The sequence below is a fragment of the Centroberyx gerrardi genome, chromosome 8 (assembly GCF_048128805.1).
Source record: "Centroberyx gerrardi isolate f3 chromosome 8, fCenGer3.hap1.cur.20231027, whole genome shotgun sequence".
Taxonomy (NCBI): domain Eukaryota; kingdom Metazoa; phylum Chordata; class Actinopteri; order Beryciformes; family Berycidae; genus Centroberyx; species Centroberyx gerrardi.
Window position 1 is genome coordinate 28,927,129 of NC_136004.1, and position 144,179 is coordinate 29,071,307.

The 144,179-nt window shown below is 40.2% G+C and overlaps 2 protein-coding genes across 3 annotated transcripts; both read left to right on the forward strand.

Annotated features, from left to right (window-relative positions):
• Positions 1 to 16,130: 16,130 nt before the first annotated feature.
• On the forward strand, positions 16,131 to 96,528 carry slc4a4a (solute carrier family 4 member 4a). Of its 2 annotated transcripts, XM_071917808.2 has the most exons (27): positions 16,131 to 16,213; positions 16,913 to 16,987; positions 24,717 to 24,790; positions 32,617 to 32,790; positions 47,673 to 47,808; positions 54,624 to 54,784; positions 57,224 to 57,403; positions 61,535 to 61,611; positions 71,305 to 71,462; positions 72,960 to 73,047; positions 73,810 to 73,964; positions 75,667 to 75,777; positions 77,196 to 77,370; positions 77,488 to 77,621; positions 78,513 to 78,787; positions 80,409 to 80,479; positions 81,109 to 81,294; positions 81,422 to 81,535; positions 82,174 to 82,335; positions 83,178 to 83,356; positions 84,346 to 84,418; positions 86,441 to 86,509; positions 87,887 to 88,060; positions 89,465 to 89,626; positions 91,262 to 91,355; positions 92,845 to 92,924; positions 96,344 to 96,528. In XM_071917808.2, exons 2-26 carry the CDS (start codon positions 16,971 to 16,973, stop codon positions 92,886 to 92,888), a joined length of 3,243 nt encoding a protein of 1,080 aa, XP_071773909.1. In that variant the 5' UTR covers positions 16,131 to 16,213; positions 16,913 to 16,970; the 3' UTR covers positions 92,889 to 92,924; positions 96,344 to 96,528. The 2 variants fall into 2 exon arrangements, with proteins under 2 accessions (XP_071773909.1, XP_078141449.1); XM_078285323.1 differs by lacking the exon at positions 91,262 to 91,355.
• A 23,639-nt stretch (positions 96,529 to 120,167) lies between these two features.
• npffr2a (neuropeptide FF receptor 2a) lies at positions 120,168 to 135,377 on the forward strand. The gene is made up of 4 exons (XM_071917809.2): positions 120,168 to 120,193; positions 125,985 to 126,319; positions 132,767 to 132,866; positions 134,528 to 135,377. Exons 2-4 carry the CDS (start codon positions 125,992 to 125,994, stop codon positions 135,375 to 135,377), a joined length of 1,278 nt encoding a protein of 425 aa, XP_071773910.1. The 5' UTR covers positions 120,168 to 120,193; positions 125,985 to 125,991.
• Positions 135,378 to 144,179: the final 8,802 nt, after the last annotated feature.

Here is a 144,179-nt window from a genome sequence, read left to right on the forward strand (position 1 = left end):
TTATGGTTATTTTCCGTTATTTCAGTTTCAGCTGGCATGGGGGCGAGTAGATAATGACTGAACTATTCCTTTAAGCACTGTACGCCACTTTATACTAGTGACGGGAGAAACAAGGAACCAATTGAAAATGATTCACTGTGTGGAAACGCTCCAAACACCGCACACTGGCGACATCTGCTAGTCAAATGCGTGTAAAGGGAAGACCCAAAACAACCATCTAGAATGATTCAACGATTCGGAAGTTACTTGCATTTCATTTAAAAGTACTCTGCAATATCCTGAGATGTTACTGAGGAAAACAATTTGAAAAACTCATTGAATCAGTCAGTTAGTGTGAGCTATGAGTTATGACAACTGATTTGAGATCAGTAGTTGCCATACATTTGACACAGGTTCACTTTGGGGTCGACCCCCGAGTGTTGAACCTTCAAAACGTTTCAAAACAGCACGATGTAACAAAACTTTATTTGCTCATGTGACTCATGTGACTTTGCCACTTTGATACGAAGCACTGTTTCAACCATGGATGTATTAAACTAGGTTTCAACACAGCAGTGTTGCAAAGGTTTGGAAGCGTTTCAACATGTGTTTCAAGTCCGCCCATCACTACTTCCTACTACTGACACAGAACACTATTAAGCTTGTAAACACAAAAAAAACCTAACAAACAACAATAGCTCATGCACACATTGATTTCTGCTGGTTGAATAAAAACTTACCTCCAGCCTCAGTTCCCTCTTGGCCTTGTGGTTTCTGTTGCCAGACAGGAATCGCTCAAACCATCTGAGCACATCAATGGTTGGATCTTGCTCCTCCATGACCGCCTTTCGCTTGCTCGCTGACTCCTTGGCCTCTTCCTGCCATCTTTGAAGAGCAGCGTTGTCACTGCGGAGCTCCTCGATGGTTTGAGCTTTCTCCTGGACGGCTGCCTTTAGCTGCCATGCGACCTCCTTGGCCCGCTTCTTAAAGGCCACATCCTTCTCTTTAGATCTCCTCAGATGTGCAATTTCAGTGCGGAGCTCCTTGATTGTGTCGTCCTGCTCAATGATGGCGTTGTTGAGCTCAGAGAGCTGTTGGACGCTGTCCGCTTTCTGAAATTTGAGCTTCTCTGATAAGACCTTAATCCTCTGCTCTCTGATCCTGTCTCTCTCTGTCAGCCTGGCAAGAGATAAAGTCACAGCATACATTCATCAGTCATTAGCCACACTTTTCAAACCAGAGCAAACCAGCAATTTTGTCACCTGTGAATACTCTGAGCAGAAAAACAGTCTGTGTTTTCTTCAAACGATTGTCATTTTTCACTTAACAGTAAGCAAAGTAGAGTTTAAAGTAGAATTTACTGTCAAAACTGCCAAAACCAAAGCTAGCAATCTATTGTATCTTAGTAGACAGCTACACAACACTATACGTCCTTGTATGCATTGAGGGTCTAAGGCTGGTGGTCCTGGGGAGGTTTGGTTATGTAGAATAGGTAAGCTGTTATTTCATGCTAAAATCTGCTTTTGTGTGTATTGTGCTCTTAAAGATAAAGATAAAGATAAAGATACACTTTATTGATCCCCTAGGAGAAATTCAGGTGTCACAGCAGCAATGTACAGTACAGTAGCAGAACAAAGAGAAGGTAATTAAAAAAATTATAAAATAATAGAACAAGAATAGTGCAGACAGGATATAGGCAATATACATAACAATATAACAATATAAATATAAAACAATTTAAGTGTCTCGATGTCCAAAGTGTCTGAGTGGTGTTATCCAGTGTAATAAATTACATTTTAAATTTAAAATAAATTTGAAATAACAGCTATGTGGCTGGAGCTGGTGGGAGATGGTCACAGCTGACTGGTGCAGGGGTTGCGGATGATTATTATTTTTTTTTCACCTTTATTTATTCAGGGGGAGTTTCATATTAAACAATCTTCCTAAAGTTCGTCCTGTATCATTCTGTTCTATGGTCGTTGATCAGTTAGATCTAGTTAGGCTCATTCTCTGTAAAGTCCTTTGAGACATGCATGTGATAAAGGACTATATAAACAAAGCTGAACTTGAACTTGTTCTTACCGATGGTTCTCAACAGGAGCAGCCTGAGCAGGGAGTGGCTGAGCGTCGTCGGTGGTAGCAGTGATCTGGTTTCCCACCCGACATGATGCGGCAGCCGGAGCCAGCTGAGCTGTCGAGACAGAGACCGGAGAGAGAGGTGTCCCGCTCATCTCTCTTGTCTCTCGAGCTGGGTTGTAGGGGGTCGATGAGGACGGGGACTTCCCACTAGAGCCCGTATTCATCTCACAATTTCCTTTCTCCTTTCTTTCTCTTTGAAGTTTTGCTTGTGTGTAGATATCCGTTATCTGCTGTTACAAACACACAGTAAATATATTAGCATTTCAACATCATTTGGTCATCAGACAAATTATTACCATTCACAGTATATTCCTACCCTTTGAAATAAGCATAATAGAGCAAATTCTGTTATTTTGGTTAACCAAACTGAACTGAACTGTTTCTATAATCAATACTCTTGGTAGAACTGTGCATCCTGAACTAGAAGTTCCTGGGCCATTTGTAGTATGGCTGCAGTTAGCTAGAAATAACACTCTGTTAGTGTATATATCATTTGAATATTGTTTGGCCAAATGCAGTATGGTGTGGCTATACCTCACACATTACAAGACTGAAAAAAAACTAACAATAATTCCCATCATTCACTATGAGGCTTATAAAACCACCATCCAGTTACACATCTAATATATTCACTGAATACAGCTACTACTCCTGCTACTTCTACCACTACTACAATTGGTACTACTACTACCACCACTACTACTACAGCTACTAATACTAATACTACTACAACTCCCACTACTACTATTACGACTACTACTCCTATAACTACTACCACTAATAATAATTAAAAACAAAGAAAAACATCGACAACAACAATAAAAAACACAGCAGTAAGGGGTAAACACTGTGTTTATATAGAATAATCTACAAAATGTACAATTGTACCACTCAGTTGAAGGGCCGGATTTAGCCTGCTTTGTTTTTTTGGGGGCATCTTTTTACAGTCATCATACTTGCCAATAAAATCTAATATACTATATTGTTATAAAGAATTAGGTTCACTGCCATAACTTGATTTTCTTTCATTTTTCCCCACAGCCATCCACTCCTAATAGGACAGCTTTATTTTATTGTTGTGACATCTTGAATTTCATAGTCACTTATACCCGCCACCACCAGAGAGAGGCCATGTTTATTAATAATTTATAATTTTTCAGCATAGATTAGTCATGGCACAAAAACACATTGTGATATGGACATTGGTTGAGCGAGGTTCACTCTACACGGAGAGAGAGAGAGAGCGCTGGCTCCTCAAAATTGGCCAAGCTTGATAAATTCCAAACCTTTTATGCAAAACAGCTCTATTCAATATTCTACCGGGGAAAAAAAATATTTTTTTCTCACACATAGGTTAGCTATCACAGTTGCAAAGCCAGCTAGCCTATCACTATATGTGTTAACTTGAATCTTAAATTGATAAAATTTATGATCTTATAACATAGGCTACCTCTGTATTATAATGGAATTAAATTGTTTTATAGAGGCTAATTATTATAATATATTATATAACACTGAGCACTAACAGCTGCAAACATAAAACAAAAACAAAACAAAACAGAAACGGCTGTAGTGAAGCCATGGGTGGTGCAGTGTGTCCTGCCTGCTCTCTGCTGTCTCTCTGACTTCCTCAATCTCTTGTTGTCCTTGCTAAAATACTGATAGAATGGACATTACCTTTAAGATTAACTCAAAGATAATATGATAGGCTACAGCCCAACCCAGCACCCTGCTGTATCCGGCCTGGAGTTGAACCTGCATCTCTTGGTTGCATTTAATAGGCCCATTACTCCAAATCAAACTCAGAATTTTAATGCCAAATGACAAGAAAAGTATTTTTTTTATTGTGTATTTGACGGAATAACACAGTGAAAATACTTTTATTCACTTTACTTCTTTTTCTCAAAAGAAATAGCTAAAAGAAGCAAATTTGTCCCAGGAAGATATATCTATTTCTATATCTACAGGCTAAGTATTAGAGGAAAACGTACCTTCTACCAGTGTCCAGAATTCGTAATATTTGTGTTTGGAACTGCATGTTTATTTCTGTCTGGGGACGCATTATGGCGTAATAGGCTATATCATAGACACCAACGCTGTGTTGCCATTGCGGTACGTTTTCCGCTCAAAATACCATTATTTCCTATGGAAGGGCGCGGATTCCGCGCACACCGCGCTCACCGCGCGCGGCAGATCGCTGATTTTTTGCCGCAGTTGGTCGCGCAAAGAGTTGAAAATAGTGAAACTTGAGCGGATAGGATCCGCGCGTCATGCGTCACTTCTCACAAGAGAACAACTCATCGCTGGTTACCTGCAAATAACACATTATATTGTGCCACTTTTTTCAAAAGCGACGCGGATCGCGCTCCGCAATGTGAACGCAGCCTTTACTGCATGATGACCAATGCACATTGATAAGGAGAGTCAGTACAATTGATGGTAATCAAACATTGTCTGTTTTAAACCAGAAAGTGTTTGGTTATCTTCCCAACAGAGCATTAATGGATTATTACAAAATCTCTGCAGCACAACCCGAGTAATACAAATATTTTCATTTAAGTTTTTAATAGCATAGTGTGTTTCTTTAGAACAGCAATCATTGGTGTAGTTGGAAAATAACTAAATCTCTGTCATCCCACAACCTGTCTTAGATACTAGCGCTGGTTTCTTGACAGCCGCTGAATATGGATGTGTGCAACTTTAGAGGCACATAAACTAAAGAGTGAGGAAAGAGTTCCAGCGAATGAGATTCAATTTTGATCTCAGTAACAGAGTTTGGGCATTTGTTACTTATTCTGTATTTTCATATAGGCTATATATTGTTTGTTTTGCAAAATGCTTAATTTTAATGCATTTTCAAGGGAATTTTAACTTGATTTTAAGGTTAAACAACCACCCCCTAATGTTCTAAAACATCCTTAGCATAACATTACAGCTAAAACACTTGTATCCTGATGGTAACTGTTGCTGACATGGGTGTCAGTTTCATTTTACAAGTAGTAGACAGTTTGCAAATTACCCCAAGTCATTCGGGGGCCCCTCTAAAATGACAAAATAGTCAAAAACTGTAATGCCTATAAATGCTCCAGTTCAATGAACTTAGATGTTGCTGAATTAGAGATAGATACAACAGATACAGAAAAACAGCCACGTTAAACCATGTAACATTGTACACACACATTTCAAAATAGCCGCAGCAATTACACACAATAACGGAGAGAGAGAGACAGAGAGAGAGAGAGACAGAGAGGGAGAGAGACTGAAATAAACTGAAACGAGGTGAGATATTATTCAAGCAGCAGAAATCAATATGTCCATTGTTTCCTACTGCCCTACAAAGGCATCTAGCACTAACTACTTGTGCCTACATTTGTGTGTTTTAAAGGTCTACGATCATGACGGGGATTTAGTTCACATATTGACAAAACTACACCCTTGAATGCTCCTAAATGATATATTGTCCACTTATGTGGCAACAACATTTTTGTCAGTTTCACACCTCACTCGTTGCTCTTAGACTTTGTAGGGCAAAGTAGAATTCATCTTCCCCATTGATGTGACAGCAACACTAAAAGAATGCCACACCTGCTAGCTTAGTACTGTTCTGTGGCCGTAGTATAAAGTCGCTTACAGTGCTCAAGATGCCACACATAGGCCTTAGGCATATGTATAGTCTGTTTCACACAGTCATTAAAGCTGATCCATTTCAAATTCAGTTGCAGAAACTCAGACAAATGGAGCACCATCACACACAGGGATGGACAACTGAAAGAGAGACTGATGTTGAAGGAGAAAGACTGGACTCCGCACAAGAGTGACGACCCCGACAATTTCATTTGTTCAGTTTGGGTTGAAGTTGTTGGTAATTATATTTAGACATTATCTGGCTTTTCAATCTGTAGTATAAAACCATGGTCAATTGTAAGCAATGTGTATCCCTTTCTGTATGTGCTCCTTTTAGATGAAAGGACCCAACAGCATGTAATGCTCAGAATGGACAATAGGTGGAGATGAAGGACTGGGAGTATTAGGGACATGAAGAAGGAAACAGGTTATGAATGACATGCTAAAAGGTTTACAGAGGCAGGTGAGGAAGGATGCTGAAAATATGAGTTCTTTCTTGGAGACATCACACTGACATTACAAGACTTTACCCTGAGCAGGTGTCAGGTGTGAGGACAGTACATGTGTAAACACTAACCTCCTTGCAACTACTCCATTAAAGCCCCAATTTGGAATTATATACAGAGTTAAAGTTTAGTACCTCTCTACTTTTTAAATGTGTCTCCTTTTGCATTTTGAATGGAGACTAATGGAGAAGGTGACAAGATGGCAGTCCACATCAATGCTCAAATATATTCATATATACCTTTAAGTAGGTTCTTTACAGGATAAGACGTCCTGTTGAAATTTTTCTACTCATCTTTTTCAGATCTCACCGCAACTGAGAGTATGGCCTCATTTTCTCCACAACAATACAAAATAAAACAATTTACAACATCATGTTTGGGTTGTCATATTGTCAGGTTGCATTAAAGCCCAATCAATCAATTTTAGAAGTGTACTATTAGTATTAATTTATTATACACAACATACTTAAACGTGTTTTCCAATTCTGGATGTGCATTGAAGAAAGCGAGCAAGGAGTCCACATACACCGGATGCAAAGAATTTGGAGTTTATATTTATGGATAATTCTTCCTTTTGACTGCACAGAATATGTTTTCCCTCAACAACTTGCATTCATATCTTGTAAATGAAATTACATCAGGGAAGGAGCCAAGCTTTGTGCTGTGTGAAGTACCACACACAACACAACCTGTAATGCACAATCTTTTTGGAACAATAACATGTAGGTACATTTTTTTTATGCAGGAGGAAAAAATGAAATGCACGTGGAAGGACATGCATCAGCAGTTTAGATCTGTGTGTGGCTTTCTTTTGTTATAGTTTAACAGTTACATGCAAACTACAGTGCTGGCTAGATTAGTCGGTCCATAGATCTTGAGGAATGCCATTAGGAGCTTGTGCCTCTCCATGTTCAACAATGTGCCCTAGTAGTCAAAGACCCACTTTTAATAATGCAACTGAATGCACCTTTGTCAGGATTTGAAAGCATTAATAGCAATAAAACACCACCTTGCATCCATGAAATCAGTCTTTGTGAAATCATATTTTAAGATTGGATCCATTCCATGTCTTTGTGCGTTTGTGGTTCTCAAGTGACTTTTTGACGCAGATTATCTCTTCTCTCCTTCCGTCCTTTTTTGTCTTTCCACCATACTCTGCAGGACATGGTCAAAATGACGGAAACACCAACCTGATGACTTCCCATAAACTAATCAAGTTTTTTTTTTATTTCTGGTTCGGCCCCCCCTTTTTTTAAATCATTTTCTAAAAAAGTAAAAGTGACTACAATAATGTGTCATGATTTTGTGGTATGTTCATCTGCTAGAGCAGTGATTCTCAACCTTTTTAATATCAAGGACCCTAATTTAGTCCACGTTAGGGCCACAGACCCCCCATTTGATGAGATTTTGTCTCTCAAACCCAAATCTGAGAATATTTTTATTGTTAGATATGATTTTGTCCAGAATCCCATGACTGTCTTTATTGTAGGTGGAGAGATAACAGTCAAACTATGATCAAAATAGTCATTCTTCTACATTCTGTAATTGTGTTAACTTCTTGTAAATTAAATAATGGTGAAGTTTAACAATTCATCCATTTGCTGGGGACCGCCTGGAACCCCCTCAAGGACCCCTGGTGGTCCCTGGACGTCATGTTGAGAACCACTGTACATTGTAGATGATGGGAAGTCCAAACTTTTGTTTTGAAGCCTGAGTTTCAAACACGTTCTACCTTGGCAATGACACCGACCGTAATTTGATTGGCTACAATGGATTGTGGGGGCTTCCACTGAGATGTACAATAGGAGAAAGGAGGTTTAACAATGACAATTTGCTGGGGACCCCCTGGAACCTCCTCAAGGACCCCTGGTGGTCCCCGGACCCCATGTTGAGAACCACTGTGCTAGAGGACAAAGTGCTCTTCATTAAGCTAGCATAAAGGTTCTGAATGGAAGCGAATGGAAGCTTGGAGCTTATGTAGGTTGTCAGTTATTATATGATTTTACTACATAAGTCAGTTGACAGCAGTCTCAACGCGGCCTGGCCAAATGATATAGGAGCAGGTCGAGTATCAGGAGGAACGGCTCAGTCCAGCTCAGTCCAGCTCAGTCCAGCTCAGTTCAGCCCAACTCAACTGAACTTGGCTCAGCTCACCAAACCCAGCCGTTAATGAAAGACAGTCTTTTTAAAACGTACAGTACAAAGATTGACAAACCATGTAGTGACGCTGCAGAGCACGGAGGCAGCTAGGCAGCCGCTAACAAACACTTAACTAGCTTTACATTGTAAAAATAAAACATTAATTTCTTCTGATAGCAAACTGATGGTAGTCCACTGATAATTTGTCAAAAATTGTTTTAACATGATTAAACATGATTTAAAACTGTTTTAACATGATTAAAATATTATAATATTCAGTAGTTGTGTAATGGTAGTTGAGCTAAATAAAGTTAGCTAGCCTCAGTAGCTGAGTCTCCGGTCTCCACATGCAGTTGGCTACTAGCTAGCCAGTGAAGCAATTGGCTAAAATCTGAATTTTTCATTACCAGTATGTAATAAAAATAAACAACATATAACTAAACAACTATTCTTCCTGGAAATAGGTAGTTCAAGAAAATATTCCTGAAATATTTGGACACTGAACACACTAGACTTTCCAAACTTTCCTTGTGGTTTGTAAAGCACAAGCAGTCCAAGGTGTCCGGGTCACACAGGCTGCAGCATGAGGCGTGAGGCATGGAGGAGGCTCGTCTGTTTTTCTTCACAGAGCTATGTGACATAGCTTACAATGAAATCTCACAGCTGTACGACTCAATCTCTTCAACAGCTACTGTACATTTTTGGGCCTCAAGGCTTTTTCTCACTACTCTAGCGGCAAAGTTCAACACTGTATCTTTACATCTGAACGTGAGAATGTTAAGTTATAACTCTGATTCCCTGAGAGAAGGCAACAAGTCTCAATGGAAAGTTATATGACGATCGTGCCTTTGCAGACCCTGTACTTTAATGAAATTTATGTAATGAGTGCTCCCATCATCTACAATGTACAGTCTCAACGTGAAGTCCGGGGACCACCAGGGATCCTTGAGGGGGTTCCAGGGGGTCCCCAGCAAATGGATGAATTGTTAAACTTCACCATTATTTCATTTACAAGTTAATACAGTTAGAGAATGTAGAAGAATGACTATTTTGATCATAGTTTCACTGTTATCTCTCTACCTACAATACAGATAGTCTTGTAATTCTGGACAAAATCATATCTAACAATAACAATATTCTCAGATTTGGATCCCAGAGAGAAATTCTTATCAAATGGGGGTCCGTGGCCCTAATGTGGACTAAATTAGGGGTTCTTGATATGAAAAAGGTTGAGAATCACTGATCTACAACACAAATTGCAGGAGCATGACGACAGGCTTTGATCAGAAAGCTCTGTATGAACTGACATTGCATTGAGTGAACTGACTGAGAGGGAATGATCATTGTGGTTGATGGCAGCTAACCATGAAAGCTCCCAGTAAGACAAAGAGTCAACTGATTTCTCCTAAAGCAAAGAAAAATATTTGTCTCTTCATATGAAATAAGCCTATAAAAATGTTCGGTTGAGCACTTTCCCCCCCATTTTACACAAAACAACAGTGACTCTGATTGATAAATTGACAGTGAAAGTTATCATGTCATGATAATGTCATTTTAAACATTGCTCACATTAATTTAGTAACTGGTGAGCCTAATCAGTCGAGTTGCTTAATAAATACGTATCACTGTGAAATATTTGATCCCAATTTTCTAAATGTCATGATGCCGTTTGACGAATTTCAGAGAAAAAGGGGGAGGCGGAACAGCATTTCCTTGAACAATTTCACTTCAAAGACATGCGCTGGCACGAAATAAAACCATGCGGTAAGACAACAGGGATCAACAGCGCACCATTACATACTCACATAGAACACATTTCAGACATGCCATCGCAAATGCCCTTCAAAGCCTCCTTTAAAGGAAAAATGGAGCCAAATACTAAATAGGCTTTATGTTTCAAAATTGAATTTCGGGTGAAGCCGGGCATCCTGGTGGCTCAGCCGCCTGCCGAGCGTCCCGTGAACTCGAGGAATACTGAGTCCATGACCTTTTCTTATTTCATCTTCCCCTCTGTCTCACCTTTCCTGTCTCTTTTCCACTGCACACTATCAAATAAAGCCTGTTGTACACAAGGGAAAAAATGGAATTGCTGACATGCTTGTGGTAGTAAATGTGTTGTCAGCAGCTGTTTTGCATTATACATTGATGTATGTGGGACAATCCTTTTTCACACTAACTTGTCTCAGATATGTGGCACTGGTGTTAGTCTAACAATATTTTGTGTTATGGATAAAAACATAAAACTTTGTTTTGAGAACAAATTTCAACTTGTGGAAAATATTATGTACTAAAGGTAAGAGCAACCAGCAAAGTTTCCAGTGAGCTCTTTCTTTTGACCATGGCATGTTCAGGTACAGGTGTGGTTTGTCTTGAGATGATCATCTTAGGAGCTATTACAAAATCAATGGTTATAAAGGCATGTGCAAGTTTTTAGTGTTTCAACTGTATCATAGACGAGAAGAGAAGCGCTCGCAGGCCAAAACACTTTAAATGCACAATCATTTATCTTATTTTGTCATTTATTTCTTCATTTTGCTCATTGGAAATCAAAGTTTGTCTAATGAATGATACTCAAATTGTGGATTGAATAAATTATATTTGATGTGTAGCACTTTTGACAGTCATTCAGAGAAATATACTAGATATCAAATCAGGTCAGTCTCAAGACGTCTAAAACATTTTATATCTTAAACAAGTAATGTTAAAACTTGATTTTGAAATTCAAGAAGCTGTTCAGGAGTCCCAGTGAAGCGTCACTTCCCAAAAACAGTAGAAAACAGATAGTGAAAGCATGCTGAGTTCAAATGCACAAACTTTCTTGCTTGTTGTTAAAGGAGAAAAATTCATCCAATCCAATTTAAGAAATAACATATTCTTATTAAGGCCAAGCACAGTCCAATCAGCATGTGTTGACGCAGGCAGCTCTCTCCTACAGCTAGAACATTTATCTCAACTTTAATAAACGAAAGAAGTTTATGTTATAGTAGTGCTATTAGTTCCAAGCGATTTTTTTTACAGTCTATGGTTCCAAACCAGAAAAATTTCCCTGTTCTCTATGGAGTCATACATCAGTGTGAAATCAAATAAAAGAGGGTGGGAAATTCCTCTCTCATGTTTCTGTCTATGGGAGACATGATCAGACTTTTGCACAGTATCATATTTCAAAGCAGAATATTCAGTGAGATTCCCTTAAAGCTTTTCTGTCTGTCACAGCCTGATCTGGTACTTGCCTATACCTGCCTATATGTTTAGGAACTATATGGTAGCAACCGAGGCTAAAATCTGAACTTGATGGATGGTGCAGGATTGGCACTCCATGTTGTTAACCGAGCTTGTGTTCAAGAGCCATGACCTTGGGCATACTGTGTGACATTTATCTCCTAAATTCACTCTGCTTTGGAATAAGACATAGCATCTATCTCTGCCCTGCAAAGGCAAACAACAGTTAATATTTTTGTGTGATTTAAAGATCAAACATCATGGGTTTAGATTTCATATCAACAAAAATAATCAGCATAAATGCTATATAATGATATATACACTCCACTTCTGTACCAGCATTCATTTTGGGCAGGAGATGAAGTTTCAAAGTCATTTTTTCTCAGTTTCCCTACTCACACAGTTACTTGATCATTGGCATTTTAGGGCAGTTCAGTCCTGGTTGTTTTAAAAGGAAAAATCCACCCTAAAACACCTTTAAACACTATTAAAAACAGCTATTGGTGATATTGCATTCCTGGGTCCACTTTGTTGTTTGGTGTATTTTTCTTATTCCTGTGGATAACAGGCGGAACGTAGATGACGTAATGTCACGTTGCGATATTTCCGGTGCAGCTACAGTGGAGTTTGATAACAGAAAAATTAACAATCTAAAACATCAACGGTAAACGTCAGGTTTTGATGTCAGTCCCTCAGAATCAAAGAGCGAGGGCTTATTTCTAGAGCCGCCATTTTGCACCAAGAGACGTTCAACAATCACACAGGGAGAAATCCATCGTGGAAGAGGCGGAGAGAGACCAGTTTCTCCACAGAATATCCAATATCAAACTAACTTTACTCTAGGCCACGTACAGCTGGATGCAACAAGTTCACACTCATTCTCTGCGGTTTGTCTGAAGGCATTCTGGGAAACATAGCAAATCATTAACTGAAGTAGAAGTAGGTTGAGGGACAGTGGGTGCACCAAAAAAGTAGATTGCAACACATCATCACAAAGTAACTCCAAGAAATGCATTGCACATCACAGACTGATGATATATAGATATTATGCAACAGTCTCGGCGGGTGGAATTTTCCTGTAAATTCTACTTTTTTCCACCAGTTGCAGTGAAAAGGTGCTACACCAACACTTCAGCTCATTTACCATGGTTTAGTTCTGAAGTGTGTCCTTTATAATTCTATAAAGCACTGTGAAATCACTCTTATATGCTGAAGCTCCAAAACTATTTACCTTATGCTCATTACCTGAGAACTGACAAGACAAGGAAGAATATTTTTACCAACCGCTTAACTTTTCTCAAGGAGGGCACCCAATGTTTTGCCTCACTTGCCACTTGCCACTTGCCACTGGGCCTTATGGTCAGTGTTTCCCCCAGAGGAATGGGACAAATGACCCCTTAAAACGAAGCGTTGCCGACTCGCAACCCCCCCCATCACACACTGCATATTGCTGTTGCCATGTGAAAACCTCGTAACTAACTGATTTGGTGATTTTTGTTTAAGGATTACATGGTCCACTATTGGTTGAGCAAACTCTACTAGTTGAGAAAAAACTATGTAAGATCTGATGAGAAAACTGTTGGACCTCTTGGGCTTATAAACCCTTTCAAAACCCATTGGATAAACTCAAAAATGCATTTCTGTCAACCTAAAAACAAGGCTGTTTTTGGAGATTTTGGAAATGCAAAACCTGCATCTCCAAAATGTTAACTTTTCAGGACAGCAACGGTATGCAGAGTGATGAACAGTTCAACCAAAAAATGATTTTCCCTTTTCATTTGATTATCAGAGGAGGCATTGGGGCTGAAAACTGAGTATCAGTATCAAATTAGAGAACAATCAGAAAAAATAGACATGATAATAAATGTGTACAGTAGAAATATGTATTTTCCTGTCCCACTGGTGTAGTCAGCACCAAAGAGCCAGTCACCTAGTGCATCCCAGACGAGCAGAGAGGCCGGGGATTGGGCTGGAGCAAAAATATTTACCTTAAGTCATCATGGTGGAACTTGTTAAGGTGAGAGGGGAGTCACAGTTGACCATCAAGTTTGAGTTTTTCTTCTCTTAAAGGAAAGTGGGCATTTCTTTCCCCCTGGTTCTTCTTCTTTAGTAGAAAAAAGAAAAGCATGGAGACAGAGCACATGGTTCCCCACCACAGTCCCTCCCTGGACTGTCAGGATGATGCATAATGATGCGCAGTGTCTCCATGTATAGAAGAAATTTCTGATGTACATAGAATTTGAGTATTCTTGAGCTATCCTTATGAAAAAGCAGAGCCATGCCATACATCCATTTTTAATCCATAACGAAGAATCGTCAAAATTTTTGTTTTTAGCAGCTGACTGCTGTTGTGTCTATTAGGTTCAGACTGATATATCGGACCAATATTGGCCTTTTATTAAAATTCGGATGTCGTCCAGTTAGTGTCGTCCACCTCTGATATGACCGAGGTTCCTGTCTATCCTGCACAGCTGAATGAAAACAATCTGTAAAACCTGCAATGAAACTGTATTTTCTTCGCACATTTTATTCATTGATTTAATTGTTCAATAGTGATTTTTGTAAATTCTTCATCTAAATGCCTAATGTATCCCAAAGTTTCCCTGCCATTGAAGGTGTGTTGGGTCACTCTGCCTTAAAGAGCTGCTGACACTAAAATGATTTCATTAGTCTGGGATTCAGTGGAGAGTTTTAGTGTCCCATGATGGTCTGAATGTTTCAGAGGCTTTTTGCACCCTGACAAGAAGAGAATTCTGGGAAAAAACACTGAATACTGGGAATTATTTTGGAATGAAAATGGTCAAATTTAAAGACATTGGAAATATTGGATAAGAATATATTGGTGATTATCTGCGACTTCAGTCTAAAAACATCAGTATCGGTATCAGCCTTCCAAAACCCATATTGGTCGAACCCTGGGGTCTACCCGCCCCTAAATAGACTCTGATAATAGATTTGTTCAAAGGTCCAGGAAAGCCTCCAAGGAGAAAACAAATTTTAAAAATATTTAAAAAAAACATGTAAAAGAACAAGCAAAATGCATTGCATTAAAATAATAAAATCAAGTAAAAATAGAAAAAAAGAATATGCATATAAAAGAAAATAGACAAAGTGAATTACATTAAAAGAACACAATCAAATGAAACAGTTAAAATGAATGCTAATTAAAAGCTAAACAGAAAAGATTTAGCAGTCACTTGAAAGCTGTAGCCCCCATGCAGTATAAAGCATAAACTTTATATATTGACCCATGAATCCATGTTTTTCTCTTTCCTGTCCCTGGTGCTGAGCTCAGATGACAGCGGCTGTCCATCAGATGGCGCTGTACAATCAAATTATAGGATATCACTCACTGCTGTATTTCCAAATAAAATCCCCCCCCCTCCAGCTAGTAATCCCTTATGCAGAAAACTACAGTAATCCTGTAGGGATACTGGACAAATATCCCAGCAAAACTGTAAGTCCCTATAGGAATATTATAGTGATATCATTGGAGACAAAAAAGTATAACACCACTCTAGACACACTACAAATCCCTGTAGTGATATTATTGTGACTTTATAGGAAAGTAGGAATAGGACTGTGAATAAAACATTTTACAGTTGCAGTTCCTTCAACAGAAACAGCAAAAAAAAAAAAAGATAGAAAAAACAAAAGTGCCACAACATGTAGTGTAGGTTATTTAACACTGGCTACAGAAATCAGGAATAAAAAAAAAACCGTAATGCATTTCTCAAGTCTCAGTACTTTTTCAAGACTTCTGGGCGCTTTTGGATGATACTGAAACCTCTGGGATGATTTAAGCACCCTACTCACCTTGTCTTTTAATATAAAGAATGTCATCTGTTACCATGAAGACGAAGATAAGAAACCAGATCATAAGGTAAACATGATGATCTAAATAGCCACAAAATTCTCACAAAGAAACCCAGATTGCAAGCCTCCTCTCATGCAATTCTTCTTTTTTCTTTCTCTTTCTTTCTTTCTTTCTTTCTTTCTTTCTTTCTTTCTTTCTTTCTTTCTTTCTTTCTTTCTTTCGGTATGTATGTATGTATTTGACATTTTTATATTGTTAGAAGATGTGTTTATATTATTTTTTTATATATATTTTTGTTGTTTTTATAAATAGCCTACATAATATGTTTATTTATTGGCTTATTTATTTATTTACCAAATTTTTCAATAATTTATTATTAATGGTAGTTTTCAAGTCAAGTAATGTCACAAGCATGTCTCAAAGTGTTTATATATATATATAGCCTATTACTTATTATTACTATTATATGTTCACAGATTGTTGGCTTCATTTTGAACTTTGTGTTTTCAAACATTGACCCTGTCTGGTAGCTGCACAACGTGTTGGTTGAATAAAAAAAAAAGAAAAAAAAAAAAGAGGTGTGTGGTGATCCTCGGCTGCGTGTCCTCCCCCTGGAGGAGTGGCGTGGCGGAAGGATGGTCCAGCAGACAGACAGCATGCTGAGTCCGGCCGCCGCTCCGTGCCACTCTCCAACTTACATGACCAGGGGAAGTAGCCGACTTTACCTGCCGGGTCTGCCACCGAGAGGCTGACAGCAGCCAAACACACCGAGCCAAAGATCCACACAGCGGTAAGTACTTCACACTGTTTTCCACCTTGGAGCTGGCAGCTGGACTCACTTCTTCGGGCCTTGTGCGCGCGTTTGTTCCTGCAGTTCAGCCAAGGAGCGCTCGAACTAAAAATCACCATAATATTCCCATAATATTCCTCACAGCGTGTCTGTGCTGTTCAATAGTGAGTTCATTGTGACTTTTTAAGTACGATTTTCTGTAGGCTATTGCTTTTCAGCCATACTATCTGCAGGATATTGTAAAGTTTTTTCTGTAATACTTGTATGGTATCCTAAATTTTATCACAGGATTACTATTCCATTACTATACTGTTCTTTTGCGTAAAGGCGCATTTGGAGAGTGTTTTGTTTGGTCAAGCGCTTTGCTTCCTATAATATCCCCATAATATTCCTATGATATTCTTCATAGTGTGTCTGTGGTACTCGGTAATGCGTTTGCTGTATGTTAACCTTATCGTGCTTTGTGGTGTTTCTTTTTAATCGAAAGAGTTTTTTGACCAAAAGTTTTCCTGTGATACTGTATATAGTCTCCTTCTGAAATGTATCATAGGATCACTGTGATTCTATTTTCTGAGGGCGGATTTGGAAAGTGTTTGCTTGGGTTGTATTGACTACAGTTTCTGTAGCAAAACCTCCTGTGTGTGTGCAGCAGGTCCACAGACAGCCGAGAAATAACCTGATAATGTGTTTTCCTCCCAGGTGATCCGCTCTGCTCAGCACATTCAGTCAGGAGCTTTATCACACGCAACCTGAAGAGATGAGCGGCGGCAAGAAGTAAGTGACGCCAACAGCTTACTGGGCTGTTTTCAGTCCGTCCAGAACCGCTTGGCCTCGTGTTGCATAAACCGGGGTGGTCGGCCAGTGCGTAAAAGCGCCTACAAATGCCTGCGAGTGTTTACTATCACATGCTGCAAGCCTGTAGGTCAGGTGTGTGGCAGAAACTTGGAAACAAGGGGGCAGTAACACAAGTAAGACGAGTTAGAGAGCATGCGGTGGCCACCAGAAGGTCAAGTCTGTGCTGTGAAACAGGGTGGACGAGCTGGATCTGCCGTGTTTCACCTGTGGGTGATCAAGCTCATTACTGTGCCAGAAAAATGAAACCATACTGGCTCTAACTGTAGGCTAACATACTGTAGGCAAACTATAGGGCGATAATGAACTTGAACTGCATATAGGTCATTTAAACAGTTTGAACAAGTTATGTAACTGCTTTGTCAAGATTATAGACTGGAAGGAAAACATACCTTAGATAAATGCTCAGTATAGTTTCAGTGACTGTAACAACATGCCACCTTTGATGAGGAAAAAAGAAGAAAAAAAATCCAATGGCTGTTTTCATGTTAATGTGTTAGAAATGTTAGAAAATGATAGAAAATGCACCCTGGGGCGTGTTTTCTAACATTTTAACATGAAATAGCCAAGAATAATAAAGGTTTTTGAACTTTATGCAGAGGAGAGCACCTTGGAGTTTTTCTTCTTTTTCTCCTCCACATATGGACTCCCCATATTTCCAATGAGCAGCTCCTGTGCAGCGTCCCTCTCCTGATCAACACCACACCACCTCTGATGTTCTGATGCTGTCATTAATGAGCAGGAAATTAGGTTAATATGAGATCTGAGAGGAAACGGCCTAGATTTGATTTATTTATACATCTTTAACTCCTGTCCCCTCCCAGCATGATCGATGTTTTTTTTCACTGGAGAGTTGTCTGTAGCTCAGGTGAGGCTGCGTAATGCTGACTTGGCATCACCAAAAATTTTGCCCCTGCTAAGGCAAAATTGGCAAAAAAAATGGCAAAAATCTTGACCCCGTGAAGTCAAAGCCTATTTATGCAGTTTTTGATACACTGAAATTGTCTCTTGTTGAACATTTAAAACTGTTGATACCCCTTAATGCTGATATCGTCTTGTTCAGTACAAACTCAGCTACAACTGCATGCTAACATAAAGTCAATTCAAGAGATTATATAGCTGCTCAGAAGCCTTAAACACAAAAAACAAACAAAACAGATTTAGAAATTCACAGAAATGTATTGCAAATACATGCAGAATAATGTCAATGTTTATAATCAAGTGATTTTAAACAAAGAGAACATTTTCTGACATTTATGACAATAGCTTCTTTGTTATCACATATGATACTTGTGACTCCAGGAGGTTAAATCATCAACTATACTCTTCTTTATGCCGTGAATAGAGACTTGCTTCCCATGTGACTCCCATTCATTTAGCATAACCTTAACCTTAACGTTTGGTGCAATTTGGATGACAATTACCAAGGAACAAAGCCGTGAACTTTAGTCTCATGCACGCTGAAAACCGCTCTCAGGCTAAAGCACAATGTGACTATCACATAACAAAAAAACTGGAAGTGTCCTTTTGTGTGGCCGAACCCCTGCGAGTTTCAGGGGAAATTTGATATCCGGTAACGTTTCGCCTTCGTCCTGCGAGGGTTTCACTTTTTTTAAGAGTTGGTGTTCGGGAGATTAGGCTGGTGGTATATGGTGATATATCAAAATACAAAGCCTTACAGTGTGGATGCCTTCAGCTGGCTGTTTGGCGTCTCCATGGTTTGGAAACTCGGTCGTCAGCTGTATCGGCTCGGGTGCAGAGAACAAACTCTCCTCTCCTCACTGATACTGTATGTACATGGAGATTACAGTAGATCCTGCAAGGACAGGCAGATTGATAGGTTATCTGTGAAGTGACAGATAGTAGATATACAACCACTGTCATGAGAGCAAAGTAACGCTCTGTAAAGTTTGAATTAGATGTACAGCATGTAATAAGGGTGTTGGAATATCACAGGGAGGTTTTGCTATCAATCCTCAGCACACACATAACTTACAGTATGTTCATTAAAGGAAAAATCCACTTAAACACTGTTAAAAAAGAACAGCTGTTGGCGATGTATCTTGCATTTCTGGGTCCATTTTGTTGTTTTGTCGATGTGACGTCACCTCCAGATATTTCCAGCAGCTACAATGGAGTTTGACAGCAGAAAATGTCTCAGCGATCTAAAACATCAGCGGTAAACGTCAGGTTTTGGTGTCAGTCCCTCAGAATCAAAGAGCGAGGGCTTCTTTCTAGAGCCGCCATTTTGCACCAAGAGACGTTCAACAAGCATACAGGGAGAAATTCATCGTAGAAGAGGAGAGAGAGACCAATTTCTTCACTAGACCAGAATGCAATGCAGCCGCAAGACAGGTTGGGTTTTCAGTAAGGTGCAAAAGTCATTCTGGGAAACGTAAATTACTAACTGAAGTCAAGAAGGCAGGTTGAGGGAAAGTGGGTTCACCAAAAAAAAAAAGAAAATTACAACACAAAATAACTCCTGGAATGCATTAAACATCGCAGACTGGTGATATATAACAGTGTAAAAGTATCTGAAGGTGGATTTTTCCTTTAAAGTCGAGATGAAACGGCATTTCGAGAGTATCTAACCGTATCGTGACGTATTTCCGAGTGAAACAGGAAAGACAGGCGGGACGTAACGTTGGGAGGAATTTGATTTGAACGTTGAAAAGTGGGCGTGTCATAACACCCGAAGACACACCGAAGTACCGTGCTGTTGCTAGCTAGCTAGCTTATGAATCTTAGCCTCTTAGCTCTGTGCGTTAAAAGTTGAAGATTGATTGATGGGTGGATGTCATGATATTATTGGTTGAAATTAGTTACGGGCATGCTTACGTAAGCACACGGCATATTTTGTTTTACAGGAAGAAAACATGATTGAATTTTGATATAAGAATACAATGAAATTGATTTTTGGTATTTTTTTTGGCATATATTGTTAAATAGGTGCACAGTATGACCGGGGATGTGATCTAAAAGGGTTAAAAAGGCATTTTTCATTTCATCTCGTCTTTAAGTTGTAGCAGAACCAGGTCTCCACAGCTCAAAATGGACCCTTGAGTAACAATCTTTCCCAGGGACAAAAATGACCCTTCACCTTTAAAGCTACTAAAGTGTCACCTTGACGCTGACCAAGACTAAGGGGGGGGGGATCTCCTCCACCAATCAGACAACTCTTCTGAAATTTACAAGTTTTATCTACAAGCCACATCAGACTGCAGACCAGGATCTCCCTCACACACACACAGACTCACACAAATTAAAATAAGAAGATTTCTTTTTTATCTGGACCAGAAGACTGAGTTCTATTGAATTGATGTTGGACAATTAGTCACATTAGATAATTAAATTGTGTTAAAATGTTACCAAAAGGATCAGGAATTGCTTTCTCCCTTCTCTTTTTAGTTCTGTAGGAAACCCCCACCTTTCCAATCAGGAAAGTTAGTTTCGTCTGATTGATCCCTCAGAGCGACCCGCCTCGTTTCTCCAGTTTATTGATCTAAATTGACATAACACTATTTACTGTTGCCAATAATTATCCCTAATTCTCATTTCATTTTCATTCCAATATTCCTTTCCTTCTCATTTTATTTTCATTTCATTCTCAATTTATTTTATTTCATTCTCATTTATAAAGTTGGTTGTTCTGTATTTCCTTCTCTGCAGAGAAAAGTAATCCCTGAACTGAAAAGATCTCATGATCTTCAGATTGATGACTGATTAGTATAGCCAAGTAAAGGTCTGTTTTTCCTTCATCTATGAAGGTGGTGCCCCTACGAGTGTAATTTGATATCTTGATCAAAGTTTCATATTTCCATACCTTTACTAAATTCTAAATTCGATATTTTTCGACTCTACGCGCTACAAAGTCTTACATCAAAACCAGAACCAGAACATGAAATAGTTTCCCTTCCCTGCCGAATGAGTTCCCTGCAGCATGTTGTTGTACTCTGCACCTCTGACAGTGTAAGTTCATGTTGTGAATGGTGCAGGAAAACACCGCATTTGTTTGGGCATGTGTGGGCTGTGAGTGGAATTTGGCCTGTTATGTCCACGGTTGTGCCATAGGTGGCAATGGAGCAAGTGAGAAGGCCGGTGTTTGGAAAGCTGCTGAGATCCGGGGATAAAGGACAGCAGCTGACACCACTAGCTGTGGCTGAATCATGCTGTTGTCCAACTCTTTAAAGGTTTACCCTCAGCAGAGAGAGTTACTCAGTAAGGCCACATCTTCATAAGTTGGTTTCTTGTTCAGTTGATTTTGAGTGATCAATCAACCTGTCCAAATTAGAGCTTCTCAAAAATGGAATAACTTGAAAGGTGTCGGTACATTTTATTGTTATATTATCCTTTTGCCCTTCTTACCTTTATGGAATACTATCAGTTCATGAGAATAGGGTTAGTTGCAGAACAATATATAATGTATTAGACTTTACTACTTCAGTCACACTGATGTGACACTGTAATACACTGGTGCTGTTTCTGTGTCGTACCACTACAACACAGCAGGTTCTACAGTGTTAATACATGTTGATATTTCAGTGATAATTATTCAAAGTTGACAGGTGTTGATTGGAGATTTGTCTGTCCGCTCATACAGCTGATATGGCTTCGTGGTGGCTCGTCAAAACTATATTAATGTGCTAAATTAGCTCTGATGGGTGTGGACTGAGAGACACTTTGATTTTTACACTCTCAGTTAAATTAATACTGACAATTTTGAGTTAGACTGTTATTTTTTGGGCATTTTCAGCTTTTATTACATAGTTCAAAGTAGGGAGAGACAGGAAAGACTGGGAGAGAGAGGGGGGATGACATGTAAAAAGGTCTTGGGATGGATTGGGAAGGACTTTATTTTACATGTTGCCTCTGACCACTGAGCCACCAGGACGTCCCAGACTTTGTTGATTTTAGACCTGCTTTTTCCTGATGTGCTGTCTGTGTAACTGCACCAAACAAGAGATTACTAACTGGATCTGTTATTATCATGTGTGGCGTGAGCTTTGCAGCGTCTGTGTCTAACTCCTGACGCTGATTGGAACCTTTGTTAATAAGCAGCAGAGCGACTGGGTGACCTCCGTCCTGCTGAAGTGTCCTTGAGCAAGACGCTGAATCCCTCCCAGCTCCAGGGCTGCTGCTCTGACCTCTGACCCTTGACCTCCCTGTGAAGGGGGGCTAAGAAAAAAGACCATTGAAGTATCACAGTATTACTATAACGCCCTGTGATGGACTGGCGATCTGTCTAGGATGTCTCATTGTCTTCCGCCCCAGTGCATGCTGGGATAGGCCCCAGTCCCCCCACCACCCTGGACAGCATTATGTGGGTAGAAGAAATGAATGAATAAATGAATTCATAAGTATTATTACAATGACATTATTCTACAAGCTTTGAAACAGTAATATGAACTCCTGTGATTCCCCATAGGAAAACCCTTTGGGACTGTTACTGGTTACAGTCACTGAAAAGACATTTGGCATTTTAGTAGCTCATAGAAAAATCATTAATGCTGGTTAACTTTATCAGATAGTTAAGCTCAAGCATTAAAAAACATAAAACACTTGGGATATGAACTCCCTACCCAATAGTGTTATTGTCATTATTACTATTATTGGAAACTTCAAAATAATGTGCAAAGAATTACTTTTTTTTTATTAGAATTTGACACAGTCAGATGTAATGTGGCTAAATTTGACACAAAACCACAGTGAATATTCATTTTTTTTTTTTTAAACTAAAACATCTATTCTCAACCTTGGAAGTAATCTGTTAAAAAAAAACAACAACAATAAAAGATGTTGTGGCCATTCTTTCACAAAACAAACCAATATGTCTGTGATCCCATTAGGATAAAACCGAGGCTTAAGTATTTCCGGTATTACTTGTGACACAGGGTGTGTGTCTGTGCGTGTGTGCGTGTGTGTGTGTGTGGAGGGGAGGGGGGGGGGGAGGGGGGAGGGGAGGGGAGGCCTGAATGAGTCATTTATAATCTCCTAGTCACAACAGATAGCACTCTCAAGACGGCTCATTCTCATGCAAGTCTGGGAGTAAAAGATGTGTCAAATGTAATTATTCAGGTCCAATGTTTATATAGAATTAATAATGAATTTGCAGAAAAATGACACACTTTTCTGACACACTGCAGTCGCTCAGTCAGTGTGCAAAATAGCTGACTGAGAACATTTTATTTTGACCTTTGGCATTTATTTCTTCCAACAAGCTGCATCTATGTCATTTCCCCTCTGCGGAGCCGCTTCTGATGAACCAATTCAGTTATTTTTAAATCCGATTTCACGGCGAGTATTTGTTGGGAAACAGTACAGGGCCGGGGCGGTGAGAGTGAGCGTGTTGGGAGTCGTGCTGGAGAGCAGCGGGGACTTTCGTCACGCCGGCCTGTTATGGGCTTGTATGTTGTCACTTAAGTAAAGCCGGCGTAATCCTGTAAGGGCGGATGAGTAGACAGACATGTGATGCCCCACTTGTTTCTTAGGTGAACGGGTGGTACGAGGAGGGGGGTGGCAAGCATTACTGACCAGATGGAGTAGCTTGTTATGTGTGTGTGTGTGTTGTGTTTGTGTGTGTGTGAGTGAACGTCCAAAGACATGCAGTTTAGGTGAATTAAAGACTCTAAATTGCCCCATAGGTGTGAGTGTGGAGCAGTATGGTATGTAGTATATGATGTATATGTAGTACTGTATACACTACCAGTCAAAAGTTTGGACACACCTGATTGAATGTGCTGTGTTTTTCATTCTCTTAAAGCCATTTTGATCTAAAGGCTTCTGCTTAAATGCTTTAAATTAGTTTTTTAGACAAATATAAATAGTGAAGTTGATCCTATGTATGAATTTCTTTCCAAAGCCTTTGCCTTTCCATCAAGGCAAAGGGCGGCTGCTTTAAAGAATCTAAAATATAAGATAGTTTTGATTTGTTTAACACTTTTTTTGGTCACTGCATAATTCCATTTGTGTTATTTCATAGTTTTGATGTCTTTACTATTATTCTAAAATGTCAAAAATAGTAAAAATAAAGAAAAATGCGGTGTGTCCAAACTTTTGGCTGGTAGTGTATATAGTGATGTAGAATGGTATATGATGGTATGTTAGGCCCTTTGAGACATGCTTGTGATAAAGGCCGATATAAATAAACACGACTTGACTTGAAAACAGGTTAAAGTGCACCAACAGAGCCGGACTGCAGACTTCGATGCGTTGCGTCTCAGAGACTTTTTTGCGTGACCGGCGACTGTCACTCTGGCCCATCACACTCAATTAGCGGGAAGGCAGAGACTTCCTGCCCCCTCCCTCACCCCTCGGCCCACCCCCCCTCTCACCCCCCCCCCCCCCCTCCACCAGATTAAATCCATTACACCGTACCTATCCGCTGCGCACTTTGCCCTCCTCAAGGACGACAGGCTTCCTCACACTTTGGGGTAGTTTGTAGCAGATCCTGTGCGCTTTTTTCCCGGCTTCAGTGCAGTCGGAGGAGGAATCTGTCAATGGTTCTTTAATGGGAGGAGATGAGCGTCTCCAGCAGCACCAGACTGAGCCCCAGTCCCAATTTACTGCAGGTGAACGAGCCTAAGCGCTATGGCTCCACGCTGTCACTGGAGGAAAAGTGTGAGCAGTCTTTCTTCTTCTTCTACTACTACAGGATGGAGGACGAGGCGGTGCTGGACCGAGGGGCGTCCTTCGTCAAGCACGTCTGTGACGAAGAGGAGGTAGAAGGTAAGGCTGTTCCCTCTGTTACTACTCAACCTTCTCTCTGTGTGCTTACCTTCATGTGAGGTGGAGGCAGCAGGTGCAGAACTAGGTGCAGCGCAAGAGAAACTTCAAACACATTGTATGTTTGGAGGTTAAAGAGATTTTTCACTCAATAATAATAAACTTTTCAAAACCAAAGTTACAAAGTGCTTCACAACAAGGAACAAGTGCAAGGAATAAAACATGTAGTGTGAAAAGAAAAACTGAAGGTACTGTAAAAATAAACATGGCAAAGAGAGAAAAGTACAAACAAATGACAATAAATAAATCAAAATCCTTATAGGAGATTAAAAATTCAATAATGAATGAGGCAACTAAACTCAGACCAGGATTGAAGGTTTAAAGCTTTTCGATTAAAAGTGTGTTTTTAGGAGTGATTTAAAAGATGACACTGACCTACAGGTACAACAAGGTATAACTTCAGTTATATGTTCAGTAATTTTTTGCCATCTGGCATTTCGGGAGCCATTCTTCTAACTAAATGCTAATTAAACTGAACAAACAAGATATTGTTTCTTTCTGTTTCTGTTTCTTTTTCGGGATTTTTTTCAAGACGTGTTTGAATCTCAGCTGTTGAAGGCAAACAAAGTCACACATACCGGAAAATGAAAATGTAAGAAGGTAAAATTTAGCTTTAACGGACTTGGAGATTCTTTTTTTTTTTTTTTTACCTTTTCCTGATAAACACGGTCTTTCTGAATCATTTTTTTAAAAAGCAAGGAGAGGAAGCACTGAGAGGAACAGGAAGCGTGACGTTTAGCCAAATTTCGACGCACTTCCTCCACGCAGGCTGTGATGCTCACCTGCCTGAGCGAGCTGGCATGACAGAGATGTAGGACGCATGTGATCCTGTGTTTACCTCGCTAATCTCCTCCAAGACACAGATTTAAAAAAAAAAAATCATTCTGTTATGCTGAAACGTCTTTAACTTGTGTCTGCTGATAGTTGGTCAGGAGTAAACCTCCAGCAAACCTGTGACTGTCAACTCTAGCAAAGAAAAACTGACTTGTGTGGAGAAACAAAATAATTCCTATTCAGGGACACAAAGATTTGACAACTTTAAGATGAAGCAGGTTTGCCGTGATCTGAATAACCGGGTCAGATTTTTGCAGTAGTGTCCGTCAAGATGGAGGTCTACATTTTGTCAGGTGCTTCTTCTCTTCTCCTCTCGTCACCTCAGCCTGAACCCCGGCTCAATCTCCCCGGATTCCCGTCAGTAAGCAGCGTCTCAGCGCTCTGAAGACAGGCTGCCGGATAAATCTGCTCTGAGACTCACAGCCGACTGATTAAAAAACAAAAAAAGAGATGAGATAGCTTGACATTTCTCACATTGTACAAGATAGAAGTCTGTGAGACGGAGATTTGGCCGTTTTTCCAATGGCCAAATTATCTTTGTTGACGCTGATTAGCTCGTGTTTTCTCTCCGATACTCTTCAAGCTTCACCAGCAAAATGTCTGGAATCTGAACGCTGCGTCAGAGACACTGATAATGCTCAAGACAAATACAAATCACAAATTGTCAAGGGACAACATGCAGTATGTGACCTATTTCTTGAACTCTTAAACTCTTAACTAATCTTTCTTATGAGGTAAAAACCAAATACTGTACGCATCATCCAGACCCATCATGCCAAAACACAGATGTGACCTGAATGAAACCATCATCAGATTGTAACGACCAGTGTTGGGGTCGTTATTGGAGAAAAGTAATAAACTACACATTACTTGTTATTTTTCTTAAAAGTAATGAATTACTTTCCTTATTACTCCCTGAGAAAAGTAATTAGTTACACACTTTTGTGTTACACCCTAAAACGATTGTGCTAGGCTTACATGCGTTCATTGGTTCAATAAATATTGTTGAGCAAAGCCACATTACCAGCGGAAGAATCTAAATAATGACAGAGACTAAATCTTTCTTTTAAGGTTTTTAATAAAGAGAAAGCCTACAGCATTAAAATCTGACTGTCCGAGTTGTTTTCACCACTTTGTCGGCTCGTTCATGTGCGCTCAACTAGCAATTCCGATATTTCCAACATGACTTGAAGGCAGCATAAGAGGAGGGGAATCATATGATAGATATTACACCAATAAAAAGGTTAAAGAGGCTTGTAATGGCCGATCTGTTAGATCAGTAACTGTAATGTGATTACTGAAACTGGAGCAGTAATGCCTTACTTTACTCTGCTACAGGAAAAAGTAATGTGATTACAGTTATGGAAACAACATACGCTAAGAGCTAGATACCAAATGTGTTTATATTTCTGTGATATCTAAATAACTAAGTAATTGTACTGTGATAAACTCAAGGGTTGGAGTTATTATCTGACATATTGCCTTTTCCCACTGAGTCATCACTGAATGGGAATAGTAATAATAATCAAATCAAATTAAGCTTTGTTTATATAGAACATTTCGTGCAACAAATGCAATGCGCTTCACATTAAAATTAACAAAATAAAAATAAAGTAAGTTCATAAATAAGTTATAATAAGATGATAATAAGTTAATACATCATAGTTAATAAATTATAAGTTAATAAATTACAGTTAAGAATACATAAAGATAATAGTTAAAAATACAGATAAAACAATAAGATAGATTAATAAAATTGTGCATTATTCAGTTTCCCATCTTTTCTATTGGATGTTCTCTGACCCACTGGGAACAGATTTTTCCCACTGTCTTTTCATGCTGATTCATAGATAAATGAATAAAATGATGAGTAATGACAACAAGCCTTTCTAGCCCTGCAGTATTAGCATGCAGTGGGTGCTGCGTGGCACGCTGCCACCCCTAACCCCCCCTCCCTCTCCCCCTCCCCCTCCCCCTCCCCCACCCCCACCCCCCCCCCCCGCTGGTCTGGGCTGGTCCCACTGCCTCGGTTTCTGGGGAAACTGGCGGTGGCGTTGCTTCTGCTCAGCAATCTAGCGAGCTAAACAAACCTCCCCAGCAAACACAAGCATTTCATTTCATTCAGTCTTCTGCGCTTACGGGCAACTGCAAAAGAAGTTCCTCCGCCGCACAAAGAGAGAAGAGGAAGTCGCTCACAAAGCTGCGCTGGCAGTGTGCAAATCTTCCTTTCCGGGCTCCTTGACTCCGTTTCTTGTTCCTTCTCTTCCTTCTCGTACATCACGCTCTCTCTCTCTCTCTCACTCTCACTCTCTCGCCTCCTCTCTTGTTGTCGTCCAGTCTGTGCGCTCCTTGTCACGCTCTGCTTTATCGTTCCTCTATCAGCCCCAGATATCTCTACTCTCTGTCTCTCTTTCTCTCTCTGTCTGTCTCTCTGTTTTTCTCTCATTCATTCTCTTTTCATTGCCGCTGCCCTGCCATCTGCTTACAGGTCGTGTTGTCAGGCCCGCTGGCTGCATGGTGGATCTGCCATTCACCTTAATGATACTAAATAAACCAGTGTAAGCAGTATCAGTATATCACTTTTCATTTACTCATACTGTCAATGGCAGTACGACATACAGCACAAGTGCATGTATGCTTTCCGAACATTGTAAAAGGCAATACCACTGATTTTGGGTCTTTATGTATGTTATTCCTGTTCCATAAGACACTTAAGTTTGCATTTCTTAAAATTCATTACTGTTTCCCATTGCAAAAAGGGAAAGAGGATAACATGTAATGCCATACAAATCCACAGCTACATTAACATTGAATTGCAGTGTTTCCTCTGTAATGTTATGCTTCAAGTTGAGGTTGTAGTGCAGAAAATGTCTTTTAATCATAATTCTTCTAAACTAAAACATTTGGTAAGATAGTAAGACTGCATTACAATGCTGAATACATAAAAAAATACAGAGGAAACACTGAATTGGCAAACTTTGAGAGGTGACAGTGACAAGCATGGTTTTCTGGTGATATTAGATTTGTTTGGGCTCAGAGCTGGTAGCACCACAATAAAATAAACCACATTGTTTAAAAGCTCCAAAACAATGAATCCAGGTGTCCTAAATCTCCCATTCATTTACAATGGAGCAGCTCCAAACGGCAGTCATACCAGACTGGATTTATTAGATTGACTGTTTTCTCCCTTAATGATATTACAAGGTTTTGATATTGCCGTATATTAGTTAGATTGCATATTGTTGAAATGCAGTATATTTGAAATAGACTTAGACTGATATATTGGAGCAAAAATTGGCCAGAAAAAAGCAGAAATGTAAAACCAGAAATGACATTCTATTTCCTTTGCACATTTTATGTATTTATTTAGCTGTTCAATATATACTGTATATACAGTATGTGTTAATTAATTCTTCACTTAAAGGGAGTAATCTATCCCAGAGTTTCTCTACCATTGAATAGGTGTGGTGGGTCATCCTGCCTACAAGAGCTGCTGACACTAAAAGAGTTTCATTAGTCTGGGATTCAGTGGAGAGTTTTATTGTCCCATGATGGTCTAAATGTTTCAGAGACAAGGAGAAAATCCTGGGGGAAACATAATTATAATTTTTTGGCATGAAACTGAAAAACATACCAGTATTGGCCTTCAGGCCCTACAGGTCAAACCCTAATTTAAACTAATGTTTAATTTGTATGCATATTGCGGTTTGAAGATATTATGACCTGACACTGCATCTGTCCACAAATGCGACATGCTGTTTATTCACTGATCTGATCTTCAGTTTAATCTGCTGTCACCTTCCCAGCTGAACTTAAAGCAACTTAGAGCTTAGTTTCCTACAGTGGATGATTCCTGTGTTTGTTGTCTTTGCCGGCAGAACCTCAGCCGTCTACGATTGATCTTGTGTTTTTATGTTTTCACATAAACATGGGAGACGTGCCATCTTTTGTTGAACCAAAAGCCTACTGGGCAGCGACTTGGTGTGGGCGATGCTGGTTCTGGCTTCAGCTGCTTGTCTGTTTTCTGTACAACCGCTCTGTCTCTGTCCCTGTCTCTGTCCCTGTCTCTGTCCCTGTCTCTGTCTCTGTTTGTCTGGCCTCAGTCTGTCTCTCTCTCTCCAACCAGTAATCCCTTAAAATAACCTTACATTTACATGAATTCACCCCTTAATTCATGCAAAATCCCCTTACAATTAATTAAGGGAGTCATTAATGGAGGAGACCCCATCAAAACCACCTTAAACACCTCCTTAATGTTTGACTGCTTACTTTCTAATTTAATGTAAAATTCAGGGAGATTAATAACTCATTAATAACCCTGTAAACCATGCATAAAAGACATAAAAAAAGCTTAATGGATAGTTTATGTAATGAGAAATTAAGGACATTTCAGGGATAAAATTAAGGAGTTTGGTTTCATAGTCTCTCTCTCTCTCTCTTTCTTTCTCTTTCTCTCTCTCTCTCTTTCTCTCTGTCTATCTCTCTGTCATCAACCCTGCATCATGCCACAGGGAAAAACATGGTAAAATTAATAACTGATGGACTGAAGTAAAAGTTGTTTTGTTTTTTTCCAAAGAGGAACCTCCATCATATCAACAGTGGAACACATGACTGGCTGATAGTAAATATTTAATAAAAGGCCAATATCAGCTCAGTATATCGGTTTAAAAGCAAGTCAAACATTTCCTCGTCTCAAGTTTCTCTTCATCCTTTTTTGCTTTCGCCTCGTCTCTTGATGCTCAGAAATTGCCTGGAATGCTGAACTGTCGGTGTCGGTGAATTTAGATGAACCCCCAAAACACAAGGCATTGTTACACAAGTGAATAATGAGCGCCGTTGTCCTTAAAGAGAGATCATTGTCTGTTGTTTTGAGGGGTTCGGCCACTTCCTGGTTGGGTCATGTGCAGTGCTTGGCTCAGCGTTACCCAGACTCCGCTCCAAAGGCCATCGCTTGACACCAATCGCATAGAGGCATTGTTCAAGGAGAGCTGTTGATGTTTCCTCTGAGAGTTTGCTCTTTGTAGCCTTCGTCTGCGCAGAACAGAGAAATAAACAATGCTGAAATGTTGACCATCAGGACATGCAGAGGTTTCATGTTAACAGGATTTACAGTTCCAGTATAAATACTAAGTAGTTACAGAATTTGTGTCAAATACTCCAAACACTCAGACATCTGAGTAATGCAGAAAACCAATAAACCGTAAATATAAAAGAAGAAGACACAAGAAAAAAAGAGAGTTATGGTCAAAAGCGTAGGTTTCATTTCAACTTTGGATCAAACTTGGTACTTGCTGTTCCGGGTGGACATAAGTGCAAAATGACCGCCGTGGGAATAAAGTCTATGAGGGTCTAATTTGTTTTGATGAAATGCCTTCAAAGACATTAATTCAAACAGTTAAAAAAGGGGTTTGTGCTTCTGACCAAAGCACAAATCACAAAATATGCTTCGGTAAAACTCAGCTTTGCCTCTGAAAATGCAGAGTGAGTTAAAATACAGTGTGTGTGTGTGTGTGTTTGAGGCAGAAATAATTGGGGGGTACAGTTCATCTTTAGGAGAATGTGTCCGCCTGTCTCCCCCCTAATCTACACCTGTGGTTGTGGTTAGAGAAGAAGAGCTACTGCCTCCAACACAAGACAAATAAGTATCTTTAAAACTGATCAGAGATTTAAAGTCAACTTTATTGTTAAAGCTTGAAATTCTCCCAAACCAATGACCAGATTTTGTCGTTTCTTGCTGGGACCCAGTTCTCCTCTGTGTTCTTCTTCTTCTTCTTCTTCTTCTTCTTCTTCTTTGTCCAAACAGCCCACACAGTTATACCAACCTCACATGTGTCTATCAGGCAGTCTGCTGCATGTTGTCAGTATCCACAGCTAGCATCACTGTACATTTAGTTCTGTGTGTTGGAGCCGAACGCACAACTCCAGCTGCATTCAAGGCACTTCTAAATTGGGATGTTTCCAACCTCAAAGTTTGAAAAATATCACTTAGCATTCCAAGAGGGAAAGATGGAATTTTTGTAAAGCACCAGTAGAGAGACAGCAAACAAACAAACAAAACAAACAAACATAATATTTGGTCTGAATCACAAAAAGCTGCATTTTATGGTATTGTCAGATACTGACAGATGTATATTTTAATTGATATGTTATTTCAGTTGCAGCATCTTGTGTTAGTATTGTATATATTTTGTGACTTTTATAGTGACTGTAAAAGAAGATGTGTTTGTGATATGATACAATGCATTTTGTAAAAAAAAAAAGTAATGTAAAAAATGTGTATGACTAGATAAAATTCCCTCTGAAATCCGACACTTACACAAGTAATAAGTCAATAATATTCGTAATAAATACAAAAATAGCTCTAACTTCTCTTGCACCAAATACTTTATCAAGTTTTCCAATTACCAACATACATATGGCATGTTGGTATGTTATCCCCAAACAGTCCAGTCCGCCTGTCTTATTGACCCTAAACCACTCGACTGCATGTGAAGCTGCAGGTCCTGTGGGTGCCGCGCCGACCCGTGCGGAACAGCTGTGTCGTCCTGCGAGCAGCCGCAGAGTCTTCACTGCTACCTGCTACTTCTTTTTCGGTCCAAATATTTATTTTGACAGTGTACTGCAACCTCCACAGCCCCGCTCTCTCTCCTTTGGCTCTATTCTGGGCCACGGGAAAATGTTCCCTGTTTAACTGTATTGAAAAGTGGTCAATATTGGGTTACGGTTATATGTTGTGCACATTCTGTAGCACCTTTTTAGATGTTTACGGCCCTAGTTTTGCACTTCTGGATAGACAATCACGTGTGAAATTCAGTGTCTCAAAGGATGCTTGCATAACTTGCAGCATAGCAGTCTGAATTTGTTGTTTAGAGCCATATTTGTGACAGAAACTAGGAGTGTTAATGCTGCTGTTGCTCTGTCCTTTCCCCTGGCAGGTCACCACACCATTTACATCGGCGTGCATGTGCCCAAGAGCTACCGCCGCCGGAGACGCCACCGCCGGAGAGCCGGCCACAAGGACAGAAAGGAGAGGTTGACGGAGAACGTCTCTGACAAGTCGGACGCAGAAAACAATGATGAGGCCAGCAACAGCATCCTCAAACCCCTCAGTAAGTTCTGACGGGCGCCGTGTCAGGGCGGATTAGGGCGCGCGCCTGTCTGTCGCCGCCGACTGCTGCTAACCCGTTCCCTTTTGCAGAAAAACGCCCCCTGTATCGCCCCGTGACCCCGAGGGACTTGCTGAGTCCACTTAGTCACCGGGAAGAGCTGTGCGTGCGCCGCCGGGTGACGAGTGTGTTTCGACAGAGCAGAGTGAATTTTCGGTGTGGAAGTAATAGCTGTTCTGATACGACTGTACTCACCGATGATACAAGTCTCTGAGTAGAGCGTGTGTGTGTGTGTGTGTGTGTGTGTGTGTGTTTCTGTGCCTGTCTGCTTGGTTGGACATGTGAGTGTAACTGTATCTGTGTGCGTGTGTGTGTGTGTTTGTATCTGTGTGTGTTTGTGCATGCATGCGTTCTTGGTTGGCTGGAGCTTCATGCACTGTAAAGTGCGCTGCGCCCCCCAGGCCCGGCTGCTGCGGCCCGGACGCTCGGACAAAGAGGTTCGGCCGGTTCGAGGGAAACTTGAGAAAGAGACAGAAAGGTTACGTGGGGTGATGGGGACTTCAAGCCAAGCCAAAGCCCAACTCTTTCTTGATGTCAGCATTTTTTCTCCACAGAATTCAAGGTTGAGGTTTGAATGAACATGTGACTAAAGCCATATTCGCAGTAATAATACCTGCGGACGTCCAGTGATCTGTAATAACTGCAGAGATCATCTGTCTCTTTTGGTGACGACAGAAGTCCCCAGATAATATTAATCCCGTGCAATTCGAACGAGAGGATGGGGGTAATTCATTAATTACATGAAGTCCCCACATGTCCCGTGGGAATAGGCCTTAAAATGTCCTTCCTTGAAATCAAATCCAAAAATGAGGCAGGCTGCTGTCATTTCTGGAGAATGCACACATGCTCGCTTACATATGAAGTGACAAGAGGACCCAGTTACTCCTGAACTCGTTTGTGCTGACTCAGCGGCTCGTATTCCAGACCTAACAGCTATCAGAGAATAGATTACTATCAGCTCATCTGGGTAAACTGTCCTGCCCGCTGACTTTGGCCGTGCATGTTGAGCAAAGGTTGTCGCTTTACAGATTTGCGCTTTGTGGTTTTGATCCTTGATCACAATCTGAAGCTGGTAGCATTGAGTAACTTGGGGGTGAATTGGTCTGTGATGAGCCTGCAGAGCGGCTGAAGGAGTGATTCTTGATGTCATGCCAGTGTTTCATCCTGTCATATCATGTTGCTAGCTGTTTAGAGAGGGAAACAGAGCAGCAGTGTAATCTGAAGAGCAGTGTTACTAATTCTTATACAGCTACTACTGTGTTTTCTTACCCTGACTCTCCTAGTAAGACTTTAGGCTAACAGTAATGACAGAATGAATAATCCATTAGAGCGGGCAAGCTGTTAAAGAGAGAAACTGATTGGGTTTTTAAATTTGATGCTTTGGTATCTTTGCTTTATATCCAGGTTTAAATGGCAAAATTGATTATACACCTTTTTTGAAATTTGTTTATTTTTTTGTGTACACCAAATGTGACACCAAATGTTCACTAATTGATTGTAAATGGGTCAAATGATTATAAGTTGACATTAATTGATTGCTTCCTGTGTTTACCTATATAAGGAATCATGTCACTTGGTTGTGTTTGACCCTATGAGGTCGAAACACTTTTTAATTCATGTTTATCCCAGATATGCCCAGAAAATATAGGCTTTTTAAATAATCAGTCCTTTTCTGTGTTGCTGCCGGGTTTGGCTCCCCTTCTTTTGTCCCACATTTTTGCATTTCTTCACGAGCACCTTATGTTCCACTGAAGTTTACTATATATATTTTTTAAATATTTTGATCCATACAGTAATTACAGAATGATTTGAAGGCTGACGTAGTTTTCACCAGCAGCACTATGCTCACAGACACCAGTCTGTGTAGAACTGAATCAATACTTTCCTGGAGAGTGTGAACGACCCTGCTGATGCTGATACAGAGTGGATAGCTGTAGGTCTAATTTCCTTTTCCTGACAGATTCTGGACTTCTTCCATTGGTCCTGGTTTCACAGTGCTTTGAGTTCAGAGGTAAACCAGAGTTTGATGCTGATGTGTGAAGTGACTGTGTCTGCGTAGCCATCGAGCCTTTGGGTGTTATTGGGGAAAATATTCCAACCTGTTGTGTGTAAACAGTTTCTGCAGTTACTCTACGGCCTTGCCAATCCGTTTCCTCACACTTCGTTTGACAGGATTAGCCTTTTTTAAATGTGGGGATAAGTTGGATCAGAGCCTGGTCAAAGTGGTCAAGGAGGGAACGGGAGCCGGTGTGATGTGACTCCTTTATTGTGCTGGATATGTGATCCAGAAATTTGCCCTCTATGTTTGGGCATTTCACTCATTTTGGGCAGTTTGTTGTTTGGATTTGTGAGATTAAAATCACCCATAATCAGTAAATGTGAGTTTGGGTGTTTCCTTCCTCTGGCCTGTGAGGAGATGCAGTCCTAAACTGCTGCATCATTACAGAGGTGAACTGCTGTGGTGAAGAAAACGGCTTGCAGTTGAGAAAAATGTATTCCAGGTCAGGAGAGCATCATTTCAGAAGCACAGTAACAATATAACAGTTAGAAACCAAAGGGCTCGAATGATGCATTGGCATTAGAGCCATTTAACCCTGTTTCTGTGAAACAAGATTTCTGCACAGTACCATGGTGCATGCATGGCGAAGACATACAGACCTAATTAATCATCAGTTTATTTGAATATGATTTCAGCTCCCTGGCTCCCTAATTGTCTTAATCTCTTCTATAGAGAATACAGTAGTGTTGGCTAGTTAACATCAGTAACTTCACCATCAGCACACACAGCTTATAGCTTATTACATAATTACATAGAAGCATTGCTTATACAACAATGTGCATTATTGTAACATGCTAGATTATGTGTTGTTTTAGGATGATAAAAAATGTAACTATATATATAGTATGTATATTGCTATATATACATCACTGTATGGCAACATGCAGTCCATGCAAACTAAGAGATGAAGAATCCAAAACTAAGTTCTCCCGTCATGTGATGTTATCAAAAGTCATTTGCATATGACTGAGATTAAAATTGCAGCTGAGGCGTCAAGATTTGTAGTTATAGTTCAGTTTTCGATGGTGGCTCAGTTTGCCAAGGTGCGTCCATGCAGCACTGTTATAAACTTAAAATGACTTTTATCCCATCATGATGAAGTTTTATAGCGCTCAGGTATAGAGGGAGAGGTGAAGTGTCTTATTTCCCATTGCCATGGCTGAATTTGGCCGTGGCAAAAAGCAGAGATGAGAGAGAAATCCTTTTTATTGTTACACAGAGCTGAATTGTGTGTTTGTTGTAGAGTGATCATACATTAGTGATACATCCCTGACTTATCTACTTTCCAAGTGCTGTGATGGCCACAGTAACAAAGGAAGAACACTTTTTTGTCCTTTTTTCTGCATCAGAGATCAGCTGCTCCTCTGACTATGCTTCATGTCTATTAGAACTGTATGAGGAAGTGATTGAGCGTGTGAGGGCAGTTTTTGTTTCATTCAATTAATTATTGTTTTCTATTGCCTATTCCCCTTCAAATCCAACCCTGTATGGCTGCTCCATGTCTTCACCTTTGCATTTAGATTACTCAAAACCACAAAACTGCAATTTTGGTGTTTTTCGTTTTCTGACTTGAAGACTTTCATGGCCATTTGTGTGTTGAGTGACTTTCATGACCCTTCGGCGCTGGAAACCTGTTAAAACCCCGTTGTATAATACTAAAATATATATGTGTGTCAAAGGGGAAAATAACCATTCTCCATTCCTGAAAAACCCAGTGGAGTCAGGCTGAGGTGAGGAAACATAAGAAACCTTACAAGCCTTGGTTTGTTTACAGCCTCAGTGGTAATTCTCCATTCAAGGAAAATGCGACTATGTTGGCAGGAGAACCTGAGCATTGACGTTTCGTTTACAGTCAACACAGCTGTTTCATAGGGGTAAAGTAGCGTAAATGCTGTTGATGTTATGTAAAGTACTGTCATGGAATTAAGGTGTTAATGGAGTGAGCAGCGAAATGGCATTACAATACAAACAGAGAGCATACACAGCACAGTTAGTATGACTAGACAGTAAATGGCTCATTTCCTTCATTGTACATCTTACATTTTGTATACATAAATTTGTACTTTTCACATTCCATTTTACATTGTTTATTAACCATTTTCCATTACATGTCATCATGTGGGATAAGGTTATGTACTGATTATATCATAGGTCAGTACCAACCGCCGTGCCAAACTCAGCAAACTAGTGCAAAATGAACACTGCTTGGTTCCTAAACATGGATTATAGTTTTCTGTTGATGGGGAAGTCTGTTAATGGAATAGCAAAGTGTCTCAAAGTGAGTGGGAATGCTATTTTCAGTTGTACATTTTCAGCATGTTGTGGGCATTGAATAAGAGTCTTGGCACATGTGAAGTAGCAGGGGAGTGATAGAGGCAAGAGAAAACGCTGTAACGCTGGTATTTCCCTTGAAGCTATATCACACACACATCGCAACACAAAACACACCTGTGCCTGGAAGCAGCAAATCCTGTGCAATATATTTTTTGGTCTTTTGCAATGCTAGAAAAAACATAAACAACTTGAAACCCCCTCAAAAGAAAAAAATAAAGTATCAGCTGAACATAAATACAGAGAAGGCAAACCTCCCATAAGGAGGGCAAGTGTGCGTCCGGGGTCTGAGCCCAGCTGCAGTGCGACAGGCACAGACTGGAGTTTTAGTCATACAAACATTTCCCAGAGGCAGAAATAATCTGATTGGTTGAGTTAAATCTCAGTGGGCGGAGCCAAAGTACTACAGCTTTTCCAGCTAAGTAACGTTAGACTGAAACAAAAAGGCAAAAGGTAAGAGACAAGGAAGCTAATATTATGAAGCCTAGCACTCTGCTACTAACTGAAAAAATACAATCTAGCCATATAAGTTATCTAGGTTAGCTAGTTAGCTAGCTGACCTTCAAGTTCAAACTAGCCATACTAGCCTATAGCTATCTAGGTAAGCTAGTTAGCTAGCTGCTGACCTTCAACATCATGAATGCCATGGTCATGAAGGAATGAAAAAAGAAGTCATTGCCATTTATATATATTTTTTCTATTTTGACCTTCCTTCTTTTCCATTGGCTAACTTAAAACCTGTGGTTGTTTGGCTCCGCCCATTGAGGTTTAACTCAATCAATGAGATTATTTGTGACTCCAGAGAAATCAGAGAGATATTTGCAGAACTAAAACTCCAGTCTGCATGACAGGCATACAGTACACCTCACTTCTCTCTCTGTTGTTGACTGCCCTCCTCCCTCTCGCTCTCTCTGGGAAACATGGCCGCCCCCAGGGGAAGGCCCTCGTCTGCCGTCTGGGCCGAAATCCTCTTGTTTGGTCAGATGGACGCTGCAGGGACTGCGTGTGCTGGCCTCCTGGTTGCTTGTGTGTCTGCTGCGGGACCGTGTGACCCCAGCTCGTTTTGATGAGCACATTTTTTTTTTTTCCAAGCTTTTTTTTTTCATTGGGATCAAATTCTCTCAAAGTAGATTATGAAGATTACTTAGATACTCTGCACCAAAACCAGAAAGAGCAAGCTATAGCTGCTGTGATGTATTCTGCTGTTTATTGAATGACATATAGAAACTCTAATTTTGGCGATTTTCATGTTTTAACTTCAACTGAAGGATTACATGCTCCCCTATTAAAAGTACATGGTCATAAAGGTGAAAACAAGGATGCATGCTTTTCTTAGTTCCTGAAAAATTGAAATTATGGAGATGCAAGGTTTTATCTGGCAACAGCAATATATAAAATAAAAGTCTACAGCTATCACTTCCAATACAAAGTATATTCTTCCTTTGAACACACTGACACAACGCTGCTTCACTTGCTGCCAAATATGTAAGACGTTGCCTGAAAGGAACAAGGAGGATTTCTCTCAACAACAGCGACATTCCAGAGTTTGCAGTGAGGGATTATAGTTTTTTTTTTGGTTTCATTTTAAACTTATTTGATGATAGAGGCAACATATCCTACGAGGATTTTATGACCTTATACAATTTCCCAGTCACATTCAAAGAATTCAAACTCCATCTGTAAAGCAATTCCCCCTGGATTGAAACGTTAAGTAAAAGGTCAGCAGGCATTAGAACATAATACAATTTAAAATACTAATTTTCTAATGCTTAATGAGTTAAATCTCCTCGATAAACGATGTAACAACAAATTCATATGCAAATGATTTCACTAAAAACAAAGAATAGGACAAAAAGTACATTTTATCGGGGTTCAATAATCAATGATATTAGATGGGAGCCTGGTTACTTCCTCACAAATGTATTATAAACAAATTAAGAGAGCTGCATTATAATATACTGCACAGAATGTATCCTTGTTATCAAACTTCATCAGAATATTTGGTCAAAGAAGAAACAGAAATTATAGATGAGTGAAAAATAGTATTTTCTCCCAAAGCTTTCTTGAATGTCTTTCTATTTCACTCCACTGTGAACTCTTCTCCACACAATGTGCATATGTACACACACACACACACACACACACACACACACGTTTGTATTACTACACTTGTGAGGCCCCTCCACTGAGTCCGATCATTCCCAAACCGTGAACTTTAACCCTCACCACTACATGCCTAACTGTAACCCTCACCCTAAACTAAACCTAATGCTAATTATAATCCTAACCCTAAATCCAAGTCCTAATCCTAAACTAACCCCTCGAAGAAGTGATGCAAATAATCTCCCTTCACAAATATGTCTAAAACTCAAACTGGTTCTCTCACAGATAGCAAATCATGTATACACACACACACACACACACACACACACATGCAAACACACACATACTGTAGATATTAGTTTTGTGGATCAGATAATTCACAAAGGCCGAGTCTCGTGGGTTTCACCTAATACACTGCAGTCCACAGACCAACAGATCATTTGTTGGAAAAACCCTTTAATAGTGTCATACGACAGTAAATTGGCGAAAAGAAATCATATCAGTAGAAGTCTGTGGATATTGATTGGATAGATCCTTTGGGCCCTCAAAAAGGCAATACCTTTGTTTGACTTTGTGTCTTTCTGCTCAGCCTGATGAGCTAATCTTCAGTGATCGACCCTTCGGCCAACAATGCTCCTCGTCCCACCCCACCCATCCACAACCACACTACACCGCTTAGTCCTCATGAGATTATAATTAGTCCGTTTAGCCTCCTTTTCTGCTACAACATGACCTTCTGTAATCGCTTAGAAAGGGTCACTGGGTTGATCCTCAGGGGCAGAAATTTGGTTAGACTAGCTCACAGTCAATTTAGACCAGACTGAGTTCACACCACACACGTTTGAAGCGGTTTATTCGGACTCTGGTGCGTTTACTCCTGTAGTTCAGTTCGTTCGTTCAGGTGAGAACGCTCACATTCGAATTCAGGTGGCACCAAATAACGGCACAGAGACACCTGAAAATGCAAAGTCATAATCCTCTTCCCAGAGAACTGCAGTGCGGTTTGTTAGGAGTGAGTAATCGTAATCGGAACCAATGGCAGGAAACATCCCCAAAACACAAGGGTTTATGGGTACGAGGAGATGGATGTTAACGTCTGATAGCCAGCAGTTACTCATGCTTGGAAAGCCGAGCAGAACAAAATGAAGTGAGGGCAAACTGCAGTCTGGACTGATCCGGAAATTATGACAAAGAGTGCAGACAAATCCATTATACATGGGTAGCTAGACCCAGAGGACTTATGCCACATTTCTCACAGAATTTGGTGACTTCCTATCAGACCTTACAGTGTCATCAGATGAAGCCTCTGTAGTTGGTGAATTTCACAGAAAAATCCACCCTCGAATACTCTTACACTGTTAGATAGATAGACCTTTCAGTTAAAGGTGGGTGTATGGGATTAAAAATGTATCTATGCCAACTACTTTGTAACATACTGCGCCGTGTGTGTGTGATCGTGGCTCCGCTCCTTATTCAAAACACAACATATCTTGTGGTCACATTGCATCATGGTCTATGTATGTATTATAATATTAAATCTACTGTCGGGGAAATTGGTCTCTCTGCCTCTTATACGATGGATTTCTCCCTGTATGATCGTTGAACGTCGGTGCAAAATGGCGGCTCTAGAAAGAACTGTGATTATATTGCTGTGCGTTTATTGTTGATGTTCTAATAGCTGAAACATTTTCTGCCATCAGACTTCATTGTAGCTGCTGGAAATATCTCAATGTGACATTATGTTGTTTACATTTGGCCAGTTACCCACAGGACAAATACACCACAAAACAACAAAATGGGCCTAGAAATCAAATTCAAATCACCAATAGCTGTTTTTCTAACGGTGTTAAAATATTTTAGGGTGACCTTGACACCTTGACAGTGAAGCAGATCCACGGCAAAATGCATTTTTAAATGTATCTGACTCTGTATCCTCACGAACACATGCATAACCATCGACCTGGTGCTTTCTCTCTGAGCTGATATTGCAGAACTCAGTCAGGAGCTCAGTTGAATCTCTTGGTCCTTGAATGCTCTTTGATTATCTTTGAAGTTAAATCTGCAAACAATCAGGCCTCGTCAATGCTCAAACCTTTTCATTTACCAGCCTCACTTTCCTCAGTAAATGAATACTTAAATTTTATCTCACTGAACACGTTCACAGATTGGATTCAATGCTGCAGCCTGCAGAGCTCTATTGATTGTGTTCTCGCCATTAGAAATAAGAAATGCACTCAGAAAAATGCTTGCACATTGGTATACAGAGACTCCCAGAGCTCTGAAACAGCTTTGCAGGAAATACAAATGCAAATCAATCCCCTTTTATTAAACAAAGCAAATGACCTGAAGAATTATAGACCCCATCTCGCTCACTTCTTAATTTCAAAGTTACTCGAAAAAGCAGCAAATCACCAACTGATAGATTTTGGAAATATAAACTTTATGAACCCATTCTATCTGGATTCATCACAATACAAAAACCGTCCTACCAATATGGTCACAAATGATCTGTTACCTGCCTCTGACTGTGGCTCTCTGTTACTACTTATACCTTTATCTCTATGTACTTTTAGATTGCCTTGAAAGTGAAATTGGACTTTGTGGACCTGTACCGCGCTGGTTCAGTTCTTATCAGTCTGATAAACTGGAATTTATACATTCAAACAAATAAATAATCTTCCTCCCTTAGTGTGAGGTTTGGTGTCCCGCAAGGCTCCGTCCTGGGACCCTTGCAGTTCTCTCAGTATATGGTACTGTACCTCTCAGTGGCATTACTGGTCCGAGTTGGGCACTTTGCATTACTCATATTACTTTACTTCCAGAGAGCAGAAGGTTTTAGTTTTTTACACTACCCGTTATGTAACATTTCCATTACATCCCCAATATTGGTAACAGCATCCTCCCATACCTGTCAGGATGACTCATTTGCTTTGCCTGTGTGCTTCTGTGTGAATGGTCAGTTTAGCCAATAGCAGCACAGCAGGCAGGCCAAGAGCAGGGCAGTCAGAGGCAAGAATTGAAGTACTTTTTACCCAGTTTTACCCACATACTCACATACATTTGCACACTTTAGTAATTCAGTAATTTAGTAATTGGTTTCCGTAGAACCAGTTGGTGTAATCTAGCCTTTGCTATGGTGGAAAGCATGTGCACCATGTTGTACAAGATGGTTATATGAGAGGAACGTCGACTGAAAAATAAAGTTGGAATAATTTGAATGAGAAGACGGTGTTTCCCACAGAATTCGAATGTATTTGAGGTGGTAGGTGGGTTGGCATTTGGGGGGGGGGGGTGGGGTGGGGTTTGAGTGCCTTTTTATTCTTGTATTCTCTTATATTGTCAATATATAGGCTAATATCAATAAAGGATCCCATTACCTGGATGGCCGAAAAATTATCTAATGTACTCCATTTTAAATAGTTCCATTTGTCAAACAAATAACTAACCTGTATATATCTAAAGTACTTTGTGTCAAAGATAACATAACTTAAAAATATAAACAGTGCTACACTGTTTGTTGTTGCTTTTGTCTATAAGGTGAAGAATAGAAATGAGACTCCTTTTGCAGAGAAATCTGCTTTCTGCCCTGCTGCATCTCTCTGTGCTGTCAGTCTCTCCTGTATCTTTACATCGTTACATTACAGCCTTTGACATTATTATCTGCTCTGTTTTACTGCTCAGCTCCTCTGGTCCAGACTGTCCTGCTCCTCCTCAGGACCAGTCCTTTTCCTTCTTTGAAAATATTTTTCAATATTAATCTGGATTGAGGGAGCAAACATTCAGAGTCAGAGTTAACAAGTTAATATTAACGTTATCGGTCCACTCAGTGGATACTGACTAGCAGCTAGGCTATACAGCGTGCTAATCTCGGAAACTCAGCTGTATTCCGAGTAACGTTAAGTGTTAGTTCTTCTTTTTGGGAATTCAGTCGGCCACAAAGTTTTCTATGTGTGGGAAACCCTGGAGGGGTAGAGCAGAGCGAGGGGAGATTGTCCACTAGTTAATCGATCGCGGGTGGCGTCGTTCTCTCGGACGGATAAAAAAATAAAAATAAAAAATGCTAAAATGGGTCGCCAAATATACTTTGGCGGCCGTTAATATACCTGGGCGGCCCGTCCAAGTAAAGTCTGTGTGTGGGAAACACTGGAAGAATTTAGACTTTGATGACTTAATCCTGATTGCCAGAGGATTAAACGATTCCCAAAAAATTTTGGCTGTGTTGCTGAGCTTTCCTAGTGTATGTAAGCCCTCTTGTTCTGTTCATGAAAACCTAAAAGCAAAACTAAACTCAACCCTGCTGTGATGGGCTGCTTTGTGCTGTTCGGACTGAAAGCACGGTGGAAATTCGGTCGCCTTAATCTTGTTCCTGCAGTACACCTGAAGAGAGGGCAGTGGTCCTCTCCACTCAGGTGCTTCGCCAGCTGCTATTTGTTACATTCCCATCAGGACTCGCCCCCATCAGCTATCACAACAAAATACCAGAGCTGGATTGTCCTGGTATAAATACTGTGCTTTCAATGAATCACCCTCAGGGTGTCACTCTGCATTCAGGCCGAGCCCCGCTCGCTCCCTGTGGCACTGCGCACTAGCTGCCCTGCATACTGAATGTCAGACTTTGTGGCATGGAAAACATTTCCTGTATTCTCAGTGATCCTCTCATTTCTTTGAAAGAGGTGAAGCGGAGTTACAGTATCGCTGCATGGACAGTCACAAACAATAAACTTGCTATTAGATCCCATGTAGCGTTTTGCTGTGGTGAGTTTTAGTTTTTTCAAAAAGGTCGGAGGAGATGGAAGGTATTTGTGTAGGATGCATGTCAAGAGTGGGACTAAACAGGCCTTTAGTGGCAGTCACACTAAGCTTTCTGCCGGGCAGCGGGCATTCTTCCTCCATCCCCTATCCCATGAGCCTCCGCTGCTGGGACAAAGTCCCCTTTGTATGCCCATGGCTCTTGGCTAGAGCACACAGAGCTTTGAAATTGCGTTTGAACGATGGGATTTTCATTTCTATCCCTCCTTTTCGTACTCGCTCTCACCCCTCTTTGCTTTCACTCTGCACTGAACCAACCCCCCCCCCTTCCCTTCTCTTAGCAACTGCTCGAGTGGGACAGTATTGCATTGACACCAACACTCTGCCTGTTACCAGCTTGGGCTTTCGCTGGATAACATGGATAGACAGCATCAGTCTCTAATCAATATTTACAGATGATTGGAAATCTTTCCTGGATAATTTTGAAAACAAACAAAAAAAACAAACTGTTATTGATGCCCACTATGTATTATGAGAAACTTAATTCATTCATTTCCAAATTTTTGACTTATAGTGAGAAGTGTGAGAAGTGCAATCTCACTTAAAAGGAAGATGCTACACACTCTTATTCCTCTACCCAGCACTTCTATATTATATGCACATTCAATGGTTTGTAACATCTATTACCAGGTGCTGAGGCTTTGACCCTCTGACCTGCCCTCCTCACTATTGGTTGCTTGTAATCTCGGCGATACAGCCATTTAAGCTCGTTTTACTGTTTACTGTACTCAGTGTAAGTCGCCGTGGATGAGAGCGTCAGCTAAATGTGTAAAATGCACATGTACATTATTCTGCCTAGGGTGTTATTAAACCGACTTCTGTGACTTAGGCTAGTTGCAGCTTGCGGCGACGGGTGTGTGTGTGTGCCAGCAGAAAGTTTGTGTCCCACCTAGTAATCTCACAACTGCTCGTCTGGCTCGTACCTGCTGCTGCTACTGTTGTTGTTGTTGTTGTTGTTGTTGTGCCGCAGAAGACACAAAGTGAGGGGAAAACCTTAAGCCTTTACCTCATTTACCTCAGTCATCATAGGAATGTTGCTGACTGACTGAATGTATGAATGAATGACTAAATGTGGTAGTTGTGGTAACGTTTAGGGTGGTATATATATATATGTTGACTTGCAGAAAATATACCTACTTGCCGATCAAGTGTTGAGGAAACTCCAGGCTTGTAGTTAGAGAGTCAGCACTAGGTTTAGACCAATATATCCGGCTAATATTGGCCTTATATTAAATATTGGATATCGGCCAGTCAGTGTCGTCCACCGCCGACACTGACTGTCGGCGGTTTTTATTTAACCTTTATTTAACCAGGAAGGCCACTTGAGATTCAGAATGTCTTTTGCGAGGGAGACCTGGCCAAGACAGCAGCAAATAAGGAGTAGTAACAGACAAATGAAGCATTATAAAAGACAATAAAACAAAACAATACAGTTAAATACATTATACAAACAATAAGACAGTGAGTTAAAACACATAACACATCGACCCAGCACAGAGACAGTAATGTATCCCAGAGTTTCCCCTACCATTGAATAGGTGTGGTGGATCAATCTGCCTTAAAGAGCTGCGAACACTGAAAGAATTTCATTAGTCTGGGTTTCAGTGGAGAGTTTTAGTGTCCCATGATGGTCTAAATGCTGTTTCTGATGCTTTTCCACCCTGACAAGAAGCACATTCTGCAAAGATGTAAAGACATTGAATATATGCACATAATATCCGTTACTGGCAACTTTAATCTAAAAAATAAAGGTACTAGCCTTGAAAAAGCCATATTGGGCGAACCATAGTCAACACTCTTGTGCCACGGTACTTACTGAAGCTCTTTTTTAACCAGTATGGATCAGGAGGCTTCATTGTCTCACATACACACACACACACACACACACACACACACACACACACTCTCACATAACAGCAAAAAACCCCAAAATAGCAATTATCATTGCAATCATATGTTATAATCGTGTTTATATTTAACTTATTATCAAGTCATTTTCTTGCAAGTCAAGTCTCAAGTCACTGGAATACAAGTCAAGTGCAAAGTAATTTCTCCATGTGTCAAGTCAAGTCTCGAGCCACCAATAAATTCCGACTCGAGTCGGAGACACTGACAGCATCTGAATCTTGAATTAATTTATGCTCATTCCATCAAGATGAAACTGTGAATGTATTTCTGTCGTCTCTGGTGTGCGATACATTCTGCAGCCTCCTTCTGACTGACGTGACGCAGCACGAGTCCTGGTGGCGGTGACAGTCGCTCTGGCCGGGCCTCGGCTGGGCACGGGGTCGCCGGTCCAAGGAATCTGACTCAGAGCCAAAATGAAATGGGGGTTAGTGGTGGAGACTGTTGGAGGCACAGTGAACTCGTTTTAGGCTACTGTTTGGAAAACCGATATGTCGATCTCCACGATGCATGCATGTGGGGGGATTCACTGGATTTGTCTTATTCCTGGATATTTCTCTTTACACACTACAAGTCTGATTCCTCATGCAGAGAAACCATACGTACTTAACTGTTGTGTGGCTTTCCATAAACAAGCAGTTGCTCTAATGATGTAGCGTGTTTGCTGGTAAGACCCGTCTTCTGCGGTTCTTTGCTCATGACAAAAAGGTAATGTGTGGAGTTTTCTACATGCATGGGCCTGTTTTCATGAAAACGGGCTCGTCATTATTTGTGGGCTCCTCAGTTGTTCTCATGCAAAGTTCAATTAGAGTTTCCACTTGTTTGAAGATACTATAATGGCCTCGGACCATATAAAGCATGTTTGAGTAGTGTTGAAAAGTATTTCTATATCAGTCCCCTTTGAATTTCTGTGTGGCTCTTTTTTCTAGATGCACTGATGCTTGACTAAATATTCAAATGAGAAGACAAGGGGAAGGAAAGCAAAGCCTCTCTGGTACAGAATAGGGTAGTTTGTGAACCATTTCCTAATTGTTAATGAGGGGCTCCGGGGCAGTGTGCCAAAGCTGGAGGGCCAATGGCGAAGGCCTGTTTGAGCAGTAAGGGGGGGGGGGGGGGTGGTGGGGGGGAGAAGGGGCTAGCAGAGGGGACACTGTCACTGAGGGGACCCCTAAACCCCCTCGGCCCCCCTCCTACCTGGTTCACAAAGTGCTGCAGCGGGCAATCGAGAGCGGCTGTCACTTCCACCCGAGACTCTAATGAGGGTTTTGCTGCTGTTCTTGGGGCTTCTGGGGGTTCTGCGCTGGTGAGCTTGTGCAGCTTACCGACTGTCACCTACACACCCGCAACTTGACTGAGGATCATACCCTGATTTGGAGAGCAGAGGGGGGTCATCGGGTCGCAAAGATGTCCAACAACAACAACAACCAAGAAGAGAAGGAGGAGAAGGAAGAGGACGAGAGAGGAGAAGAGGTGGTGGTGGTGAAAATCCCACCTCCTCCGCCTCCTCCTGAGGCCGTCGTGAACGGCTCAGCGGGCGAGGGGAAGCCGTTGCCCAAAGCCTTGCCGAACGGGCACCAGTGCCAACCTGTGACCCGCAGTATTTTCCCTCTCTCCGCAGTCTCGCCGGCGGCCGAGAGGATCCGCTTCATCCTCGGGGAGGAGGATGACGGCCCGGCGCCCCCGCAGCTCTTCACCGAGCTGGACGAGCTGCTGTCTGTGGACGGACAGGAGATGGAGTGGAAGGAGACGGCCAGGTAAGAGACTCACACTCCACCAAAGTTCCTGTGTGTTCGTGGATTTTACAGGTGTGATATTGTTGATTGGCCCTCTCCTTTGACTTGTACTGAATTATTTAAAACATTAAATACACTTCAGTGCCTGGTATGAGAGAAAAATCATCTACACAGCAGAATTGTTAGTGTTAGTTGTCACTTTGCCTCTAAATCCACACCCGTCAGAGGTTAATTTAACAGTTTTGATAGTTTTGAATCCCTGCCACAGAACCATATCAGCTTTATGATTAGACAAACAACTCTGCAATCAACCTCAACTTAAAATAATTGTCACTGTAAAATCAAGACTTAACACTGGGAAATTTGCTGTGTTATTGCATTGGCAGCAGCTCCATCCAAGTTTTTCATGTATTTCTCCTGTGTGGCCCACTAGTGGGATGGGATGGGATGGGATGGGATGGGATGATTGTTTATACATCATTAGCTCTCAATGAATGAGGATCTCACAGAGGGAAATGGGACCCCTGGACTGCTGTTTGATGCCACAAATGAGGTGATTTGTTGTCTAACCTCTGACCAAATGCACTGCAGATGGAAGTGACTTCATTAGTGGTTGAATTTGCTTCAAATGGAAAGCAGTGTATTTGAGTGTGTTTTTTTTTGAGGAACACTACTGTCATAAGTCTCTGAGTGCTTTCAAAGGTAATTTTAATTTTACTTGAGTAGCTTTTTAGGACTTAGTCTTGTTTTTGAGTTGAACATTATATGAACAAATCATAGTCTTCCCCAACACTGGTATTAATAATGATAGAACTAATGAACTAATTAATCAGCAGATTGGTGAAGTATTGGCGTAGACGGGCTTCAGCTGAATAATTGAGTCAAAATTCAAAAAGGCGACATTATGACATGTGAGAGGGAGGCGTGGCTTGTGTCGGCTTCCCTAGATCGTTTGACAAGTCAGCCTACAAAAAGCCATTCAAAAAAAATCCATATACCTTTAATCAGTCGAACAAAACTACTTCAGTAGTCTAATACATTAATATGTCAATTCTGTGGCATGGTCTTTATAATGCGGTGCAGGCTGACTTCTGTGTTGTAATATATTTAGAGGAACTCAGGTCATGGAATTGGTCCAATCCATAGTTGTACAGTAGATCAGGCCGGATCTCCCATTAATTTCTGTACGCTTCATTGTTTTTTCCCCCAATTAAGCATGGCAGCTACACGATCTGCAGCTAGCTAACTAGCGTCCTGCTCCTGCCATTCAGTTAACCGTCGTGATGCACTCATATGATAGCGATTAGGTAGCGTCAATTGAAAACTATGACTATGACGCTATGACAATAAGGCCAAGCCAGAAGTGCATCGTGCGATTTCTCAAATGAAATGAGAGAGCATAATGTGATTTTTTTGACAATGAAATAGCAATTCAACCATTTTTTTAAAAACCCACCAAATTTTTACCTACCAGGCTATGTTTGTTTTCCAACCAAATACGACCAAAAGTTTCTTAACTTGATGGAAAGCTGCACAATTTCCAGCAAGTTGTGCGATGGCAAAAAAAATGTCCAGGCAAACAGTTTTAGTAGTTTCAGTTCCTCCTCCTCCCTCGTTACTTATTTCTTGAGTTCTCAGTAGTTATACATCACTGACGTAAGGTGAAATACGTCAATCCTGCATCTTTAATGTTAAACTTATTATTCTGTAAATGTCTGCAGAGATTAAGACACGGTGCAATGTCTCACCTAGTGTACCGACGGGTCCCGTTATGAATAAAAGATCTCCCAGGCGCTGGGTGGTGCTGGCTCTCTGCCAGATGCACTCTCTGGCAGCCAAATAAAAACCTGGCATGGAGCGACTGGTATGGGGTAACTGCTCAGGACCAGTTCTGTTCTGTTCCTCATCCCTCGGTCTGTGAGAGGTGGAAGTGACAACATCTGATGGAAATAAAAAAAAAAAAGAGTTTACAAACAACAAATTATCACTCTCATTTTAAATTCACATGCAATGTCATCACACTGTTTTTCAGTTCACATTCATTTTCATCAACTCTAAATTCATTAGTTGATTTTTTCCCCCCATCCTTCTAGGGCTCGCCTTAAACGATAAATGACAATTTTAATTAAATTATAGTAATAGAAAGTAGTGATGAAGGAAATGAAATGAAATGAAAATGGCTCTGTTTTCATCAAATCATCTCTATTTTAATCAAATTGTCTTTGGATTTATCAAATCACTTGACAATTTATCACTACATTTTTCAGTTTATGTGCATTTTCTTCAAATCTATTTTTCCTATTTAATTTTTGTAACTTCGACCCCTCATACTCTGACCATGCAAAATATCAGCATGGCATTAGGTTCAGGATTTGATTCATCTGCATATATGCCAAATAAACTGAATGGGAGATGCTAACTGTTTTATACAAGACCAGTTGATATAAGTTGGGCAACTCATTCCCTTAGAGCGGAACAGCGGTTAATTTTAATACTCAAATATATTTCCCCTATGCCCCAGGACAGTTTGATTCATATTCATCAACTTTTACTACAGAGATTTGCAGTTTATGTCTCACAGCCGACTATCACTATGATGAATGAGTCTCATCCCTATTCAGCTGATGAGCCAAGCCTGTTAGTTTTGGACCCTGAGCAGTTTGACGACAAACTTCAATGCGGCCATGGCAATAAAGATTTAATATTTCCTTTGGATGCCAATGGTAACTCACTTTCCATCTGCTGCAGGGCCGCTACATCCACAGCCATCTATCTGTGTTTGAGGACAAACCTTGGACCCTGTAGGTTCAGCTAACACTCAGATGGTACAGTTCATAGACTTGGAGGGGATGAGCAGCCTGGGTTTAGCATTAACACACTCTGTGGATAATCCATTGGCTAGCCAGTCTAGCCATCTCGCCCCCGACGGTAATATTCTGGCCTGCAACAAGCACATGCCACTGCTACATGCTAATGCCCTTCACAAGAGAGGCAGCCATGTCCCTGAGCAGGGGAATGGCAGAAATGGTGGTGGGACACTGACACCTATGACCTTCTCTTACCGAGCTCCCAGACAACCAGTTCCCTGCTGGGAAACCTCCAGCATCCACCCACAGTAACTAGTACCACTGGACACCTGAGAGCCTTTGATTACTCTGAGAGTAAACAACGGTTATCCCCATCAAATCTCTGGACTGGGACCTGTCCTCCAATAAGCAGCTGGACTCCCAGAATTAATTCCAGACTTTATATTCAGGTGGATTGTTTGAGGTAAAAGTGGTTTTACTGCCCTTCCTTGCAGTAACTGATCCAGAAGCACGTAATGTCAGTCATCACAGACTCTCAGTCTACTGTATTCAAACCCCTCACAGAGAAACCCAGACTAGACAATCTAGTCATTCCTCTATTGTCTCAACTCACAAACAGAAACCTGCCAGTAAAGGGTGATAAAGAGATAACCTGTCGTATAAAGAACAGGACCTTCTCTCTCCCAGCTGACCAAAGGAATCTCCTTTTCCTTCACAAGAATGTTGTCCTCCCTACAGCTGATTCCATTGCTGGGGAGATAATGTCAGCAGGCTCTAAAATGTCCGTCCTGCACGGCGTCATCTTGGATCATGGAGCAGGACTAAGTTCTGCACCTAGTTGTGTACCTTAAATGTTTTAATGGCATCATTACATCCACTGTGAGCAAATAAAACCTCCATACTGGAAAAACAAGCTGTGAGAATAATCTCAAAGTCTCAAGAATGCAAAGTGGTTTCCATAGTCACTACTTTGTAGTGCCAAAAAGAGATGACACCTGCATCCCATATTAGACCGCATGGTGCTCAACAAATAACTGTAGCACTTCAAATCCTAAATCTTAAGACTTTAATGTCTTTGAAGAGACTTTGAAGTGTTACAAGCAGTTCATTTTCAGTTAAAAGATGCATATTTTCATGTGCCCATTGTATAAATGAAGCTCTTGAGTGGATGAGGGATACTAAGTATATTGAAAGCAGGAGCTTCTCCACAGGTGTGGTTCCTATGATAATTAAGCAGTTAACAACCAGTCATGCTTAGGGATGTGTATAAAATGCTAGGCAGACCCAGTTGCCCATTATTTGGCTACCATGGTTTGAAGAAATGACTTTGTTGGGTCACATTTGGTCAGAGCTTCAGTGACAAAGACCACTCAACTTGCTGATGTTTCCTGCGGCTAAGCTGATGTTGGCATGGACAACTGAGGGAAAGACATCACCGGGGCAACTGTAGACGGTAGCACATACACTTCAACACTGATGTTCGGGCATTGGGTCGAGAGAATCCCACAGAAAGAGATACTATTGGTTGGGATGCAATACATAAACCCCTTATTACATCTTAAAGTGCATACTGCAGAGAACACAGGCGGTGGTCTACTGAGCAGTGGAAAAAAAGTCATATGGTCAGATGAGTCACCCTTCACCCCGTTCACCCTGTTCACCCTGTTCACCCTGTTCACCAAGCACATGGGTTCATGTGTGGCTTGTGCCAGAAGAAGTCCACAGGCGTGAGTGCTTGTTTCCCACAGAGAGAAGGGTTCAAGTGGTTCAGTTCTGGTGTGGGATGCATTTTCCTGGCATGGTTTAGGCCCACTGAACCCCTTAGAGAGCAAGGAAAATGCCATTCTTGGTGATCATATGGGGCAGTATTTCTATCCTGACTGGCACTGGAATCTTCCAGGATGGTGGTGTTCCTATCCACAGGGCATGAGGAGTCACCGAATGGTTTGATGACCATAAAAACAATGTAAACCGTGATTCTGGAGTGGTGCCTGAAACAGTGTTTTCCACCACCATCATCAAAACACCAAATCTTCTTTTGTGGAATCACTTGTGCAAGAATTGTGTTGCATCCCTACACTTGTAGAATCTATGTCAAGACACAATGAAGCATTTCTTGTGGCTCATGGTCAACCAACGCCATATTAAGACACTTCATGTTGCTGTTTCCCTTATTTTGGCAGTGTGGAAGAAAACTCAGGACAAGAGAGTGGCAGTTTGACAGGTTGGGAGCCAAGGAACTCAAAATCTGGATGATTCCACAGAGTTTTATAGTGTTGAATATTCATGATAATGTTAATACAGATAGAATATAATAAAGCTATTGGTCAAAAGGTATACGGTCATATGAACAAGACAGTGAGATTTGGGCATTTGCACGTTCCAAGCTCACAGTTCTGTGAGAAACACACAAGATGTTACTTTAGAGTTTAATCTGATAATGGTGAAGCAGATTCAGTATTCTTGAGTTGTTTAAGGTGTAAATATGGGTCAAAGGTTACATATTAAGTGAGGATATAGGAATGTAGCTTATAGGTACTTTTCCATTTCTTCCTCAACAGCAGTAATGGTAGTAGCAGCAGTAAGAAGCAGACTTAGATCTGTACACATGTGCATGTGTCATGTGTATAGAAGCTTTGCAGTTGCGTCACAAATCTCCCAGCAGCCACTACTGGCTCCATCATGGAGGTCTACCAGAGAATTCGCTGCGCACAAATAATGTCAAAATATATAATAACCTGGCTAGAAAAATGGAGATATCTGAAAAGGATTGTTGTGGTGTGGATGTGGATCCATTCATCCATCCATTCATTACGAATTTTGCGTTCGAGCAACCAAATGTTTGTGTACTTTGCCACCCCAGCTAAAGGCAACCCGCTGTCAAGGCAATGTGTGCTTCATTGAGTTATGGAGGCTTTTACTAAAGGCTACAATTTGAATGGGGTTGAGTTGCCAGGTAACATTGTCGTCTACTCTATGAGAGCAAATTGATTAGTACTAATGATAAGATAACACACTTTTCCTTGACTGCAGGAGCATTTGCATTCACTCTCCTATCTATTCTGCTTGTGCATCAAATTGCTGTGCTACAAGGCTCCATTTGAGCACACCAGAGGCATTTTTCTGATTTAGGAATTTGCTTTAGGTCATACTATGGTAATGTTGGGTAATGTTAAGTAATGTTATTATCTTAGTTAGTCTTCCTTGGTTTGACAACACTGACTTGCATGCTTGAATTAGTTTCAGCTATTCAGCAATCAACCTTGGTTAAGAGTCATGCTAGGTGAAAGAACATTTATTGAAGCAGGTTTGATAAGCCACAAGTTACGCCATAAATCTATTACATAAAGAAATTAACGCATTGTGTATGCTACTGTTTGCTACTATAGGTATGAAAGCTGGCATATTGATCTCTGAGCATGTTGTTGTGTTGGCTGGTCATGTAGATTTATGATTTATGTCCTCTACGGTCACTTTTAGTACATCATTCTTTTGACATCTGAATTGGTCTTGTGTATGAATGCTTACATTGGATTATGGCACGGTAACATCAAATCCTAAGTGTACTTGCAATAGCATCTCACCAAATAATACAACACACTGAAATAACATTTAATGGTGTCCTATTGAGGTTGAAAAGATACCATCAATAAAGAGATACCTCCAAGGAGATTATGTTTCGCTTGTTAGTTTGTCTGTCAGCAGGATATATCTCAAAAACTTATGCAGACATTTCCATGACATTTGGTGGACAGAAACAATTTGGTAGTGATCTGGATCTGGGGTTTCCACCATGATGAGATGATTAGCATGTTTTAGCCATAACTATGAAGCTAATGGAGATAGATTTAACTTAAAATTTAAGTGATAGGAATGATGTCTTTGGGTGTAACAGCAAGTTGGAGAATTGTTCAGTGTTGGTGGAGGTTTGTGCTCTCAAGTTTGTTGATTTTGACTTAGAGTAGCCACAAAGTTTTGCATCTGAAATGAGCTTCCAGTTGAATCCTTCTTTCCTCCTTCTCCATCCAGGTGGATCAAGTTTGAGGAGAAGGTGGAGAAAGGTGGTGAGCGCTGGAGTAAACCCCATGTGGCTACGCTGTCCTTACACAGCCTTTTTGAACTGCGGATGTGCATAGAGAAAGGCACCATCATGCTGGACATGGAAGCGTCCACTCTGCCACAGGTTGTCGGTAAGTTCGCCGGTCAACAGCTACTTCCATATACGGGAAAAAGAAAATTAGGGATTGTTTCAAAGTATATAGGTCTAATGTTGTTTCAGAAGCTTTAAGTTTAAATCATGAAATTGTTCGTAATTTGCCAGGTGTCAACCAACCTCAAAGGCGAAAACATAATAGCCTGTATAAGTTTGTAAGTGGCAACTGATAACTGATTGATAATGCAATAACTGTAAAAATGTAATAAAATGTCACCCTAAAGGAGTCAACAAGCTATTAATGTAATGAATTGATGGGTAATGTTATAACATCAAATTATTACATTAATTGGCCATTATTTTAACTGATAATATAATACTAATATTGACTAATAATATAATAACTCATAACATTAAGAAGCATGTAATCACTCAAGTTATTACATTATCAAGCAATATTATTACAACATCAATTAAAAATATGTTACATGCCTTATGAAGTCGCTGGTAATAATGTGATGTTATTACATTATCCAGCAACTTATTACATGTCAAAGGTTTTATTTTATCTTCAGCCCATTTAGAGGGATATTTTATTACCTTTTGACAAGTCATTATCAGTTGCTACAGAGTCTAAATCGTGGCTGTCATACCAGTGAAATGATGTCAATGTTGACTTGTAGGGTGGTGGCAGTGAACTGAGCACTTTTATTGATATGAAGAGCCAGTGAGCCACCATCCTGTCTGCAAGCTGCTGCTGGACTATTGTTAGTTTTGTCTCTAGTCCACTGTAATGCTATTGAGAAAAAGCAATAGTCAGACTACAACTGGCAATTGTAAGCTTGCAACCAGAAGAGTCCAGTGAGAGTCTGTTTTGCACTGAGCGAACCTGGCTCATGTCATTATATGGAATGGACTCAGTTGCTTTTCAAGAACTGCTTTGCATTACCCGGCACAAATGAAACATTTACAGGCCAAGGCAGACGAAAGCACATTTTAATAATTCTCCAAGTCTGATAGCATGGTGTGTTGTTTACCTTGGCTAGATCATCCGGTCATTCCTTCCTCATCTCTCCACTCCATATGAATAACAAAACTGGGAAATGTGTAACGTTTTTCTGTGATCAAGTCCATACATTTTACTGTATAATACTGTGTAATGTATGACAGAGGCAGAATCTTCAGTGCCTGTGACTTACAGCAAACAAGAACCGGTCTGCTTGCTTGATTTTTTACTGTACCCGCTGGTCTAGTGCCTCTTTATAATGGGCCGGTGGTGGGCACAGGTTTACGGATGGATGCGTGTCACACACAAGGCTCAGCGCCTTCCTTCCCCCTCTCTTTTGTTAACAGTAGAAAAGCCCAGAGGTCAGGCTGCATCCTGGAGCACCACTGTACTTAAATAGTTGTTTGTAAATGGCCACAGAAAAACTTCCGAATTTGAAAAGAGGCAACCCCCTTCCATCGCTCTGACACGATTATCTCTCTTTGCCCTCCCATCTCATGCCACCACCCCGCCGTTTTCCTTTCTCTGCATGAAGGAGCAAGAGGAAGAGTTACCACTCGGAGTGATTAATGCGAAGTAATTGGCTGTGCTGCCTAGACTGTACAGGCGGAGTCGGGCTTTGAGGCCGACCGAGTTGAATGATGGGCCATTAACAGCACTGCCACTCCGCAGGAAGAGAGAGATTCCCTGAGGCTGCTATCTTTCAGCGTTCAGGCTGCTGACCTTGTTTTTAAAAATAGACCTTTTGATTGAGCCATTTCATGATGTCATGGAAGACTCAACTCACACGCAGGAGCATTACAGTCTGGGATTCGCTAATCGAGCCCTTACAAGTATGAGAAGACATTTTATAGTGACTTTGTTGTTTACTTTGAGTGACGCTGTTGCTAAATTAAGGCTGTCGGATAAAATCTCTACAAAAGATTGTTTGGAAGTAGTTCATAATTTGCTTTTGTGCAACACATGCAATGCAAATTCACTTTCATTAAGTTCAAGTTCACTTTATTTATAAAGCACACTTAAAAACAACAAGTGTGCTGTACAAGTATATACAAAACACCGAGAAGAAAAGACAAAAGAAGAAAAAGAAAGAAAGAACACAAGCAAATCATGCAGAATCAAAGGCTACAGAAATTTAAAGGTGCAAATAGAAGAGGCAAGTCTAATACTGGGGGGCAGAGCGTTCCACAGTCTAGAAAAACTGTTTAAAGAAAAACTGTTCATCATTATTGATTTTAATCACCTCTGAAACGATCAGTTTTGGCTGGAACATAAAGTCTCAAAAATGTTGATGAGTCTTGAGTTTATTTAATCAAAAGTACCAGACTATTTGGTACAGAGTCCTAAATGCAGTGTAGTAAAACTGCAAAATGAAAAACTTTTTTTTCCACAAAACAACATCATTAACGACATCATCTTCCTCTCTCCCCTTCCTTCTCTCTCCTCTCTCTCCCCTCTCTCCATCTTCAGAGCTGATCACTGACAACCAGATAGAGACGGGCCAGCTGAAAGCGGAGCTGAAGGACAAGGTGATGTACACGTTGCTACGGAAACATCGCCACCAGACCAAGAAGTCCAACCTGCGCTCGCTGGCCGACATCGGCAAGACGGTGTCCAGTGCAAGTAGGCTGTTTTCCAACCAGGAGAACGGTAATACAGATGCCAGTTTGGTGCAGTCTTTTTGAAAACTATTTAAAAAAAAAACACTTGAGTGGCACTAAATGGTCCTAAATCAGCACCAGCTTCCCTTACCAGGTGCTGAAAACAATCTTAATACAGATTGACTTGAAACTTTGTGGAGTGTAGAGATGATAGCAGATTTCTTAGTTTGAGCTAGTCTAAATATATTCCCATTTTGGTCTTGATTTTAAATATTTTTAATTTGCTAATATCAGGGAAAGAAACACAAAACACCTTTGTACTAGTGCTTGGCTCACTAATCCTGCCATGCTCTTAGTTAAACTAAGCTTTATAGATTTCTTGTGTATAACGTCTTTTGCTTGTTACTGTTCATCACAAAGGTTTTGTGTTGTAACTTTCACAAAGCCGTTAATATTGACTAACTGTACTAAACACATTGAGAGATTGAAGGCAAGTGTCATCATCTAAAATAGGAAATACAACTAACTGCAAATTTACTTGAGCTGTGAATTATATAACTTAGATTGTAGAAATGAGTTAGCTGTTTACGTGATTTATGTTCACATAACTTATTCATTTAATGAACTTGTTAATATTGACTGAATGTGTGAAAATTCATTTTTGGAATATAACGCTTCTTTTCATCACACAGGATGGGCTGTCACTTTTTCCCCCTGAAAATGAATTCAAACAAAATCATTATGAGGAGAAGTTGAGATTCAGATTAATGCAAAAAAATTATAAAATAATAAACTCTACCTACGTTGGCTTGGTTCACCATTGTTAATAGGAAGCACAGTAGCTGCTGCCATATGAAATGGGCCTGATATCAAACTGTAATGCAACCTGCAAATCAGGCTTCATGTAATGTCATTCTGTTGATGATATATACTGCCCAGCTGTGGAGTTTATAGGCTGATTGATTTAAAAGCAACAGTAATGAGAGTTTTCCTCATTACTGCACCTGATCAAACCTAGTTCAATAAGAGTCAGATTCAGATTTTCCATCAATGAACTTCTCAAGCTGGGAGATTTGAAATCATTTCAAATATGAAAAAGTGACAGCCCGCATCACACATGATGTCTGACTTTTTTTTTTTTTTTTAAAGTTTATTAGCACATCTATGTGAGCTTTCATGCTAACAAATTGAGTGAACAAACGTTTCATGGTGTTTACATGATAATTAATCTGTTACCAGCCATGGGTCTTTGGAAAATGAAGTTATTTATTGCCTGCTATCAGATTTATAAAACTGACAGATTAATGACTCTACAAAAAGAAAGCTATCTCCATTCATGATCCTGCTTTGTCGCAGCGGTCAAAGGGAAACTTTTACACATCGGAAATTTCCAATATAAAATCTAGAGCCTCTTATCTAGGTCTCAATATTGAGATAAAGAGCTTTACTGATAGTGATGAATTGATTACTAATTTGCAAGGCTAAAGTACATCATCAGAGTTTGGAGGATGTTTTTAAAGTGCATTTTAAAAAAAAGCCATGCTCTGTCCAATGACCCATGTTCTGTGGTTGCTCTTGTAACGATACCGCTGTTCCTAACCTCCTTCCTTCTTCACACATCTTGTAAAAATCCAGATGAATCATGTTTTTACAGCTCTTGTAACAGCCTCTTGATTTTGTCTGCTTTAACAACCACTTGCTCTGGGTTAACTGGCCTGTCGATCAACTCTTTTCTCTCCCTTCCCATCTCTTTTTCCTCCTTTTTTTTTTGCCTTCCTGGTGTACTACCGCTGCTACTAAAAGCCCGCAGTCCTCTTGAGAACTCTGTGACTTGCCTGTCGGGTCACATCTCTATGGAGGACCTGCAGGCCCCAAGGAGTACCAGCATGGACTGGCTTAGTAAGTTCACTGGACCCAGGCTGCGTTCACACTGCAGGCCTTCATGCTCAGTCCCAAATTGCTGCTCATATCTGATTTTTTTCATATCTATTTTTGGATGAAACCCATATCTGATACCAATATGACCTGATGCACGTGCAGTGTAACAATAACAAAAGACATCACCTCCGTTTTTGAGGCGTCTCCCCAAATACCAGTGAAGTCGGTTATTTCGCTTTATTTCAGAATTGAAAAAATGCGACTCCATGCAGCTCTTCACTGATTAGAAAACATCAGATCCGAGTCACATGTGAGGGGAAAAATCTGAATTGGGAAACTTTAATCTGCAGTGTGAACGGGGCCTTAGACTGTAGCCACCAACCCAAAACTCACCCACCCTGCCATTCAGGCTGAAGGCTCCATGCATCCAGCTATTAAACAAAGGGCTGAGATGGTTATATTGCCAATAAATCTTTTTTTAATAAAACAAATCATCTCACTAAACACAATAGATTCATTTTTATGTGCTCTGTACAATAGTGTCATTGAATAGCTTTGGTGGTACTAGAAGTAGTAGTAGTAGTAGTAGTAGTAGTTTTTTTTTTTTAAACCTTCCATGTTAATATACAGTATTTATTCATTTATTTTTGTGGATTTTTTCCAATACGTTGGCCAAGACTAGATATTTGATCCTTAAAATATTTCCCTCTAAACTTAGGCTAATTTGTTTTCCTCCTTTCCTCAGTTATCCACTCTAAACAAGTACTCAAAATTTTTAGATATACATTATTTATACAGTGCAATTCAGAAATTGACCATTTTTACTGGCTGCATCATACTGACAACCATGTTATTACCCACAATGCTCAGGGGGGCAGACATAGCAAACCGTTGGAAAGGGTACAGTGGCATCAGAATGTTCTTCTCTAGATACTATCTTTACCTCTGGGCTGAGGTGAGATCACACCCTGCCAGCAACCTGTCTGTCACACCTCTGTCTTCAGCTGACAGTCTGAAACCAACAGTCAGCAGACTATCAGTCAGTGTCTGCTGTTTGCATTCCTCATATGAGAAAGGCACTGGATGAAAACTGTTAGTGGCAATAGCACAGAAAGAAACGGACGCACACAATCGGATATTCCCAATATTAAAACTCCTGATTATTTTCATACAGTAAGGGTGGATGCATACGATGAAATCTTTTTTGAACAATTAAGCACCACAGTTGCCATCCCAGCTAACCTCTGAAGATGAGTAAACTATGTGAAAGATGTGTGAGCAACAATAATTTCACAATCATGATCTTTGAGGCTAATGCTGCGTTCCAGAGATACAGTTATCTGACATCATGTTGACATGGCAGAATATACTGTAAACACCATACAGCATTGCTTTTAACAGGTTTACAATCCTGAAAATACACTTTAGACTGATTTTCAGCATTGCAAGACCTTAAATCCATCGAAACACCTAAAACGGTAACTGGTTAAACATCTAAATTTGAAATGTAAAGTTACGCTTACAGTTGCTACCGTTCTATGCTAAGTATGTTTGCCTGAGGAGGGTCCTATGACAAAAACGTCGCAATTAAGTATTATGCAAGTGTAGACAGTGAGACAGGATTTAGTTTCGTTTTTGTCCTACGCACCTGTCACTCAAAGAGTTTTAGGTGTGCAAAAATGATTTTTTCTTTAAATATGATTGACATAACATTAGATATTGTCATTAGAGGTTGTCATTACGACCTGCCAGCTGGGAATTGACGACTTCTGACTTTGAACGGAACGCAGCATAAATCTCTACTGTAAATCCATTTATTGTCCCATTGAATATCTTTTTAATCAAGGTCTTTTTATTAAGGATTTTCACAGTATACAAAGTACAAACAGTACCAATCCCCTGAACCTGCCCATACCACCCACTCCCATTGAATATCTGAGTGAAATCCTGCAAAAAAAAAATTCTCTCAGCAAGTGATCCTTAAAAGTTGGCTGGGACAGCAACTGTAGTGATTCATTTGTTCTTGGCGTGCTCCAGCCTTTATTTACAGATTACAGTTAATGGTGCCTCCAAATTGTATGCATATTTTTTTCAACTGTTTCTGTCCCTCGGTCTGCATGAAGATCACTCCTCCTCTGGTGTGCTATTCTCTCTGTTATTCTTTTCGGTGCTGCATGGAGAGCAAACTGGGCCACTGTCTTTTCTGGGGTTTCTGCCATCCTCTTTTCCATTCAGTTCTCATACCATGGAGATGTAGATGAGGCTGTCATAACCTCCTGGGGCTGCTGCTGTGTTTTAACAGGTAGTCCCACCACAACTCACCGGAACTTGGCTTCCAGCAGCTTGAACGACATTTCCGACAAACCGGAAAAAGACCAGGTGAGTGAACCTGATGATTTTAAAGCGCTAATCCACAAGATTCTTGTTGTTTTGGATTTTTGTCTCCATCTTTGGTGCTCAGTGCTCATTGCTGCGGTGTTTGTGCACTGCACTTCCTAGAGATCACCTGTCAATCAAACAGTGTGGGTGGAGCTTGGATTTTCTGTTGGATGCAGTTTGACTTTCTGTAGGTGTCTCTTTTCTTTGTCCGTTCAGTCATGGTGGCTATCGCTGCTCATGCTAACTACTCAGTTCTTCTTCTTCTATTTATTCCAAACAAACCAGAAACATAAAACGCATCACTTCCTGTGTGCCGGAGGATTTTTCCCGGGAAAAACCTACCAGACTCCGGCCGTTTAGAACAACAAATGTAAAAGCTTTCATGAACTGGATATAGGTTGAATCACCTTTGTGCCATAGCATTCAGCAATATAGAGTAGTAAAACTGACATTTATTTATATGAAAATGTCTCAGATTATTACATTAACCTGATGACCCTGATAACCTGCTGTGGCCTGATTCAATGGAAGCAGGTAAACCCACTCAGAGTCGACTCTGCCTGCTGGTTATAGACAGAGATAACTTTGTCTAAAGTACACAGTCCCAACCCTCACTGTCCTCATCCAGTCGGCTCCAGCCGCTCTGAACCTGCCGCAGCACAAGTCTGTAAAAGTATATTCAGATGGCGGCTCGCTGCTCTTAGATCTCCGGTCAAGAGGACAACAGTATATGAACTTGGTCATGAATTCAGAGACACTAGAGGACTAGATAAGCTTTCTGCTTAACAGCCAGTGTGGAGAGTTTAATCGTGAGGAAGGCAGCGGTGGAAAAAGTACTTAAATCCTATACTTAAGTAGAAGTAGCAAATACCATAATTGAAAAATACTTCATTAAAAGTAAAAGTATAGAAGTATTAGCAGCAAAATGTACTTAAGTATCAAAAGTAAAAGTCCTCATTCTTTCAGAGTGTTAAATTATTGAAGCATTAACCTGTAAGAAGTATTTTAATGTTGTCGGTCTAACTGCTCCATATACTGTTGGGGAGTTTAAACTCTAACAATGCAACATATTTTATGAGCTTATGGTATGTTTTGCATGTAAAACTTTATTCTGCAAAGTAACTAGTAACTCCAGCCGGCAGATAAATGTACTGGAGGAAAAAGTACAAGATTTCCCTCTGAAATGTAGTGGAGGAAAAGTAGAAAGTCTCACAAGTAAAGTGCCAGTACCTCAGAATTGTACTTAAGTATAGCACTTGAGTAAATGTACTTAGTTACTTTCCACCTCTGGAGAAAGGAGCAGAGTGCAGAGTGAGGAGATCGCTGAGGCGGAAAATTAGTAAGCAGCAAAAACTTTTGCCATGTTTTATTTATTTCAAAGTTGTTATTGTGCTAGAAAGAGAAACTAAAGAGAAACTACATTTTAGGCCAATCCAACAGTCAGACCAGCGAACAGGTCTGAAGTCTGGCATGTGATTCACTGTAGGCCTGCAATCAGCAACACAGACAAAAAAAAGAAGTTAAGAATGAAGTAATAAGAAGTTAGAATACAGTGAACCTTATACCACAATTAGAGGTCAGTGCAGCCTGCCTATCATATTTATTCTAAACAGATACACACACACACACACACACACACACACACACACACACACACACACACACACACACACACACACACACACACTCTGTTCCAGTCTACTTTCACCACAGCTTTACAATCCATTGGGTCTTGTCTTAGGTCTTCGATTATCTGTCCCACCCAGAAGAGATAAGGGAATGCCATTTGTTTTTTTTCTCACGGTTTCTCAGTGAATTCCACTCATTTACTTCTCCTTTGTCCTCCTTTGGTATTTGTATGGCTCACAGTATCTTATCCATCCCGCTCACATGCATTTATTTTTTCCGGAAGATTACGGCAATACCAACCGCCAACAGTTGGGTGAGAGTATTTCCTGCTTAACGGAGAAAGCACAACAGAGGAGACTCTTGCTTCAAAAAAGTGAATTCAGAAAAAATCTGAAAAAATTGATAGGGAGGAAAAAACTACAAGAGCCGTACATCAATTGTAGGAATGTAATGATTCTGAGTTGTATTGATAACTCAGTTCCTTGTTCTCATTCAGCCCAACCATGTGCTGCATACCGCCTCAGAGTGATTCATGGCCAGGTGGAGTTGCAGCAGTTCATGTTTTATTCATGCACAGAAACCACGTTTTATATTTTACTTACTTTTATTATGATATCAATTTTGTTAAACAGACTTGTTGGCTGTAAAATACCCATTGAATTTTTTGGTCTGAGTGAATTTATGAAAAATAAAAGCTTTTGACAGGCGGATTAGCTACAAAACAGAGGGCTTCCTTTCGCTAAAATTTGCCGTTACACCCAATTATACAGTGAAATTGCTGCTGGTGACTTCAAGCTATTCTGTGTGCATTGGCCTTTTCCAAACGGACACAGTTTACAGCGAGCTCCATAAACTCTCATAGAGGCGTAGTGACATTACCACAGTTCACAGTAGGCATTTGTTCATAAGGTCTCATGATCCGTCCCAGACCATGCCTCTGGGACAAGGGAATTTGGGTCAGAGTGGCCCAGTAAGCCCCGCTGGGACAGATTGAGTAGGGAAGAGAGATTGGAGAGCAGGATAGGAAAGGCATCTCCAAGGCTGAAGCGCTCCCAGCCCCCCCCCCCCCCCCCCCCTCGTAGCCCCCCACGCCCCCCCACCGGCCTTTAAATACCCGCTGTGGGAGCCGGTTCCACTGTTCAAAGGTTTCCTCTGTGGGCTGCTCGCCGCTCGCCAACCTGTTTCACACCGGCCGCATGTCTGAGAGCTCGGTGCTGTGCCGGCTCCAGAGACTTCATTGTCTGGATGATGCCAGGAGATTTGAGGAGCAGATTTGGCTCTTAAGTCACAGGCGGGGAAAGTGGGCGTGTCTTTGGCTGCATTCACACTACAGGACTTCATGCTCTATTCTGGATTGATGCTCATATCTGATATTTTTGGATGACTGTTCATATCTATTGTAGGATGTCACACATATCTGATACCAGTATGAACTATGAGTCATGTCAGTAACACACGTGAGCGGACTAACTATAACAAAAGACATCATGTCTGGTTTGGTACCTACACTTCTCCCGCTTGTTTCCAACACAGTTTGGTTACATTATTTGAGATTTGACTGAATTGACTGAATTGAGGCGTCTATTTTGCTTTCTTTCCATCCATGCTGTGGTGCCAAAATTATGACAGTTGTCTGAGGTGAATGACATGAGATTTCTTTATTGTCATGGCAACGCTGACGAGTTCAGATTTGGAGTGTTCAAATACAAGTTGCATGTGGGTTGCATGGCTCAGGATCTGATTTTGTCCCACATATCCATGTGGTCCAGACCGGAGTTGAAAGAATGTGACTCCATGCAGCTTTTCACTGTTCACACTGATTAGAAAACATGTGTGAGGGGGAAAAAAACATTATTAGGACACTTTCAACTGCAGTGTGAAGCCAGTGAAGACAGTGTGGGGGAATGTTGCAATATTGGCCAGATGCAACACACACCAATGCAAATCTAACATCAGTACAAGCACAAATTGCTGTGTGTTAATCACCTCAGTTGTAATTCTTAAGATTCTTGGCTTGCATGCCCAAAATGTTACAGCCAGTGAGTGGACTTTGACAGGTTTTTGATGAGCAGATAGCTGATGTAGATTGTTGAAGAATGCGTTTTGTAGCAGCCTAAGAGTCGATGCAGTAGATTTGAGAAATTGATCAGTTGTACCTTGTGTGTGAAGCTTTTGAGAATATTGTAAGTTAAACTGGGCACATTTAAGGCTCTTAGATACTGTATATTTTGCCTTGGTCTGTTGCCGTCTCTGTGGTCAGTTATAATCCTCGTGTGAAGATGTTCCTTTGGGTCTATTCATGTCGTCACTCAGTAATCAGTCTTGTGTGCGTATTTGGACAGTGTCTTAATCTAAGACAGGTCGTTAGTAAATCATTTGTAGGGTCCTATGTGTGCAAGTTACTTACACAGGAGAACAATTCTAACATTGAAGTGTATATCTTAATAATTTAACTTACACGCTTTCCCAGATTTCCAACATTAGGAAGCGTAAAGGGTCAAAGCAGCAGCACCCAGACAGCAGGTGTAGCAGTTATCCCTGTGTCTGTAGAATATTAATGCATAATGAAGAAGTGTTTAGTAAAGACATCATCATTAATCTGGATCAGGATCAGGTGCAGAGATGAATTATAAACACTGTAAAGCTCACATGCATTATAAACCTTGGCGTATAATTGCATGGTTGTTGCATGGTTGCATTGCAGAGTCCAAAGGCAGCATGGGATTGTTTGGTTATATTCTGATGCATCACTTTCACAGCTAAAAAAAATCAAAGACATATTCCACACACTGCCAAAAAATCTAGCCAAAATAATCAGTTTATTAACACAAACACATAGTGAGCTAGAGCTAGGTTGATCTATATATGAGGAAGTCTAAGTGACTTACCTGTTGTGAATCTTCTCATCTACGTAGGAAGTCTTATCTTTATGGGTGATGTGTTTGCTCTCCACAGATGAAAGCATGAGCTGAAACCAGACATTTCTTCTTCTGTTGTTGTTCTTTGCACTTGCACCCTTAGGTTTGTCAGTATGCATTTGTGGGAATAAATTGGTTATTTTGGCTAGATTTTTGCCGAGCTATTTTCTGGCAGTGTGCGGAATACGTCTTTGACTTTTTAACTTTTTTACATCTTGTGAAGTTTGTTCCATGCACCTGCAACAACACCGAGTCATTGGAGCGCAACGCTGTTCTTCTACATTCTCACTTTAGCAGAAGTGAGCGGGACCAGGCAGTGAACAAACATAAACACAACCGGGAATGTCACACAGTGTCTCACACGTTTCAGTTCTCAGGTATCCAAAGTATAAAAATGAGGGGATTTGAGGGGATTTCATTCAACTTGCACCACAGGACAGTTCATCCAGGGACAGGAAACGAATCCGAATGACAGATTTAAGATGTAGTTGACGCGGGCAGTGTGGTGTGGATTAGCAGTGATTGGACACAGGTCAGGGTGTGCGGTGACGCACGTTTAACCCCCTCGCCTTAATCGTTTACAGAGGAACTCTGTGCCAGGAGAGTTGCTGGACAGCACAGCAGCCTCTTATTGGATCTGTTTGGATCGGGCCAGCAGAAGGTCATAGGTTTATAGGATTTTAATCCTTAGACGTTGATGGCAACAATCCTGTGAATACATGATCTGGATATTGTGGACATTGTTTGTCTGTGTACTGATGGACAAGAGGGGACATAGAGCCTGTTCTCTTCCTTCCCTGATATAGTTGGTGCCACAGAGGATAAATATTATTGTAGATTCCCTCTCTTTTGCATTAAAAAAAGTGTATTTTGTAAGTGTAAAATTGATTTGTTTGAGTACAAATGAGATTTCAAATACAGTAAAAGAACGATTATTACTAGAGATGGGACAATATATTTAAATTCAGTATATCACAATAAAATGTGACAATACAAAGAAAAGGCAAAAAATGAATCTTGATATTAGCTCCATTTTATTCTGCTGTAATCACAAATGAAACAGCTTGACCATCATAATTTCACAAGCTCTCCATCCAAATTATATTATCTGCGCTTTGTAATGACATTTTTAAATTGTTGTTTATATTCTAACAAGCCAGTGCCATCGCTAGAAAGATTTGTGGCTCAGAAATAAACATAATTCTGCACAGTCAGACTTTGTTGTCATTTAACTTTTATTTATTACATCATATCGTGGTTGTATTGAATCGTGAACCCCATGTCGCGTATTGAATCGTATTGTGAGATAAGCAGATCGTACCGTCCCTAATTATTACCTATCTGAACTAGTAATTAAATAATTAATTAATTAATGATGACGTAGCCTTGCTGCAGGTGCAGAATCTTTAAAGTTTAAGGTAAAGACAGGCTCATCAGTTATTTTCGTGTCTTTCAGACTCTATGAACAAATTTCAGAATTTGCTCTTGGATAAACTAAATTTTTTAAGCTGTTTATATGTGTTGTTATTAATGTTTTCTGTGATTGGAGGAAATGTCAGTCTGGTTAGTAATCGTCGAGCTATCTAGCATCACCAGACATTTTTATATAAGCCCCGAACTGCTTGATGACGCCGTCCGAACTGATCTTAACGCCATATTTAACATCACCCGATCCCTCCGACTTTATATCTTTCAAACCTGATTGGACTGTTCTCTCGCTATAATGTTAACTATATTAAGACTGAGGCCGCCCTTCTTTACCACCTTGCTTTATCATTTTATTGGTACTGCTGCCTTTGTATGGAAACCAGACGGTATAAAGTACCATGGGATAAACACAACCCTCTTAAAATCTATTAGAGGATATCAAGAAGTAGAAGCCCTTCCTTTATCTTTATGGGGCGGAGCAGAGGCGATAAAGATGATTATTCGACCCAGACTCTCCTTCCTCTTATCATCCATTCCACTCATTTTTCATTAGCAATAGTTAAAGGAAATTAACAGATTATTTTCTGGTCTTTTTGTAGAGGTATAAAAACTAAACTCTTCACCAAAATGCGTGGACCTAGAGATGAGTAGAGGTGGATTATGCTTTCCTGATGTCTACTATTATTACCTGTTATATCATTTAAGATCTCCATTGTCACGGGGCTGTGAATGACTGGAGGAGACAATTATATTAGCAATTATTAAGTCTGTCATTAGATTGAGTTTGAATTGAAAACTCTACTTTCCCTGTGAAGCAGTTGAAATACATAAATATTATATAAACGTTTGGCCATAAACAGTATCTCTCCCAACATGCTCTAAATTGACCGTGGCAGACTGCTAAAAACGCTGACCAATGGTATTTGGCAATGTGTGAATGGAAGTTGGGTGAGGCTGGTATTGCCTGGCAGGGCATCCTGGTGGACCAATTATCTTTATTGCACCATCATGTTGTATTATAAAACATGTATTATTATTATTATTATTATTATTATTATTAGTTGGACCATTGACTGAGCCCTGACAAAATTGAAGGGAGTAGACGTAATTGTAACTTTTATTTACACGGCCTGAAGTCAACATGTTCAGGTGTTTACGTGTGTAAATTGGTACCTGAATGCTTTGTGGTGTTTTGTTCTTGACTTGGAAGATGTGCCACCTGTTCATTTTTGACATGTGGACACAATTATTTATATTAAAGTGATTTTTTTTTGCATGCAAAGAAGCCCTGCCCCAGCAGGACGTCTCACATCATACCCATCTTAGCTTCCTTACATTGGCTTCCCATCAAGTTTAGGATTCAATTTAAGGTTCTTGTAATCACATACAGAGCCCTGCATGGTCAGGCACCTGCGTACATCTGTGACCTGCTCCATCCCTACATTACCAGCAGGTCACTTAGGTCTTCTGACCAGGGCTTACTGGTCGTCCCTCGCTCTAGGCTTAAAACAAAAGGTGATCGAGCCTTTGAAATTGTGGCACCTAACCTGTGGAACGCTCTTCCACTGGACTTAAGATCTGAAGTCTCTGGTGACACTTTTAAAAAGCAGCTGAAGACTCATCTGTTCAGACTGGCCTTTGTCTAGCCTCTTGTGTCTGTATTTCTGTGTGTTTTTATGTCCTTTGTTTTTATGTTTTATTGTTTCTTACTATTTGATGGTCTTATTTTAACTATTTTAGTCCTGTGAAGCACTTTGTGACTTTGCTCTGTGAAAGGTGCTATATAAATAAACTTTACTTACTTACTTACTTTTTTCTTGTTTGCTCTGCCATTTTCGGGCCCCTACTCTTTCCAAACTGTCTTTGAATTCTAAAATTCAAAACAGCCATGTGTTGACAGTGGCTGTGCCTTTCCAGTGTTAAGGGAATATACTGTAGTTGTTGTGAATGTTTGGTAAACCAGTGAAAAGCTAACTCTGGCTTGGATTATGTGATGAGAAAGTCAGAAAGTCTTGTGTGATGAAGGATGAGAATATTGTCAGAAGACTTACTATCTGGGTTATGGCTAATTAATTCACTGTTCAATCAATTCACTGTTCAAAACTGAACCAGAACTCCAGTTTAATCACTGAAATTAGATTGTTCATGTCATCAAGTGGCATTATATGTCAAGAGGTGTTGTTTGAAAAGAAAAAACAGTTGAAATTCAAGCTGAAACTGACCTAAAACCTTCAGGGTGCAGCAGCGCTCTGAATCCGTTGCCCTTCCTCCGCTCGTCCTTGGCTGCTTCTTGGTAAATGTTTTCCACCCGGCCTGTGGCTTTTTGGAGTTAATATGTAACGCTGTGGTGTTCCATGACAATCTTATCTACATGTTCATGATTTGTTGTCTTTGAAGTTTTATTTATTAATGACTTAAATCAGCACACGAGCATGCTACATGTGTTATCTCAGAGGAAATCTGATGAAGCGAATGCAGTATGGATCAAAGTGTAACACGGTTGATACCACATGATGAAAGGTGTGTACAAAAAGGTTGAAATGGACTTTTGAATCAGAGGGTTTATGGTTCAAGTGAAGCTGAGGGCAAGTATTGAATAGGAAGTGCTTGGCAGAGACAACTTAACAAATTAAAGGGCAATGCAAAGTGTTTTTAAAGGTCTGATATTGCACTTGAGTACCCAGAAATCCTGTAACGTAACTAGGAACTTATATCTGTTATATCCTGTTAATGACACAATTATTTTGTAAACGACATATGGACACACATTAGAAGAAGTGAAATTATAACCATAACTTCTTGTCGAAAAAATTTATCGGTCCCATTGACTTGCATGGTGTTGGGCGGTTTGGAGTCTTTTTGGAGCCGGCCTCTAGCGGAGGTTAGAGGAATCGCCGCCTGCCCCCACTTCCTTAATTGGCTTCAAAATTCACACGTGGTTTTGGCTGCTTGATCCCGACACTTAGAATTTAATTTGGGAAAACATCTACAGCATCTTAGTTACAGGGGATGGGACACTCCACTCTGCTGCATCCCCATTTCACGATTTAGGCCGATAAGACGGGTGTATTCTTACATAAAAATCTTCCCTAGTGCAGCTTTAAGATTGTTGAACTAGTCATTTGAGCTTGGCAATCGTAAATGGCTGTTTCAACTTTTCAAATCAACAATTTGTAATCTTGAGCCCCGTGGTTTCTGCGGATAACAGCCTGTGACAGAATTTCACAGTCTTTTTTGCTTCCTTGTATCCGTCATATTTCCACTGCTAGCTCACACAAATACACAGCATATTTTCACAGTGACTAAGAGAGTCGCTGTTGACATAAAGGCTGTTAAAACAGTTTCTCAGCGTGTCAGTGAAGATAAAGAGAGTTGTAACTGACAAGTCGGTTCCTCAGAGACACAAACCCCGGACTTTAGTGTCCTGTGGATTTAACATGCTGAACCTGTGGAGCTCCGCAGGTGTCTGACATCATGTCCTCATGCATCTCACCATGCCCATTACAGAAAAAAACGCAGATCTCTGTTCCTACTAATCATTTACTTACATCCCTCCTGGTTTGGTATTTTGAGTTGAATGGGATGGGTTCTGGATTCAAAGGCCTGATTGTCCTGTTTGATATAGGTTGTCTGGTTCAGAAGGTACTGTAGGTATCTTGCTGGTGTGAACGTAGCATTTAATCCCCCCCTCTTTTGTCTCCTCTTTTGTCCCTTTCAGCTGAGGAACAAGTTCATGAAAAAGTTGCCCAGAGACGCCGAGGCCTCCAACGTGCTGGTGGGGGAGGTGGACTTCCTCGACGCGCCGTTCGTGGCGTTTGTTCGTCTGCAGCAAGCGGTGATGCTGGGAGCGCTGACCGAGGTTCCCGTTCCCACAAGGTGGCCGAGATTCACGCTCACACTACAGAAACTAAGGAAACTTAACTTAAAAAGAGGTGTCAGTCTGGGGTTTTTAGTGGTAGACTACAGGAGGTTTAATCCTTGTCCAGTTGTAGCTCAGACTGCCTTACGTGTGGTAGTCCAAGAATATACAGGGTTTTACCATAGTGACAGCAGTTACTCTATACAAACTCTGCACAAACTCTATATATATACTACCAGTCAAAAGTTTGGACACATGTATTTTTTCTATTTTTACTATTTTCCACATTTTAGAATAATAGTAAAGACATCAAAACTATGAAATAGCACAAATGGAATTATGCAGTGACCAAAAAAGTGTTAAACAAATCAAATCTATCTTATATTTTAGATTCTTTAAAGTAGCCGCCCTTTGCCTTGATGGAAAGGCAAAGGCTTTGGAAAGAAATTCATACATGGGATCAACTTCACTATTTATATTTGTCTCGAGAACAAATTTCAAGCATTTAAGCAGAAGCCTTTAGATCAAAATGGCTTTAAGAGAATGAAAAACATATTACATTCAATCAGGTGTGTCCAAACTTTTGACTGGTAGTGTATAAGGAAGACATGTGATATAATAGTAGCTGTGCTTCAGTGGTTTCTTTTGTTATATACCAACTGTTGTGGTAACCAAGGAGCTACTTAGCAATCCTGTTTTCTATTGTTTTCTATTCTTATATATGTGCATTACACTGAAGAAACCTTTTCAGGCAGCACACATGCATTTGGCAGTTGTTGTATAACAGGCATGTGATTGTGGGTACTTTGGCGCTGCAAACGTACCTAATGCATCACCATCACGCCCATAATCACAGTAAACAACACCCTTTAAGGTATTATTGCTATAATAAAGCATGGTGAAATAGTTGTAAGGTATTTGACTGGCTGGCTGTACATGCAGCAGTCTGCCTGGAGTCTGGTGCCAGATGACAGTGTGCCTCTGTGCAAACTGTTTAGAAATCTATAAATATCACAACTACTTCGCACTGTTTGCACCGCTGTATAGATAGAGCAAAGTAATGATGCTGTAAGCCTTGTTAATCCAAACTTCAGATGAACAAGCCAGTCTCCTGAACAGACAGAATGATGACAAATATGCCAATGCAAAAATACTACATTATCTTTTTATGAATTACATTATATATATATTTTTGGTTGTTACACAGAGTTAAATACCTTTGATTGGCAATTAAGCTGTAGAGAGAATTTCAGGTTATGATTGTAGACATTCATGTCATGTCACTACATCTCATATTTTGAAGGAGCTTTAAGTTAAAGTTTCCTTCATTTCACAGCTTTGGATATTTCACTACATTCAAGACAAGTTCAGATAAACAAGTTCCTATTTAAGACAAAAAAAGGATGTAAATATTAGACTGGATAGCATTGCCTATTACGCAAACCATGCACTTACTCCCATGCAACAACATTATTCCGCCCATGATTTCCTAATGCAACCTTTTTCATCTCCAGATTTTTATTCATCCTGCTTGGACCCAAAGGCAAAGCCAAGTCGTATCATGAGATCGGGAGAGCCATCGCCACGCTGATGTCCGATGAGGTGAGACTGACACTGGACTGAAACTGTTGATCTGTCTCACTCTAACACCTGGCGTCTAAGTGTGATCCATCTGAATTACATTTACAGCTCTCTGGTATACACATTAAAATACTCTTTCTCAAGTACCTCGCCAAAACACTGATTTCCACACACGTCACTTCCACTTGTAATATTTATGTCCTTTAATATTGAGAGTAAACACCTTGTCTCGCATGTTCCCCATCTGCAAGTATCCTGACAATCCATTTTTTAAAAGTATGTTGCGCTAAAGTTTATTTCATGACTATGTTTACATAAGTACTGTGTGTGGGTTGGAGCTGCAGTGCATTTACACTTTATTCTTAAAGTGGTCAAATGTGTCTCTGACCACATTTGTGTTTTGGGTGATCAGATCTTCGATGCTTCTTGGGTGCATTTACACCTGGATTTTATGTGGTTTCGCTCTCTAAACACTATCTGCTGTCCAAACACAGTCCGGTCAGCCAGGATGCATGATAATGTCAGGTTAATATCCTTGATGCCCCAGATCTCATAATATAATGTCCTGTGTCTCTGTTGACAGTGCTTTGACAGGTCTCTTTCACAGTTAAGGGAAATTCACTTTCAGTTTCCATAACAATTGATGAAGTGAATTTCATTCCATCAAATTCAAGAAATTAAAGATGTTTCTGACCTGTAAAAAAATGAATTAGAATGCTCTACCATTCACATTTTGAACTGACTGAATTTAAAGTAAATTGACCACTATCTGTCTGTGTTTAGGTCTTCCATGACATTGCGTACAAGGCGAAGGACAGACAGGACCTGCTGGCTGGCATCGATGAGTTCCTGGACGAGGTCATCGTTCTCCCTCCTGGAGAGTGGGACCCCGCCATCAGGATAGAGCCTCCGAAGTCCCTGCCCTCCTCTGACAAAAGGTCTCCGCCCACATAAAGATGCAGACATTGTAGAAGTCCAATTTGGAGTAGATGTGAAGGCTGGCGCCGTCAGTTTTTACGTCGCTCTTGAATTATTCCAATTCTACAAAGCTAATCCTTGGTATATGTGCTGCAGTCTTCTGTTTGGTTAACCATTTTGTATAAATATAGACTTTGAGGAGGAAATTAGGGTGAGGATTATATCAAGTTTGGGGATCACAATCTCAGATATGGAGTTTATATTAAAGAGTTTAGGTAAAGGACGGCACTATTTTTCTATTCAAAAGAATATAAAAGAAAGTATCTACATATGTTGATAATAGAAGAGATGAGGTCAATTTAACAAGATTGAGGCTGAGGCGTTGCTGTTCGAGGGGAGAACTGTTTTTAATAAATAAACTCTCAACTGGCCAATGTGAATGTGGTGAAATAGAGACCGTAAGCTGTTTATTTATGCAACAACTATTCAGCAGAAAGGAATCAGTTGAAAGGAGAATTAACAGAAATGGGAGATACTGAATTTTCTTTAAAATCATGACTGGGAGATAATTAGAAAAAACATACAGTTGGAAAGAGAATAATTGCATTTCTGAAGACTGCAAAAATATATTCAAGCATTTAAGATAATAAAGTAAAGAGTGCATTGTCCTGTGGAGGGCAGCAATACGCTTAAGTGTCCAGTCTGCTGCAAAATAAAGAAGAAGAAGAAGAAGAAGAAGAAGAAGAAGAAGAAGTAGTCCAACTTTTTACTGCATGCTTGCTGATGCTCCTTTGCTTCCATTGCCAAGAGGAATTATTTTGGAAATCTTTTTTTTTTCTGTCCTGTCATCCATCAGAATTTACAAGGAATGGTTCGGTAACTAGTTTGTGTTACAGTCTCCAAATCTGATTCTACTGTTCAAGTGTTGGGCAGTAAAAACATGTGTAATGCTGTGTGTGTGTGCAGTAACTGTGTGTTCCAGAAGAGCAATAGTTGCAAAATCGTTCAGGTTAAGCTCATTCAGGTATACAGAACTTGTTCAATTATGAAAGAGGCTGTATTTAAAGCTGCCATGTTCCTCAGTATAGCCGAGACCAGATGTTTTAGTCTTAACTGTCCATGTGAGCGCTGAGGGGCGCTGAAGGGGGCTGAGGGGCGCTGAGGGGCGCTGAGGGGCGCTGAGGGGCGCTGAGGGGGGCTGGCGGGGGAACTCCAGTCCTGCTCTTCTGTTTCTTCTTCTGTTTATTCTCAGTCGTCTTCTCAGCCAATCTGGGACTAAATACTGTTAAAAAAAACAAAACTGCACCCACATAGACAGTGTACACTACCAGTCAAAAATTTGGACACACCACGTTTTTCTTTATTTTTACTATTTTCCACATTTTAGAATAATAGTGAAAGACAATCAAATATTTTAGATTCTTTAAAGCAGCCGCCCTTTGCCTTGATGGAAAGGAAAAGGCTTTGGAAAGAAATTCATACATAGGATCAACTTCACTATTTATATTTGTCTAAGAAACACATTTCAAGCATTTTAAGCATAAGCCTTTAGATCAAAATGGCTTTAAGAGAATGAAAAACATAGTACATTCAATAAGGTGGGTCCAATCTTTTAGATAGATTAGATAGATTTTAGATAGATTACTGTTTTCGTGTGATCAATGATACAATGCCTGCTAGACTGAACAAAAATGTGTGTGTGTGTGTGTGTGTGCATTTCAGGAAAAACATGTATGCAGGAGATAACTCCCAGATGAACGGGGACATGCCTCACGACGGAGGTCATGGAGGAGGGGGGCATGCTATAGGAGAAGAGCTGAAGAAGACCGGAAGGTATGAAGTCGTGAATGAGACTAAACTTCATATTAGACTCAGATATGAGAGTCTGGCGTGAGCAGTTTCCCAGATACTTGCCTATTGCCTACTATAACTGCCAGATAAATAGTGTTTGAATCAAAGCACTCAGCAGGAACAGTAGTCTTTTCATTAGGATAGACAGCTGTAAATGTTTGTTGGACCAGTAATGCTGGTAAAATTAGACACCAAGCATCACATGACCTTAAATAAATACAGTCATAGAATTGTAAATGGCCTATGGAAAGTGTCAGATGTAGGAACCAAGCTCAAAATTAATTTACACCAGTATTTCTTTTAAGCAAATTGAAACCATAGTGCCAAAATATGGAAGAGCCGGTGGAGATGAAAGTGATGCTGGAGTTGACAAATGCCCTGCACAACAGTGAACAGCTTAAATGACATGAGAGTAGTGAGCTTTCATCAGTAGTTAGAATAGTTTTATCTGTATTATTTTAATAAGATTTTCATTTAAATTATTAGAACACAGAAAAAGCAACCGCAGAAAATCCTGATGTATTGTTTTGCTCATAGAAATTGAATAGGGTTTCACACTTGCACCGTGCTTTGTAGTGATTTCCTTTCTTATCTATCACCATTCTTATACACCTGCAGCTCAGTGTGCCAGTTCTCAAACTTCACCACCAGAAACCATCAGTCACAACACTTTGCAGAGACAATGTTTGCCAATAAAACACCATATTTTCACTCATTTCTTGCTTCTTAAAATAGTAAGGCAGTTGTCTGGTTGCTAGACCTCCTCCAACAACAGGGTTTGATAATATAATACTTCCATGCTTGAAACTAACGCGGTCCCGCCATAATAAAGACAACAAATAGTTTTAGAGATGAACCAGCAGGCACTGCACTGGCTTTTTGTGTGAACTTCATGTTACTATCGTCTTCAAGCTAAAGCTGGTGTGTGACCCACTGTTAAATAATAAATCAGTGTGGAATTGCAAAATATGTGTGATTTGGCTGTTAATGTGTCAGATAGCTTAGAGAGGTCAAACTACAATGTTTATTATGCTCTGTTATTTCAAAGGTGAAAAATCAACCTAATTAGATCTTATGGGCCTACATTTTAATATTATTGCGGGCCACCCACAAATTCTATTTGGCCACTTAGTGATAAAATCCTAGTTACGCCACTGGAAATATCCTAAGTAGTCAAATAAAATAAAACCAGTCTTGTATCCTTTGTCTTATAAAAGCACTCTTTTCTTGTGAGATAGATCATTTTGTTGATGTGATCTTGCTCAAAATATAAAATGAAAAAAACTTACCAGGCTCTGTATAGTGACAATTACATATTCATGCTGTTGTTTTTGTTATGCTTATTATTCCATGTTGTGGAAGTCTGTAACCATATCTACCGTCTCTCTCTGTTTCTGCAGGTTTTGTGGGGGTCTCATACTTGACATCAAAAGAAAAGCGCCTTTTTTTGTCAGTGACTTCACCGATGCAATTCACATCCAGGCCCTGTCAGCCATTTTGTTCATTTACCTGGGAACTGTGACAAACGCCATCACCTTTGGTGGTTTGTTGGGGGATGCTACGGACAACATGCAGGTCAGTCTGAGATTTGAACCTTGAACACTTTGAGGGGTGTGTAGCATTTATGCTAGGTGACAACATTTCCCCTGTTTCTTCACCTGTAAAAGTGGACGTTTCCCTCCCTGTGAGCAGGGTGTGTTGGAGAGTTTCCTGGGCACAGCGATAGCCGGGGGGGTTTTCTGTCTGCTGGGCGGCCAGCCCCTCACCATCCTCAGCAGCACCGGTCCTGTTCTGGTGTTCGAACGGCTGCTCTTCAACTTCAGCAAGTATGTTCACTCTCTGTTTCCTCACTGTTTGGAAGAGGCCCAACTGAAAATCATAGGAGGTTCAATACCTGGCAAAGACTCTACTGTAAAACCACATCTGTACTAGATGATCCTCCTGGCATATTTGAGAGCGCTTTATGTTTCAGGTGCATCATCCTGATAATGCTTACTGCATATTCCTCCATCCTAGAGAGATGCTGACTGGTGGCTAAGGCTGCAATCACACCTACAGTTTGTTTTCTATGGTCTGAACCATAGTGGAAAAGTTAGTTTGCTGCATTTTGGTATTTGGTTCAATTAGGTTCACACTTCCCAATTGTAAGCGAAGGGGTTTGTAAACAAAAGTCACATGGACTCGTAGGTAGCTCGTTTACTGGATAGAGTGTTGGTAATTGGTAATCTGTTATTGATTTTATCAGCAGGGAGAGTCAAAACAAATCTGATTTCAGTCCCTGTAACTTTAGCTAAGCATGATGGACTTGCCTGCGCAGTTTGTTTCAATTTACCTTCTCTGGTGTTCATACTAGTATGAACACAGAAGAAATAGCTGAATATGAGCATCAGTCCAGACAATTTTGTCATGCTAGCCTTTCCAAGCATTTTCAGGTGTCTTGCTTCTGTTATTTGGTGCCATCCAAGTTTGAATGACATTGTTCTCTCCTGAAGGAGAGTTTAAATTGATTTCTATAATCAATGTAAACTGGATTAAATGTTCCAGAGTTCAAATAAACCGCTCCAAACATGCCATACCAAATGAACCAATCATGCTTAGTTAAACTGTCTTTAGTTAATGTCTAAAACAAAACCTCTGACCACACAGAAGCTTCCTAAAATATCTAAATGGGTTTTACTGGCTATCTCTGACTGCTTGCTTTGTGTCTTCTCTTAAAGAGATAATGACTTCGACTACCTGGAGTTTCGCCTGTGGATCGGCCTGTGGTCGGCGTTCTTCTGCCTGGTGCTCGTAGCCACCGATGCCAGCTTCTTGGTGCAGTACTTCACCCGCTTCACCGAGGAAGGCTTCTCCTGTCTCATCAGCTTCATCTTCATCTACGATGCCTTCAAGAAGATGCTCAAGCTAGCTCACCACTACCCCATCAACGCTGACTATAGGCTGGACTATGTGACGCAATACGACTGCCTCTGTATGGCTCCTGCCGTCTTAGGTGAGATCTTGCTTCTTTAGAGGAGCTTTTTTTTCATTTTCAGGTAATTAGCTGACATTCTTATCCAGACTGACTGAGCACAGTGTTTTTTACTCGACGACACTTAAAAAACACACATGGCTGTTGATGGACCCACTGGCTGTTGTGGGGTTCGAACCTGTGATGTCCTGGCAGAGATGTGACCAAGTCAACTTTGCTCGAGTCCCAAGTCAGTCTCAAGTCAAGTCCCAAGTGTAAATGTAGATTACCAAATCAAGCCAGTCAAGTCCAAGTCATTAATGTCAAGTCTAAAGTCTAAATGTAGAACAGCAAGTCAAGTCAGAACAAAGCAAGAGTCCAGTATCAATTTAATATCTTAAAGAAAACTAAATATCTAGGACTTTTCAATGCAATATGGTTTTAACAGGATAAAAACTTGGTAAGAGCATCATGAGTTTGATTTCTATAATCAGCTTCAACTTCAATAAATTCAATCATCCCATACAAATTCAGAAAACAGAATTTAAATTCAGTCGTCTGCTGGAACAAATCTCATCACTTTCAATCTAAGTCATTTACACAAACACAAGATCTCAAGTCAAGACTTTAGAAACCTTTTCAAGTCATCAAAGTGCAAGTCAAAGTCCCAAGTCACCAGAACCCAAGTCAAGTCAAGTCTCAAGTCTTCTCTTCATGCATCAAGTCAAGTCTCAAGCAATTAAAATTGTGACTCGAGTCCAAGTCATGTGACTCGAGTCCCCACCTCTGCATCCTAGTTTTGGGATAGTCTCTCTAACCACTAGCCCACCTTGCTACTTTTAATTTAGGTAGCTTTACTCGTTCAGGTTTAAAGTGTAAAGGCTAAGTCTGGATTGAGCATTAAATAAGAGAACAAATGCTGTTGTGACTGTGGAGAGGCACACAGCGAGCCTCTTTATTTTCCTTCCTGATGGGGGATGGCAGAGGAAGAGGGGGTCGTCCCGAATGACTAGTAATCCCCTGCTGCTTTGGAAATATCATACACCCACATGCTATTCCCCATGCACACAGAGTCTCAGCTCCAGATAAAGACAGCAGAGCGCAGCGGGGGAGAGGAACAACAGATGTTTACTTGTGACGAGTAAGCTCCCAAAGGCGAGCAAACCGCCGAGCCGAGGGTCTTTAAAGATTCATTTTGCGGAAATCGTTCATGGCCTTTTGTGGCCCGTGTGGCTAGATGAGAGCGACTGACACATCAACACACACTTGTGTAACGCTCGAGTCCAGCGAGCTCCTGACTGGCACAAATTAAACACTGAAAGTAAGGTCGATAGTTAATTGGCTCATTGTCATGCACCACGAATTTTATCGCAAACACTTCATTTTCCAAAACACATGGAAGGCACTGAAGATAGCAACAGAACGCTCTTTACTTAAATCTATCCAAGTTCAAGTTTGTTTATTTATACGGCCCTTTTATCACAAGCATGTCTCAGAGGACTTTTTTTTTTATTGTCGTCATAACTTTGCAAGCATAATACATCTCAGTACAGCACATCTTGGGGTTTATTTGGTGTTTACAGTACTTGTTGAGGATGTGTTGTGTGTAAAGTGCAATGTGAACTGCTTGTGCTGAGAAAGGGTGTTTGTTGTGTTTTTACAGAGAACAGCACAGATATCGTTGGTGATCCTCTGGAAGGTACTTCAGTCTGGTACTGGAACAACACCGACCTAGTAAGTGCTCACTCTGCTGTCCTTCACTTCCTCCAATAAGAAGAAGATTTCAGAATTCCTATATTGTTTAAATGCGGCCACTTTGCTATAACCGTTTTTCATGAATGCAGCAACTTTCCTATTGATTGTTTATATAATATGTTTTCAATGCTGTGGTATTTTGTCAGTGCTTCTAATATAGTGTATACCTAACAAGAACTCACCATTTAAACTAAAGCACTTCTGGATTTCCTCTAAAACCTGAGGCTTTGTGTCACAAATCTCCTGCCAACCACCTGACTTTGATTGAAATTCCCTGCAGGATTTTGCAGAATTATTTTGTGATTACTGCAACCAAAAATGTGTGATTTTATTTTTTATTTTTTTTTGGAACGCTGTTTGTGATGTAGTGAAATTGCTGAAGTTATAGCCAGTCACAAATAATAAAAAGAGAGATACTGTACCTGAAAAAGATTTATGCATGATGGCTGTAAATCAGTAATGTTAGAGGTAAAAGTGACTAGTCTGATGTGGATTCATTTCCAAATGCAGGTTACTGTGACACAGTAAACTGTAAATTGTTATAATATCCTTGAAAGTGGAGCCATGACACACTGTCAACATGCATATTGTCTGTTTCCTCTGCACAGCCAATGAATGCCACGTGGTCGTCCCTTTCGAAGGCGGAGTGCTTGAAGTACGGAGGGGAGCTGGTGGGCAAAGCCTGCGACTTCGTCCCGGACATCACCCTCATGTCCTTCATCCTGTTCTTTGGCACCTACACCTGCTCTATGTGTCTGAAGAAGTTCAAGACCAGCCCCTTCTTCCCCACCACTGTAAGCTACTCACCATGCTCCCATTCAGCTGGCGAAACGTTTCTGAATGCTTACCTCACGGTTGTTAAACAGCAGATTACAGAGAGCAAGAAGTCAAGTCTTTGTGTTTCCCTTATCTTTCACCTAGGTGAGGAAACTCATCAGTGACTTTGCCATCATCCTGGCCATTCTTATCTTCTGTGGAGTCGATATGCTAGTAGGAGTGGATACCCCTAAACTCATTGTGCCAACTGAATTCAAGGTGAGATCTTTCCCCACCTAAAGTGTGCACATCTAATGCACAATCCATGTGTATTAAATGTACATCAGGAGCATTTTCTTTTACTGTGTGGCTTCATGAATGTTAAGAGGATCCTGCAAGTGACCATTTCATAGATAACTTTTTTCTACTTTGTTGTTGGCCTATTACAGACAGAAAAATATCATAATATCAATTCCTTCATATTAAACAAACACTATCTCCATAAAACTTAGGCTACAGTAATAATAGGTTGTGTTCAGATGAGCTTAAGTTTTACGATTGCAGCTTAATGATTGACAGGGTGGAAACATTGTTCACTCCAAGCCTTAAGCCCTTCACATAAAGACTAATGGAGGCATCATTGGCCGAAGTTACATCAATGGCGAAATGCAATATTCACCCAAGTTCCCTCAAAATTTAACCAGTAGTTGCCAAAACATCATGTGACAATCCCAGTAAAACACTGGAAGAGGCTGGACTTGTTTTTGAGGAGAAATCATATATCTGAAGGACTAAAGAGAAATCATACAGTATATCTGAAGTACTTTAAAGGTTGTGTGTGTGTGTGTGTGATGAGGACCAGCACCTCCTCGTCTAGTCGACTCACTAATTTAATCTTCCGTCTTCCCCGCCCCTAGCCAACAAGTCCTAACCGGGGCTGGTTCGTGCCCCCGTTCGGAGGAAACCCCTGGTGGGTGTACCTGGCGTCGGCTCTGCCTGCCTTGCTGGTCACCATACTGCTCTTCATGGACCAGCAGATTACTGCTGTGATCGTCAACAGGAAGGAACACAAGCTGAAGGTGTGTGAGGGAGCGAGGGAGCTGGGGTTGCGAGAGAGCTGGGGTTGCCAGTGCGCCTTGAAAATCTGTATTCTAAGCCAGGTGGTAATTTGTGGCGGTCAGGCGGGAGATGCCAGCCTTCCCCGCGCTAAAATGTCATTGCTGGTTTATTAATTATAGGTGGGGTGGGTGTGTGTGTGTGTATGTGTGTGTGTGTGTGTGTGTGTGTGTGGGGGGGTTAATCTTTGGTGACTGCTGGTAGCACAGATGGGAAGAATGACATTACATCAATTGGCTGTTCTCTGAATTTGATCGAAATTCCCTGCAGGATTTTGCAGAATTATTTTGTGATTACTGCAACCAAAAATGTGTATTTTTTTAAAATTTTATTTCTTTTTATTTTGGAATGCTGCTTGTGATGTTTTTCATTTTCAGTGAAATTCCTGAAGCTCTCTCTCTCTCTCTCTCTCTCTCCCTCTCTATCTCTCCCTCTCTCTCCCTCTCTCTCTCTATCTCTCCCTCTCTCTCTGTCTCTATCTCTCCCTCTCTCTCTCTCCCTCAATCCCTCTCTCCCTCTCTCCCTCTCTCGATAAACAGTATTACAGTTTTGTGGTAAAAATTATTGTGTGAAGTCCTGGACAAACTGCTATATGTTTTAAAGATAATTAGAGAGTGATTTCTTGGAAGCTCTCTAAAGTTATTCTGAAACGTTATTCTGCCAATATAGGGGTTAAATGATCAAACCATGTAAGAGTTGTTTGCTACGTTTTAGCTTTACTGATGCATGCAGCCATTCTGTGCATTATGTCCATGCCTGAACATGCACATGACCTTTCACCTCTTGTGTTTGTTGGCTGTACCAGAAAGGGGCAGGTTACCATCTGGACCTGTTCTGGGTGGCCGTTCTGATGATAGTTTGCTCCTTCATGGGCCTGCCGTGGTACGTTGCCGCCACCGTCATCTCCATCGCTCACATCGACAGTCTGAAGATGGAAACTGAAACCTCGGCTCCCGGAGAGCAGCCCAAGTTCCTGGGTGTGAGGTGGGAACGATAAAACACAGCAAACAAATTAAATCACCATAAACTGATCTTCAAAAACCATTCATAAAATTACTGTCAGGCTATGTTTTAATCCTAGACTCTCGCAGCATATTGATTACTGTCTCTCATCTGTTCTTGTTTGTTTTAAGATGCAGGGGCAAATTTGAGGGGGAACTGAAGGGGTTTTACATCATCTTCATTAAATGAAAGAAATATAAAATTCATCACTCTTATTAACTGTGGATTTTAGAGAAACTATGAGGAAAATAACAATTTAACAGTTCTCAATCACCTTGCTATATATAAGCAAATTGCAAATAAGGTTATTACTGATTCATGCTTACACCCACGTCAAGGGTTTTTTTGTTCTTAATGTTTACAACAGTTGCTGAAGACACTCTTAATTTGTGATAGTTTCAATTTTTTAAGATTTTTTTTGTGTTCTTTTCTTTTGGTGACTTTTTGGTTGTATCCTCAAGAGCCTCCTGATGCTTCAGCTGTAAGCTGAACTAACAAACTCTCGTCCTGCGAGACGCACTGATGTCTATTGATGCAGAGAGCTGACAACTGTGTGAACTTCCTAGAAGCTCAGTGGTCGTCTTTGTTTTGGCTAAATTGGAGGAAAATTTGTGAAATTACTGTCAACCTGAAGCAATCAGTGCCAGTATTCAGGCTTTTCTGACTCTTATTTACGGTTGCAAGTAGGCATATTACTTCTTGAAAATGTGACATTGAAAAAGCAATATTATCAGGGTTTTATCACCTTTGTCTGCAATATGTATTATAGATACCTAAGTTAGCTAAACTGATGGTTAACTATACATGAATTCATATAGTGCGTTGGCAAAAATGTTCTTCTAAATTGATATATTGATTAAAAAGGTGTCTAACCCATACAGTGCTCATCAAATGATACCAAACAGCTATTACACATTTATTCTTCTGACAATCATATTTTGTTTTCTTTTTCTCTTTTTTTTTTATTGCAGAGAGCAGAGGGTCACTGGTGTGGTCGTGTTCATCCTGACAGGACTGTCTGTCTTTATGTCTCCTATTCTAAAGGTAAAGAGATGGGACATGTTTCCCGATTATTATCATTATTACATTAGTGCTTCAGTGTCTTAATGCCATAAGACATAATGTTTCGTCTTTCCAAATGATTGAGCTGTATGCACTGTCCAAAAGAGACACTACAACATTTCTTTAACCCCTTACGCTTCACTAGAGCTGACACAGAGGTTTAATCAGAGACTCAGTTGTAACAAGAGAGGTGTCAGATGAAAGCAGAGCCTGTCAGACTAACTACAGCCTGTCAGACAGTTTTCAGGTTAGTTAAACCTGTCGTCCACAGAAGCTTCCCTCTAAACAAGCTCTACATCTATAGTAGATCATCTCTAGATCAAAGTGCATTAGGTGACATAGCTTCACATAACAAAGGGATCTCAATCATCACAACACAAAAAGTTCTTGGTGGCGTTATAGTGGACCTACTGTATAACAAGGACCTATTATGAGAGGTATATTAAAGTAATTTTATGTCTAATTTTCATATAAATAGCCTAAATGGCGGTTTTGCTCCTCTCTATTGCCAATTAATATAACACAATCGTGATTCAACCTGTAGCCAGTTCATGAAAGCTTTTCCACTGTTTGTTCTAAACAGCAAATCTGGTCACTCTTTCCTGGGAAAAATCCTCTGCTGCACAGGAAGTGATGCGTTATATGTTTCTGCCAGCAGCGACAACAATTTGTTTCGAATCAACAGAAGAAGAACTGGGTAGTTAGCATGAGCAGTGATAGCCACCATGGCTGAACAGACAAAGAAAAGAGAAACTCAAACTGCATCAACAGAAAATCCAAGCTCCGCCCACACTGTTTGATTGACAGGTGATCTCTGGGAAGTGCAGTGCAGAAACACCACAGCGATGAGCGCTGAGCAACAAAGATGGAGACAAAATAAAAAACAAAACAATAATTTTGTGGACTTTAATCAGAGTGATCTATTGATAACCATGGAGAGGACATAAAAAATTAAATTGATGACTGTCACCATAGAGCCTAACTGTTGCGTTATCTCTCACTATTGGTCTAGAAAAGAGAGATAAGTAAGCTGTTATTTCCGTATCAGTCTGGCTCCACATGCCAGCCCACAAAACCTCTAGCCAAAACTCTCCCGGGGCTCCAGATGGCTGCCATGCCATGCTCCATGTGTGATGATGTGACAGGTCAGTGGAGCGCAGAAAGCTCTTTAGCAATCTGAGTGTAAATTGATTTGCAGTCTGAGTGTAAATTCTGGGATTATCACAGCCTCATTAATCCATCCATCCCCACCAATGAGAGACCTGCTTCATTCATAAACCGGAAGTTTTATTTTGAAAGGTGATAAGGGGGGAGTTTTAGGGCATTGGCAATAACAAGTGTTTGCTGTGCATTTGCCAAAAAGTAAAATTTTCATAGGATATCACAGGATATCTTTACACAAAATCTGTGGGTAGCAAATGATTGTATCAACGTTGTCCAAGTTGGTCATATTTTAATGATACTAAATTTGCTAGGTAATCAAAATGCCACCTATCAACCACACCAAAAAAACCCTGCTCATTAAAAAAACAACGCTCATTACGGTTAAGCACCAAACCTGCCATCCCATCCAACTTTTCTAGATCATTGCGCTGAGAACAATGTTTCCCTGCTGTTTTATTGATCAAAATTTTATGAGGGACAGCTTAATTAGGGCTAAATCTGGTCAAACCTTGACGTCAGTGGTCCTGCACAGTTTCAGAAGATCAAGATGAGTCAAGTCTTGCATGATATCTGCTTTGAACTACTTTTTTGAAGCAGTTTTTTCTTGAACGCTCAGCTGGGACGGCACCTTGGTTCCATACATGCTGTAGTGTTTGTCCACATTCAGCTTAAACACCCCGCCTTTGTTTTGTTTCTGCTGAGTGAAATCTACACTTTTTTTAGAAAATATACGGTAACATCACCAGAAACCATGTTGTTGTTTTTGTGAGGCACATGCTGAAAAAACTGAGCTTACACAGATCATCTCATCTAATGTTTTTTTTTTTTTTTTTTTCCCAGTTCATCCCCATGCCTGTGCTGTATGGAGTCTTCCTTTACATGGGGGTGGCCTCTCTCAATGGAGTACAGGTAAAAGTTTTATTAATTTATTTTCTTATTGTGTATATACAGTATGAGGCATTTTAGCACCTAAGGCACTTTGGGATTGCGGCAGAACAGAATGATTATAAAACTGATGTGCGTATGTTGGGACATACTTTTGCACAAATCTGCAAAAGTGTTTTTAAACAGTTACATTTATAAATCGGAGGGGAGGGAGGGGTCATGTTGAAGCTGTCCGACTGCATTGTTAAGAGTTTATGAGGCTTTATAAGACTAATTACTAATTAATCAGTAACTTTCTTACTTTCCCAAAGACCTAATACTTACCGAATACTACACAAGACGCTTACACAGTGAGATCCAAAAGTATTTGAATAACACTACACCTGTTTTAGCTTTTAGCTCTGTGCTTTTATTACTGTACATTGGACAGGAATTGATGCAATAACAATGAACTTAAAGAACAGATTTTTCAGCTTCAGATTAAGGGTATTTTCAGCCAAACTGGATACCTTTCTAAAGAATAAAACCACTGGGAACCTTCATTTACAGATCCTCATGCTCAGATTGCTGAGCATGTTAAGTTGAAAATATTATAACTTATAGCAAAAGAACACTGTGCTTTATGCAACCTGCATGGAGCAAGATAATGGAGAAATGATAAGTGCTTCCCACAGGCATCTGGTTGGCACTGCTAGCTAGAAAAGAGGTGGACACTGTGTCAGTGTTAGTGAATGGTTGCCACGTCTTAGGTTGCTTTAACCCTCCTATTATGTTTGGGGTCAATTTGACCCCATTCGACATTTAGCATCTCTAAAAACATGATTAAAATTATTTTTTCAGCTTGATACTCAATGACTTTTCCTAATTTCATGGGGAAAACTGGTAAACATAAAGTGTAACATGATGATATGTTTTCAAGGTCCTGTACACACTTCGTATACAACGGTGTCATTTTGACCCCAAACATTACGCCTTATAAAACCAGACAAAATATAAAAGTTTTACACATATTTTCTTTCTCTTTGTTTTGACTGATAACTGAAGGAACTTTCCCATGCAATTGTTGATCTTTAAAAAAACATTCCCATGCTTTAGGGCTCTAACATATGCCCTGCTATGTGTTTTATTGAATTTTATCGAGTTTTATCTCACCTGAAGATTTTCTGCCAATGAGGTCCTGTCACAGCTCTTTGAAAGACTATTTTGGTGACTGATTTACTTTTTATTCGTGTATTTTTCATTATTGACTAACTGCTATGTGTTACTTGCTGATGTTCTGAAGTGTAAACGTGGGTAACACTTTCAATTACAATCATTTTTTGTAGGTTTGGGTTTGTAGGTTTTTGTAAGATTTTATATTGAACTCTTTCTGTCTCTCTCTCTCTCTCTCTCTCTCTCTAGTTTATGGATCGTCTCAAGCTGCTCCTGATGCCAGCGAAGCACCAGCCTGACCTGGTCTACCTGCGGCACGTTCCCCTGAGGAAGGTCCACCTCTTCACCTTCATCCAGGTCCTCTGCCTGGCGCTGCTCTGGATCCTCAAGTCCACTGTGGCTGCCATCATATTCCCTGTTATGGTAAGGGGACATCTTGCATTTTACTTGGTTTGACCCATAGTTGTTTCCGTGTGACCGATTATTGTTTATAGCATTTTTCTTTTACTTGCAGTGTATTTGTGTTTTTCTTTATGCTCATACTATTTCATGTAGTAAAGTGTCTTTGAATATCGAAAGCAGTATTCAAATAGTATTAGTATTGTTGTTATTATTATTATTGATATGTTTTTTTTTTTAACACCAATACAATATCTGATATTTTCTGCTGATATATATAATACCTTTAAATTTCAAAATTTTTATGCCACCCAAAATTACAAATATTCAGTGTTTTTCTTCTTGGCTGGATGAAAAGCCTTTGAAGCAGCATTTAGACACTAAAACTCTTCATTGAAGCCCAGACTAATGAAATTCCTTCCTGCAAGTGAAGTTCAGTGTGGAAAAAGAGTTGCAGCTTGTCAGTGTTGAGTGTGAACGGCTGGCTCCAAGCCACAGATAAAGCCAGCACTAATAAGTCAGCTTGACAAGATTAGGCTCTATAAATTATGACTGCACTTACCCGTATTGATATGTTGTTAAAGCTTATCGTTTGTACTCCGAGAATTGCTTATATGAGGGATAAACTAATGATGGCTGTTATGGTCTTTTACATATTTATAGTTCAGGGTCATTTATGGTCACAGTAATACAGACACAGACTTTATCAGGAGTCTTATTGTGCTTTGAATTGTACTTTGTATTGTGGTTATTGTGGCAGGGATGGTGCTGAAGGGAAGGCTTGATAAAGAATCACTCATTGGTGTGAACTGTAATGTAATGTAATCAACTTCAATTGTAGAGCAGATTTGAAAGGTGACCTGTGCATAAATATTACTGATATTTATCAAATTGGTGAGCTACATTTATCAATTTTGTTGCATTTGAAGTACTTAAAAAAAACCTAGTTATTACATTTTGTATTATTAGGCTACATATTGTAATTCAGTATATATTTAGCATAATTTCTGATGTTATTGTTTTTTCCCTAGTAGAAATCTGCATCATGACGTCAGGGTTTGGAACAGCCACTAATCTACTTGTTAAGATGTTCATATGGTGTCTCTCTTTTGTGGCTCAGCAGACTAAAACTCTTGCAGTGTATTTGTGATGTTGTGTGTTAAAGTCTGGCTCAGGAGAGATGTGGCATCTCATAACCTCTGCCTCTAAATTTCCTGCTTTCCTCCAACATATTGCAGAAACACCAGAACATAATCTAAAAAAATGTCCATTTCAGATGTGCAGTAGAGTTCAAAGAGTTCATGACCCCTGAACTCTAGTTCAAGTGCAAGGCCTTTGAAGACTAGACTGGATTTCTTTGATTGCACCTATTCAACAAATAATAATCCCTCTTTGTCCACTCAAATGGTTTTGCTCTGCTGGTTTCAGATCCTTGCTCTGGTAGCTGTCAGAAAGGCCATGGACTACATGTTCTCCCAGCATGAGCTCGGCTTCCTGGACGACGTTATCCCAGAGAAGGACAAGAAGAAGAAGGAGGACGATAAGAAGAAGAACAAGAAGCGGAGCAGCATAGACAGCGACGTTGAGGATGTAAGGGTTTCATCATTGCAGTTTCACTCTACACAGGGAATCAAGTGTTAATCCTTTATGGCAAAACCTCCAACAAGCAGCTATTCAGAAACTTTACACATGTGATGAGGAGAAAGTGGTGAGTGTGGGTATGAAACAGGCAGTGGCAGACTGGGATAAAAAAAAAAGTATTATTATAAGAGATATCACCAATTTTTTTTAGAATCTTGAAAATGAAGTTGGGGTTTTATATATGGGGTGATGCCTTTTAGCTAAAAATATATTATCTATATAATATCACTTTTAGCATCAGTTGTCCTCTCTGCCCATAAATGTCTCAGCAACTAGAAAATCCCGACTTTCCCTGTCACATTTACCCCTTGTTTATATCGTTCATGCACCTGAAAGCAGCATAATGTTCATCTGTTAAATCAATTTATGCACGGCGCAATCAGTCTGTTATTGTCAGCTCAGCTTATGGAAAGTTGGCGGAGGCAGAAAGATGAGCGATGAGACAGAAAGATGGACTCATGAGAAACGTGAAATCGAAAGTGGGTGCCTCCGATCGCAGATGTTTCACTGAATTAAACGCGAAACCTCAATGAACCTCAGTAGTAAATTCCCCTCTACGTCTGCTCTTGCCGCTGATCAGACCAAATCCCCTGACTTGACTTACTTCTGAAGACAGTTGAATGCCGGCGTCTCTTCTTTCCTCGAGTCACAGGACCGAGAACAGAGCCTCTTTTCTTGAGCTGCCGCCATGTCAGTTTCTTCCAATGGTTCTTTACATGATACCAAAGTCTGTAACCTTGTCGTCAATCTGTGAGTCAGCCTCCATCCCTGCTCTCAACTGCCGGGTTTTCTTCCTTTACCACGGGATGCTGACCCAAAACAGGCCTGCAGACGTCTATTTCCTCCTTACAGCTGATTTCCCAAAGCTGTGGCACAGTCTTTCCTTCATTTTTAGCAGCTGTACATCAGTTCCCGAACGAGTATAGATGAGACAATTTCAAAATACATAGGATGTGACATAATTCCCTCATGCCGTAGCCTTGGATAAACACAGAAACCGAACCCAGATATTAAATAGAAAGGTCCGAGTGCCACTGTTTCAGCATTTCAGTGATTATGATTATAAATGCAGCATGTCTTGCTACTGTCAGTGAAGAAATTGGTCTCTCTCCTCTTCTGCGATGGATTTCTCCCTGTATGATTGTTGAACGTCTCTCGGTGCAAAATGGCGGCTCTAGAAAGAAGCCGTCGTTCTTTGATTCTGAGGGACTGACATCAAAGACGTTTACTGTTGATGGTGTTGATAGTTGAGAATTTTTTTTTGCTATCTAACTCCATTGTAGCTGTGCTGGAAATATCTTTAAGTTTATGTTTGGCCAATTATCCGCAGAAATAATGAAAATATACCACCAGAAAACAACAAAATGGGCCGAGAAATGCAAGTTACATCGCCAATAGGTGTTCTTTTAACGGTGTGTTAAGTGTTTTAAGGTGGATTTTTCCTTTAGGGTTAGGGTTAATGTAGTCAGCGAAGGTCCTCACAAGTACAGTATGCGTGTGCGCTTGACGCTGCATTCATAATAACTCACCTACACCCCAAGTCCCATTTCAGGATGTGTGTTTCCTTTGCTGTCTCTCCTACAGTCTGACTACCCTTACAATGAGAATGTTCCCAGCATTAAAATCCCCATGGACATGATGGAGCAAGAGCCTTTCTTAGGTGATAAGGCCTGTGACAGTGAGTAGACCCAAACCACCTGCAACGCTGGAGGAAAGACCCTCTTCCTCCTCCTCCTCTTCCTCCTCCTTCTCCTCCTCCTCCTCCTCCTCCTCCTCCTCCTCCTCACTCCTGCTCTGCCGCCTCTCTCAGCCTCTGGTGACTTTTGTCTTTCACTAAGAGGAGAGTGTCATTGCCTGTTTCTCTCTCACTCACTGCATGATATTAACACGTTTTTTTGATTTCTCTCTCCGTTTTTCTCTCTTTTCTCGTTCCTTCATACCGGGCCTGTGCCGTGTTCCAAATCTGCATTTGAATTAATCATTTACCTTGTTGATTTCTCGCTGGCTTGATATAACCTTTCTTGTTCTTAACGTCTTAACCTGCAGTGTTTGTTGTGCTGTCACAACAAACTGTCATGGATGTTTCTAAGGGTTTTGTGATATTTCGTCCTCGTCTCGGAGAAATGTACACGCACTGCTTGTTGAGCTTGTTTGTGTATTGCATACAGATATCAGTTTTATATTAAAAAAAAGTGTGTTTGTATTATTCATAAATAGTACACAGACCATCTATTTTTGGTCATTTTACTATGTTAATGTAAAAACAGTTAACAGAAGAATGGCTGTTATGCAGGTGTTACATACTGATAATACTGTACTGTTGACTGACTTGAAACCAATTAGTGGATTTAGGTAGAGCTATTAATTAGCGACTAACTCTTAATTGGCATCTACTCAAATAAATGTACGAAAACTAATTTATACGTTAGAATGCATAATAACTACTTGGACAGAAAATGCCAACTAACTACCGTGTATTATCTTTACTAACAGAAGTTTGTCTGATTTTGTCCAACCCAGCAAACAATTTGACATTGAGTAGATGTTTATTCCACCAAAATCAAAGTAGAGACGATGTCTGTAGTCGTCCATCGCTGCTGCCTGCACTGATGGACATCTGTCTGATATCAGTTCAAAACAGTTTCCAAAGCTGTTTTAATATGAATTCTTACCGTGCCATAGTAAGATGTTGTGAAAATGTTGTGCTTGTTTGTCCTGTCTGTCAAATGCTTGCTGGGAAAGTTAGCACCTTTGACTGGGAATGATAGCACAGCACTTAAACTAGAGAGGCTGATATTTGATTTGATATTTGATATTTATTTGCTACGCTACAGCAGGTAGCTCTACTAAATAGCAAATATTTTGTCAGGTTGAATAAAAGTTGATCAGTGCATTAGGACTAAGATTTTTCAGAAGCATTTATGTGAAATTTGATGATGACTTGAGGATGGTGAGGAGGAGTCTAGACCAGTGGTTCTCATCCATTTACCATGGAAGCCCAAGAGAAAAACCTGATGAAATCCTGCAGATTGGACCTCCATGTCACATGGTGAAGAACCACTGGTGTAGATGGATGTAAAACTTCGAAGCATGCATCAGACAGGACGTATTAGTTGTCTACATGTAGACTAATGGCTGGACAGTAACGTCTGTTTCTCCCTCTGCAGGAGAGAAGTCCCCATCTTTCCTCGAACACCACACATCGTGCTGAGCAGCTCCGCTTCTACAAGGCCAACTGCTTGTCCAGGTGAGGCTCCGGTGTGTTTGGCTTGTGTTGGTGTGTGTGGGGATGGGGAAGCAGGTGTATGTGCAGGTTACAGGTTCAGTTATACAAACATCTCTCAGAGGCAGAAATAATTTTATTGAGTTAAATCTCAATGGGCGGAGCCAAAGAAGCAGTTGTTTTTTGGAGTGAAAGTAGCTAACTGGCAAACTTGAATGGCAAAGAAGGAACTCTAGTCAAAATGTAAATAAAAATATAAATGGCAATTTTCATTCATTCCTGACCATGACATCATGATGTTGGAAGGTCAGCAGCTAGCTAACTAGCTTACCTAGACAGCTATAGGCTAGTATGGCTAGTTTGAACTTGGAAGGTCAGCTAGGCTAACTAGCTAACGTTAACCTAGATAACTTAGTATGGACAGATTGTCTTGCCTCTTGCCTTTTTCACTGGGCTTCAGTCTAATGTTACTTAGACAGAAAAATGTTGGTTCTTTGGCTCCGCCCATTGAGGTTTAACTCGGCCAATGAGATTATTTCATACCTTTGTGTTCATATACACTGCATGGGTTGTATGCTCAAAGCTTAAAAAATATACTCATTGCTTGAAATTATGTTCACCAAAGTAGTATATATATATAAAGTTTGTATATCGTTCGCAGTGTCCCAAACTGCACTGAGCTATTTTTAGATTGCTCTTATCCTTTAATCTCAGTTTGATCTCCTGGCAATGACGCAAAATGTACATTTCATTCAGACAAAAGGAGCAAGACACAAAACAATCATCCACTCACTGTAGATATGCTAAAAGTAAGGTCACCCAGACTTAGATTAGCAAAGCCAGTCAAGACAGCCAATAAGAGATCAAGACCAGAAACTCAAATACGCAACTAGAAAACAGATAGAGTTCAGTGCAGCAAATTAAAGAACGACCTGTGCTCTTATTTAACCTGGATGTGAGAGCAGTGATGGGCTAGAACTGGCTAGCGCGTCACTGATTCTAGATCAAGGCTACGTTAGCTTGTGTGATAAAAACATGCTCTGGTTCATACAGCACATATCTGTCTGTCTGAATTAAGAGAGATTTGGTTTAAAAACAACATTGATATGAGCTTTAGTGTAGACAATCAGTCTTAAGAGGCAGAACAACCCTTGTTTTCTGCCTTCTCTGGGTCAATATTGGGAGCAATCATTGTTGTGCACAAGAAGAGATTATTTTACTACATCATGCCCACAGCCTCTCATGATGACCAGGATACATGGGTCATACATACAGGGGCAGATTTTGTTTCCGTATACCCCATCTGTTCTACGACTGATGCCATAATGCTGACGAAAGTCCCATTCGGAGAGGATTAGTGTTCAGGACAATGTGTGAAAAGCAGCTGTGGTCACATAACGTCTCTGATGTCAACGACCAACTTGCAAGGATAAGAGATCTTTGTAATTTGGTCTCCAGATTGCAGAGATCGGAGCAGCTAGTTGGCCTTGGTTCACGTTGGTTCACCTTTGTTGATTGGCTTTAAAAACATTACTTTAAACAAAACTGTCACATGTTCTACATATGATACTGTAGGCTATATACACCTACCTAGAGCTGCTTCAGTGCTTTTGATCATCTTCTTCTGATCAGTTTTACTTTCTTTGAATTAAAGACCTATTTGATGTTGATAGACAAAATCTAAATCTTTTGAGTGCCTCCATGCTGATGAAAAAACAGACAAAAATACCTTTCCTTGCAGCAAATGCCAATATAATAGAACAAAATACTAATTGATGTCAATTCGGATTGGAAACGTTTCACCTGATGTTAGTTTTACAGTAGAAATGACCACAGATTAAAAAAAAGAGGCAGGACTTCTCCCTGGAGTGGGGGCATGACCCCGAGAGTCTCTGTCATAGCAGACTCGGACAGGGCAAAAATCGCGTCCATGCTCCGGTAATGATGACATCACCCTGCCTCCCTATCTGGGACTAATCCTGTCCCAATAAGACTACAGCCAAATTGCTTTGTGCTCAGATTGACCTCACATACCCCCAGACCCTGACGACTGATAGTATTCCTGTGATGCCTTGAGGAACCAGAATACAATCCTCCGATACAAACACACACACACACACATTCATAACCAATCTCTAACACATTCATAAGCACACTCCAACTTACTGACTTGTTAAAATACATGCGTAGGCACTGTGTGAGATAAACCGGAATGATTCAAAACATTCATAATGCATCAACTGGCCATAAGCTATATTTATAATTGTGTGATCATGGCTAGCAGCCTCACTGTTTAAAGAAGAGGATTTTTTTGTACAGTTACTACTCCGATAAATCAGTTATTTTCTAAATAGACAGACTCATAACACACTGCTGTCATGACAGAATAAAAACTACGCTAATCACGCAATCAGAGGACTTGATACTAACATTACTAACATTATGCCATAGTCTTTTCTGCAGTTTCAGGACTTATATGAATGTCTAATTTGCATGTTTTTGGTATCGCTATAAAGAAAAAGTTTGATTTCATTTGAACTTATACAAGAAACACAAAGGCCACTGGAGCTGAGGAAGTGACTATGTCCCGATTTTCTTGACTATTTTGGGCTTTTCTCATCTATTGTTTGAGAAAATCCAACTCAACAATACTACCAGAACCCTGAAGTTTCATATCGGACACAGAGGAACATTTAGTCTCATTAGGGAGGCGTTAAAGTCTCATTATGATTACAATTTTGCCTGTTTCCATTTGAACGCTTTGATGCACAACAGGAGTCAAAAAGATGTGCTGTGGCATTTTGACAATAGGAATATTATATGTTCCAGGTATTCTTCACAAAATCTCTTTGTGAGCTTCATCAATTTCAATTTTGTCTTGGCGCTTTCTGAGGAAATATTACCCTACCCGAAAGTTTGCTTATGTATGACGCCGTTTTAGGGCCACTATAAGAAAAATAAAATACTAAGATTGAGAAAAAAGTCATAGTATTACAAGAATATAGTCGGAATATTTTGAGAATGAAGTCAGCTCAGTACCATGAAACTAGCCACACTTTAATTTCTGGTTTGGTCGCCGAAGGGCATTTTCTTTTCAAAATAAAAGCCCTACTACTTTTGCAATTGAGCAAGGTAATCATAACTGAACATACTGTAAATTCCCCTTTAAACAACAAAGTGAACTGCTCCTCTTCTCTCTTACTGCTGATAATTTATTCTTGAAATATGACTTTATTCTCGAAATATTGTGACTTTTTTCTCGAAATTACGACTTCATTCTCATAATATTGTGAATGTTTTTTCCTCAAAACATGACTTTTTTTCTCGAAATATTAGATTTTTTTTAATTTTTTTTTTTTACCGTGGCCCTAAAACGCCATCATATAAGATGTACAACTGTGTCTGTCCAAATGTGGTAACAGTGGATCTCCTCTGTCTTCCAGCCCTGAGATGAGTCCGCTGAAGTCTGTGCCTCAGATTAGAATAGACATGGACCCAGACGACGACGACAATTCATTCTACTGGAAGAGCAGAGGGTCTGAAACGTCTCTGTAGGAGAGCTGACCCGCATCCTGAAGCACCCAAAACAAAACTCTCTCTTTTTTTCCTGTCTTTTTTTTTTTTTTTTTTAAATACTCTTTCTAAAATCCATTCCATGATCACAAGACTTTGTTCTGAATAAGTGGTACGAAAAAAAAAAAAGGGAATGCACAAATAAAAGAAGAACGGATAGAGACACTGAAGAAAACTTTTTTCTATGAAGGAAGCCATTTTAGGAGTAGCCTACTTTTTTTTTTTTCCCCCGCTGATTTTTCCGTAGTATTTCCTCATGATTCCACTCTAGATGATCTTTGTGTCTGACTTACTCAAACACTGATAAATGTAACTCCTTACTACTCTTCTATGCAATTCCTCCCACATATCGCTGATTGATAGTAAATGCTGCAGCTCTTTCTGACCATGCATGGAGTGTCCTCCCTGCTCTTTTTATATATATATATATATATATATATCATCTCTCTGAATTTTTATATCAATTGAATTATTCTAATGACATTTTCCTGTAGCAGGAAAATAATAATTTCTTTTCATAGCTCTACCTCTCGTTCTAGATTCAAAGCTTATTATGAAAAAAACGCAACATGTTGATTTTTGAGGCAGCATGGGGTTTTGATATCGTTACTTTTCTCTCTGTCCTCTTCTTGTAGAGTGCTTTTAGTTGAAATGATTCAAGAGATTAATTGTATTAAGGCTTATGGAAGAAATATGTGCAAAATAGAGATACAGTACACCTATGAAATGAAATGGTAAGTTAATTAACAGTTAATTTAACGATGCATTTGTTTTGTTTTGGTTACGAGATAAACATTTTTATCACTTTTTTGATGCAATTTTGATTGCAACACCTTGTACTTGTATTGTTTCTATTAAACAATTTGTGAATCTTTCTTTCACATGTTCACTTCAAAGCTTTTGTTACTTGTTAAACTGAAATCATACATTTCTTTTTTTTGTTTTTTGTTTTTAATGACTGTGTTGTGCATGTGTTGGTAACCTGTTTTCTTTCTTGTGTCCTTCAATTTGCTTCCATGGGTAGAAAACAGTCCTGAGTTTCATAATCATCTGACTTTCCTCAGCCAAACTTAAACTCTACTAGAAATGCATATCATTTAATTGCTTGTGCTGCACAAAACACTTTACCTAAGTGGCTTATAAGAGAATGATCTGGACTGAAATTCATGTGATAATGATTTGACAAGGGATTATGAGAAGGGAATCAAATCCAAGTAAGCTCCTTGGAACGGGACGGCTTCGCTCCTTCAGTCAGCAGCAATCGTGTTTCTTTGCCGTCTCAATTGCTGTTGGAATTGAATCGAATGTGAAAATGGGATCACCTGTTTTTTTTTTTTTTTTTTCCCCTCCCTAAAACAAAACATTCACGGTTGTTTTTCGGATCTAATCTCAATCTGCAAACCCTGAGGCAGAAGATGCTGCACAGCTCTCCTCCAAATTCACTCCATTTTCCCTCAGTCACACAGAGGGAGTTCAGCCTGTGAGGTCGCTGTAGGGAGGATCCACTTAAAATCGGCCACTAGATGCCAAAATGGCTACTTGGGCACTGTGTGGCATTCCAATATCCTCACCTTGTTTCTAAAAGGCACACTGGTGCATGTTCTCCCCTGGATTGTAAAGACTGATGCACTGTCAGAGCTGATGTTCGTGAGCTGGTCTTTAAGTCCAGGAGCAGGTTTTGATGTGAAAGTCTTCCACTCTCCTCAGCACCACTATAGACAACCTGAGTCTCTGTGTGATCTATGAGCCGCCTTCTTCCTTTGTAAATCATGTACATAGAGGCATGTTGGCACACACCAAAATGCAACAAGTTACTTTTTACCATCATGGTCATTGTGTTTAATTTGTTTCTTTTTTTGTTTTTTGTTGGTTTGTTTGTTTCAGATATCAACACATCAGCAGAAATAATGGTGTAATTTATACTCTGTTCTCGACATCAGTGTTTTAGCCATGAACAGCAAAGAGTGGAAACAAGTGTGACTTATGTCTGGGACATATTATTCGGGGAGTTGCTAGTTTAAGTCTGTTGTATAAGCATGTCGGACAAAAATCTATAACATAAAATGAGAAACTAAAAGTTAATTTTAGTGTATGAAATACTGATACATTTTGAATTAACTTTTTGTGACTTTTTAGAACAAGTGAAATGGTTTATTTTAGAATTTATATTTTTCAAATGAAATGTATATTGAAAATAAACAGAATTATCAAACACACAAGGTGTGCTGCTTTTCAATCAGAGGGGACAAATCCGTGAAAACTAAAGAAAATCAACTTTGTTTCAGACCAGGGATGAGCAGAGTGAATAAAACTTTAAGAAATACCCCAAAATTGTGCAAAAATGTTATCTTAGTTCACATTATCTTACTATCTAAAACCAATATAATACAATTTTAGTGTTATTTGAGAAATAATGTATTCTATTATCAAACGATTTGCACATTTTAGGAAAAACAAACCTGTTATATACTATATATGATATAAAAACTTAAATTTTGATACAGTATAATCAGTTATACCATGTAATGTGACAGTATAATAACAGTACATTATGATACAATATTGCAATATGTTTCTATATTACACATAAGTCTTCCCCTATATATGTAAACATGTCTGTCAGGTGTCTTCATGCATCTTAATGGGATTTTAGACTTTCCTTCAGCATTATGTGAGTTAAGTGTGAAACTGTTGCCTCATTTCTAGCTGCTATTAAAGTCCAGTGTGGTGGAAATACAGAGGTGCTGCTCTGCTTATAGGAAATACCCTCATGTTTCTTCAGATAACAAGGCCTTTTATCATAAATCATTGACAGATAACGAACACACACACACACACACACACACACACACACACACACACACACACACACACACACACACAGCATTACAGTCGATTGTTGACTGAGTTTATTAGTCCTTCATCCCCACACCTCATTCTGCCCATGGAAGTATTATATTATTATATGATCTATAGATTCTGCCCCCCTCACAGGGTTTTATAGCTTCCTGGTGGAGATGTAGCGCCTCATGATTAGTGAGTCAGTGACTCCCCCTGGTGTCTGTCCAGCAGTATTACAGATGCAGACTGCAGGTCTGCCTCCCTCCTCCACAAGACTTTCAGATAGTTGACTTCAGTAGAGGTTCGGTTTCCTCAGTGAGACTTCCTCAGGCTGGAGTGACAGTACTCGCCTGGAAAGTTACTCAAATTTAAATAAAAATATAGCACACTAAAAGTTTTTTTGATTGAAAATCCTAATGTGTTCCAAAGCGGACCCCTTGGCAATAATACAATTTAATAAAGAAATATTATTATTCATTTTTTTTATTCTTGCCAGTGGGTCAAATTTGCATACAACGCATACAATTTTAAATTATAATTGTAATTACTATAATAATTATGACTACTACTACTACTACTACTAATAATAATAATGATAATGATGATAATAATAATGAAGATTTCATGTGCGCCAAAATCGGCCCCCTGGCAATAATACAATACATTTACAAATATTAAAATAATAATGATAATAACTGGGCACGATTATATGGTATGCAACTTAGTCCAAGATGCCCCTGGGTTGCCCCTTTTTAATCATATCAACAAAAACCTAATATTACAGGAGGCAAAGTGTGTAGCCAGTACTCTAAAATTAAATTTAGGCATACTAAAGAGGGAGTAAATACTCAAAATGTTACTGAAGTAGAAGCAAAACTGCAACATTTGAAAAGTAACATTACTCAATCTGGCCAAGCAGAGAACTGACAGTAGATTTAATGATATTACTCGGTCCAATCAGAAGCGTTCCAGTTTATTATGGTTCGGTTCATGACGTAACAAAATGACCTGAAATGCACAAATCCACTCTGAATGAACTGACCGCATCACATTCCTCCACATCAGACAGGCACCGCTCTGCTCTGCCACTAGAGGACTAACAAGAGCTGAGTGAGACAGTAGAGGAATTATGGTGTGTGTGTGTGTGTGTGTGTGTGTGTGTGTGTGTGTGTGGAGGGGGTAATGAATATATAGGAGGATAATCACAGACAGAGAGCGATGAAAGAGGGAGCAAATGATGGAGAGAAATGACTTCAAGTGTTCATAACATTTAACCTGGGGAGGAGCTGGACAGCTGCCACCCACCAAGAATACACTGTTGAATTATAAAGACAGAACACAATGGAGTAGAATAGAATAGATGACATTCCAACCGACAAGATAAGTATATATAGATATAGACATATAGATATCTACTATATTATTAAGCTGTTGCCTCTCTGCTCATGTGGAAAGAGAGCAGTGACTATACTTAATCAGAGTGTTGCAGCAGTGAACTCTTACAGTTTGTGCTTACTGACGTCAGCTGGCACCGTTTAGCTCACAGGAAGCATTTACTGTTCCAATTCTGCTGTTAAAACAAGATTAGGGACATATTTTACTGCTGTGATCCTCACCATCCTGTCGATTTCTAAGTAAAACAGGTGAGATGATTTGTCAAAGAAAATTAAATGAGTTAATGAATGTGAAGAGACTGAATGCGGTGCTTGTAAATGCTCATTTTGTTGTAATGCAAAGGTTTGAAATGATAAAGTTATTAATATAACCCTGGTGCCCTGAAACAAGGGAGGATGCACAACTCACTCTCTGTGGCAGGAGAGCTGTGCAGACCCAGTGTGAAGTCTATACAGTCACACCCAGAAGGGCTTTTAAAGGGGGATGAAACCCCAAACTCACTTTTGTCAGCTGTCAATCAATGTTCAAGGCAATTTTATAATGCAACACATGCATCCATGACAATGCATCGCATAATGTTGGATTTCATGCGCAAGTCTCGGCTTTTTGACGCCAACTAGTGGTGGAAAAAATATTCTCGAAATGATGACGTGTTAGTGGGTATTCCACATTCATCCATCATCATAGATATTCAGACTGAATGGCCATTTCCTTCCCAGTCCGTTATTCAGCCCGAGATTTCCTCCTCGTTAGCCGTTTTATGTGTGTGTGTGTGTGTGTGTGTGTGAGTGTGTGGATCGATATTGACAAAAGTTTTGTTTTTGCAAAGACAATATGTTAAGGGTTTGGGGTTAGGGTAAGGGGGTTAAGGGGCTGATTTCAACAAATCTATTCTGCCGAAATGTCAATGTAAAACTGTTGCACGAACTGTTCAAACATTAGCCCCGCCCACAAAGGTGCTGATTGGTTCAAGTTACCACCGCTAACTCCCAGTCCCCCCCCCGATATTGTCGGTCGGTCGGTTGCTCTGTTCACAACCTTATGGGTCACGTGGCTGCAGGGAGTCAGACTGCAGACTCTCAAGTGGGAGACCCGAGTACGCTTCCACAAAATTCAACGTCACGGGGCTGTTAGACTCTCAGTCTTGTTCAGAGTGCATGTTAGCTAACTGGGAAACTTGAATGAACTGATCATTTTTTCTGTCAGTAGCAAAAGATCTCCTCTTGGCTTTTTCACTTCCATGCTGAAAAAAACAGCCCAGACTAAACTTCATGCTCTGTCCCACCTGTCCCCAAGGTTTCCCACCTTAAAGTCACACTGAAATGACTTTTTTGCCTTTTTAGTTCTTTCTAATTATCATACCATACACCTATATACAAAAACTGCCAAAAAAAAAATTTTCTTTGTTTTTTTTCTTGTATTTTTTATAACTAACTCTCACTTTTTTCCTGGAAAGTGGAACTTTAGTGGTGACATCGTGTACCAGGAGGCAAACATAAAAATTCCCACCAATAAAACATCACAGATTTTTTAACAGTCCCGCCCCTCCCATCAAATAAAACTGCCTTTCTCTCTCTAACTGATCTCCCATTGGTTTACACTTTTGAATGATCCCTCCCTGTGTTACATCCCGCCCCGATATCCTGTTCCAACAAGAAATACATCGCATTAAGGCAGCAAGATGCTCTCAAAATGCTGTTTCATCGTGACTTTAACCGGCATCAGACCATCTCTGCCCATCTAAGACCAGCAAAAGACCAGCAGCGCCCATCAGAAACCAGCTCAGACCATCAAACAGCTTTATCCGGTCTAAGCTGGGGTTTTTTTTTTTTCAGTGAACCCAGATGGGGTCCAACGTGTTCACAATGCTTCTGGCGCTCTGCCATGCTCACACATTGCTTGTATTGTTGTTTTGTCATTGTCAAAACAAAGCAGACATGACAGAGAAAGAATCACCGCTCTCCCTGTGTGCTTTCCATCCTCCATCATCCTCTTCACCTTCATCCTCCTCTATTCTCTATTCTCCTCTATTCTGTGCTTGGCTGCAGTGCAGTGTGGTTGAGCGTGCAGACTTCCAAAAGTTGAATAATTTGGCCTGCTGAGAAGTTAAAGGGGCAATATGTAAGATTTTTACAACCCCATAGCACACAATGACCGTAATATTTCTGCAGGGGGGTTGGTAGGCTTGTTGATCAATGCCAGTGACTCAACGATTACTTCAGCAGGTGCTGAGAACTGGTTTTCAAAACCCACTTTCTGGCTTTCAAAGCAAACAAAAAGGTGGAACTAGTGCTACCTGATTAAATAAATCACAGCGAGGGAGTCATTCATTTAATCTGCTCACCACCAGCGCACACAGGAAGGAAAAACCTTTTCCACTGCAAAACATTTGACTCATTCACCTGGTTAGTGGATCAGAATCTTCAACTTTGACACAAAAAAGCATTAGTGCCACTGCAAACAGCCTCTGGGTGGGTTTTAATATATATATATATATATATATATATATATATATATATATATATATACATATATATTTTTTTTTATATCTAATTGACAATTCACAGCATTACTCCTGCCAAAACACACACAGCTCTGCATGTGATCACACTGGAATCAAACCAAATGAGAGTAAATGGCTGAATCATGCTAAAACTGAGTGCGTACATTTTGTTTGACTCAGTATAAATCTCAGAAAACTCTTCAGATCTCACAAAGACAAGAAGAAGCATCACTGGGATAGAAACATCTGCTGCTGACCCTCCACATATAAGATCCCACCGATCTGTAAACTCACTGCTCTCCTGGGGAAGTTTGCTTTTAAATCCATACACATCTTGTCATGAGTGATGAGTGAAATTCATTTTATGTAACAATGTTTTTTTTCTCTCAATGCAAAAAGCCATGTGCGGTCTTCTGATCAGATAGGAACCAATGTTGCCTTTTTTAGGACGTCTCAAGTGATGGATATTGGCTTTGTGGAAACTCACCAAGCAATAATATGCTGCCCTTTCCAAAATCAGTTATCTCTCATATATCAAATGAGCCATGCTGTGAACCGCTGGCTTCTTCAATTCCACCTGGATTACACTTTCATTTCTGCGTGCCATTTACTCACAAAAAGCCATTTCATTGTAATTTGACCTTGAAATGCTTTTCCCTCGGATACATTCTAACGCGTGTTGCCGCCATTATCAACACTTTTATCCAATATAGAATATTGATTTTTAATAGGAAAACCTCAATCCATATTCTTTGTTCATCATGCTTGTCAGAGTGGGTTATTGAAATCCTTTGTACTTGGACACGCCTCGCAGTTTTAAAGCCCTTTAGAAAGTAAATAAATATCTCTGCTTGGCTGGAAACAACTCAAATCCTTTGTTTCTGTGTGTTCAATCTAGTTTCAAAGATGCATTATCTATTCTCTATACAGTATGAAAAGGCTGTAAGCAGAAAGCTGTCAACATTGTTATTAATATAACATTGTTTCCAAAATATGTTTGAGGTAAATGGAGGCAAAATGAGGACAAATCCCATGGGAAGTTTAGAATATGTTGAACGGTCAGATCCCCATCTGCCAGGAAACTGATAGAAGTGACAACGATGATAAACAGTAGATTAGTAGATTATTGCTGATCTATAAAAACAAATACAGTTTAGACATTATTAAACTCTTGTTTGTCATGCATAAGAGGCAATTATATTCTCTTGTGCATTCTGGCGTAATGTAATGGTTGAACGCACGTGCTTATGTGGTAAATATAGGACGAGCGGATCTGCCTGCGTCAGCCTGTTCTTCCGGCTGGCTGCGATAAAACCAATCTGTCACTTCACCGTCCGCCTGTACAGCAGCAGAGCGACACCGGATCTTACTTAGTCAAACGGTGGATGCCGTTGTATTTTCATTTTAATCCAATTTTGATTTCACACCTGAAATAGTGTGGCAAACTACCTGACTCTTAAATAAAGGAAGTCCACTTGGAAAAGGTCGTATGCCACTAAAAGATGAGCAGATATTTTCCTTTCCTTTACCCTACCAGTTAAGAAAAATGTGTGACATGGAAAACACAAGCCACTAATTGAAGGCCTGTGTTATTTTACAACGTAAATTGGCAATACTTGGCTAAAACTGGGAAAGATTAGTCAGCTGTGCTATAATTTAATTCAAATGAGTTCCCAACAGTTGGTATTTTTGCTTTGCAGCTGCCATGGGTCGCATTCTGCTCTGCCATAATAGAATCAAGAGGGAGGAGGAAGCAGGACTGAGTCTCTGCTGCGTCTTCGTCTTCACGTCAGAGCTGCTATGATAAGACACGCATGCAGAAATATCAATGGTGTGTGTGTGTGTGTGTGTGTATGTATTTAACATTGACGTAGGCTGGCTCCCCTGTTTGTCGGTGGGAAAAGGCTTTCAGCAGTGTGAAAGCAGCTACATAACGGCAGCTGAACACTCTCACTCCTCCTAAAATGGCACCTTAGTTGATTGGGGTTGGTGTTCAGTCTGTGTCTCTCTCTCTCTCTCTCTCTCTCTCTCTCTCTCTCTCTCTCTCTCTCTCTCTCTCTCTCTCTCTCTCTCTCTCTCTCTCTCTCTCTCTCTCTCTCTCTCTCTCTCTCTCTCTCTCTCTCACACACACACACCCACAGAGAGCTATGGCACAGCCAGGTGGATATGTACACTCAAAATGACAAGGGTTTGTCTGGAATACATAGAAGAAGAACCATATGATTCTTAGGTGATTTTAATCCATTCTACATACAGTAAATCACCCATACTACAGACTGAGCCTTCTAACAGACCCTTCAGTAAGTAAGATGTGTCTGAACTGTATACTCAGTATTGAGCCTGTTTACTGACTTGGCTACTCTTCCGGCTTTTGTGACTACTAAACTCGGACAGTAACTTGCTCAGTCACATCTGGGTCAGTGTGACTCTGGGTGGTCATGCATGTGGTGAATGAGGCAGCTAGATTACATAATAATATAAAAAAAAAAACTGTCTGGTTTTGGTAAACATCATTCCACTGAAACAGCTTCCCTCACAGTTACTAATCTCTAAATGAATGAGTGTAAAGTGTCTTAGCGCTGCTTGCCTTTGACAATTTCTTCTCTAGTTGGGAGAAAAATCAGGTTGGTGTTTCTCTGGCTGCCTGGGGCTGCTTCTCATCTGTCTGTCACACAGCGCTTCAGTCTCTGAACGTAATTAAGTTCTTTCTGTTTCACTGATTACATGTGGCGTGTCTCAGGGCTCCATCCTGGGTCCTCTTCTGTTGTCATCATGTATCTGTATGTTACCCCTTGGCACAGCGTCTCCTTCCTTCCTTATTGCTACGGCGATAATACTCAGCTGTACAATCCCTGTTATTTTGTGGTATTACACAAACTGATGTCAAAAGACCCTAGCAAACATTTAGATGTTGAATAGATGCAATACATTGAAAACCCGTGTAAATAAAGCACCAAAATGAAAGTTGAGACAACATCTGTAATTGACAAAGCTGCAATGTTCTGGGAAATCGGGACCTAAATATCTTTCTGATATCAGTTCAAAACGGTTCCCAAAGCTGTTTTGGTATGAATTTTTACCTGTGTCATAATTGGAGATGTAGCCTAACTGGTATTACTATGGGTAAAAAACAATAACGGTTATGACACCGGCCCTAATTTTTATTACATGTGACCACCGCGATAACCGACGACTTCTTGGGAGGCAACAACAAACGCAAAAACTCTGTATTTTACATAAATATTTTACATATGTTCTACAGTTTTACAACTTAAAATGTGAGAAATGACTTGCAATTGTTGTGATTTGGCCTGAATTGAAGCATATAGTACTAAGGTTTTCATCTTATTGATAATTATTGAGATAATATGCTATATTGAGATCATTTTGGCCAAGATAATCGCACTATTTTCCATGTCAGGCCCGGTCATAATATGATACTGTGAAAATGTTCTGCTTGTTTTGACGCTGAACTCAGCCGCCTCCTTGCAGTTTGTCCAGTCCCATCAAATCCTTGCTGGGACTGGATGATGCAAAATTTCCCTCAGCTAAAGTCACACCAAACTGAAGTCCTTGTTATTGCCCCGGAGCATGTGCTCAGAAATAAACATAGCCGGGGAAACTGAGCTGTCTCTCGGTCCTTAAATCCTCAGGCGAGGACATCCTGGCAGTCCCAAAGTCTAGACTAAAATCCCAAGGTGATCGGGTCTTTGCCGTCCTGATGCCTTGAATTCCCTATAAACTGTCATCTGAATCACCACTTAAAACAATATTTACTGACACACTGCTGCAAAATTGTGTTTTTGCCTATTCTATTGTATTGGACTGTTTTATTCTTATGTAACTCTATTTTAATTAATGTCTGGCAGTTTCAATTTTTATATTATTAACTTGTATTTATTATTGTTTTAGCATTTGTATAGCATTTTGTAAACCTGTTTTGAAAAAGAATAGATAAATAACATCCTATTCTTCTTCTTATTGTGTGCATATGGGTGCAGGTGTATTTGTGTGTGTGTGTGTGTGTGTGTGCACGGACATGTCCAATCCAACCTGCATCTGAAAGAAGATATTAAAGAACAGCATGTGGGGAACAGAGGTGTGAAGCGAGACATCAGAGGACAGGAGCTTCCTCTGGGATCGAGGTGCCTTGTGTGAAGAGGCTCTAAGTTATTAATTGGCCTCCTGGTTGTTATATTGACATTTCCATTTCAAAAGGTTTTCAGCGGATCCTGATTCCTGTCAGATAAGCTCCAAGATCACCTGGGTTGCAACCGGGCAGCAGCCATTACATCAAAGTATTATGGTCGCTCCTTCTGCACAAGCTCTCTGTTCCGCTTTTGCCTTTGTATGAAAATTGAGTGTCTCTCTCTCTCTCTCTCTCTCTCTGTGTGTGTGTGTGTGGGATGTAATGATAGCTGCTGTACTTCAAACAGCTTGGGCTACTCACCACTGGCAGATTAATCCCTCTCTCAAAGAGGCTTACAGTATAATAATATCAATATCAACAACAACAACAACAAGAAGTTATTCTGTGTTAGATGAATTCCCAGCATCTGAGAACTACGGTATATCACACATTTAGCCCTTTTTTCATTATGTACTCTTCATATATATGTATAGCCATAATTGTATTCTAATAACATGGAGTGGAGGTTGGGGTCTTTAATTAGCACGTAGCCAGCACAGGCATATCAAGCCAGATTTAACATTTAATATTACCTCTATGGCAGATGGCACCATGACAGCGTTTGGGAGAATCTGCTCTCAGGTGACATTATGTTGAATCGTTTTAAGCCTGAATGCACAGAGGAAAAAAGCCCAAAAGCAGCTGCAGGTCACTGTCAAAACCAAGTCAAGTCACATTTATTTACAAAGCGGTTTGTCAGAAAACAAAGAACACAACATACAGGAAAAAACAACGTGGGATAATAAAAAGAGATAGAGTTCCAATAATTTTTAGACTGAAGTCGGCAATATCTTTTAATTGGACTATTTTCACACCAAAAAGTATTCAGTGTTTAGTCTTCTGAGATCTTCTTCCTCCAGAATTTTATTCCTAACAGGCTGGCAACGCCTCTAAAATAACATTTAGACGATCGTGGGACACAAACTCTCTGCTGCACAGTGGAAGGGGAAACTCTGGGATACATTCAGGCTTTCAATGAAGAATCAACTTAGAAAAACATAAGTGAACAATTGAATTAATAAAAGCAGTGTGCCAAGAAAATGTAATTTCATTGCAGGTTTTCCAGACTGTTTTTCTGTAGCCGTGTTCAGTCAGGAACCTCCATCATATCGATATTTAAACAAAAGGCCAATATCGGCAAACCCATACTGATCTAACCCCAAGATGTACATCACAAACTCCATGAAACGGGGTCAGAGCGGTTGTGTGTGTGTGTGTGGATAAAGATAGAAGCGACATTTGCGATGCTAATGAACCCGTGGAGCTGCCAGGAGCCGGAGCCAGCAGCCTTACAGGTGGGGAAAGTGCCACCGGTGTGTGGGGACGTCAGGTGTCACCGAGCGTCTGCAGCGGTGGAGGCCAGACTGTCAGTTGGTATCGGCAGAATTAGACCCCGACGTCTCTGCCGGTCGACATCCAAGCTTCAGTCCTCCTGTGCACTTCTGCTCACCCCATCATCCACCTATCCTGCACCTCTCCTCCACCTGTGCCGCAACAGCCACTGAGGGCCGTTTGTGTTTTTTCTCAAGCGTTTACAAGGGGCATTAAAGGGAAACTTCACCTTAAAACAAGTTGAGATATTTCCAGCGCGGCTACAAATGAGTTTGACAGCAGAAACATCAAGTTTTAGTTTTTCATGTTTTGGTGTCAGTTCCTCAGAATCAAAGAGCGAGAGCCAGAAAAAACAAACTTACTCCCCCCCCCCCCACACACATAGTTACAAACTCTGCTTTATTCTGTCAACGTGTCGGTCCTCCACCTTTTGTCAAGATGTTCAAAATAATAACAGTGTTCTGGGTCTATTTTATACACCTCACCACTGATGGGCTAATCAGCTGCACCTTGTGTGCCCATTAGAATTATGAGAAACCTCCACAGGTTGATTGATCAACAATTCAGAGAGAGAGAGAGAGAGAGAGAGAGAGAGAGAGAGAGAGAGAGAGAGAGAGACACACACAAGGAGAAAACTGAACACCAACCCCAATCAACTAAGGTGCCAATTTACCCCCAGCGCCCACAACAAAGAAGATCTTTTGGAGTGTCGTTTTTTCTCCCAACTTCTTTCTAGAGCCGCCATTTTGCACCGACGTTCAACACTCATACAGGGAGAAATCCATCGTAGAAGAGGCGGAGAGACCAATTTCTCCACTGACAGCAGCCTCAATAGACCAGAATGCAATGCAGACAGACATGTTGAGTTTTGAGTAAGGGGTGTGACTCTCACTTTTTGTCGACTGGAAAAACTCGCTCGCTTGCTCTTACTATGTTATTAGTATGAGTAGGCCTATATCTCTCCACCTACACATATACTCAACAGATGAATGGAACATGCTCAGTCACATTCTCTGGGGGGTTGTCGAAAAGGCATTCTGGGAAATGTAGGAAATCACTAACTGAAGCAGAAGTAGACGAGGCAGGTTGAGGGAAAGTGGGTTCACCAAAAAAGTAAATTACAACACTTCATCACAAAATAACTCCTGAAACAGCAGTGCAAGAGTATCTGAGGGCCTTTCCTCTAAATTCTCTGATCTCAGATCGGATCAGGGATCTTCCAGCTCCCGTCTGAGATCTTCTTCCTCTCAGATGGAGCGAGAAATTTGTCACTTAGTAAGCAAATATGTGACTTGATAAATCAGTTCTGAGGGTGAAGGCACGTTTCCAACCGTTCCAACGTTAACAAGCGGCAGGTCCTGTAGCCTGCAACACAAAAACAAAATAACTCCTGGAATGCATTGAGCATCACAGATCGATGATATCCAACAGTGTAAAATAATGCAAGGGTGGAATTTTCCTTTAAGTGATCTATTACCTTTATCAGCCTCTATAGGCAACCAGCAGGACTTGCAACAACACTGATAATAGGCCGACGTATCAAACCTCTGTTAAAGTAGTTGCCTGCTCTCTCTGTTTCTTTCATATGAACTTTTGCTGCCTAAATACTTAAAATGTAAAGGATCCAAGCGGCTCAGACGACTTGTGTTTGCACTCCCCACCCTGAGATTGAGGGATTTTTGTGTCAATCCCCAGCCGGGCCGAAGCTCAAAACTCAACATCATAAATCCCTGAATCCTGGGAGCGAAGCCCTCGAAGAGACTAGAGTCCTGTCTGACAGAGACAGCCTGCTGTGTGTGGAGACTACAGAAGGAAATGTGTCTCAAGTTCTGCAGACTGACGTGAATATCTGACAGATGTTTCAAAGCACTTCAGCATCCACTTCATCTCAGAGGGGGACCAACAGGGCCGCAGTAAGACAGCAAGCAGTGAGTAAAGCTTTATTGATATAGCACTTTTTAAAACACATTGTTACAAAGTGCTTCACATTGCAGAAAAGTTGCAGAGGGTACAAAAACAATAAAAAGCAAGTTAAAACAAACATAATAAAACAAAATGGACATAAAAACAAAGATAAAACTTAAAGAGGATAACCTATAAAAATGCAGAAAACACAAGCACAAAGAAAAAAAAGAAAAAGAAAAAAAAAAGATAGTCAGTGTTGGCTAGGATCCATGAATTTGATATTTAGCTTCACAAATATGAATTTGTGTCTCTTGTCTTGTGGTAGGGAACTCAGTGAAGAAAATCATACCAAAACACCCAAAATCATGTTAGAGAGTGTGTGTCCGGACGTGGACACAGTTCCATCACCCTCTATTTTAGTGATTCTCAACCTTTTTCATATCAAGGACTCTCATTTAGTCCACATTAGAGCCACGGACCCCCATTTGATGAGATTTTGTCTCTCGAACCCAAATCTGAGAATATTTTTATTGCTAGATATGATTTTGTCCAGAATCCCATGACTATCTGTATTGTAGGTAGAGAGATAACAGAGAAACTATGATCAAAACAGTCATTCTTCTACATTCTCTAACTGTGTTAACCTCTTGTAAATGAAATAATGCTGAAGTTTAACAATTCATCAGTTTAATGGGGACGTCCTGGAACCCCCTCAAGGACCCCTGGTGGCTCCCGGACCCCACGTTGAGAACCACTGCTCTATTTTACCAGCTAAGCCATCCTACTTGGTGCCAGGCACGTACGTAGCAGGTGTAACTCCAAGCTGAAGTCTGTTTGCTTTTAATAATTAGCAAGGCGTATTGATTTGCTGGCTACAGATTTTTCCTGGAATGGATGCTTTGTTGCAAGAAACTGAAGCCTTTTCATCAACATTATACAACTGATTTCATGCCTGCTAGTGACGGTCAGTAAGGCTGGATGGACTCTAAATCATATAAACAGCTGCTTAAAGCCAATACAACCAAACTCATACCGCTGTTGTCATGTGCAAAACCTCGGAACTCCAATTTTGGTGATATTCATTTTTTTTTTTTTACTTCAGTTGAAGGATTACATGCTCCTATATTGTTGTTATTATTTATTTACATTTTTTAATTGTTAGTTTTATGAATTGGTAGTTTTATGAGTTTTTATGTAATTCAGGTCTCTCTTGCAAATGATTGATCTTGATCTCAATAGGGTTTTACCTGAATAAATAAAGGTAGAATGAATGAATGAATGAATGGATGAATGGATGAATGAATGAATGAATGAATATGAGTTGAGGAAATACTACAAACCTTGGGCTTATGAAACCCTTTCAAAACCCCAACAGGAAAAATTGTTAGTTTTATGAGTTTTTATGTAATTCAGGTCTCTTGCAAATGATTGATCTTGATCTCAATGGGGTTTTACCTGAATAAATAAAGGTAGAATTAATGAATGGATGAATGGATGAATGAATGAATGAATGAATGAATGAATGAATATGAGTTGAGGAAATACTACAAACCTTGGGCTTATGAAACCCTTTCAAAACCCCAACTGGAAAAACTCAAAAATGCACGGTGGCCAAGGTAAAAACAAGGCTGTTTTTCTTCCTGAAAGTTGACGTTATGGAGATACAAGGTTTCCCCCTCCCGACAGCGACGGAATGAAGGTGTGCTCGAACTGTAATGAGGAAATTATAACCAAGCGGAGCAATGCAGGGAAGAGTGAGAGGTCCAGTACAGGTGTGACTATTTAAATAAGGCCAAAACAAAAACTGTCTGACTCCACAGCTGTACAGTTATTCAACTCCTCTCCCTCTCTACTCTGCTCTGAGAATCCAATCTCAAATAACTTTGGAAACACATGAATCATGCATCACATTGTGAATTCATCTGTACATCACACACACACACACACACACACACACACACACACACACACACACACACACACACACACACACACACAGCCCAGCAGCAGAGAAAACATAGATGTGTTTTTGATTTTTTCACATTTTACCAGCTCTGCCAATACAAAGCACTGCTGCTAGCTGTGTTCACAGACATCAAGTCAACCGCAATGGCAAACTGTTACCATGGTGATTTTGATAACAGGTTCAACCATTCCATTGGCCCATATACAATAAAAACGAATTTTGTTTATAGCATTGTGTCACTGTTCATTTTCAATATTGCATGTCATTTGAAAACATTTAATAGGTTATATTTATATTTTCAGAACACAAAACCAGTTCGTACCAAAGTGCTTTACAAAACAAGAAGGTTATAAATGGGGGAAAAGGGAGGCAGAGCATGAAACACCACAGTGTAATTAAGATGTAAGGGAGATAAGAGCATGGTTGACAGCATGAAAGAAGATAAAAAGGACGTTTCACACACTGTGAAAGGGCCAATCAATAAAAATAGGTTTCAAGATGCCTTTAAGCAGGTGGAGAAAATGAATCAATAAGTCTCACTGTAAATGAACAGGAAGCCAAGCATGGACTTGGAATCGCTCAGCCAAACCTACATTTAGTGGGAAATCTTTTTCTCCTGCACTGCAAAATGTAAAGCCAGAAGAAGAAAGCTCCCCCTATCTCCACTGGAAGAGGAGATAAGAAGAGCAGGTGGATAAATGAATGTGTGTGTGTGTGGTGTGTGTGTGTGTGTGTGTGTGCGTCTGTTCAACACTTTTCAAAATTCAGTTTGTCTCCAAATCCATGGTCCAAGGCAAAAGTGGGAACATTCAAACTTTTTTTCAGCAAGGTCTGTCTGCAGGCACAGTCACGTTCCAGCAGCAGTAGCTTAATTTACTGTCCTTGTCCTGTTGAGAACAACATACTGCCACAATGTGAATGCAGCATAATGTCACAAGTGCACCCATCCCTGAAAAACCAGCGCTTAATACTGGCAGAGGAACGTTTTAAGCCATTTGATGACCACAAAAGCACGAAATTGGAATTTTTCGACATTTTATTTTAATTGCTAGAGATGACATCTGAGTCACCCATCGTCACGTAACAAAACTGTTTCATAACTATGTGCTTACCTTGAATTGCCTCATTTGTTCCAGGTGTTTGAGAAGCTGCAGAGAGCACATCATTTACTTTGCCCTGCCCCCTGTGGGTCGTCACGACTCTGGAATTGTTTCCTAACCTTTTCTTAGCTGCCAGTAATGCAGAAGTGGAAGAGGAGGCAGCTCAAAAATGCACTTTAGCTCCGGAAAGAAAAGTGAAATACAAAACTATCTCCTAAACACGCAGCATTCCATTCAGAGAAAGCTGGACTCACCATTACTGTAATAGTTGAACGATTTTTCTTCCCCACCTCCACCTGCACCTCCACCTGCACCTGCACCTGCACCTCCACCTCCACCTGCACCTGCACCTCCACCTGCACCTGCACCTCCACCTGCACCTCCACCTGCACCTCTACCTGCACCTGCACCTGCACCTGCACCTCCACCTCCACCCCCACCTCCACCAGCCACTAAGAAGAAGAAATTAAAGTCAGAGGAGCACTCAGTTCACATGGTTTCTGGGTATTGAAGTGTGAAGGTGCCTATAGTCATTTTCACCGATAAGCTTTCACCTATAATGAATTATGTGTACAATCAGTAAAATCAATGTACAGACCGATTCGATGGTTCCAACGTAGCTTCACGCTGCAATGCAACTTTCACAGCCAAAATGTATTTATTTGGTCAGTTTATTTTCGGGAATAAGGGTAGAAGGAATAAGAGTTGCAGCAGCTGAAAAAGCAAGATGTGTTTTATCATACTGAAGTTTTTAAGCCCAGCACCAATCACAAAGAAACCAGGCAAGAGGGAAATAATGCAAGATTATATATAGAAAGAAGTAATGCAAGATTTCCAAAGATGACTGACAATGGGCCTCACCCTTGCTTTTTTGAATGGGCCATAGGAAAAAATTACAAAACATAGATAATGCTAAATTTTATAATAAAGTACCTGTATAGCACTTTTCAAAAGAGTTAAACTGTGTTTCACAGACAACAAAACAACAATAAAAGCCAGTTTGCTAAGCAATAAAATGCATGAAATGAATAGGAACAGGCAGGTCCAGGAATAAAATGAGTAAAACCAAATTATATAAAGGCCTGTCTGCAAAAAAAAAATTAGGAAGTGATTTAAAAGATGACACTGGTTTTTCCAGCTAAAGCTCCTTAGGCAGGGCAAAGCTGAGTGTTGGCAGAGTCAGACAAGAATATTAAAGCTGAGTATTTGCAGAGAAAGACTAAGGTGAGTGACAGCTGAGGAAGAATATAAAATGTATGTAGTTCTACTGCATAGGATACATTCAACTATAAGTTATATTACATTACAGTACGTGTGCATTTCACAGCTGAACTAATTTACCAACCCTTGGCTGCATGCCAAAACATCTGTCAGTGTCCCAGAATCCTACACTGCAAAAAATCTCCATCTTAACAAGTCATTTAGTCAATTACTGAGTCCTAAAATTGCAATTTTCTTAAAGTAAGTGGAAAAATCTGCCAATGGCATTAGATAATTGAACTTGTTTCCAATGCAAATCAACTTGTTTCAAGAATTTTGTAGAAACAGGTGTCATTTTCTTGGTAGTAGTGCAGTGATCTGCCTTATTCTGCCCAATCTGACTTGTTTCAACAGACTGACTCTCATTTCAAGAAAATTCCTGTAACATTCCTGTAACTGCATTAGAAAGAGTTAGAGTTATCTCACCCCATTGGCAGAATTTTTCTCCAATTTTTTCTGGTTTAACAAAAATAAGATTTGAAGGCTGAATATGAGACTAAATGACTTGTTGAGACGGACGTTTTTTGCAGTGCACATGTATGCATTTGCAGATAGACGCTGACATGTAAATGGCTCTCACATCCAGGTTCACCTCTGCGTCCAGCAGCTCCTGTGGGCCAAATGTAAAGCCAACTGTCTCCGCTGCTGCAGAGCTGGCAGCCTGCAGCGTTATCTTGACAAGCTCCTCCTCGCCCCACAATACCGAAGCACCAGAGGAGTCAGACCCTCCACCCCCACCAGAGCCGGACCGGGTTTACGTCTCCCTGCTTCATGCCTTAGGGATAGATCTTCCAACGCTGCGGTTTGCATCCATCACTGGAAGAAGGCATGAAGTTTCATTTCACAGAACGAACAAACTGTGCTTGATCCTCTTCAGTTTCACCGCCTTGGTCTATTCTGAAATATTCTTCCAGTATATACAGTAGACGCGATGCAGCAAGGAGCAAATTTGCTCCTGGCATGCTGCTGGCAAAGCCGAGATCTGAACATCAAGTCCATGTTCCTGCTGTACATTTCCATTACTGCGCCCCCAGTTCAGCTGCGCTTGAGTCCCAACATAACTAATACCCCTTTTCACCAGAATCTGTTTGCATTTCAATCATTTCAAACTGCATAACCTGCATTAAATTGGATTCATATGTAATGCATTTCTTATCAATCCAGCTGGAGCATTTTTCACGTTGAGCTCTTCGTGTCCAAAGTCCAAAGTCATGCAGGTCTGCTGAATTGTAGAGTGTATTTTGCCCATAGGCATGAGGTGAAGCATGACGGTGTTTGATGTAGTATGGTATGATGTGTATGATGTATGTGTAGCATGTAAGCTATTATGCTACTTTTCCTCATGTTACTGTTGTGTATGTTATGTGTTTTACCTGTGATGTCTGTACTGGCGGTGGAAAAGGTTTAAATAAACTGAAATACACTAAACTAACTAATTACCTAACGACTGTATATGCAAATGATGTAATATGGCATATAGTATATAGTAGGGACGGGACAATATATTGAAATTCAATACATCGCAATAACAAAATATGACAATAGCTACATTTCATTCAGCTGTACTAATCACAAATGAGATGGCTTGCTCATCACAATCCCAAACTCTACATCAAAATTATATTATTTACACTTCGTAATGATATTTTAAAATTGTTGTTTACATTCTAGCAAGCCAATGCCATCGCTAGAAAGATGTGTCTCAGAAATCAACATAATTCTGCACAGTCAGACTTTGTTGTCATTGAACTTTTATTTATTACATCGTGTTGTGGTTGTATAGAATCGTGAAGCCCATATCGAATCGTATCGTGAGATAAGCAGACTGTCCCATCCCTGCAGTGTAGTGAGGTATCTGACAGGTAGTATAGGCCTATAATATGGTATGTAAAGCCCTCTGAGACATGCTTGTGAAAAACTTGACTTGCCTTCAGGTGTGTGAATCTGGAACATCAAACTTCTCATCAGTAATGCAAGCTGCCTGTTCAAAGCTGCTGTGCAGGTCAGAGTCTGCAGGACATGGACCGTGGGGTTCAGGCCTGAATATAAAAACAAGAGGATGATTGACAGCATTTTGCCCGGGGACTGGGAAGCCACGCTGCCCACCATCAGCAGCAAATAACATAGTTTTGATGTATCTGCTATGGCAGTGATTCTCAATTGGTTTTGCATGGGACCAAAATTTGGCCTTGAGATCACAAGTTAAAGCCGTTGGATTGATTTCTGCAATCAATATTTTTTTTTATATCTTTTACTGAGCTTGAGGTGCTGTGCCAAGGCACAACGCTCTGTTTGTCTCAGCCTGGTCTCTTAAAATTTTGAGAAAGGAACACAATGTCTCAAAATGCAAATATCATGATCCGTGCATGAAAAGTGAGAGAAAAAGTGAGGAGAAACAACTAGAAACAGGAGCCTGTTTAGCCATTTTCTGTGTGTGTGTGTTTGTTGGGGGGGGGGGGGGGGGGTTGATTTGTCCCTAACCAATCACTTGTGGTTAGCCAGTGCATTTACCAACTTTACCAAGAATGTCGGCCATTTTTGACAAAAATATCATTTTTGCAAAGACAATATTGGTTAAGGGGGTGATTTCAAATCTATTCTGCCAAAATGCCAATGAAAAACCATTGCACAAACGATTCAAACTGATTGGTTTGATTGTTTCTCAGAGCGAGAACAAGCCGTTGACGAGGGAAACACCAGACTCTCTGAATCACTCGACAAAACCTGAAAAGTGGGTGGGACGTGATTCAAGAGTCTGGACAGTACAGGCTACAGTCACAGTAGAGAGAGAGGAAAGACAGGCAGAGAGGGATGACATGCAGCAAAGGGCTCAGGCTGGATTTGAACCGCTGCCACCGCAATTAGGATTTAGCCTTAATGGTATGCAATCTGCCGGTTGAACCACCGGGACGACCCCCAAAGTTGTTCTACTTAAAATGTGACTGTTAGCTACCGTTTTCAGTTGACCAACAGGTGAAAATAACATGTCCAATTCTTTCTACTGTCATATAATCCTTTGGTGGTGTTGGAACATAATCTTTGCATTATAAATTTCCACAACATGTAGGCTAATCTGTGTTCCTGAAACCACAATCTGAGTTTTTGCTCATTCCACACATTTTTTTGTTGCTTTGTCTTTACCACACATTAGAATGCTAAATGCTAGCATGCTAAATACCGTACAGTCAGACCCAGGTTGCAAACTGTGGAGGAGATAGCACTGAGCACAAACGGCCTGTATGTGAGACAGCAGCAGTGAGTTTAGCCTTGAAGCTGGAGCAGCAGAAGCTGACTTGACACTGAGGTAACTCCAAGCGAGGTGCAGCCTACTGTACGCAAACAGTTGCTGCCTTTGGCTATTTGGGTAGCATCGTCATTAGCTCAATGCACACTTCCACTCTTCAACATGCGTAACTCCCGTCCGTGTTTCCTTTTTCATCAGAGCCACATCGTCATGAACTCTGAATTCAATTTCATGAAGGGTCCTTACAGCAATCTGCCCAGTCAGGCCCGGATTAACACAGTGTGGTGCCCTAGGGTGACCTCACTTGAAGTGCTATGGCAATAAAGATCATAAATTTACATTAACTTAAACTATACAGGCTCAACACACATACTACAGACAAATATAAGACAATGTACTAACCAACAAATTACTTTACACCATAGATTGTCTACAAATGCCATTTTAGGCTTTACACACAGAGCTATACTGTATCAAATTTGAATGCAACTCACATCAAAGACATCATGTTAAAAATCATTGTTTCCAACATAAATTTTCAAAGGCCTGAATGAAGACTAAATGCCAAACCATTACAGAGCATGACTAAAAAAAATCATAAAACAAAAATCATTACAGACATCTAATGCAACTTCAGCACCACGGACAAGGCCCCACATACCACCAAATAAAGCAAGCACCTACACACCAACCACGATTCTTTCTCTTTATATTCTTTTTTAGTATCAAAGGTTAATTTTGGCCGTGTATGCATTCCCGCCAGAGAATAATATATAAAGAAAATATGACGAAACTTTTAAAGGTATAATTGTGGTTTGAATGCTGTGATGACCCCCAACAAGACAAATTGGCTGGTGCCCCCGGGCACTCGCCCGATATGGATAATCCGAGCCAGTGCCCAGTGGATCAGACTGGGCTGCATGTTGTTTGATGTGCAGTAAACATTACAGCGCTGCAGCACTTATCAGAGCTTTGTGCTGGAGGGAATCAGCACCAGAGGTAGTTTGCATTCCTGGTGAGCAATTAGTTCTCCCTGTCTATTGAGGCATTTTACTGATGTGAAGGTTTCACTTAAAATCTAATTAAACAATATCAGCATGTCAGCTAATTAAAGAGTGCAACTACTAAAGGCAAATAAATGTTCTTAAATTAGTTAAGTTATCCTACTTCAAATTACAAATATTCTCTTTACTTGCTGAATAGGCTACAAGCCTGTTTTGTAGAGCGATGTATTATTCAGTAATTCATCAAGGACGCGAATAAATTATTTTTTTAGTATCACTTGAGTTTTTTTTTTTTTTTTTTTAACTAATTTATGCCAATAAATCAGTAAACTAATAAAACCACAGCTGTGGCACATTGGGGCTTCCATAAATTGGGGGTGAACGCACTAGACAAGGCTTCTACTTCTTAGAATAGGATGATGACTGCTTGTACACTGCAACATCGCATTCATACATAGATCCATAGCTCAACTCCCCCCAACAGCATCTGTCATTAAAGTGGACATTATTTGAGGTGTGAGTGCGTATGGCCATCTGTGCCCACGCTCATACCAGCATCACATGGCTGCTAATACTTAGTGATAGCGACTCCTGTAGAGACCGCAGCTGGAAAAGATCGGGGGGGATATCAGTCAACCATTAGCCTGTTCATCCAGCCCTCATCCCTCCCCTTACTCCCGACGTCACCGCATCAAATACGGACGGATCCGTCTGTAATCCTCCACTCGCGCTCTGACTGGCTGGAGGTCGGGCTGCTTGTGCGCATCCTGTGCCAAATGAACTGAGGTGGTCGCCGGCGACGCGCATGAAGCCGGACTGATAAACAGCGGGAGAGAGAATGAGTTTGACGTTATTTTTTTTGAAGCCCTTCTGATTTTTTTTTCTCCCCCTATGTCTTATTCAGAGGAAAGACTACATTCTTTACTTTTCTTTTCCCCAGCGCACAGTCACCGGCAGCTTGAATATTTGAATTAAACCAAGGTAAGGCAAGTTAAACAGTTTATTTGGGCATTATTTACTACTATTCACTCAAACTTCATTCTACAAATTGCGTAATGATGTCACCAGATGACAAAGTGGAGCTGGGCACAGCCAGGTGTGGTGAGGTGGATTTTATCAGTGGAAATTATAGACAATATGGCAGAGTAACTTTCTTTTTTTGTTTTGTTTATATTTTAGTTTGAGCTGGACTGTAAAAGTCTCAGACGCAGTTAAATGCGTTAAATTTCACAGATGATGTGCATTCACGCACCAGTGCTTTAAGGTAACCAGTAGTTTCAGTGCGCGCTTGTCTCCATCCTGCTCTCTGCCCGGGGAGTTTTCTGTGTTTTGGATGCAGCGATCCCCATTTGAATACAAAACCCTCTTTGACCGGGAGTAGTCATGCGTGCTTTTTGCGGACAGTCCGTCTTTTACATCCACAGTCCACTCGACACGCTCACGCGATCGCAGATCTCAGCGCAGATCTAAGTTCTCCACGCGTAAAGTCGAGGAGAACATCACAAGGCAAAATCAAATATTTTATCCACCGGCTGTGAAGTGCGTTCCTCATGCTGGAACAAGAACATTTGGGATTAAGCAAAGCGACTGTATTCATGTGGAAGTATTCTCATCCACATACTCTCTGGTCTTTACACTTGATCTGTCTGCATAACTCTTGGTTGATCTGTTTGCTGTTCGTAAAAGTGTATCATACAGAAACGTGCGCTACTGTACAGTGTGTGTGCGCCTTGCTGTTGGTGCTGATGGAGAGCATCACCACCACACCCTCTGCTGCTCTCCTGTCGTTTTGATGAGAAGTCAGCCAGTCAGTCAGTCAGTCAGTCAGTCAGCTAGTCAGTCAGTCAGCTAGTCAGTCAGTCAGTCAGCTAGTCAGTCAGTCAGTCAGTCAGTCAGCCAGTCAGTCAGTCAGTCAGTCAGTCAGTCAGTCAGTCAGTCAGTCAGCCAGTCAGCCAGTCAGTCAGAGAGGAAGCCCTGTCCCTATCACACTCATCTCTCCTTCCTTTCTAATGACTTCCTAAAGCCACACTCACATAATTAGGAAGCTCTGGTCCAGATACAATTGCAGTTAATATTGTTAAGGAGTAGGCTATTATGGTTATTTAATATAGTTAATATGATGTGCTGGTTGATAAGGTGTAGAATATGGTTATTTAATAATGAAAGCTCTCTATTCCCTTGGATTGAAGGGGGTCATCTCATTATAAAGCAGCAGGGATGATTTGGGTTTTTCAAGGCAAATACCAAAAAGCTATTTAAATATTCTATATATTTAAATTTGTATGCTCACAAATTATAAAGATTCAGTGTTTCCCATGGATTTTTCTTCTTGTCAGGGTGGGAAAGCCTCTGAAGCAGCATTCACACCATCATGTGACACTAAAACCACTGAAACCCAGACTGATGAAATCCTTTCAGGTGGTTTAGCAGCTCCTTGAGGCAGAGTGAAGCAGGTTTCACTGCAGGTTTTACAGACTGACACCCCCCAAAGCTGTTAAACTAAAATATTGCCACACCACACTGGAATAATTTCTCTGGTCAGACATCTGAAATGAAAATAATAATAAAACATGTTCACTAGCTGTGGTCAGAGAGGAGCCTCCATCATATTGGCAGTGGACCATGACTGGCTGATACACAATTTTTATTAAAATGCCACTGATATAGGCTATTGGTCTAAAACTATAAGCCAGCCAGTATCTATTAAACCTTACAGTGGCTTATATCTTGCTGCTATAGCTCAAATATCCATAGGCTCACAAATTACATAGATTTCACTTTTTCCATAATAGAAATGCAGAATATGCAAGTAAAGCAAATCTGTTCACGGCCAGATGGAGCCTCCTCTCCCTCCTCTCCCTCCTCTAGATTCTTTGCAAGGTAACATTTGTGCAAGGTAAGATTAAATATTGACTATTCAAATTTTGATGCTAGAATCATAAAGATGTCATGTGGAGCTGTCATACATCTCTCCAGACCCAATACCAAATCTGAGATATCAGATTTACTGTATGCCAAAGGTTGAAGGGAAATGAGCGCTCTGTGGTCGTTAATTTGAATCCCCACAACGTCTCACTGACAACATGTTAGAAAATGTGATCCAGAGGAGACAAGGAGTATTGTAGCTCCACCACATCATTAGGTTATGCACACAACTTCAATAAGGACATCTGTTGTCCATCTACAGTCTAAGATGTCTGATACCTGGGCTTTTCTGCAGATTTTGCCAACAGATTTTGCTTGTTCCTGCTGGAAAACCATATAATTTCCTCATAAAATTGCTTTTAATGTAGTTCCCTTTTAGAGCATTCCTCTACCTGAAGACCGTATGCAGAAGAAAGATAAAAAACAACAAGCATCTTGCAGTTATATGGTGACATCGTTGATCTCACATCCTGGAGGTCATCCATTTTGGCAGGAACCCTGTGTTTTTCTATCTATGGATTTGCATCTAAGGCTTTCTGATCATCTCATTGATTAGATGTGATTAGATTTTAGGTTAAGTTCAATTTGCAGATCTCATCTTGTCTGCCATGGCCCATAAGTGTTGATTTCCCAGGCTGGGAGCAACTAGAAACTGAAGTAGGAACAGAGACAAAAAAAAACACATCAGGATGCAACAAATCTCTGTGGAGTTTCAGAGGAAATGAACGGTGATTTAAATCATATAAAGTGTCATCACGGCCATAATTGCGCCTACCTTCACTTCAGCCCCTCTTCAAAGCAGCTGCAATTATGGCTACACATATTCTCAAATTTGAAGCATACTGTACTGCATAAACCATCAGTATGCATCTATCTTGTTATGAATAAATTATAAAAACTGTGGAGTTGGGTGCACATGAAAGAGCTTAAGCCCATACTAAGTCAATTCCGACAAGTAGCCATAAATGTCCCTTATTCCCCCATGTATATTTTATTCACATTCATTTTTCATTGAGTTAATTCATTCAGTAAGCCTAAACTGGTGCAACTTTGCTGACTGTGAACTTTGTCACAGTCAGTGACATGCAGTCTGAGTCCAGTCTACTGGGAGTCATTAGTATTGGCATCGGTCATAAAGGAGAATTGGGAACAGAAAGTCAGCGTGACAGGTAATACATTTTCTTCCCAAAATTTGACGTTGTCCTCCAGCGCTGCCAAGAAACTCATTTCCCATCGTCATGACACACAAACATAATGAGACATAATGACCGGTATTAATCTCCACATCAACTACACTTATCTTATGCAAATTTTTGCTTTACAACAAAGACTGCAATTTCATGGGCAGATACTCTGACAGCTGTGTACTTGCTGCACACAGCTGTTTACTTGCTGCTGACTTAAAGGAAAAAGCCACTCTAAAACACTTCAGCACGGTTCAAGAACAGCTTTTGGCGATGTGCTGTGCATTTCTGAGCCCGGTTTCTTGTTTGGTGGTGCGTTTTTTCTTTGACAGCAGAAAATGTCTCAGTGATCTAAAACATGAACGGTAAACGTCAGGTTTTGGTGTCAGTCCCTCAGAATCAAAGAGCGAGGGCTTCTTTCTAGCCTCAGCATTTTGCACCAAGAGACGTTCAACAATCATACAGGGAGAAATCCATCGTAGAAGAGGCAGAGAGACCGATTTCTCCGCTGACAGCAGCCTCAATAGACCAGAATGCAATGCAGCCACAGCTTGTGTCTTTGTGGATCTGTACGGGTGAAATAGAGAGCCTAAGTCCCTCCCCTTCCGGTGGACCACCATGGGACCTTATTTCGGAAAAAATATGTACAGTAGTCAACGGCGAGAGACAAATAATTGTTTGATCCCGTTTGAATTGTGCCATGAATTACACATATGATGTTTTGTCAATTTAAAAGAAAATTTTGCAAGTCAAGAAAGTCACAGTTTGTCGTAAAACTGTCGTAGTTATAGACTGTGAAAATACGTAATTAGAAAGACTACACACCCAAAAGGCGCATAAGTGACGTCATAACTTCCTCTCTCCACAAGCTACCCAGAGCCGCTGAAGCTAATCCCTCTCAGATAGCAGGAGTATTATACACAACCTGGAAGGTAGACAGTAAGAACGGATTTAAACTGGTTTAGGATAGTTTTAGTACAGTGGGGGCTAACGTTAACGCGATGCCTGTGTGTTTCCTATGTTTCCTTCCATGTCGGTGTTGGTGACGTATATTGTGCGAGACGAGAGATGTTGTTCACTGAGCGGTTTCACACAAAACTAAACGTTACTGTACTGTTTTACGACAAACTGCGACTTTCTTGACTTGCAAAATTATCTTTTAAATTGACAAAACATCATATGTGTAATTCATGGCACAATTCAAACGGGATCAAACAATTATTTGTCTCTCGCCGTTGACTACCGTACATATTTTTTCCGAAATAAGGTCCCATTGGGGGACAGCGGAAGGGGAGGGACTTACGCTCTCTATACAACGCTCCCTGTTACAGATTTTTTTACAATTTGAACAACCGGACATGACACCATGGCATTGTTCTCTCTCCACTCTTATTTTTTCTTGACTGGGAAAAACTCACTATGCTTTCACTATCGCTCTCTCTCAGTGATTCCTCTTCTCTGGGGCTTGTCGAAAGGCATTCTGGGAAATGTAGGAAACCGCTAACTGAAGAAGAAGTAGACGAGACAGGTGGAGGGAAAGTAGATACACGAAAAAAAGTAAATGACAACACTTTCATCACAAAATACCTCCTGGAATGCATTGAACATCAACTGAAGTATCAATGCTCAACCTCAGCTAGTATTGATCTTTTCTTAACCTGATCATTACAGTATAAAGATAGAAACCATGTTCATCTCGTGTTGCATAACTTGTACAAATGTGTGAAGAGCAGCCACTGTGACATTATCCATTTTCCATATCAATATCGGTGAACTCAACTGATGTCACTATGATGTATTATGCAAAACTCTAGATATAAATGAATGTGATCAAATCTGTTCTAAACAAAAATAATTTCCAATTCTAACATGAACTCCAGCGCACCCTAGACCCTAAACTTGGCTTATTTTTTCACTCTTCTCTTACATGTTTAGAGATTTTTCATATAATTAATCTCACATTTACAATTTATGTTAAAGCCACAAGGAAATGATGTTTTGTTGGTGTCTTGCTTCCGGAAGCCGACACATTTTAATACAGGCAGTTGAGGTGGGACATAAGTTTGGCGAAGGACTGTTCAAAGGGTTTCAAAAGTTAAAAAATGCTTAATAATCTAAGAATAATCTTGAGCTGTCACAAACTTGGGATTCTTTAAAATGAATAAATTCCAGCCACAGGGACGCAACCATGGTGTGTTAGGAAAAGGAAACAGGGTTTACGAGGTTTTCAAGTAACCCCAAAATGCATCGCTGTACCGTGTTGACACTCACTTTGTCAGTCACTTTGACAGTTGTGAAGTTGCAGGTTTTATATGATGGAGGGATTGTTCAAAAATCTGTGATGGTTTCATTGGTTAAAATCTTTATGAAGTAACCTCTAAAGATAAGCTGTTTTCCAGGAAGTAAAAGAAATGGGATTTGTATCTAAAAAATATGAGAAACTGAAAATTTTGTAAATTTTATTTTGTCATTTATTGTTAAATAGGTGTATGTTATGATATGGAGAATTAGCTAACAAGGAGAAAAAACTGTTTTAATTTCATTGTGACTTTAAAACTAACTAAGGCTCTTGTCAGGTCTGCAACATTGTCCCATTCCTGGAATTTTATATTTTATGAGCTGATTACCATGAACTCATCCACTCTCTTGTTTTTTTTTCTCAGGTTTAAAATGAACGAAGGACTGGAGAACAACTTCACCCATCTCTATGACAACTGGACATTGTCCAACTTGTCCATGGAGTCCGTCATACCCAGGAACAACATCACCTATGTTGGATTTTACCTGCACCAGCCGTCCATCGCGGCCATCTTCATCGTGTCCTACTTGCTGATCTTCTTGGTGTGCATGGTGGGAAACGGAGTCGTGTGTTTCATTGTGCTGAGGAGCAAGAACATGCGGACTGTCACCAACTTATTTATCCTGAACCTCGCTGTTAGCGACCTCCTGGTTGGGATTTTCTGCATGCCCACAACACTTCTGGACAACATAATCACAGGTGAGCAGCCCAATTATCAGACGCTTTTGTTGTGCTGCTGATCTGAGTCAGAATGAGCAGTTTTTAATCCTCTGACCCTCGAGCCCCGGTGCTTCAATCACTGAATCATTGATATAATTTTATTCATTACAGGCCTGCCTTCTGCAATCTGTCACAGACATCATGAAATGACCTTTTGTTTCCTAAATAGCGTGTGGCGATGAGAGTAAAGGAGGCCTAAGGGAGTCTGAGTTGTGGTTTGCCATGGAGGCGATAGTTCTTTTGCTGTGCTTTTTATGCATTATGTTGATTTGACTTGACAGTTGGCTCTCGATGACGCAAATATCGAGTGAGTGACTGTTAAGGGAAGTGATAGCTGATAGAGATTCAAGGTTTTGTTTCATGTTGAGCTGCAGTACGTCTTTTAGGGACAACTTCATCTGTTCAAAACAATGAAAACAAGATGAAAGAATCGATAATCGTTGAGGTTTCCTCTCTTGGGCTGCAGTCCAGAGCTGGTTGACTTGAATCATGTGCAGAAGCTCTTCACAGAAGACAGAAGATGTGGAGGGAAATGTATTCATACTGGGCTTGTTGAAAATGGGTTTAATTAATATAAGTATCCAACCCAGAGTGAGTGATTCAAAGCGGTTTGTGTTGAAGTGTGGTGGATCAACATAATAACAATAGTAAGCTTGTGAGCATGTGCCGCTTGGTAATCATAAGAATATCAATTGAATTAAATGCTCTGTATTATAGATTAACTAAATTGCCTTATTCATATCCAGACATTATTTTAGATTGAGTGATTAAATTAGATTGTTATCCACTGATTACCTCTTCTCAAGAGCAGATATTGAACATCCAAAAGGACCTTAATCAGTCTTCTGCTGAAATCAATTGGAATTTTGATAAATCGATTAATCGTTTTAGTAATTTATCAAGTAAAATTAGAAATATTTGCTGGTTACAGCTTCACAAATGTTAAAAATTGCTTGTTTTTCTCTGTTTCATATCATTATAAAATGAATACTTTGTTTTTTTTGGGTGTTGGTCAGACTAAGTAAGCAATTTTAAGAATCACTTTGAGCTCTGTTAACTTATGATGGGCATTTGGCCTTATTTTTGACATTTTATAGATGAATCGACAAAATCATCTATACATTAAATGATAATGAAAATAGTCATTAGCCCTAAATCAGTCATCGTTGTCTGAGTCAGGAACATCTCAGGTCATGAGCTGTGGTTTGGGGAAACCCCACCCTGCACACAGCTGACTGAGTGCTTTATATGAGAGACCAGTATGAGGACTGAAGGCTGACACATGCAGTTTTAGGATTAAATCCCTGCTGCAGTGACATAACTGGATCAAAGCCTAAAATATGACAGGGCAGCTTGCTAGTAAACATGAATGAAAGCTTATTGGCTTTGCAGTAGATTATCCCATTTAAAGTGATGCAGAGTTTTAGAGAAAATTCACTGCCTTGTGTCTATGTAGTGTTGCCACTCTTGCGCTCATTGTCAGAAAAAGCCTGGAGGTGTCTATGGGCTGTTACTGAACTTAGAGGTGTAAAAATGTAAATGCCCTCCCTGAGCGAAGCCTACAGTACCATTAAGCTTGTGCATGTCTGAGTTGTTTTCTCTGAAATTACCACCTGCCACGCGCCGAATGCCTGTAAAATCTGTCTCTGGCAGATAAATCTTCAAGCTTCACAACGCTCTCTTGTAATTTTGAATTCTGCTGCTCTTCATGCCGACTTACAAACTTGATCTGACGTGCAAGTGAGTGAGCGAGTTTTAAATGAACACACAGTGCTTAATTCTCTGCATGAACTAGCATTGAAAACATGTGGGGTGACATATTTCCGTGAAAAATGTACAGCATATTACTTATTTTGGCTGGTAAAAATCATTCTTGGCAGGTATTTTTGGCACGCGAGCCAAAAAGTAAAATTCGGACACTAGTAGCAAGATATTAGGGCTTGTATTAACGATCAAATAATGGAACAGCTGATGGTTTTGGCTCTACTAAAGTAAGAAAAGACAAAAACAAAAAGGTAGTAGACACCAGTTTGCACATTTCACACAAAATAGCAAAATACTAGCACACATTCTGCACACGGTTCTTTTCCCGCTGGACTGCATCTTCTCTGCAGTGCATGTTATGGGTGATCGCTCTGCGGACGGTACACATGTTGCCATATTGGCTGTCAAAACCCTGCTGTGTTGGTAAAGTGAAGCATGGGGTCAGGAGCGGACTGGGATAAACAGCAGACTGGACTTTTGACCCAGACTCTCCCACCACAGCTGACCTGCTCATACTCCATCACACACCATGGTCTTCACAATATGGACTCCAGATACTGACTTCGTTTTAAATAGAAACTTTAAAATGAATTTGGCATTTTACAGTGCCTTCAGAAATTATTCATTCCATTTGAGTTTTTCTGCATTTTGTGCTGTTACAGCCTCTTGTCACTGATCTACACACAACCCCTAAAGTCAAAGTGGATTATTTATTTGCCAATTTCTACAGATGAATTAAAAATGAAAAGCTGAAATGTTTTTTAGCATTGAACTCCTTTGCAGTGACACTCCAAATTGACTTAAGATGCATCCAAATCCCTTTGAACAACTTGACTGGAGCCCACCGTGGCCAATTCAACATGGACATGATTCAGGATGAAACACATAGTGTAAGTCTATAAAGTCCCACAGATGACAGTGCAGTTCAGAGCAGAAACTAATTAAATCCAAAGAACTGTCTGTAGAAATCAGAGACAGAATTGTAGAGATGCATACATAGATCTGGAGAAGGGCACAAAACAACTTCTCAAGTGTTGGGATTTCACAGTCGGAAACAGAGGTGGGGACTCGAGTCACATGACTTGGACTCACAATTTTAATTGCTTGAGACTTGGTGCATGAAGAGAAGACTTGAGACTTGACTTGACTTGACTTGGGTTCTGGTGACTTGGGACTTAACTTTGACTTGGATGACTTGAAAAGGTTTCTAAAGTCTTGACTTGAGATCTTGTGTTTGTGTAAATGACTCAGATTAAAAGTGATGAGATTTGTTCCAGCAGACGACTGAATTTAAATTCTGTTTTCTGAATTTGTATGGAATGATTGAATTTATTGAAGTTGAAACTGATTATAGAAATCAAACTCATGATGCTCTTACCAAGTTTTTATCCTACTAAAACCATATTGCATTGAAAAGCCCTAGATATTTAGTTTTCTTTAAGATATTAAATTGATACTGGACTCTTGATTTGTTCTGACTTGACTTGCTGTTCTACATTTAGACTTGAGACTTGACATGAGACTCGAGCAAAGTTGACTTGGTCACACCTCTGGTAGGAAAAGAAAAAATATGGAAATACCCAGACTCTTCCTATAGAGCTTGTCATCTGACTAAACTGAGCAACTGGGCAAGAGTGACCTTCACCCGCTCTGAACCACAGAGCTCCTCGGCTGCGATGGGAGATTTTGCCCGAGGGACAACAGTCAATGCAGCACTTCACAGATCTGGGCTGTGTGGCAGAATGGCCACAAGGAAGTCAATCCTGGGAAGAAAAAAAAAACAACACATGACAGCAGCCTGGAGTTTGCAAAAAAAACGGCACAAGAAAGACCCTGAGAGCATGAGGCCAAAGATCCTGCGGTCTCATGAGACAAAAACAGAACTCTTTCAGACACAGCGCTTTGCATTGGAGGAAACTGGGGCAGCTCATCACCCGTCTAACACCGCTCCTACCATGAAGCATGCTGGGACAGGGACTGGGAGGTTCGTCAGGATAGAGAGAACAATGAATTTTTGAGGAGAACCTGCTTCAGAGACCGGGGCGATGAATTATAGGACAGTGCTTCATGTATGTTTCAGTGTGTGGATCAGGCTGTCTTGTCTGTCCGTCAAATGTGATTTCTCAGGCGGCATCTCAGACACCGCAGGTCTGATTTTTTGATGAAACTTGGAGGGACGATGCATTTCGGCACAGTGTTTTCCGGCGTTTGATTGGCCCGGTGGAGGCGCTATAATTAGAGGTCAAAATTTCACACTTTGAAAGGCCATAGCTGCTGCACCACCGGTCCGATTTTGATGAAATTCGGAGGGATGATGCATCTTGGTGCTGATTGGCCAAAGGGGTGCCTGCATCATTCATTTACTGTTGCCTTGTCTATTTTTCTCTTATTCTAATTTCCTTTTCTGTGTCCTATTACTATTACTAAAGATTAATCTCATCTTGTCTCATCTCATCTTGTCTCATCTTATCTTATCTTATCTTATCTTGTCTCATCTCATCTTGTCTCATCTTGTCTTATCTTGTCTCATCTTATCTTATCTTATTTTATCTTGTCTCATCTCATCTTGTCTCATCTTGTCTCATCTTGTCTCATCTTATCTTATCTTATCAGTTTAGCTTAGCTTATGTTGTGAATGAAAACTCAAGTTAAGAGACAAGTGACACTGAGCGTTGTACAGGCTGAGTGTCACTCGTCTGACCGGCCTGAACCATGTGAGCATCATGTTACATAATAACCAAAGAAGCCAATACACATTGGCCTCTTTAAGTGCTTTTATTGAGCTTCCAAGGAAGCTTTTGTAGAATGTGCTATAAAGACGTTAACATCACATAATGCTCTAATTGATGATAATGGGATTTTGTAATCTCCCATTAATGCTTACTGGCCCCTTGTGATATATGAAACACATTAAAGAGGCATCACAAAGGCAAAGGCAGCGACCTCACTGGGGACGGTTCCCCACAGGATCAAGTGCTAATGCTAATGCTTTCTAATGAATAATTGTTGGTAATGGAGCTGCGTATCGCAAACTCTTTTAAGATTAATTAATATAACATTATATTATTATCCTATTAACCTATTTTTATGTAAAACCTTGTATTTCACATAGACCCAGGTCTGTAACGCTCTTGGTGGAAACTATAATAATTGCAGTATAATCATAACAATCACAGATATTTAGAATATAGTAGTTATTTTTATTTTCCAGGGACAGTTTTAACCTCAGTCAAAGCAAGCCAAACCTGCTTTACAACAACCAAGAAACACAAGGCCAAGCACTCTACAGGACTTGACCACTTCCCCATTTTATTGTCATGAATAGAAAGAAAAATGAGGCTCTATTGTAGATCAGATATCCTGAGTTGTTTCCATTGTTCATTAAATACCTAAAACCACAGCGTAGTCCTGTGATAGTGCTGCTGAGAAACCACACAATGAACAATCACTGTGTAGCGGATGTGCAGTTGGTAGCTCAAGGTCTGTGAGGGCTTCATGTCACTGTGATTAGTGTTTTCTACCCACATTCAAGTTCAAGTTCACTTATTTATGAAGCCCTTCATCACAAGCATGCCTCAAAGGACTTTACAGAGAATGAGCCAACTAGATCTAGATCTACAATCAATCACAAAACAAAACAATGTGATACAGCATGCAACAAAGGAAGAAAAGATACAAGGAAGAAAAACAAAGCACAAGACATAAAATAGCATGTTGGAGGCATAACAAGCCTACCTAACATACACAGCCTAGCATAACCTGGTACCACCAGCCTTAGACTTTCAACTGATGAAGAGATTTAGCAGATGTACACTGGGGAATGTGTACATTTTAACCAGGAATCCACATAAAAATCGGTTCCCAATGGGTCTGAGAACATCCAATAGAAAAGGTGGGAAACCGCATAATGCACAAAACAAGAAGTTTATTAACTATAAATAGATTGTGTTCATTTATTGCTTTGAAGTGCCTGTATTTGTTAGCAAATCAACTTCTTGTTTTGTGCATTAGACTGGTTTCCCACCTTTTTTTCACTGAATGTGTACATTTACCAGGATATATGCAGTAGTAACAGAGTTTGTAAATGTACACGTTTGCATTTCTGGGCATCCTTTTTAGGAATACAGTATTACTGTAATTTTACCACAAAGAATAACTATTATCCTGCTGGTCAGTTTTCCCAACCTTCCCCAACCATCCCAATTTTTGCTAGCCAAAACTGGCCCTATGTATATATAATGTCCCTAACTTATTGGTATATTACGATGAAGCACAATGTTGCCTTATAGATTACAGAAGCTAGGAGTTATACTGATGAGATTCTGCACTAAGTGGTTATTGTAAGTCAGCCACTAGAGAATACCTACACTGTCAGCGCCTCCACAATCACTACCAGCACTGATAAGGTACCTGAGGAAGGGATTGAACACCCTCAAGACACTTAAACACATCATCATGTCAAACCCCTGCAGCTGTCCCAGTACTCTGACGTGTGTGTGTGTGGGTGTGGGTGTGTACCTGTGTGAAGCAATCTGAAAAATATAAACATGTATATTTATATATGTAAAGTCCAATTTATATGGCGATATAGCTCTCTTGCTGTTCAGTCCAGACTGGGTGGTTTAGCAGCAAAGCAGCTAAATGTGTCTTTCCTTTTGACAGGATGGCCATTTGGAAGTCTGGTTTGCAAAATGAGCGGCATGGTTCAAGGCATCTCCGTGTCAGCATCTGTCTTCACTCTGGTTGCTATTGCTGTCGACAGGTAGAGTGGTAATATTTTGTCTTTTGAACTGCATGTTTTAATCACACCCTGCATAGTGTTAATTAGAACATCCCACTTTATCATTTTGTGCCTGTTTTTTCTCATTAATGTTCAAGGAAACATTCAAGGAAGACTTTAATGTTAATCCTCCAACTGCATGTGTGACATGTTTTGATGATCTTTGGAAGACAAGTCATTCAGAAATATGGAAAGGGATTTTCTCTTCAAATATTTAAACTATAAATCATCATTCCAGTGTATCTGCTGTACTCATTCTTGTGTTTTCTTTTTGATAAAAATATTTCGGCTGCTGTGCTTCCATCATAGTCACAACAGGAGTGCGTAGCTCTATCCTGTTCATCCAGTATTTGGCCTTTTTTAACCGTAATACTCCAGATGTCATTACTGCTCATAGATGACAACAGTCGGATGTTAATCCTGTTTAATCACTAAATCATTGGGGGTGGAGGCACAACCTCACAGCAGGGAAGTGTCATTAATCCTATAGTCTGTTGCTGGTGCTGCAGCTCAGCAAGAAAACACACACAGTGGGCTTAAGGGTGTTATGGAGAGTGGGAGGGTGACAACGGCTCTGTCCGACCGAGGTGGCATTTTAACATTGCCCATTCCCCATGCACTAGATGTGCAATGAGGCCACATTGTTAGATTTAGAAATAGCTGGAGGGTGTCCTCCCTTACGTAGAGGACAGATGGAGTTTGAAGTCCTTTGACGTCCAAAAGTCAAAGTCATGTATCTATCAGACACATGATTAGAATTAGATTTGAATGGTGGCTCAATGGGAAGGGAGTTAAAGGGCTCTGTTGTCTGTTCATGCACAGATGAGCCAGATTTACTTTGCAGTCTCTACTAATGTGTCCCAACATACTGCACATGTGACCATACTATTATCACAACTTCACTAAATACTATTTTGGGATGGCAGAGGTTTTGACTTTTCATAGTGGATGATGAATAAAAAGATGGAGTATTATGAAATTTACAGCAATAATATTATTTAGGTTTATGCTGTTATTAGTGTTGACCAAACCAACACATTATGTCACTGTTACTTTTGTAAATATCGTTTTTTGCTACTTTGAGGAAATGCACGTTTTGTTTTTTTTAAAGATATTTTTTTTATGCATTTCTGCTTTATTAGACAGTCACAGTAGAGAGAGACAGGAAAGACGGGGCAGAGAGAGGGGATGACATGCAGCAAACTGCAATTATGACTTAGCCTTAACGCGCTCCACCAGTCGAGCCACCGGGGCGCCCCGAGGGAATTAATGTTTATTTTGCTTATTTACTCGTTGAATGTCAAACTAATCAAAATGTACTGTAAAAAGAGGAAGGAAGGATGGAGGGATTCAGAAAGAACGGTATACAGGAAGCTGTCATAGCAACAATGACATCATATATTTTCAAAGTCCAAGGATCCAGACATTATGAAAGACACGGACCCTCCATGAGAAAGATACCAAAATATGTGAGTCTGGAATAGTCTGGCCCATGAATTAACACTAAGAAAAATATTGATTTATCAATTAAAGAAGATATTCTGAACTATTGCTTCACATTTACTTTCCTTATATTCTGTGTTCTAGTGATTTACAGTCTACAGTCCATCTCTCTTATTCCTTTTTCTTTTATCCCTTTGTAGATTCAGATGCATCGTCTACCCATTCAAGCAAAAGCTGACAATATCCACCGCCACCTTGATAATAGTCATTATCTGGGTCCTGGCCATATCCATCATGTGTCCCTCTGGGGTCATGCTGCAAGTGACCAAGGAGCAAACCATCCGGGTGTTGCTGGGCTACGACAACAAAACATCCCCGTTTTACTGGTGCAGGGAGAACTGGCCGAACCAGGAGATGCGGAAGATTTACACCACGGTCCTTTTTGCGAATATCTACCTTGCCCCTCTGTCGCTCATCGTCATCATGTACGCCCGGATCGGCATTACGCTTTTCAAAACAGCCGTTCCGACGGGGGGAAAGACCGGCCACGACAACCGCCACGCCGTGTCCAAGAAGAAGCAGAGGGTGATAAAAATGCTGCTGATCGTGGCTTTGCTTTTCATCCTCTCCTGGCTGCCTCTGTGGACCCTCATGATGCTGAGCGACTACGCCAGCCTGACCGAGCAGCAGTACAGAATCATCAACATTTACATTTACCCCTTCGCCCACTGGCTGGCTTTCTTCAACAGCAGCGTCAACCCCATCATCTACGGTTTCTTCAACGAGAATTTCCGCAGAGGGTTCCAGGCCGTGTTCAAGTTCAGCTTGTGCACGGCGGACGGACAGCGGCGGAAAACCTACTCGCACAGGCTGCAGGGAAACTCAGTGCTGCCGGCGAACCCGCAAGCCTCGCTGGAGCCTATTTCTCTGAACAGCCTGGACAACAACAGCTCCAGGAGACCCAACCATGTCAATGAACAGGACTTGGTCATGGAGGACCTGGAAAAGGTTTCTCCAAGCAGCGGCGGTGTGACTGCGGTGTCTATTTGAGGAGACACACAAAAAGACATTCTTAAAACGTGTTCAAATTTCAAGAAACTCCTCCGAATCACTCAAACCCTAAGTCCTGAGTTGAGCATAAGTATGTTGTAAGACTCACTTCAAAACGTTTTACAACCTGACATTTTTACCCGTCATTTCCAAGCTAATTTCAATGCTGTCAACAAGTGAAAGGTAGGTCAAGAAACAAAATGTGTCAAAACTGGCAAAGGGGAAAACAGTCTGTTCAAGCTCTTGCTGTCCAGTGGATAATGTGCAATCTATTGTGAGTAAAACTTTCTTTGAAATGGGTCGATATTGCATTGATAACAGGCTGTTGACCTGCTTCATGACATTCTATATAATGGAAGAACAATTACTGTATGTATAAATGTATAAAAAATGCCATCAAACGTTTATGTACTGTAATGTGATTGCGTAGCAGATTTCAAAAGTAAAGTCCCTCAAACAAATCCGATTTTCAGTTTCACGTCCTTGTAGATTGACACGTTAGATTTAAGTAATGATTCTTCCCTCCACTTGTCTGCACTTCATTCACAATGCTTTCAAATCGCCGATAGAAAGTCCTCGTTATGAAGCAGATAACCTCCGTGGCCCGCCAAGTCAAAATTAAGTACTTCACGCTTCAGCTGCGGAAGATGCAAACCTAACAATAATTACCTTTCAGTCATTTGTGAGCTTGGAATTACTTTGCTGGTTCTTTTATACCGTCCCATCTGTGCTCATATTTGAGACAGCAAAACTAATGAGGGAGAGTGAACTTTTGCAGCCCATCAAGGCCAACATTATAAAGGCACTTTTTTACATGAAGAGCATTGAAATACCAGGACATTTGGAAATGGTAATTTTTAAACATGGTCGAAGATGCTGTTTATAGACCCTTTTAATATTATGAATAAATTAACCATGTAACTCATTTTTGAGTGCGATTAAGGCATACAAAGTACAATACATTATTTTACACTGAATTATGTTACCCATATCTATTGATATTCTTTCACTGTAGGCTGGTTGAATTTAAGGGCCGATTGATCATTTGATTTACAAACTTTTCATCAGATGTAAAATAAGATGCATTTGTCCCATTTCTACCCTCTTAAACTGTTGTGAGGAAAGTGAGGAAATGGTCATGGAGGAACATCATATGAATAACTCATTTTGGACTAAAATTTGGGCTACTTCCAAGGTCCCATATTTCTTCCTTTCCCAGAATTTCTTGTGGATGTAACATTCAGTGTCAGTCAACAGTCATGAGTGGTCCCTCTCAGTCTGATTCAGTGGATGTTTCACGGTTAACTAATCTAATCTGATTTCCCCGGCTCCCTTTACCCTCTTCACCCCACAAAAGCACCACAGCCAACAAACGCTAGCTCATGTAAACACAAGCCAATGCACATCAACCCCCTAGTTTCAGCACTGGATTGGCAGTTGAATGAATTCCAACACCGTAATTGGTTGAGGGAATACGAACACTCACAGAAATAGAAACACTAACCGGTTTCCAGCAGACCTGTCTGCTGCACTGGCACAAAGTGAAAGAAGTTTATAGAAAAGTCTGGCTGCTTGAAAATAGATCCTCTTTAATATGATCTTGCTTAACTTGTAAAGTGGTTTCCAATTAAAAGGTGCTGCATGTCGCATTTTTAGACATCAATATATCATTGTCAAATTAACTGATGCCTTGGTATAATTACTGTAAACAAGTGAGAGCATGGTGGAGACAACTGGCTGCCTCTATGTCACACCAGTGCTATTGTTAGTGCTATTCTGAAAATAGCTGATTTCCCATAAACCCCACTGCTTCCTCTCACAAAGGAGAAGATGGCTTTGGTCAAAGGTTTTCGCTTTCACTTTACTGAAGAGAATAAACATGTTGGAAGTGATTTTTCTGTCTGCTTTTCACTCGTTCCAGCATCTGCCAGAAACTCTGACTCTGATTTGACGAGAAATCAAACAAAGTGGCACACAATGTAAAATGCAGTGTAGAGGCCGGTAGAGGCTGCCGACCTTCTCACCAATGCGCTTTTTTGTTTACGGTAAACACCAATGTTTTAAAATCCATGTGGTAATGATTTATTGATGTTAAAATGCTTGCACCTTTAATTACAAAGCCCTTACTTGAGATACAGTGAATGAGAGCTGGTTAGTTTTGTATTATTGTTTAATGTGATACTTTAAATTCAGTGGATATTCTTCCGTTTTACTGTGAGTTTTGACACTTGATCCCAATTTGGGTTGGATGTGCACACCTCTACTAATACTTTATAAATACCTCACTTGAGCCATGAAATCCATGGTTTTATTTAATGACTGAACAGCCATGCATATTATAACAGGGAACCAAAATTTGCACACAAATGGAAGGGAACGATTCTGCAGGCGACACAGGGATATTAACACTCAACCTGTTTTTTCTTTTCCTGTTGAATAATTTAATAATTTTTTGTCATTATGACTTATAGAAGTGCAGAACAGCGACGGGGGAAGCCATGATTATTACTGTATGTGACCCATCTACTTACATATTTTTTAAACTGAAAATTATATTTATCCAGGCCTTTATTCTGAAATCTGCTTTGTGAACATGTACATAAAGTTGTAATGATACTCAATTAAATATTATTTTTGAATGTGTCATGAGCCTGTTATGAATGTGCCATGTAAATCCCTAATAAGAAACTGTTTTGCTGTTATTTCCTTTTTTTCTCTCTATGAACAGTCTTGTGCAATTAACCCATGAATGGGAAAAACAGAGGGCCTCCATTGGCCCACACACATGTATTGTCTGCTGTAAGTATATGTAACTGAGTCTAAAGCTTACAAGATTATGTGAAGCTGTTTGTCTGTGTGAGCTGTGATTATTAGGAAAATACTTGGTTGCTGGGTGGTGTACTTAAAAAAACTTTCTGCTGTTTCAAAATAGGTGTTTTGAATACTTTAAATCTCTGGGTGGCATCAGTTTATTAAATTTTTAAAACGGGACTGGAAGAAATGATAGAAACGCTGATGCACCTTTTAAAGAATATTATTCAGCGACAGTACCTGCTAATTTCTTATATCTCATATACAAAAAATGTGATAACTTAAAGGAGAAGGTTATAGAAGGCTTTCAGTGACGTAACGCACCCTCTGGCGGCCATATTGGAGGCAGCTGATTGCATTTCTAAACCTACTACTGGGCTGACAGAATTCAATAGACAGGGTTAATTTCTGTGCTGTTTTTGATCATTTGTCAGTGATAAATCTGATGGATTTTGTTATGATAATGTCAGCTTGTTAGCTAGCAAATCATAGTAGGCTATCTGGTCAGCTAACCATCACTGTCTTGTTGTAAACACGTCTGATTTTTCGCACAAGCTAACGTATCTAGTAGAAGCTCGTAGTTAGTAGTTACATTCTAATATTAACATTGATTGCTTTGCTAAATTAGATGCTGGCTAATAGCTAACTACTAAAGGCAAAACCCAACTTTTTGTTCAGGTTAACTGAGCTGACTCTTCTCAACCTGTAGTGCTTTAAGTAGCGATAGGACCAAAGAAGCTAGGACTGAAAACAAGATGGTTTACTGTGTCACAGTAACCTAAATTTGGAAACAAATCTACCTCATCAGTGTGTTCACTTTTACTTACAACCAGGAGTGTTGCTAGACTTAAAACTAGTGTACAGGCGCAGCACTCACATCTCTAAAATTCAAGTTTATATGCCAAGTTCAGGAGTGAAGGTTATCAAGGGTGCCAATAACTGTGTACTGTAAGTATATAAGTGTATATCGGAGACAAAATAATGAGCGATACTATTCAACTTTGTCACAACTATGCCACCGTATGCTATAGCTGAAGATTATTCTTCACAATAATAACAATAATATAACAATATGTGACATATGACATTGGTGTCTAAAATTAGCTGACATAAAAACATGCTTGTGTACCAGGGTTGAACAACAGTATTTTCCCCTACTTTTCTTAACATTTATGCTTTTTACACTTTTCTGGACCTGTAGTGTAACAACCCTGAGGGAATATTTGAATATAATGTCGGCTAGCTAACTAATGTACTACAAGCCAATGTTAGCTATGATTAGGCTAATGTTAGCTGGTTGCTAGCTAACTGGCGTAGCTAGTCTGTTATTATCTTCACCTTACCTCTTGTTATCGCTGACTTCTGTCCTGCCCTCCCCATTACATGCTCCGCGCCACATAAAGAATTTCTTTATGTCCAATATACAAAAAAAAAAGTTTTTGTGATTGAAACTTGTTGCAACAATGTCAACTAAATCACTTGTTGATGTTAGCCAACTTTCTGTGGCAGCTGTCTGTGATCACCTATTTTGTTTCAGTACAGCGTGTAACACAATACAGATGTTGTCACTGACATCTTTCTGTTTCTGTTGTCATATGACTGCACCAGTATAAAAAAAGTGATTTGTTCGAGGGTCACAAAATGCTAACAGCACAGAAATTACCGTTAGCCTTGATTAGCCAGTTAGCATTTTGTGACAATCAAATCACCTTTTTATAGTCGTGTAGTCGTCTGACAACAGAAACAGAACAATATGTTAATGACAACACCTGTATTGTGTTATACACTATGTTGAAACATAAAATAAGTGATCACAGAGTCAGCGGCGACAGAAAATTGGCTTTTTAACATTGCTGGCAATGGTGAGAACCGATCTATACCCTGCTAAGACGAAGCAAAAGTACACCAGCCATGTTTGTATAAAGTGTCTATTCTCCAAAGGACCTCCATGATGGCGCCAGACGTGCTCGCTAGGAGATTTGTGACGCAACTGCAAAGCCTCTATACCATTGGCTCCCAACTAGAAGTACTGCTGGTTTTCATTCTAGCGGTCTAATAGGACCTGATATAGACTTGGGATGTCACACTCATAACTCATTCTGATGTGCGATGTTACTCCCTGCAGCAGCGAGGCCCCATTATAACATGATTTGACCTCTCTGGTAGAGTGGCTCCCTATTGGATACTGTTACTCACTTGGGCTGAGTGCCGTTGATCTGATACATTTATTTGAATGAACTCTAATAGAAGACAGCTTCCTGTGAGTTTCTGGCCAATTGGCTGTAGGGAAATTCTGTTCACATAACTGTTTTTTTAAACAGAGGTTATTTCTATATTCCACAGAGCAGAGTAAGGAGTGTTATTATATATTGAGCATTGTGGGCAATACTGTAGGTCAGACAAACAAGCCTAGTGTAAGAATGAACCACAGCACAATAGAAATAAAGCATCAGCCTGTTTGAGAATGTCCGTTTACACCCACAACTTCAACTTCTCTAGTTCAGTCTTTCCTCCTTTACTGTAAAACAAAAGTATAAAAAGAGACTTATATATATATATTCAGCAACAATATTGTTACCGGTGTCATCCTACACCAAATCTGAATTTATCTTGTAAAGCACTTTTTAACAGCGTTTTGATAAGCGCTTAAAAAATTGTTATTATTCCTTGATTCCTAGGATTTATTTTGTCTAACCTATTATTTTTCCATTGTTCTAAGACAACTGGTATCCATTTGTGTTGATTTATTACTGCCAGAGAAGTCAGCGGTATCTACAATAATGTGAAACACTACAAAACTGACAACCGATGACTCTTGATGGCATGAGATGCGTTGCTGCAGAGTCATCCGGCACAAACAAGATGTAGGTGTGACGCTCCAATATTGAATGTACTGAATTTGTATTCTTCAGTGCCTGTGGTGAAAAAAAACCAGACACTATACTTTTGCTATTTTCTTGCTGCTCCAGACTTTTTCAATTTTCATGTATGGATGAATTCCTGTGAACGTATTTTGGGATGAAGAGACTCTTGGTATCTTTGTACAGTCTGCATGTGAATACTGTATGTTGTGTGTTACGTTTACTACAAGCATGTGTGGTTTTTTGTGTCTGCACCTACACTGTATGAAATAACTATGTTAAATAAGATCAATTTCCAAGAAGACCTACGTGTTCGGACACTTAAAGATGTTGATAGTTTTTACAGGAGGGACCAAGGAAGTAATAGGTGTCCAATCTAATTGTGAAGGGCTATTCATCACATTATCTATTACCTCTGTGATTGTCTGCACAAAATATAACTGCAAAGTTTATAGTCAAGTGTCAGGTTATGAGTATTAACACATGCTTGTAAAGTGCCACTGTTTTGTGGCATTGCCATTGATGACTCTTGTTCATTTTGTATGCATATAATAATGCAGATGTAATTTGCTATATCAAGAGGATTGGCAATGGTTAGGTGATACAAGGAAATGTTAGTACATAGTTGTTACAAAGTTACTAAGCTATTAACCACCTGCACTGGATACTAACTACCTTTCATGTTAAGAAAAGTTGAATCCTGTTAACCAAATACAGGCTAAACATAACATAGATGGTACAAACGGTTACTATTTTTTTTTATTATTAAAACAAGATTTCAGACAAAAAAAATAAGAAAAACTGCCATACCGCTGTTAAAAAGCAAACTCCCACTGGTAAAATGTAATTTCAAACAGATTTTGCCTCATAAAACTCAAACTTGGATGTCCAGGTCATTTTGAAGCAAAGGAGAGTAAAGCACTCACCTCCTGCCACCATGCCTCATACTGATAATTGCTCATTCAAGACAAATTTCCTCTCTAAACTCAGTAGGGAGACAAGTCCAGCAAATAAGCACTTATGAATTGCTGTAAGCGATTTAGACACCAACCATAACCAACACTTTTTTAAAAAACGACCCTGGCCAGACCTCATGAGAGTTTCTTTTCAAAATGTGCAGCCATTACGAAAATGACTTTCTCAATCAATTAATGACCTGTTGGCAAAACTGAAATACACAATGTTTATTGTAAATCAATATAGTTATGCCAAGGGATGTGAACAATTCTTCATTTTTTTTGTCCTAGTGTTGATAAGGTGAATGAGAAATTACATTCATTTGTGGGGGAAAAAAATGTATATTGAAGCCGTCCTGGCATGGCACTCCTGTCTTGAAAGAGTTTCATTGTTTTCAAAACCTGAGTAACAGTGAATATACTATCCAGTGCTTCTCCATACTCTTCAGACATAGCTGTATGATGTGTTTCCAGAAAGACGGGGTCACTCTGAACTACTTTTGACAATTTCATCTGTGCAATAAGATGCAAATATGTCATTTATCTCTAGGGGAGCGAGGGAAACAGACCTCTTCCTCATTATCTTTCACTTTGTTCTTTCCTCTGCTTCTTTCGTGGTCTGCCTAGCTAAAAGTTTGATGCTTGCCCACTGTCTCACTATGTTCTATATATCTTTCCTTTAAAAGACCTTTTTGTTTTAATATTGCTATATTTCATGTAAAGCGTCATTGGAAAAGTTGTGATGTTTTTGGAGTCCTCTAATATGCTTTTCCAAATTGTCAAATCTGTCTTTCCTTTGCATAGGGAAATCATTTTTCGATGTGCCCAAAGTGTGAGAGGGTGCATCTGTGTTCTGGTGAACAGCAAAATGTCCAGATGCTCATTAATAAAGATATTAAAATCTTAACTCATTAACAATAAAGCAGTAAAACCAATGGGTCTTTCTGAAGTGACTCAACATGAACACAACAGAACAATCCAGAGAAATTATACAACATTTACAGCAAATCGCCTTCATCACATTCACTGGCAATAAACCTTAAGAGATGAAAGAGATCTATTCACAACTATTATCCTGTAACTGCTGCTGCCTTGTGGATGAAAGCATTATTATTCTGTAAACACTGTCCTACTGTCCAACATGCTTTGAAGCTGACCTAAAACCACTGGGTCATGATATTAAAGAAAACTGCACAGCTTTATGGATATATTTTGATGTCAATGAAACCATGGTTACAGCTAGATTTACAATGATATTGGTTCGCCAGTATATTGGGCTGATATTGGCCTTTCAAGGAAAGTCCACCAGTCATTGTTCACATAATATGATGTAACGCCCAATTCAGGATGGCCCAAAGATGGAGGTGAGGATATGATTTTACTCAGCAGCTTTCAGGGTGTCAGTCTGTAAAATGTGCAATGAAAACGGAGGCTTGAGAGGCTTGAGAGGCTTTTCCACCCTGCAAAGAATAAAAGTCTGGAGGAAATGTTGAATTATTGTAATCTGGGTGGATTTAAAAGAAGATTTTTGGCATGAAAATGGTCAAACTTCTGTAGATAGTACAAAATATTGGCACAAAATGTTGGCTATTGGCAGCTTCAATCCAAAATATCTGTAGGCTATTGATATTGGGCTTCAAAAAAATTGGTCGAACCGCAGTACTTTATCATTTCTTTCCCTTTTATTAGAAGTAACCTACTGATCAGTCAAATAGGGTAGCTGGTAGGGATGGGACAATATATCGAAATTCAATATATCGCAATACAAAAACTGTGACAATACGTGTCGTGGGGCAAAAAAATGAATGGCGATATTAGCTCCATATTATTCTGCTGTCGTAATCACAATTGAGACGGCTTGACCATCACAGTTTCACAAGCTCTCCATCCAAATTATATTATTTACACTTTGTAATGACATTTTTAAATTGTTGTTTACATTCTAGCTAGCCAATGGCATCACTAGAAAGATTTCTGTCTCAGAAATAAACATAATTCTGTCAGACTTTATTGTCACTGAACATTTATTTATCACACCGTATCGTGGTTGTATCGAATCGTGAACCCCGTATCGCGTATCGAATCGTATCATGAGATAAGCAGATCGTCCCATCCCTAGTAGATGGCAGTTGCATCTTTTTCATACTTTCTGCTGGCGGACTGTTGTAGCTGTG

Coding starts and splice junctions, on each gene's coding strand:
- slc4a4a (XM_078285323.1), top strand. Junction 61,612..71,304: donor ACAAACCGGAAAAAGACCAG/GTGAGTGAACCT, acceptor TGTCCCTTTCAG/CTGAGGAACAAGTTCATGAA. Junction 89,627..92,844: donor TAGACAGCGACGTTGAGGAT/GTAAGGGTTTCA, acceptor CTCCCTCTGCAG/GAGAGAAGTCCCCATCTTTC.
- npffr2a (XM_071917809.2), top strand. CDS start 125,992: ATGAACGAAGGACTGGAGAACAACTTCACCCATCTCTATGACAACTGG. Junction 126,320..132,766: donor TCTGGACAACATAATCACAG/GTGAGCAGCCCA, acceptor TCCTTTTGACAG/GATGGCCATTTGGAAGTCTG. Junction 132,867..134,527: donor GTTGCTATTGCTGTCGACAG/GTAGAGTGGTAA, acceptor ATCCCTTTGTAG/ATTCAGATGCATCGTCTACC.